General features: G+C 38.7%; 2 protein-coding genes across 4 annotated transcripts; both read left to right on the top strand.

Annotated features, from left to right (window-relative positions):
• The first annotated feature begins 26,205 nt into the window (after positions 1-26,205).
• Positions 26,206-76,324, top strand: PTBP3 (polypyrimidine tract binding protein 3). Of its 3 annotated transcripts, XM_074166869.1 has the most exons (15): positions 26,206-26,335; positions 30,415-30,479; positions 49,165-49,240; positions 53,501-53,670; positions 54,551-54,697; positions 59,059-59,211; positions 62,117-62,227; positions 65,082-65,256; positions 68,414-68,491; positions 69,143-69,282; positions 71,907-71,940; positions 72,580-72,672; positions 73,248-73,464; positions 74,453-74,530; positions 75,165-76,324. In XM_074166869.1, exons 3-15 carry the CDS (start codon positions 49,216-49,218, stop codon positions 75,295-75,297), a joined length of 1,554 nt encoding a protein of 517 aa, XP_074022970.1. In that variant the 5' UTR covers positions 26,206-26,335; positions 30,415-30,479; positions 49,165-49,215; the 3' UTR covers positions 75,298-76,324. The 3 variants fall into 3 exon arrangements, with proteins under 3 accessions (XP_074022970.1, XP_074022972.1, XP_074022969.1); XM_074166871.1 differs by lacking the exon at positions 53,501-53,670 and having other exon boundaries at positions 26,227-26,335; XM_074166868.1 differs by lacking the exons at positions 26,206-26,335; positions 30,415-30,479 and having other exon boundaries at positions 49,216-49,251; positions 53,503-53,670.
• Positions 76,325-94,676: 18,352 nt separating this feature from the next.
• On the top strand, positions 94,677-139,099 carry SUSD1 (sushi domain containing 1). Its single transcript, XM_074166117.1, has 16 exons — positions 94,677-94,749; positions 96,517-96,648; positions 97,799-97,954; positions 98,628-98,780; positions 100,303-100,479; positions 102,932-103,111; positions 105,121-105,300; positions 112,541-112,635; positions 114,253-114,442; positions 115,411-115,505; positions 116,607-116,793; positions 126,129-126,222; positions 127,292-127,547; positions 132,143-132,182; positions 135,068-135,161; positions 137,983-139,099. Exons 1-16 carry the CDS (start codon positions 94,677-94,679, stop codon positions 138,119-138,121), a joined length of 2,241 nt encoding a protein of 746 aa, XP_074022218.1. The 3' UTR covers positions 138,122-139,099.
• The last annotated feature ends 5,080 nt before the right edge of the window (positions 139,100-144,179 follow it).

Here is a 144,179-nt window from a genome sequence, read left to right as displayed (position 1 = left end):
AAGTTATTCCTTCAATATGTGGTTCTGATTTATCAGAAGCCAGCAAAGAAGTCCTTACTTTTTCTGAGTCATGTAAGATTTTACTCCAATGGACAAATGGAACTATTTGGGTAACATGCTTTCACTCCGTAGGAGCTGCTGTGTCCTTCTCAAAGAACATTCTTACCACCTATTGCCCTTGAGTGTCTCCCTCTGACTCACAGTGCAGCTGAGTGCATTTGTCCTGAAGACCTCTAACCTACAGCACTGCTCATGATGCCTCACTCAGCCGACTCAGATATTCTGTTACACTAGGATGATTAGTATCAAGGTCAGTTATTTTTTCCTCAGAAGCAGTTGGCTTAGTTGCAGGTCTCCTCTGATTATTACTGTGCAAACAATAATGTGGAATAACAAATATATATGTAGTTAGGATAAATACAGCTGAAATACAGAATTCTGCCAGAATTCATTATCTAGTTGGGGGCCGCATTTTCCACTGCAAGATACTTCACTCCCAATTCTAAACAATTTTTAAATCCTTAAACAAGGACTGCAATAATTTTGTTACAATGGAAACATCTTTCTATACATGCCATACTCTAGAGGCTGAGTCTGTCTAAAAGAAATTGCAGAGAAATGAAGTTTCATAACAATGTATGAAAGCTTCAGAAATGGACAGAAGACTGAAAAACTGTAAATTGGGAACTGCAGTGAACCTCTTTACAGCTTTTGCTATCACAGCAGCGGTTTTGTCCTTAATGGTGTGGACAAAGAAGGGAAGGTATGATATGGCATGCACGGCACGACACGGTATGGTATGTAAAGACCAGCATGCTAGCAGGTAAAATGCACAAGCCTGACCTGACATGAAAGAGTTTCCCTTACCAAATGAGACTGTTTGTTAGTAACACAACTTGGCAAAGAATTTTCTCTCTTCTCTAGCGAATTTTGAAATTGGTGTCTCTTTAAGGCCTACTGCTCCGATTTTCCTGTTTAAAGCATGACCTCGGTGTTCACAGGCAAGAGCCCTTTTCTCATATTCCTCTATCTAATTTGGTCATGCTGTGCAAGTCAAGGTGGTTCCATGGATTTCTAAAACCTTTGCACGTCAGCGCCAGCCTGGAAAAATTAAGCCCATGTACTGAGAGACTCACACTATTTAAATGTTTTTTTTGTCTTTGTCAAAGATCCTCTCTATGTTTTAGAGGATGACTTGATGCTACAGCATGATTCTCGGTGATTTACTCTAGAAAACCATGAGGAGGGAATGATACAGAATTTACCCACACGGGGGTGCGTGTGAGTAGTAAGGATGAGGCAGCCAAAGCATTCAGGGGAGCAAGACACTGGCAGATAAACCCCCATGCAGGTTTTCCCACTGACATCACCTAACATTCGATGGAAATAAACACTGTATTGTATTTCTCTCTATGTATTCTAAACAGTACAGACATAATCATGCTCAAAAAGTAGTCACTTATGACTAAGACCGAAAGAATTTTTACCTACGACGGGAAGATGAAAGATCACTTGGATAAAATAATAAAAGTAATTTACAAAAAAAAAAAAAAGAGGACAGCACAGAAGGAGGACACAGAAGGAACAGAGTGTACAGCCTGATTTCATTAGGAGCTTAGGGATGCTAGTCCATGAGACATAGAAAGATACTCCAAACCCCTTACTTTCACATGTGTACTCCTGCAGAAAGGAAATGTTCCCTTAACAGCTAGTACAGTGAGAACAACACAGTGGCAGAGAATTAATCTGCAGAAGATATTCTCCTCCTTGATTTCTTAAGGAAAACACAAAGCGGATCTTGCAAATAGCTCCCTAGGCCTGAAAACCTAAAAAATCTGTAACAGGCAGAGGAAGCCACTCTGGAGCAATAGCATCCTGCAAAAATATTAGTTCCTAAAACTTATCAAAGAAAGAAATGGAAGATGTTTGAAACAGCTTGAAAATTAGGTAAGGTCTGTCAGTTTTAAAGCTGCTCAAGCTTGTTTGTGCTGTTTTCTTCTGAGCCTGAGCACATTGCTTAAATTAAGAAGAAATAAATGAACTATTTTATGTGGGAGAACACTACAAGGTCGTCTTGAGCTATCTCACAGACAGAGCATATTTCTAATCCCTTGATGTTTTTACCTGACCTTGGAGATAAGAGAAGAATCTCAAAAGGAGCTAGCACTAGAGAACTGTTTTTTCAGTTATGAGAAAATTTTAATCCTTCTTGATATGAACCCTTACAAATCAGGTCAGGAGGCTTAAGCTAAAATATTACAACAATTCCAAGGGGAGGACATCAAAGTCTCTTCCTTGTTTCTTACTAATCAGTAGATAAAGGAAAGCCTTCCATTATTTCAAAATTAGTGGGAGAGTTAATTATTATTAACTTAAAGCCAGGAGATGAGTATTACATTCAAGAGCTACAGACTATGACTTTGATACTGAAGCAGTGGTGAATACGTAAGATGTGTATTCTTTCTAGTTACATCTTGTTATATGCATTCATTCAGCATGTATTAGAGATTGGTTTGAAGCCAAGAGAAAGTTTTAAGTAAGATATACTGGTAAGTGTTTTGGTTTTGCCTCTTGTTTTAATACACTAAAACCATGAAGCCTGTAGGGAAAGAATCACAGAAGACTATTTCAGATTATAAAATTTAAATGAGTGTTTTCTATTTTGACAGAGTAAATAAGGGAAGTCCCAAGTTGTACAAATTGCTGAAGACTACATCCATAGTGTCTAATCGTGCAATCAGTTAAGTATCTTTTTGCTTCCAATGTTTTCAGACATCTCACAGACACTGAAAGGATTCATGAAGTTACACATTTAGCTTTTGAATAATATGAGTAAAAAAACACTTTACAAATATGTCAAAACTGTTTGGTTCTTAGGGATAAACACTGGGATAAACTGCCATCAGACTTAAAACTTAGAAATTTAACAACTGTATCTCCTACAGGTTTTATGAATCCATATGATATTCCTCGGTTACATTTTGAAAAGAAACATTAACAGTTGCCATTTCTTCTGCAACTCCATCAGTCTATTTCAAAGCAGCATAACCGTTTCATAACAGTTCCATCAGGCAAATGGATTGTAAAAATATGCTGCACATCAGAATGGTTTTGATTTAAACATATAGCAAGAAATTTCTGTGAAATAAGAACTGCATTAACAAAGCTGGCAATTGGCCACAATTGACTTTGTTCTGGTTGCTGCCACCTGTATCACCTGCAAGGCCAATTACTCATGAAAACAGGCAGGGTACCACTTGTCCCACTGATGTCCCCAGGAGCCTCTGGTACAGGTACAGAATACACAGCCCCCTCTCAGGTTCATGCTGCAGATAATTTCTGTCATTCATACTTGTTATAACAAGGTGAATCTTACAAGTGTAGTGCTGCAGCAAATTGCTCTGCTACTTGGACACAGAGTTCCAGTTTCCTACTTCACCTCATCTGCTCCATGGCTTTCACACAAAAGCAGAGCTGTCAGCTAAGTCAGAGAAAAAAACCAAGTGAGAGAGTGAAAGGGTGAGGAAAGGCTACTTTCTCTCTTCAAAACATTCCACTAACATTTTTAAATTAGAGTCCATTTAAAAAAAACTCTTTGTTGACAACTTTGAATGAACTGTCAGTGTAATGCTATCAAGGTTGCTGCGTCCTTGGCCTTCAGGCAGGTATGCAGGGAGGAGGGTACAATGCCTTCCTCCCTCATTCCTTGGCAAAAGGATTAAGACTCTCTGACCTCTGTGTGAAAATTTAGAGAGGCAAGTTGAAATGGACGCTTAGTATGCATCCTAATCACATACAGCAAATAAGTACTTGATTCATTAAAGGTTTTGTGTGTGGTTTTCTCTTCAATAACTCCAAAATCAAAGCTTCTCATTTCTTAGGAACTGACAACAACAAAAATTCAGCAGTGTACATTTCACAGCAGTAGAGAAAACAGGTACCAGAGTCCAGAACTAATTAGCATGGGGCTAATATAGCCAAAGTATGGGTAAGAACCACAATAAGAACATGTATTATGAAGCACAAAGGTTTCAAAAGGAAGATATTATGATTAATTTCTTAAAATAAGACAAAGTCAAGTTAAAAGCTAGAATGGAAACTTTATATGTTACCCACTGTTTCTTTTGCTAGCAGGTGGTTTAATTCTGCAGTGATGCTGTAGGAAGTTACAAGCTATTAAGCAAGGATTCTGAAAGCAAAATCCTGTCTGTGCAGGATTTTCAGCATCAAAACCAGAAATACCCACCTAATTGCTGCCTTAAAGCTTCAAGTCATCTCCTTAAGAATACTAACTCAGGTTTTACAGTTAGCAGACATCTCTAGTCACGGGCTAAAAAAGAGGGAGCAATGCAAATAATCTGTAAAATGTCATGTACAAAAAATATTACTGGGTTTACCAAATGCTTTAAAATAACTTTCAATAATGCTACTATATAGGGCATTTTCAGACTGTATTCAATATTTGTCTCACTAAAATTGTGTGTTACACTGCCTTTGAAAGTGGACTGAGAATTACATTCTGGTTTCACTCATTATAGCCTTGAAATGAAACTATAGGTAACATTATATGAAGAGTCAGAAATTAAGCTAAAGCCTCAGCTAAGAGCTGAGCTACAGCACAGAAACTTGTAGCTCAGCCCCAGCTAGCCCTTCTGTCAGCAGACATCTTTGGCCCCAGTGGAGAAGAAGGAAATGTAGTCTTTTTGCCATCCATGATAGAATGCACCATTCCTTCTTAATTTTGGATTTCTAAATCTATAGGGTTTATTCAACCTTGATAAGTATGGTAATGGAAATGTGTGTGGATGAATTAGTCTATTTGCACTTGGCTATAGGGTGAGGGTGAAAAAAGGTCATTCAGAGGCTAGTGGGTTTTCAGTGCAAGAAAGGGTTAATAAATGCTGAGTGGTTTGCAGTGAGGAAGGGCCTTCAAAAGAGAGTGCAGCAAAGACACTATGCAGACTGCTATTCTTTTGGCAATTACTACCATGCAGTATGTTCCTAAAAGCCAAAGGAAAGTTTTTAAAAGGAGGCAACTAACAAACAGGAAAACATGCCGTGCTGCTGTCTGCCAGGACACTGCCTTTCTGAGGAAGAAAATATTGATGGTAGTAGGAGAGATTTATTGCCACACAGAACATGCATTGAATCAAAGCAATACTCTGTCCCACTTTTAAAAAAAAACCCACAGATAATCTCATTGCTGTATTTCAGAAAAGGAGGGAGCCCCTAAAGAGGCCCTTTAAAGAGGCCTCTGGACAGGAGAGCTGCTTTTCCAGTCTCTCCAAGTACGCCTGCCGTTGGGGTCACCATCCATGACTGACTGGGTGTCTCCTCTGTAGCAGATTTGTTACTGCAGGTGTTCACAAAAGACAACAATGGGGTTGAGGGGTCTCTCATAATCAGTACATTTCATCTGATTTGAAACCATGGGCCTCCCGAACTCAGACAGGCGCCCTCTCATCAACCTTGCTCTTGGTGTAGGAAGAACTCTCTCCCTTTGTTGCCACATCAGCATGAGTTTGTGGCTGGAGACATGGGCACCTCCACATGTTTGGGTGGCAGCAGAGTCTAGGATCTCTGCCACGAACACCGTAACTGAGCAAGCAAGAAAGGCAACAAACTGCCTTACAGGACAAGAGAAAGCAAAGAATAGGCACTACTATGAGATTTGTACAAAGGAGTTGTTTCCACTGAAATACCAAAAAAGGTCATGAGAGTTTATATGAAGAAAAACTACACACATTCTGCTGAGGATAAAGGCAGCCGTCATCTCAAGGATGATGCTTTCAAGAGCTGTGCTCAGCTACCTGCATTTGAACACTGAGGATTTATTCAGAGAATCTTCCTTGTGACCATTTCTCCCTGACAGGAAATTACTTAAATGATCTCAACTTTCAAATGTATTCAAATATTTGCTAACAACCTGTAAGGTTTGCTTCCTAAGCCTGGATGCTTGAGAGGGTTCCCACTCCAAGATACCTGCCCCTCTCTGGCTTCTGCAAAGGGGTCAGGGACTTTGGTTTTGCTGCTTGCACAGCAGCTGCTGAACACACCCAAGTTGCCTTCAGTACGCTGGGCTCCACACTGCAGAGGCTGCACATTAGCTGACACGACTTCCTTCCAACACAGATGCAACTGACTGCACGCAATGTTCCAGCAGAATCACAGCTCTCTTATCCGGGAGCTGCCCACAGTCCATGTTCCATTTCACTTTCTGAATGTCACTGGGACTTTTGGCCCTTACTGGGCCAATACTGGGAATGTAAATTAATGTCATAGTGAACATTTTGTTCAGGCAGGTGACCTGCAGGCTGAAGTGTTTTTCACTTACTTTTCCACATTTCCTAAATGACAGACACAGCCCTTCAAAAAGAAACCTCTACAGTTAACTGGGAAAATACCCTATATGAATCATTTCAGTGCAGGACATCTCTGTGAACCATGAAATATGGTCCCATATATTGAAGAAATACACAGACATAAATATAGCATCGTTCAGCAACTTTGCAATCTGGCTACTCCTGCCTGTATCTCTCTGTGTGCCAGGCACTTGAATTGCTACCTAGTGAAAACAGACATGTAAGGATTGTGCTTCAGTCTGTGAGTGAACAAGCCGCCACAGGCATCGAGTGGGCTGGAAGTTTCCCACGTAGCTCTTAAATCCTTGAGCAGCAGAGGGAAGACCAATCCTTTACAATTTACCACTAGAGAGTGAGTCACTCGCTGAACACAAATGTTCATAGTAACTCAGAGCAACCCTAAGTCAGTTGTCCATGAATGAGAACACTTGTTGCTAGAGCCTGAGCTTCTACAGTAACCCAGTCTATTGTTTTGACCCCTCCCGTGTTTCCTTGTGCTTCTACAGATTTACACTCATAATACCAGACTCACTGTACAAATAGTACAAATAGCAAAATGCAGGTTCTTTCTTCCATTTCCCTCTGGATGCTGTTGCAAAGGCTTTCATTCTGAATTTTCACTGAATTTCACTGAATTTTTAGAGTTGGAAGGGACCATAAAGATCATCTAGTCCAACTCCCCTGCCGAAGCAGGATTGCCCAGAGCATGTCAGAGCTCGTTACTCAGGACTGCATCCAGGCGGGTCTTGAAAATCTCCAAAGAAGGGGACTCCACAACCTCCCTGGGCAGCCTGTTCCAGGGCTCTGTCACCCTCACCGTAAAGAAGTTTCTTCTCATATTTGAAGAAGTTTCTTCTCATATCTGCATGTCTTGGTTCAGGTGATGTATTTTTCAAAGCTTACCGCTCCAGCATATAACAGCAGGGATCAGGTAACTGTTACATTAATGGAGTTTCATGTTGCTTATACTGCTTCGAATGGAACATTGCTAAAGGAAAGCTTGTCTTTGCTAGCTATGCAACTGTTCAGCTCTGTTCAGATCCAGTCCTGGAAGCCATTAAGAATCCCTCATTGAAAGTGAAAGCCAGGATTTTGCAGGGCAAAGTCCACCAGAAACTTCAACAACCCATCAAACTCAGGGACGAAAAAAGTAAGTTTTGACTTGGTGCTGTGCATGTTATATATATACCTATACCTATACATCTACATGTTAATCTTTACCTTCAAAATCATGAGGATCAGAATAAAAATAAAGGAACAAGTAAAGGCTGCAGTATCAGTAAACTAGTCAATTTTTAACATAATTCTCTCTTTTTTTTTTTTTTTTCCCAAATAGTAGCACTCCTGCAGATTCTGAATATCAGATCTTTCTTATTTTGATGCATCAATAAATGTTTTCTTCCTACTCACTCTAAAAATTTGGGGCCATACTCCATGCTGACAAGGCATCCTAAGTAGTCCTACTGTTGAGTAAATCAACCAATGACTCCATTAGTAAATGCATTCAACAAAGTACAGCTCAGTAGAGGATTTAACCTGACATTTGTCACTGAAATAACTTGCCTAATTTCATTCTGAGCATGCAAAGCTGAAGCAAATAAAGCTAATCATCTTAGCATGGTGAGGCATCTGGCAGAGAAGTGGAGGCAGTGGTTGTACCAGTTCCATTTTTTCCTAGAAGAGAGTGAGAACAAGCAACTGCAAAGGAAAAAAACCAAAAACCTCCAAGCACAGAGTTGTCGTCTTGAGGAGGAGAGGAGTCTCCATGCACAGAGACACCCACTGCTGTGTGTGAAGTGCGCACAGCCATTAAAGGACCATGCAGCACTCCTGCAGAAGCTGAACAACGGCTCACCAGAAGTGGGGGTTTCCAAACTATGAGATGCATCTTGTTAATAGTAGACAAACTTCTCCAAAGTGATAGGCAAAACACTGCTTGATCAGCCAAAGGTTTCCTGCTGCTGCACATCAACATATAGCTGACATATAACTAACATATATATACAACATATAGCTAATATATAGCTCTCCCAATCACAGTTCCAGAGAAAACTCAGGCTGGGAACACTTCCACTAGGCAAGGCCAACAGCTTCAGACTTCTGATCCATGCAGGAGCCTCTGTGGGGAAAGGCACATTTTATTTACAAGGAATTGCCCGAGAGGTCAGCTTACAGAGCAGTTATTTTATAGATCAAAGGGAAAAGAAGGGAGATGTGCCAGCAATCAGAATTACTATCTTCTGAGTTATGTGGTATTCTAATAAACAGGTCAAAGAAAAACTGTGAGAATAGGTCCTAAGCTGACTGCAGTGGTTATCTGAACATTATTTAAAAACAAAACAAAACAAAAACCACACAAAAAAAAGCTCTCCAAAACAAACGTATAAGCCAAGCAAGTTGAAAGAAGATCTAATTAGAAATTCAGCAGAAGAGAAATTAAAGGGAAAGTAAGAAACCTTGTTTGCTAGAATAAACATAAGGGCAGCCCTAGCACAAGGAAATAATATCAAGAACCAGCAGGCCTTTGTCAAATATAAACCAAAATAATTTATTTTTGGAAAAGGAAGTCAGTTAATAATAAGTCACAATGAAAGACAGCAGTGATGCTAGTGCTTGGAACAAGGGCTTAAGTCCATGAATATTCATTATGGAGAAATATTTTTTGGAGCAGGAGAAACAAATTTAGAAGACAAGCATTGTCAGATGCACAGGATCAGAACTGAGAAGGACAGCTTCACACAATTATTAGTAACTACTCTCATTAAAATAAACCCAAAACCTTATACACTAGGATGTTATAAAACTGATGCTTTGAAATACTAGCATGGGGTTTCTGCACATGCTTGGGTTGAAAAAAAAATCAGTCTGCAAAAAGCAGTAATAAAATGGGTGTTAAAAGTAACCTAAAACAAGGGAAAAAAATTCAACAAACCCAAAAACCCAGGAGAAGCTGGTAAAAGAGTTTTCTTTGTTACCTAGCCGACACTACAGGATTATAAAATATTACTCCTCATTAAGCCAAGGGGAGCCTGTATCCACTGGCTCCAGCAGCTATCATTATAACAGAAAGCTGCCTCAGGCTATGCAGTGATTTCAATCAGACACTGTGCAGGCACAAAGGTCTGCCCACAGGGATCTAGCTGTGAGCTGGGACTTGACAAGTATGGCCTGTGATAATGCCTGGCAGCACACCCAATTAGCCATTCACCACTTTGCTGGTCAGGCGCTACACTCCTGAGCTCTCAGCCAGTATCACCTTCCAGGCTCTAACCTGGGATGTCTCAGACTTTAGGTTTCTGTACATTCTCCCTAGTCTACCATTTAGTTTTTTACAAAATCTTTTATTGAGATTTGGATTCTGAAGTTCTGCTGTCTGTCCACTGAATTTGACTCTGTACAAGCTCCTCCAGTTCCAGCTTCTGATGGAAACAAGCTGTTTCCAAGAATCCCAGAAAACTGAAGCCCTCAGGTTAACACCTAAATCCTTCAGAACACCTTGAGCCCACATAGGCAATAGTACACATCATTACTTTCACTTCAAGAAGGAAAGCCAAAACCATTAGAATAGTCCCAAACTTCTTTTTAGTGCAGCATCCTTCCTTCCAGCTCACTGGAAGCTGAATTCCTTTCTTCTAAGCAGCAGAACTTACTTTTCCCACCTAGCCAGAGATGCTAAAAATTGTAAAAGAAAGCAAATTATTTGGTTCTTTTCCTTTTATAACCCTGCATTTCCCTTCTCCTCAGATGACTGAAGGAGGGTGCTTACAACCTCTTCCATGATTTTCTGCAAGTAAACAAGTTTTCTTCAGAAGCAGTTAATTTGGCTTTTTCCAGCTTGTATTTTGTGATAGAGAACAGGAGTCAGCAGGTCTTTACCTCTAGTCTCACACCACCAACTCTGTGGAGTTCTACTGTAAATTCACAGTGAGAAGGCAAAGCAGCTGGAATGGGACCAGCAATCGGACACCTACCTCTGGAATCCCCCCACCAGTCAGAATCCGTATGGTCTGCAGACAGACTCCCAGATCCATCTTAGGCTTTCCTCTGAATTACTGACCTGTGGCTAGACAGGAAGCTATCCTTAAACAAATACACAAAGTGTGAACCTGTACGCCATCCTCTGCTTTATTATTTTTACAACTGCAGCTAAAAAGTAACTGGTACTTTACAAACTATGCTGTGGTTCTCTTTGTAAAAGCAGTGCAGGCCTCTACTGATGCAGCTAAAAGCAAGCCTCCTTTCCTGCTTGCAAGCAACTCACATCAACAATAATCTTCTTGTTAGTCTCAGTTAGTTAGTTTCGTATCCTGGCAAAAGGATTTATATTTTGCCAGTGCAGCTATGTTTAACTGAGCTATGTTCAGCTATGGGGGTAGGCAATCTTTCCAGGCTCCTTCTTAATCTGCATCATTCATGCCGGCAAAAACTTTTCACTATTGATCACACCCAGATGACAGGCAGCCTCATTATGGGGCTATTTCTATTTCAACTACATTTTCATGTTGAAGCAGTGGTGAGGGCTGTGTGTTATATTCAGATTGTGGACACTGCATACTTTAGCATATGTATGTATCATACAGAAACCCAAGCAAAAACAGCCAAAGCACTAGCCATACTATAGTCTTCATAGTATCGTATCTCAAAATAAGTTGATAAATGGAGAACACTGACTGTAACAGCACACCTAAATGCAAATGGCTAGAAATATGTGTCCAAGTGTAATTTCTTATTTCTGTTTGATTATCTCACTAATGCAGATCTTAGTGGGTTTGGTTTTAAGAAAGCAAATAAGCCCATAGCGAACCAAACCAAAAAGCTGTAATGAAGCCATTAACTTACTTCTTCAAAGTGAGGCTTTTCAGTGTCTGTAATAAATTACAAGTGGGTACAACTACCATAAAAGTTAAACTGACAAAAAAAAAAAGCAACATCTCACTACAAAACATATTAATTAAAGTGCAACCTTCCCTTTTTACATTCACATACACAGGCATACAAAGAACTGAAGGGTCAATGCAAAGATGAATATTAAAAAGACTCCTTCTGCTACATTCGTCCTTCATTTGACAGGCTTAGGCTAACTCCAGACAGGGACAGATCACCTGTGCCAAGCACAAAACTTGCTGTTTCCATATCCCAATGCCTTTAAATATGAGGCATTCTTACTTCTATCAAAAATTGTTCTTTACAACTTTGGATCGTGCAGACTCTTAATAGCTGTAACTTACTTTAATGCAGTCTGAAGCATGAGATTAAAAGTGGCTGTTTATGCAGAACAAACTATACATTCTTTAAACACCTCGTGATGAATCCTAGTGTGGCTCTCCTTGTCATTTTCTTCAGAAAGCTCCGTTTAACTGGTGGTGGTGTAAGTATGGATATTGACAACAGGACGGGCAAGGAATGAGACAGAAGAAGCACTCAGATTGGGTGAAAAACAGCACAGAAAAAGGGGACAGATTTCAGCATTTGTTGTGCTGTCAGCAGTGGGGAGAAGTAGGGTCATGATATAATAATGCATTTCTTGATTAAGGATGTATCAGCAAAGCCATTTCAAAGCAGGTACAGATGGGCATTTCAGTGAGACTAAGCAAAGTTGCCATGCAAGACAGCCTATAAGATGGAGAGGACACTGTCAGGTTTCAGTTCCAGCTCAGCTGTGTGACCTTGGGCAATCATTTCTATGCACATTCCTCTACCCTATTTTATCTATCTTATTGTAAGCAATTCAGGACAGAACTCTTTCCCATCGGTTTTAGGAAAGGTATCTGTGAAAATGGGACATATTTCTAGCAAAGGGTAGGAAAATGCTACAGGAGTAATGATCGATCACCTATCTCACCAGCTTTAATATGTCCAGGAGAATGACCTAAATCTTGGAATGACCTAAATCTTCAATGTTAAAGGTTGAGAAATAGTGTCTCTTTGGGAAAAGGAAGTTTAAACAAACAAAAAAAAACAATCAAGGTACCATATACTACAAACCCAAGTTTTCCTAAGCTTTAAAAGAAGGCTCGCAGCTTCAAACAATATGTACAGCCAAGGAAACTTGCTTAATAATTGATAACAGCCAGCAGGGCTGCCACTGCTGTCTTGTGCCTGCTGCTCCATACAACTGATTGCAGAAATAAGCCACAGCAGGGTATGCATTAGGCAGTTATTGGTACCCACATCCAGTGTGCTGTTAAGGAGCATGCTAGAGGTTGAATAGGTCTCCAACCACCTGAGAAATACTTCAGGAACCTAAAAGTGTGCACACTCCTGCGTTTGGTTATAACCAGGATAAGACTGTTCCATTTCACAACTTATATTCTGTAACTTTTTTCTTGTATTTTTTACATCTAAGAAGGAGGGAATGTCATTCAGCATTATCTGTTCATGGTTTAACATTTTTAAGGGCTTTAAAGATGGAATACCTTTTACTTGAGCAGATTAAACACAGTACAGATCTTTACAAAATTAATATTTTGCATGCTTAGGTTGTATTTTAACATGTCGAGGTTTAGTAAGGCTCTTCCCTCAGTTGCAGTGACACCCTCAACAACTTCTGTCCCCAGATGTTACTATGTTTAAAACTGGACTCTGAAGCCCAACTTAGGTGTTCAACTTACAGAGAGGTCTGCCATCCAAATAAAACCTTGGTTTCTCTCTACCGTCATTATGTCTTTGTCCATGAGATACACACATTCAGCTTTATATTGAAAGGGAAGGAAGAAAGATGGTTGAAAGGCAGCTGAGAAACAGAAGTTCCCTCCCTTCCATCCTTCAACCAATGTGCCTTTTTTAGGGATAAGAATGTCTGACCATGCCTTCAGTGTCCTGCTGGAGGACCAATGCAGAGCACTACTGCCAAAAGCAGCAGCACATTTGTATGTCCTATTGCTTTTCATACAGACAACTGAGCTCCAACGCTTTTATTCACAGCGTTCTTACAACCTCTGTAAAAGAACTCCAAAACTGTACCAGCGCTGGAAACACCCTGAACAATTTCTCTCTACACACCTCTGGCAAAGGCAGACACGCCTGTCCAGGGAGCTCTGCCTCAAGGCACCACTGAGACTGGCCCAGTTCCCTTCTGGGGAAGGGACGGCGCGCTCCTGGTTTTGTTCCCACTGAAGGTTATATTATCAGGAATAATGAGTGGGTGGGCAGCACAAAATAACTGACTTTGGATGAACAGTGAATCTCCTATAGCCTTGTAGGATTTTCCCTGACCATATCTATGACTATTCCTTCATGCACAGAGCTCTTGCTTCTGAGTATGTGGACTTACTGGATTTAAATTATAGAATACCCACAAATACAAGCTGAGTGAATAACAGCAGTAAGGAGTTTCTCAAAAAAATGTGAATTAGTATTTAATATTCTTCAAAATAATATTTCTGTTAGAAAAGCTTTTACTAGTTTCTTTCATCTTATAACCTCTGGCTGGATTTTTTTAAGAGGCATTTTCTCTTATATTATTCCCTGGAAAAGCTGCATTTTTGTGTAGATTTAGAATTACTAAAACAGTAACTAATTATCCCCCCCCCCCCCCAATATGGCTAGATTTAGGCAAATATTATTATCCTGTGCAACCCTGGAATAAGATATGTTTTCATGCAATTTGTGAAGGCATTTTTTCACGGTGTGCTTGAGGGAATTTGCACATTGAGTAAAATGGACAAAACGCTTAAAAAAATTATTAGTAGTAGTAGCATACATAGCTTAATTCCTTTCCATTTATGTTTTCAACACATACTGTTCATTTCCATTTAACCACAATGAGCATGTCTAATAAAACACAGAGACACTGTTCTTCTTGACAGCAAAGAACCAAAGACATAAGTAACCAGCTGAAATAACACTGTATGGCTGCCAGGTGTTCCCTCCTGAACATGAGAAATTAAGGTGGACCATTTGTCCCTGTCTTTCTCAGTTTACAACCCTAGGCTACCTTTGCTTTAGCCTTTTTTTTTTTTCCCCCCAACATGCCAAGTATTTCTCGGCCACTTTTACAACAATAATACAAGGAGAACTTATGGTTAATTAACTTGGTTCTGACACAATCCCCCTTAAAGTGTTCTCAAAACCAGGGAAATTCATCACTGCTACAACTGACTATATCCTGTATTAGACAAGTTCTGAAAACACAGTTTGAAACCAGAAGTAGGTACCTAAACACATTTGAGGAGCTAATCCAGTGACTGCAGCTCAGAAATGAACTCTTTGTAACTTTGATCCAGTATCTCATACAGCCTGAAGTAAATCCTTGGGTCTCTGTGCAAAAGTCTGGCAGAATTGGGCTCTGGTCGTTAAAGCACTACCCTTACAAGAAGTGAGACTAAAATGACTGCCATCCAGTGCATTATATAAATTCAAGCAGAATACAGTAAGCCACTGTTTTATGCTATGTATTTTCTTCCTTCAGACTGTAAAGGGTCCTTAGTATTACCTCAGGTATTACAAACTGAAATGAGGTACAGCTCTTCCTCCTAACCTGAAGCCTTCATGCCATGGTCAAATGATATCTGTACTTGAAAACAATGGGGAATACATACTCACCAGATATTCCTACTCGGGAAGAAAGGACACCAAGGAATGCTACAAGAAACATACAAAGAAGAGACTGCTTACTGCAATTGCTTGATGAAGTTTCTCAGTTTTTATACAGTTCTCTGGAAGAAGCAGAAATACAAGTCTTCAAGGAGAACGGCAGATTGTTTCACGAACCTGTCGTATGAATAGTTGGTATCCAGTGACAGGAGACGTGGGAATAGTTCAAAGCTGCACCAGGAGAGGTTCAGACTGGACATTAGGAAGCATTTCTTTACCGAAGGGGTGGTCAAAGACCGGACCAGGCTTCCTAGAGAGGTGGTCAATGCCCCCTGCCTGTCAGTGTTCTAGAGGCATTTGGACAATGCCCTGGACTGGTCAGGCAGTTGGAGTAGATGATCGTTGTACGTTCCTTCCAACTGAAATATTCTATTCAATTCCATGCCATTCCATGCCATTCCATTCCACCTTGTTGTTTAGCTGTAATATACTAAAGGCTGAGTCCCACTGGGCCAGTTGCTGAGCAAACACAAGAGTGCATGACTAGCCGTGCCCTGAAGAATGGGCATCCCAAAGGGAAGGCAAACAACAGGGTGGGGACACGAAAGAGCAGAGCAACAATACAGTCCTTAACAACAGAGCTGCTAAATTGTAACTGGTTTACAGATTATGACTTTGATAAATGGTGATCACCTTTTGACATCGTTCTCAGAGATACCTAACTTCCCTCAATAAGCACTTTCTCCCACCTTTGTTGAAGCACAGTCACACAGTTGATTTGTCATTCTTGACAACTATGGGGGGAAAAGCAGTGATTAAGGGAGAAAAAAAAGAGTGGAAAGGCATTCTCCTAAAACCTATGCCAAATCTGAATTGGACAGTTCCTCTTCCCCACACACTCTGGCAAATTGTTACCTTCTCTTTAGGTCTACTAGGTCAAGTATTTGTAAGACTGGACTTCATCTGAGCAGACAGAAGAAATCTTAAATAAAAATGGGGGCACCTTCCTCATATTATTTGCTAGTTGGGCCTTGAAGGCAAAAAACCTCCACTTCTCATGTTCATTTTGTAATTTTCTTGTTCACCTGACAATTACTGAAAAAAAAGCAGAAGAGAACTATGAATGGAAATACATATTCAGGTAGGCAGATGTAGCCTGTTAAATCTGCCAGGAATATAGATGGTCTGCTGAGCAGAAGGGACAGGACTTTAAAAAAGGTCATTTAGGAGAGCCTACGAACAATTTGGTGTATAGGAGAAAACCTAGCTTTAACTCCAGGGTACAAACTGTAACCAGCATCAATTAAAGGCTCTTCCAGTGGAAGAGGCATAAGACTGCAGACAAAGTTACCAGTTGTGGTCTCAGTAGTTGAGCACTTTTCTACGCGTTTAGACCATGACCTGATAAAAGACACACACCAAAGTTGCGCTATGCAGTAGTCTAACCATTTTGGGGATAGATGGCTTAAGCTAAAATCTAAAGACTATTTAGATCCACAGACATGCAAGTAGAAAGCTGGGTTTTCATGAGAGCAATCTCAGGAAAACTATATGCCAACTGGGTGCTGTTTGTGGCCCCAAGTGATCAAAATACATGAAAAAATGTCAGTGCAAACTCTGCAACTCAGTGAACTCTTTGGCTCCAAAAAGTTGTGGAATGGAGAGGTTAATTCTGTTCAAACAATACATATAGATATCGCATTAACAAGCAATACTGTGCAGTTACAAATTATCCTTATTCCAGATGTCCAGAAATCAAACATATAGCAGATGTTTCCCTGGCAAAGACTCGTCACCCAGTAATGCATATGTTGGTACATTTAGTTACTTACAAAGTTTGTGTGAGATAGTGTTTCTACATCTGTTGTGAAGCGAATCCTGTGGATCTGGGAATACTGATTTGCAAAGTATAATGTGGGACTGAACTCTAAGAGCACACTGCAGCATCCTAAAGGACAACTAACTAATGAAAAATGTGTAAAAGAAACAAGTCATAAACATGATGTTATTCAAGATTAATCAAAGTCTGTAAGGGGAAAACATGTTTATAAAATATTCATTCTAAGAAAAGTGAATTTGGTGGTTACCTGACGAAAACCAGATTATTTGAATATTTGGAAAGAGAAAAAGGAACATGAGTAAATATGGTAGAACTATAAAATAAAGATGTACTTCAACATACTAGGGAAACATACTGATGGGAAATTTGGTCCACTAATGAAACGTACTACCATAAACTCATCTGTAACACTGGAAAAATGTCAAGGAGAAAAAAGGTCTTGTGTGATAATGATATTCCACTATAACAGTTATCAGCTAATTGGCCATCTTGGAAGTTCTTCTGTTTCCCTGGCACTTCCAAATACACTATAAATAAATAAAGAAATAAAGTTTACCACTAGAGGGTACTGTTATGTCAAGCTGTAACAGAAAGGCACCTGGCGGTGCTAACAAATCTATTATACCCATGCTATGTCAAGCTGTAACGGGAAGGCACCTGGAGAAGGTAACAAATCTATTATACCCATGCAGTGCTGTTGACACGTTGAAGTACAAAGGCTTCTATACGGAAAATATGTGATCATTTCTCCATTATTAGCCACAGCAGTGGCCTTAGTTGAAGAAGAATTGAGAAAACTTAGATGTCAAGACTCCGAGAAAAAGGGTACTCAAAAGAGAGAGGGCAGCTCTCTGAAGAGGCAAACCTTCATACAACTTGTTTGAAACTTTATTGAACTGAATAGATGCTGTACCAGAAATCTGGGTCACAGAATGTCAAGATGTAAGTACAATAAATTAGTCTCTGTCCTGAAAAGTGGATGGTTAAAATAGGCAAGATAGACAAAACCCCTGAATTTTCTCTTCAGTCATCAACCAAATCAACTAAGAAACCCTAGGCCTAATGACCTTCCAACATTCCGAGTTTCATTCGTATTACCAGAATTATTACACCATCAAGAAGTTCTCATTAGTTACATCATGACAGTTAAGTACTGTTCAAATACAAAGCAAATCAAAAAGTCAAACCTGGGTAAAAAATGGACTTTGTGAGTCAGAGTGTTTTGGTGTTATCCTGAGGGCTTGGGGGGATATTTATGAATAACAGATGCTGACACCACTAGGGAAAAAAGAAAAAAGTCGGAATATTTCTTCATCCAAAGCAATGTCTCCTTTTCCAACAGACATTCTGCTCAAAGGAAGCTCTGGCCATTATCTTTCTTCCAAACAGCCATGCATCACTTCTTCACCTTTCTGCTGGCTTCTCTTCATCTTGATATCCCATCTTCTTTCTGCCTCTGACCTACACAGAATCAATGGGAAAGCCCACACCCAGTAAGCCCCTGTCAGGAATCTAGGAGACAAGTAGGCCTTGCTTGCCCTGACAATCCTCTCCCAGACCCTCCACCTACACCCCCTGACTGGGGTCTCCATTTAAGCTCATGACCTTCAGTCCCTGCCTGAGCTACATCTTAGGTATGCTTACCTCTAGCTCTGTACCTGAATCATTGTTTGGATTTCCTGGACTCACCTTGGACCTGGCACATTACCTCCTCTTTGCCTGATACTCACCAGGCTGTCAACAGGACCTGCTGCGGTCACCATTCTGCTCTGTTCACCTGCCCTTGGTGCCATGAGACTGCAACCTGCTGCTGAGGCCACCACCTGGCCTGCCTTGTGGATGCTCTCCTCACCTTCTTTTGGGGAGTAGCCTCCTCTTGCTGCTACTGACCATCCCATGGAAAAATGAGAATTGGCTTCCTAAGAGAGTCCCACTTGTCCTTATAACTTGAGCAGTAGCTTCTGCCTCTGGCAGTCCTGCTCAATAAAAGTGCTTGAACGCTTCCCCCCTTTTCAACATCTAGTAACTTTAAACAGGTTTGTAAATGGTGGCAGCAAGTAACTCACTTCAGCATAATAAAAATGCAATGAGAAACAATGGATAATATTGACTGACCATTTTCAGGCATGTGTTATGAATTAGACTGAGAACATGCCACACTTTTACATACACCCCCACAACAGCCACCAGATTAGCGATGTATTACATACACACCCAAGATTCATACTGATTGGATTCTAGGAGAAGGGCAATAAAAGGACTAAGAATTAGATCTTTGCTGCCATACTCATTAGATGAATCCTAGTAAATTTTGGGTTTTTTTATCACAGGACAAAGAACGTCTCAGAACAGTCAGACACAACAGGAAGTGTTTGGTACTGTCTTGTCAGCAATGAAAAATGGTTATCTAGGGAGGGAAAACAGCAAGCCCTGCTCTTACTCTGTGCCTGTCTTTTGTCTCCTGACCCTCTCCTCTGTGATTCAAATGGCTAACTCTGAGCTTAAACCTGGATTTCAGGTGACATTCTGAGTTTCCTCTGAACTGCTCAATATTTACTTTAAAAACATAATTTATTTACCTCATGGGTGGGGGATGAAGGGGATAAAGGGGTAGTGGTATGGTATGTTCACAATTTTACACATTCTGGCAACTTTATTTACATGCCAAATACTGATTTTACATCCCAAGTTTGCTAGATCTTGCTTCAAAGTTTACTTTAAGCTCTGGTAACAAATTAAACTTTGGCATCAACAGACACAAATAAAGCATCTTTCAATTTCTGCCATACCTAAATATCACACACCATTCCCTAAGACTCTTTACATCCAAACTCTGCCAGAGCCTTTCACTGTCCTCACCTGATCTTTTGCCACCTTCTCTGACTTGGATCTCTCCAAAGTACCCCTAAGACCTTGGCAGCCCTAGCCTAAATTAGTGCAATACACTCCACTTAGGGCTATAGTTAACAGGTTAGCTACACTGTTTCCATCACTGATGATTTAGTTAGTTCATTCTCTTAGAATTCCAGAAGATAGACAAATATTAATTTGTTGCCATTTGCCAACAGATGGTGTTTATGTTTACTGTGGTCTGAGAATGTTTCTGCATTGAAATCGAGAGATGAACCATAACCTTGAATGGTAGCTGAGTCCTAACTACAATAATATTTTCCCCATGTGAGGGTATTTTAGACGTTGCAGTGAAGCTGCTATAATTAAATTCCTTAGTAGTAACCTAATGTATGACTATTGCAATAGCACATACATTTTAATGCATTCTCACACATACCAGCTGAACAGAGGTTTGTCAAGTTTATATCTCAGGAAAAAAAAAATAAAAAAAAATATTGCTGCTCTTGAACTATGGCCACACAATGATTTCAGTCTGAATTAAACTGAGCATTTTGATAAACACAGCTTTTTAGTAGCCTAGCAAAACAATTTCTCCCTTTTCTTGGCTGTCAGTAAACTTCTACTAAGATTCTGCACCCAGTTTCTTCAATGCATCAGGACCCTTTGTGAAAGACTCGGAATGGTAAATCACCATATCTAATGTCACTGTGAGCGGTTCACTCAAAGGAGTCGGTTTGCTCAGAGGAAATGTCTTGTTCCGTTTCTCTCCAGAAGTGACCAATCGAGTCAAAGATGCAGTCTGTATTGCTGAGCCACGGTGCAGTGTGCAGTCTAGTGGAGAGGCCATACCCTACCAGAAGCTGCCAGCTGAAACAGCGCACTGTAAATCAGCCAAGGGAGGGCCCCTGGAAGTCCATGGCAGGTCTCTCCAGATGGCTGTTCCGCCCCACACTACTGGAAATTGCTGTCCCCACTTTGGCGAACTGGACTGACCCTAACAAAAGGGTGGAGGAGGAGGTTACTTTTTTAAATCCAGTTTGTGGAATGACCTTACAAGTAGTTGGGTCAGAACAGCTGAGGAGCTGGCAAGTTGCAGTGAATTGTAAGGTTTAATTAGGACTGTTATTTCTTGAGCTACAGTTGCTAGCAAAGGCCTTGTGTTGTCAAATAACAGCAAAGCTGAATGTCCTAGTCAACGACTACCCTGGTAAGAAACCTCTTGGATTTTTTTCCAGGAAACGAAATGAAGAAGCTCCTACTAGAAGTTGTATTGAACTGTGTTCCGAGAAACAGCACGTCTGACTATGTACACATAACATTATACAAAAAACTGAAAAGTTTTAATAGAACTACATGAGAGACAACAATGTATTGAATTATTCTCAGTAAATTGGTGCTAATTAAAATGTAGAATAGGATATTTTTCCATTAAATAAAAAGCAGTTTAGAAGACCTTTTAGCTGTCAACTACTAATTAATGTAAAAAAAAATAATCTTAAAACCATATGGTAATGAGTTTGTTCCAATGAGTTAGCACTCATACAGCAATTACTTGATATATCTGCATGGCAAAAATAAGAAGCAAACATAACAAAGATGTCTAAACTATCGACTTACTGTGATGCCAGTTCAGAAGATAATAATGAAAGCTGACAATTCACAGTAATTACATGTATTGTTTAAAATGACTTAACAGTATATATTGGGGAAAAGATGGAAAGTCATATTTTTTTACCTGTTAATCTGGCAAGAAAAAAGCAAAGGCAGTGCTAAATTGCTCACTGCAAAGACTGAACATACGCTTTCACAGACGAATTCATTCCCCTGAGTTTCATAATAACTACAAGTTCTGTCTTAGGGATGCCTAACCAAAAACACAGAACAGCGGGCAGTCATGCCAGATTAGGCCCAGTGAAGAAACGGAGAGGTCTGGAACCAAGGGTTCTACATCTTCTTTCGGTACTGAATCAGTCTACCCGGGATGTTGCATTCCTGCTTAAAGCACATGGGAAAAATATGACTTGAAGATTACACATTGATTTTGTGGCAAGCATTAAAAACTGACTGAATCAGAAATGATAAAGTGTTTCAGTGCTGAGAATCTTGAAAAGGTTTTCTTCTGTGATAAATCAGCTATATTCCAACATGGATTTTTGCATTAAGTTTGACAGAACAAAATTACAAAACAGAAAAACAGGCCTTTTTTTCTATAGTGTAATAAAGTATTAGTAATATGGACAACAGGAATATCAATAAGATATGAATGAGTAAAATACAGTAGGTGTTAGTTTCTTTAAACCTGATATGAATAACCTCAAAGACAAGTAATTTTCAATAAAATGTTGTGCTGCTGAAAAGAGATAAACATAGTTTGTTTAGAATAGAACATGTTGACTGATTGTGCCTGTCTAACCATATTTGTATGCTAAGTAGGCTAATTATTGTGCACCCAGGCCCTGATGCTATAATTGGATCTGTGCATACAGACCTCTGTTCTTGCTTGAAGTTCTATTTAATTAAATTATACCATATACCTCTTTAAAGTAAACAAGACCATCGTTCAGTTTATATGTCCTTATAAAAGAGGCATCTGAAACACAACACATCCATTCAACACAATCACTGGCACCTAGTTTATAGACAGCACAACTCCACCAACTTCCCTAAAATTGCAAGAAACATGAATTTGACAGGTATCAGGAAAAATGCAATTTAAAGAAACTGGAAATGGAGAAAAAGGAACAGGCACAACCAACCAGGGAAACAAGCAGAAAAGAAAAGAATGTACTAAAAGTATCACAGGAAAAGTAGGAATTTAACTCCCAAACCCCAAGTTTGCTTTCTAGAAGTGTTTTCCCTCACATTATCTTTATCTCTCTCTCTTCTCTACGCTCTTTCCCTCCCAGGAAGGGAATGTTTAAATTTTTCTTCCTTTCTGTTGTTCCCTGCATGTGTTAACAACCAGCTCGCAAGCCCTATCACAAAGGATTTATTTTCTTTTTCTAGCATAACAATCTATCAACATTTCTGTTGGCTTTGTGAATTCCAGTTGGAAATTAATTTGAAAGCATTTTTCAACAGCAGCATGGTCTAGATTATTGGCAAAATTCACTTTTTTCTATTTTTAATGTATACAGACCAATTACAGGAGAACCTTCACAGTATTTTTAAATTACATTGTATATTTAACTTCTAACAAGAAACACGTGTGCCAAGGGATGAAACTGTAAAGCATTTTTCAGTCTGACCTCTAAAGAAAAGATCTTTCAAAGAATTCAAAAATTCTTAATTTTATATTTATATAAAAATATCTATATAATTACTAGCATATATAATACATATTCTAATATATTGAAAATATTTAATATATTAGTATATTTTCATATGTGTGAATGTATAGTCTAATATTAGGATATATGTATTAGCCTATATATTACAGTATATATAATATATATTCATATATATATTCTCCCATCCTTTTCTCATCATAACTGATTCAAATAGTATTGATTTTGAGTCTGGCATTATGACAAAAATTCTTATTTTCAAGTGAATACTCACCAAAGTACTTCTAATATTATGTCAGCTCTCAGTACGCTGGGTGGATTTTTTTGATTATGGTGATTTGTCTTGCTCCTGTATTTCACGGGGGAATAGAAAACCAAACATTTAAACACTCCTATATTCTAAACAAAATCTACCGTTTTCCGTAACTCACTCTTGGAAATCAACCAATTAAATCAAACAACACACTCAACCTCATTTCTTTTGCGAATGACGATAACCTTTAAACCAAAACTTGGTCTAAGGTGGAAACCACATGAAACCACAACTTTCTCACAATTTCCAACTTTTCCCAGATTAGAGAATTCAGGCCGAGCTTAAAGAACATATGAGGTTGTGCTATCAAACCACAGAAACTTGGAGAAAGTAAATTTCCCTCTCTCTACAAGATGCTTTCCTTGTCCCATGCCTTAACAGTCCCAAACTAGAAACACAGCATACAGACCCACTTTTTTTTTTTTTTTTTTTTTTTTTTACTTGGATTACGGGACCAAACTGGCTGACAAATTACCTAGTTTAAAAAAAAAAAAAAAAGTATTATTTTAAGGTCAGATTAATTCCCCATTACAGAGTATGGGCTGGCCACACTGGCTGCTGTGATAGCAAAGACAGACTGGTACACTACCATGTTTGGGGGGAACCAAGAAGAGAAAAAGGATGAGAGACAGCAGTGTCTTGCCACTTACCTAACCTTCAGCTGAAAAAGCTTCATTCAATTTTTAGATAACAGGACTCTCAACCTAAAGCCTGCAATCAAATCCAGTCCCCCATTCTGGTGCGCATGTTCCATGAACTCCAAAGAACTCATTTTCCTAGGCACTCCTTGATGGAGACAGGGGTTGGACCAAGTACTTGGTGAACTTGCTACTTACCGGCTTATTCTCAAGTCATTCCACTTGCTCTTCCTATAGCAGGACTCAAAAGATGTCCTGTCACATTCAATGCAAATACCCTCCGGCAGGTGACAGGACACAGATGATAGGTATCCTCTGCCAGGAAGTGCTTGCAGTTCACTCACCAAATGCATTCTCATTATCTGAAGGGAGAGAGGGCTGGGATTTGTAATCAACAAAAGCCTGTGTGCCAGCTAAGTCTTGCACGGAGTGAACTCCAAGAGAAGCAAAATTATAACAAATCCCATTGCTTCCTGTAAAGGAGGCTGTCGTCTACTGTGATGGTGTTAGGCACTGAACAAATACAAATGCAAGCCTCTTCCCACTTTGTGTCAAAGGATTCACATTATAAAGGCACCAATCTGCAAATGGCTTCTGAAAGCATATAGGTCTGCCCCTCTTCTAGTATTATCTTATCTTCACTACCTTTTAGCTTTTAGTTTCAGGTGATTTTGTGCATCAGTCAAATAAGCAACTGTCACAATCTGCCACGCTTAAAATGAAGACACCTCTTGTAAACATTAATCCTTCCTGTTCCAGGCAGGGGTTTAGTAGAGAGACCAACAGGGTCTGCTTCTCTCCACTGCCCCTCTCTAACCCTCACACGTACACACTTCCCACCATTATCACACTTGTAACTTCCACATCATGTGAAGCACTGACATCTCACACAGAATTCTTGACCCGTTTGCACTGAAGCTGCCTCTTCTCCCATGTTCTTAGATGACTTGTGTCAAGAGTGATACAACAAACTTCTGATACCTCATGTTTCTACAGAGACCCAATACAAAAAGAGCTTTATCCCAAACACTGTGGCAGGTCTCTATTTCCCACTGAAGTCTATCAGAGTCACAGGACTTAGATAACGCCAAGAATTGTCTTGTGACTCTCATCCATTTGATTGAAGCTACACATTTCTTTAACGCCACAGCCTACAAAAGGAGTTAGTTCAGGGAAGTCCTTAAAATCCATACCACGCAGGACATGAACTAGAGGAACAAACTTCCTTCCAGTCTCATGACATGCAGATGCCTCATTTGGTAGCTGCCTGGTGTCCCCACAGTACATCCCACTCCTTGGGCTCCTACTCATTTGACCCTGCACGCAGGCACCTCAGATACATGGAAGTTACCAGACAGGGCTGTGCATTACTCAGTAGTTTCCCACCCTGCTCCCCAAGCCTCACACACACACTTTTCTAGGACTCTGCCCAACCATCCCACCTGTGGCCCAGAGAATTTACAACCCCCAGCTCTAACATATCACAGAATGATACAGGGTTGGAAGGGGCCTTTGGAGATCATCTAGTCCACCACCCCTGCCAGAGGGGGGTCACCCAGGGGAGGCTGGACAGGAACGCACCCAGGAGGGTTTTGAATATCTCCAGAGAAGGAGACTCTACCACCTCTCTGGGCAGCCTGTTCTAGTGCTCTGCCAGCCTCAAAGTAAACACGTTATTCCTTGAGACAGAATTTCCTGTGTTCCAGCTCGTGCCTGTTGCCCCTTGTCCTGTCACTGGGCTCCACAGAAAAGACTCTGGCCCCATCCTCTTGACACTCGTTCTTTATGATATTTACAAGCATTGGTAAGATCTCCCTCAGTCTTCTCTTCTCCAGGCTAAACAGACCCAGGTCTCTCAGCCTTTCCTTGTCAGAGAGGTGCTCCGTTCCTTTGATCATCTTTGTAGCCCCTTGCTGTACCCTCTCCAGCGGTTCCCTGTCCTTCTTGAACTGGGGAGGCCCAGAACCAGACACAGTACTCCAGATGTGGCCTCACCAGAGCACAGTAGAGGGGGAAACATGAACGACGGTTGACTGCCTTGAGAAAATGCAACAGCCAGCTCTGCGGCTGTTGTCTCTGATGCCAGCTCTGAGAACGCCTGCCACACAAGGGGCCACATGCGACCAGCACCCAGATTGGAGCTGGCCCATCCGGAATCCCTCTTCCCCGCCACCGAAGGGCCTGCTCTCCCCCTCTCCCCGAGCTCCCCCAGACCCTCCTCGGGGCAGGAGGGCACTGGGCCGCCCGAGGGGCGGCGGGGGCCATGCCACCCCCTCAGGCCAGGCCGGTGACGGGACGCCGCACCGCGCATGCGCGCTCGCCAGCTCCCTCCGCCGGTGCTCCGAGCCTCAGTGCGCCTGCGCCAGAGCTCGCGGAGGAGGGCGGGGGGGTGGGCGGAGGGGACTAGGGGGCGGCGGCCCCGCCCGCGGCCGCTCCCTGTCACCCGCTCTCCGCGCCACCACCCGCGACCCCAGCCCCGGCCGCTCCCCGGGCTGGGCCATGGATGGGTTAGTACCGGGAGGGGCCGCACCGAGGGGCAGCCGGTGTTTCTCTGAGAGCTTCACCTGGTGCCGCTTGGGGCGGGGCGGGGTGGGGCGCGGCCTGCAGGGGTGGGTGGGGGTGGGGGGGGTGGCCCGTCCCGGCTCCTTCCTCCTGGGAGCAGCGGGCTGCAGTGCCGGGGGTGGGGAGAAGGGGGTCGGGGGAGGTACCCCCCGCCCCCGGCGGAGGCAGCGGAGCCAGGGGAAAGGTGGGTGCCGGAGAGGGGCCGGGTTTCGTAGGGGCCGGGCTCGGGGTGGGGATATTGCCGGCGGCTGCTCCGCCAGGTACTTGTGGAAGGAGGAAACCAGCTGCCGCTGCCGGCCTGGAGCTGCGGGACTGAGCGCTTTCGTGGGGAACTTTGTGGTATCCGGGGCGTGCGGGTTTCTCTTCTGATTTGCTTTCTTTTTTTCCTTCTTTTATTTTCTCGCAGCGGGGGTGGCGGGAAGGGGGGGGTGTCCGGCGCTGAGGTGGGCGCGGGGCTGCGGGCGGGGATGCGGTGGGGCCGGGGCTGGGGCTGGGGCTGCCCGCCCTCCCTTCTTCCCCTGCCGGCGGCGGAGCCGGGGCTGCCCTCCTTCCTTCCCTCCTTCCCTGCCTCCCGAACCGCCGGGGGCTCGGGGCCGAGCTGCCAGCCCGCCGCTCGGATGCTGCTTGTTGGCCGGTCTTTAATTCCATCATAGAGTGACCCCCTTTTTAACGCGTTTAAAAAAGCCATCCGGCGCGCTGCCCCTTTTAAGGGTGAGTGAGCGTCGCGACGGGATTTTGGAGGCTGCAGTTTCATGTGGTAACTTTAAGTCTCCTACCTGAAGTCTGGCGGCTGGTTGCCTGCAGCAGGGGAAAAAAAAAACCAAACCAAAACCCAAAACCCAACAAAAACCAAAACCGTGGGGGTGCTGCTGTCTGCCGTGTCGCTGGTGCCCGATAGAAGTGCAGATGTGGAAGTGAACTGATTGACATCTATTCTGCAAGGTTAATCAATAATCAGAGTGATTATTCGTGTAGTCCTAAATGCGTTTTTATAGACCACACTGAAGGCCTTAAGTACGTGGTAAGTTGTTACAGTGATAAACTTTATACAGTATGTGTTCCGTTCATACAGTATGTGGTCCTCAGAAGATAAAATCATTTCTAGCAAGTTTTAAGTATTGCGCTCCTATTGCTGGGGTAGCGTGAGGGTAAGCTGACTTCTTTTGTATGTCTTGATAAAGTTTCTTAACTTGAAACTAAGTAGTAAAATCAAGTTCCCTATGCGTACTGCCGCCTTCCCTTAACTACTTCTTAAGTGCAAACGTGATTGCTGGTATTCTTTTCCTTTGCCTATTGGTATTGCAAAATCCAAAGCCTGGGAAATTAGACCATGGTGGAAAATTCAACTGTCGCGGGAAGCTAGCTATGCCTAATGTCAGTAAAGTACTCTACTTTTTTAATTTTTTCATCGTAACAGTATGCATACATGAAAATGATCACTAAAGACAGCGCTTCTAAATTAATGTAAAGACATAGATATTATTAACTTAAGTGCATCCTGTACCCTGGTGACCTGTAAAATCTTAGCTATTCTTGAAATTGATGAATTCTGAATCAGAAGTTAGAAAGTTGGTTTTGGTTTGGTTTTTTTTTTTTTTTCCTCCCTCCTCTTCTTCTTTCTGCTGACTCAAAGCGGTGCAGCCCAAACTTTTCTGGCATCTTTTAACACTTGCAGTGGATGCCTTGACAGGGGTGCAGGTTGACAACAACACTCTTGTATAAATGCTAATTAATCAAAAATCAAATAGCATTAGGAAGTTTCTTTTTGGAGAACTTAATTGAAAAATGTAATGAGTAATTTTGCTATGATCAGCATTTTTTCATTTGCTTTGAAACCCCTTTTTGGAAAATTTCAAAAGAAAATTAAGAAAGGTCTCACTGGCATGAGAGCTTTTTTTTTTTTTTTTCTTTTAATCTGTGAAATGTGCTTATGAAGTTGTGGAATTGCTATTTAAGATGAAGGTATGATTCCTTCCTATGGTCTCCCTATTCTCTTTAAACTTGTCTGGTGAGTTTGTTTTGCAAAGTGTTTTTTAACTTTCATAAAGGTTTCGTTATTTCAGTTGAGAGAGTTGACTGTTCCTCAGAGAGAGGAGTAGAAAAGGGGCATGCATCAATTGGTGTACTGCACTGAAATGCTAATATTAAAGACAAAGTAAGGTTGACATTTATTCTGTTTTGAGTAGAAATAGTGTAAGGAAAATGTATGTAGTTCTTAAACTGTACAAATCTAACATTACGAAGTAGAACCTTCCTAATAAACTTGCTTGTTAGAGAGTAAGGCAAAGACTAAGAGTACATTAAAGGTGAACAAACTTTTAAAAGAAATTTTCTTAAGTAGAGCTTTTTGGGTGTTTCATTAATGACACAGTTGATGATAATAGCAAGTTTGAGTATGCTCTGAGTTATTGGATGCTGCCTGTGACTCTTCAGGAAGGCCTGTTTTCTGGGGAGTGGTTTGGGGTGTTCTTTTTCTTATTAGAAGATGCTAAGTACTTTCTGAGAATTGGACTCGATTGGAGGATCTCTGAACTGTTCGTTGAAAATGCAGGCTGTTAAGACCATGGTTGGTTAAAACTGCCATAGCATGGAGAAATTAAAATGAGTTAAAACTTTTCATAAATTGGCTTGTAACTTTTTTTTTGTTAAACACCCTTCAAAATAAGAAGAGGAAAAGTAGTAAAACTACACTTCGTTGGCACTAATACAGAAATTAAATAAAGGGATTAATTTGTTTCTATGGAATACTGAGGCTAATTTAGATCCAAAAGTTATATTTAGTGATGGTAAGTATTTGGAGCAGGAAGATTCTCTAGAAAGCTGTAAAATTTTCAGTGTTTTGTGGCAAAGAAATTGTCTCTTTATTTAAGATTATTGCAGTTGGAGGAAAATGTGATTCAAGTTAAACTGCTTGAATTCAAGGAAATTAGTAATGTTGTGAGCTATAGTTTTTTTGTTGACTATTGAAGGCAGTCCAAGTATGTCTATAGATGTGTATTTTTCTTTAATTGAGGTTAGTGGCTTCCTTGTGGGTTAGTAAGAGGTAAAAATCAGGAGCAACAGTAAACATAGCAGCTGAATTTGTATTTGCAAGTTAAATTCAGCTACTCCAATGCCAGATTAAATCTTCAGGTTTAACAAGGCTTCTGAATTCTGGCAGATGATGTTCAAGCTCTTAAAGAGGTATCAACCACTCGCTCATTATTATCCTTAGATTTCTGGCTTTTTTGGATTTATATTCTGCATAGAGGAGAATTACATAGCTTACTTTTTCATGTAGTTCCTTCATCAATACCTGTTTCTAGCCCACTTTAAATTATGTATTTGTAGAAAATATCTCATGTAGGCTTAGTATGAATGAAGTTATCCCTCTTTATGAGCTTGCTGTTCACTGAACGAACTTGTTTACTATTAATATCTAATATAATCAGAAACGGGGAACATCTGTCACAATCAGAAATGTGAAAATAGAAAAATATAAATCAATCTTGTAGTTTCCTCACCAGTTGTTAAATTAGTATTTATTTGATTTGGTCTATAGTCAAGAAAATTAAACTGCTTAGGAGCCCCGTGTGAGGAGATAAGCAGTTAAGTATGCTGGGTCCTACCAGGGAATATTTACGAAGTTTTCTGCTGAACTAATCCTGAGCTAGCTGAAGCACCTCTGGAGGTATTAAGTGATAAGCACAAGTGTGTTTAGGTAGACTTTCTTTTAAAGGATATCCTGATTAAACATAATATTGTGTCAAAACGTGAGGATGAGAGTTAGGCATATTTTTGTTACATAACTACAACTGCTTTTTCAAGGTACAGTTCTTAATTCTTTCTTATGCATTCATTAACTGTCACACAGAATTGCACTCCTGCTTTCATTTTTTTTCTGCTGTTGACCATTGTATATCATTTGTACTTTTAATTTCATTTTGTGCTGCATAATCTTCATGGAAGACTACATTTGAGAGATGTGGTTTTGTTTTTTTTCTTGTCATATTTCAACATGTAATAATAGACCTTATCTTTTCAGGTCTGTGGACGAGACTTTTTCACTGGAGTAAGAGGCAGCATTTTTGACACCGTGTTGCAGAGTGGGTAGGTGCAAAGGAAAAAAGTATTTTGACTGTTCCTGTTGATACCGCTCTTCCCTGCTCTTGCTGTTTCCCTGTTAGCTTAAGTTGTTTAAACTCGTGACTGTTGCCGTAAGTGCAGCACCATCCTCGGCAGCACGTTTCTCTTCCTCCCTTGTGGTGCAGCAGTTGTCGGGTGTGAACTGCATAGTAAATTATTCTGGTACCATGCTGCCTTGCAGTCCTTAGTCACTGCAGGGGGAGCCATGAAAACACAAGGGTGGGGAATGACATGACTGCCTTTGCTCACTCCAGCCTTAGATCAGCATAAACTGACCAGGAAACCACACCCTGAATTTCCTGTGAAAGCCAATAGAATGAATACTTATGATTCAATAATCTAACCATTATCTTTGCGATTAACTTTCATAATCACACTCTACTGCAAGTAATTTAGCTTGCTGCCATTCTTATTCGTTTAAAGATGTGGCGTATTACAGTGGCATTTAAAGTCAAGGAGCAGACAGATCATTCTTTCTCAATAGTGAATACCAGAAGCAAAGGAATCAAAATACTCTTTGCATACTCACACTCATTGCGAGTGTGCATACTTCACACAAGTGCACAAGTGTATGTTGGGGTGAGTACTTTACCATTTAAACAAAACATTATTATCTCTTGGGAAATGGGTTGCATTAGTAGGGGAATAAGGATGGTCCAAAACCAGTTCAGGTATAGGTAGAAATAAAATCTTACCATGTCTTCTGGTTTAGGATCAGACTTTGCGGAGAAGTTAGGGACCGGTAACCCTTTTTCTGGTCTTTAGGTGGCATGATAGCTACATGTGCAGTGGCACATGAGAAGGAAGTGAAATAACTTCAGTTTGTAATGAAGAGCAAGCCACTGCAGATCTGATCTGTTACACCTTGCAGAAATTTGTTTAAGAGTATCACTCCAACTTTTGATTCTTTCTTATTAGATAATTAATTCTTAGACTGCAATACTTTGGAGAAGGCCATAGATGTTTTTAAAGGGAGGATTCAAAGCACATTTTTTGACTTTTCCAGAGTGACTACATATTTCAAGGGCTGCATTTCAGTGTGGAAACTACCCTTCATGAGATACAGACCCCCAAATCTTGAAGGTCTTTTCCAAACAAAGTGATTCTGTGATGCTATATACCTTCAGCCTTTCAACTGTAACATTTTCTAAGCTAGAACACTTACAATACTGTTTGGCAGTCAGCATGAAATGCGTGTTGCCACAGTGACCCCAAAGACCACTGCAAATTAAATTAATATAGCATCTGAGTGTTTTACTGTCATGTAATATTGCCAGGTGACTTGGTTTAATTTGTAAATTACATGTAATCCCTCTTGGTTTTGCTAGGCCGCCTTTTCCTGCCTGCCTTTGCTTGGCTTTATTAGGATTTGCTTTCTGGTTCCATTTCTGTGGGGTTTTGGTTGCTCATTTTCTCATTTTACTACCAACTACAGTGCATTCATTGTCTTACTATTTTGTTTTTGTTGTTGTTAGTTCACCTGGTTCTATTATTCTCTAAAATTCTAAAATTTTATTCTCTTATAAAACCAGTCAGTTTCAGAAGATGAGTGCAAACTGCAGACATCCACAGTCTTTTGAGCTCTTTGGGTCTTTTTATGTATAAATTACTTTCTTTTTTTCATTGGTCTTTCTCCTCCAGACAACCAAGTATTTATAGGGATGGTGTTCCAAAGTGTGAGTGAAGGTACGGATGGCAGAACTACATATATTGTGCAGTCTTATAGGTCAACTTTAATGCATGAGCTAAAGTAGTGTTTAAAAGAAAGATCAATGAGTATAGGTATCAATTCCCAATAAACAGAATAAATTAGTGTTTACAATTCTATGCATTTTTAGATTTATTTTTTTCCAAATTAAAAGCAGCTATCTCTTGCTTCAGAAACTGAGTTGTCTTAATTGTCATGTATCACATAAGTCTGTCACTGAAGAAGATTGTGTCTGTATATAATTTCCTTTTATTCTGTATAACCCTTTTTTATCCACTAATACACGATTTTCAATTGATTGAAATAGAGCTTGTGTATGTACAATGGCTTTGTTTTCTGCAATAGACAAAAATGTAGGGAAGTAAAATTAAATACTTTAAAAATGTAAAACTAACTTAAAAAGAACTCTTCATTGCTAAGTCTTATCTGCAGGATCCCATAACATACTTTCTGTAGGGAAACTGGCTTGCTACTGGCACTGCTCTTGGCAATTTTGGTCTTACCATCATGTATAATAAGTCTCAAGTGTATGTGTGTATATTTGTATGTATAAATGCTAATAGGACTAATATGTAAATACAAAGATCATTCAGTTTATGCTGTGTTCCCCTATTGCCTCTGCTCTCTGTTGCTTGTTTTTGCTGTGTAATGGTTGGTTGCTGGCTGGCGACTAGACAGTAATAACATACATACCACCTTTGAACACCTTTGTGTTCCTATCAAGGAACAAGATTATGGTTCACGGGGAATTTTTTATTTTTGTGAGTTTTATTTTTGAGCCGGGGGGGGTGTGTCTTTTTTTTTTTTTTACACAAAACACAAGACGTTTTTAATGCATGCTTGTGACAAGCATAGCCTAGTGTGCATTAACAATGTTCTCTTGGAGGAGCTCTTTATCATGGTACTAGTTGCTATTTCAGTGTGTACCTTAAAAGACAGGGAGAGGGACTAAACATGACAAGAAAAAAAGCTAGGTCTCAGCAGGATCCGGAGTTCTCAAAACATGCAATTCAAAGCCTAGATTAAAACTGTTCTAGACTAATGAATGTTAACTACTTGATGTTTAAACAAAGCAATCTAATTTTAAACTGTAGACTGCCTAAAGGTGGTAACTCATTTAGTTACGAGTATTTTATAAAGCACAGACAATATTAACAGGATGAATGGATTGAAATGTTAATAAAATTCAGGAGTTGTATTTGCTCCATAGGTTTTCTTCTTGGAATCATGTTTCTCCCATAGATGGTTGTATGTTTGTGAGCAAAAAGATACAATTAAAACTAAAGAAGTCATCCTTAACAGTAAAATGATTTTAGTGTTACTGTTAAATGACTTCACAGTATACTTTGATCAGGGAAAATGATTATTTTACCAACTGACTTGTGCGTTCAATTGAGAGTTGGAAGAAATGAAGACTGTTAGAGGATGTATTATTGTAAAGTAAAACTGAAGGGAAAAGTTCATTTTGTGTGACTGGTGATATTAGGAGAGGGTAAAGTTTGTCCATATATACTGAAAAGATGGAGCATTCATTTAAACAAAAGGTGTAGTCTTTCTGGATACAGGGGAAAATGTAAACAAAAGTAGGGGTATATTAATGCTGTGCTGTCTCCTGGGTCTCCAGACAGTCTGAGAGTATGACTTTGCCCTCATTTATATAATTAGTGTATTAATACTGAAGCTTTAATCTAAAGGATGGTTCTTATAGTGGCTAGTTTACTACTAATTGTTCCAACAGATGAAGCAGAGTTGAGCTGAGGAACAGAGACAGACCACTTGCATGAGACAGTGTCATGCAGTGAGAAACTAATAAGGAACACTGCTAAGGAAATGGGGAGGAAAAAAACACAGATGAGACAAAAAGGAGAACTGTGGGTATCATAGGTTTTTATTGCATACAACACAACTCTCCTAGAAAATATTTAATAGTAATTGAAAATTCAACTTATCAATAGAAGTATTATACTCTATTGTTGATCTTCATGCAAATCTTTCACCCATTAGAAGAAAAGCTTATTCAAGTAATACTTAATTTATATGATGCACATCATCATGAAGACTTTTATTACTTTCTAACCACTTGACTTCAAGTGTGCAACTCTCAGAGCTTTTAGTCCTAGAGTTATATGATTGTTTGAGACCATGAATCTTCCTTTTAAAAAGATAAAATTTTTCTGGCTTTTGTTGTTGTGGAGAAAAGCTTTAAATGTGAAGCTCAAAATTACTCAGCAGGCAGGCAATCCAAAATATGTTTCTTTAGAGTGTAATGGTTGAGAGTGGGCATTTTGTGTTTTTTTTTTTTTTTTTAGACAATTTGTAAGACTCTTGTAAGTTAGGAAAAGTAGTTTCATGCTTTTAAATTGAATGATTGATCAGTTGAGACAGAAATCTTTTTAGTGTCTAGCTTCCTGTGAATCCGTGGTGGCTTTTACTTCATACTATGTGGAGATATGTCATACTTTAAGAATGAAATAGCATGTTTTATGTTCATTTTAAAACTTAACTTGCCACACCAATTTTACAGCTCTTAATAATCACAAGGTTGCTTTTGTTGATGGTAGTTTATTTTACTACTTTGCTCTCCTTGCTCCACTGCAACCTCTCCCAGTGACCCAATTTAGTTGAGCAATCTGGACATGATATGTTAGAAGAAAGAACCTAGAAGAGGAGAAAAGCTTCTGTGATAGTGAATCTTTAGAAAGGCATGATTGATGTAAGTCTGTATTTCTTTCATAAGAAATTATTTACTTCCTGGCATCTTCAGATTGCATATTACAGAATCACAGAATGATATGGGGTTGGAAGGGACCTCTGGAGATCATCTAGTCCAACCCCCCTGCCAGAGCAGGTCCACCTAGAGCAGGTTACACAGGAACGTGTCCAGGTGGCTTTTGAATGTCTCCAGAGAAGGAGAATCCACCACATACCTGGGCAGCCTGTTCCAGTGCTCTGCCACCCTCAAAGTGAAGAAGTTCCTCCTCATGTTTAGATGGAACTTTTTATGATCCAGTTTGTGCCCATTTCCTCTTGCCCTATCCCTGGGCACCACTGAAAAAAAGACTGCCATATTGATGGGACGTATACAATTTCAAGAGTAAAATATTATTTCCTTAGGTTTTTGCCCCATATCTAACATAAATGCAAAGTATATAATGCTACAATGTTCTGACCTGTGGAATCTGGTCATGATGTCTGTTTTGGGCTTTCTGTGTCAAACTGCATGTTTGATACACTGGGTGATGGTGTCTCTTATTTTAAATTCTGGAGTAGTCAGTCTTAAGTGACAGCTGGAAGGATAAAGATGTCTGTACATCTGGGTGTAGACAGCATTACTGAAAATTTTTTATCTTTAGTAAAAAAATAAATGTAGTCATAAAAGTCTGTGAAGTGTCACATTATTTTTCAGTTTAAGTGAAAACATCGCAGGAACGGGGAAGTAGGCAGAACCACTCTTCTGTAACATTGTAGTGTTGCTTACATTAATAATCGCTTTTGCAGAGGCAAAAAAAAAAAAGTCACATTCCTTCACATGAATCCAGTTATTACGTACTAATTAATGCCAGTGTTTAGTCTGTCCCGACCTAAACCATGACACTAATAAAAAGCTGGTGTCAGAGGCAGGATCTGAAGGAGGTTTTGGATTGGGAGGGAGGATTGTACAGCAGTAGTGCTGTCTGAATGCCAAGACCACTTACAGCTGCCAGGTTACTCCTCTGGGAGGAGAGGAGCCAGGGGTATGGCAGAAAGTGTGCCAGTGCTTCTACCTGAGGTGTGCTAATAGCCTATGTAGCAGGTGTGAACTCGTATTTATGGTAACACTGGCTGCTACTCAGTATGATGTGTCAATATTGGATGTAGGATAACACTAATTCCTACTTGATACAGTGTTTTAATAGTGTATATAGGATAGCACTAACATTCTGAAACAGGTAAAACAGTAACAAGTGGAGTTTAAGTTTTCCCCTTCCCTGTTTTCTGTCATCATTCAGCAGCTCCCAGTATATACCAAATGTAGCAAATCCCCCTTATGCTGCCTGGGGCATCTGTGCTATAGGACTGTGCTTCCTGGAGGGAAGAGGGGAGCAGCAGTGTGTGTTCCTTAAGGAGCCGTTTGAAGAAACAAGAGTAAAGGCTGTGTGGCTGCACTCTGAGCAGTGTATCAACTGTTTCTCTCCTGGCATCCACATGAAGAGAATATCACTGCAGATTCTACTAGACTAGGAGAAAGGTTGAAAAGTCATAGAAAAACACTAATGATGTGAGAAGCTGAATTCACATGACCTTTAAAAAGTGATTTAAAGACTGATTATAAATGAGGAGTAGAGGAAAATCAACTAACTTGACTATTACAGTTCTGGGATGTGTATGCCAGTAGCTTAGAGCTGTATAATTGGGAGGCATAGTGGCTGGCATCAGTGTTCAGTGACAGTCATGGATGACCAAGGAGTTCACCACCTGGGAACGTGAATCCAAGCAGCATGAAAGACATTGTCAGGCTCCTGAGTGCACTAAAAGGTTTTCATGAGCCTGACTAGCCTTGTCTGGGGATTCCACCCACACCTTCTGCTCATGGGCTCTATTTCAGCCCAGGCCCTGGCCTTTAGTCACTGCCCAGGCCATGTCCTATGCATGCCTGTCTGCAGCTCCATCACAGCCATGCTTGTGGCTGGCTGAGAACCTTGTTGATCCAGATGCTGACTCGTGGCTTGGCCTGGGTCCTGCCCTGTTGCTCTGGACTTGCACAGCAATCACTGGCCTTGATATTTACTTGAATTCCCAGCTTGACTGTGGACTTGCCTTGCCACTATGGCCTTGCTGGAGGATCTGGACTCTCAGTTGAATCTGGCTACCATCCTGCACTTGCCCTGCTTATCTCATTTGGGTACCATGGGATAGAACACTGCTTTTCTGGCCTTGTTACTGCTCTCTGCTCCTGTCTCCTCACCCTTTGTAGGGGAGCTGGCCCCTGTCGTTTCCTGACAGACAGCTGCTGAGCCACAGCAAGCTGAAGAAGGCTTCACTCCATCAGCCCTACCAGCATAAGATTTCTCCTGCATCCCTCTCCGAGAAGACCTGGCTTTGGTAAATATCCAGTAGGGGAGGTTCTGCCTCCTGTCACCTTGGGGTGATGGTGCTACAGGGGATAATGGAATTTACTGGACTGTGGATATGAGTCAGAACACCACTTTTCTGTCTCAGCTGCCTGTCACTGCAGGAGCAGAGTCAGTACTAGGAGTGCTACGCTTGCTCAAGAAACTCTGGAGTATGACAAGCTATATGCTCTCTACACAGATGTTTCTTGTCACATTGTTGGCAGTGAGAGAGGATGGAAAGGTGCTCTTTGGAGTCCCGTTCAGCAGGTGGTAGAAATGCTTGAAGATGAAGGACAATCAAATCAGTTCTTGAAAGCCCAAGCCACAAGACTGGCCACTGATGTAACATTACAGTGGAAGTGGCCCAGTTGTTGTTGCCCTTTGGGTCTGACTCACACACTAGAAGCAAGAATGGGCAGAGGTGAGGAAAGCTAATGTGAATGGCGAACTTGTGGGGTAAAAGCACATGGGATTTGGAAGAACTCAAGGCACAGGTGCAACATGTTTCCCTGTATTTCAAAGGGAAGAGCCCAGCAGAAAATAAATTGATGACCATCAAAAGGATCAGGCAGCACAGATCACCACAATCAACAAAGACCTGGGGTGGGAGTATAAGTGGGAACTACTTGTATCTTGAAGGACTCACGGAACAGCATCTTCCCAAACTGAGCGGGATTAAAGACACAAATCACAAAGCCATTAGGGTGCCTCGATGTTCACCAGCAGGTAGAAATCAAAGTGCTGCATTGGCATGGGAATATACATGAGACTGCTCACAGCATAGCCACTGAAGCAGAAGCACACAGTTAAGATGTATACTCTGGTTGCAGTCCAAATGCTAATGCTTTGTTCTACCTCCTTGTTCTCCCCATGGTCACACAGTTGGGAGCACTTGTAATCTTAACTGTGGTTGTTACAGTCTTGTATATAAAGATCTGCAAACTGTTGCAGAAGGTGTTAAGGTGTGAGTAACTTCCTACTACTTACTGTCAGACGAATGTGTGCCACTGAGGTGCCAAGCAGTGGTGGAAGGTGCCTTGGCCTACTGAGCTGACATCACCCAAGTAATTAGGGTGATGATGCAGGCCCACAGGTCTGACCCTTTGGTACAGTGCTCCTTTTAGCAAGGAAGAAAGGGGGAAATAGCAAAAAGCACTTTTCTGTAATATTCTGTAGAACATCACTCTTTGTGTTAATAACCACTCTTTCACAGAGGGAATAATTAAAACAGTTATTGCATGCTAATTAATGCATTTAGTCTGTCCTGACTTAAACTGTGACACCATAGAACTTTGAAATCTGTTTTTTATGAAGTTGAAACTGTTACCAGTGTGCTCTGAGCCCATCTGATACTATCTGCCTTTTTAAGGTTTCCTTCTTGGTAAATATTTTGAAGGCTGTCTTAGTATTCTAGGGAGGCAAGAAGCATGATTTTCCCACATATCATACAGTGAAAAACAGTTTAGCATTTGTTAAAATGGTCACTTACAATTATTGCAGGCTTGAAATTGCATTTTGTGAAAATAATGAGATAAATATTCATGTATTGTGTAAGTAGACAAAGCCTTGTCTGTAAACGTTTTTTTGACCTTGTGTGTATTCCTGTATCCTCTAGTCCTGCAGTCTGTTTCACAAGGTCAAAAACAATAAGGAATGCCTAAGGAATGTGTGTCCCAGAATTATAAAGGTCCATTACTTGGAGCTTGGTTCATACATTAATAGGCTTGGGATGGCAGTCTAGAAGTCAGTGAATTCTGCTGTAAGCGTGTGTTATTTGATTATTTGTATGTCTTCCCTTAAAAGGAAGTTTCAGAATGGGTTGTTTCAAAATGTCTTGTTTTAATAATGATTAAAATTTTTTTTTCCTGTCTACAGATAAATTGTTTTAAAGACAAATGTAATTTATACTTCTTCCTTTACTTAGATGTTAATTTTCATTGTGTGGTTTAAGTCATTACTGTGAATGATACACTATATTAGCACATTTGCTTAAGTGTTTAACATGTTGTTCATATCTCTGATGCTTATTCTTGCTTTCAGATATGTATCGTGGCTTTTTCTACTTCAGTTGTGTTTGTGTGTATGTATATTTGTGTAGTTCTGGGAGAATATTTTGAGAAAATATTATCACATACTTGTTTTCTTCTTAAAATCTTTCCTGAGCATCACCTGTTAGAAGCGTTATATTATTTTCTTTTTTTGGACTGACCTAATAGGTGCATTCTCATACTTTCAGTTTACATAGGCACTGGAATACTAAGAAAGTGACCAAATACTTCAATTTTTAAACATTTCTTAATTAAAGAGAGCAACTTTCAAATCTGTTGAGTATACATGAACCAAATGGAGTTAGCATTAGGAGATCTTTTTTCCACAATAATTTGTTCTTGTCTGTTTGATTGCTTCTTTTGATAGAGACATTCCAGTTCTGGAATTACTCACCAGCTTTGCCTAAAGTGACATGTGAATGCATAAAAAGTTGATGAAACATGGGAAGAGTATAGGCATGTTGGAAGTTGAGCCTGGCAAAATTAGTTATGCTAAAGTTGGAAATGTTGAGCAGTGTTAATGTGAAAGCCTGAGTTGACAAGTAAACCTGTTTTAACTTGCAAAAGACACAAAGTCTTATGAATTCAGAATGCAGTGTAGATATACTGCTTCAAGAGACAGGCTCCATATGAAAGTAAAGCTGTAATAACTGGATTTTGTGTGCAAGTTATTAGAATCTCCCAAACATCTCCTGGTATTCATGATGCTCGCTGTGAAGTTTGTATCAACAGTATTTTCTTCCGATTATTTTAATTTATTAATGATTATATAATATATAATTATATAAAATATATATATAGAGAGAGAGAAGGCAAGCTATGAGAGGCTGAAGCTTGGTATTAACTTTTCTGGTTACATCCCCATAAAACTACAATGTCTTGTCTCCACCTAAATTTTATAGTTGGATGATGCTGGTTTTCCTGTGAGTAAAAATACAGTCTGTCTCTTTAAAGAATAGTTAGAAGTAGGCAAGTAAATGATGCAAGTATTACATTATTAAAGTCTTTTTAGAAGAAAGCTCTTTTTGGAAGCAGCTAATTACAGATTGACTATAAATGCCTTTTGCTCAGAGAAAAATAGACATTAGTAACTCATTTTTAACCAATAACTCTACTTGGTTTGTCCACTATGGAATGTGTTATGTATATTGTGACCTCTTTGTTGTTAAATCTAAGCAATACAGACAAAACTTCCTCTCTTTTGCATTGCTGGTTACTCTGGGCTTCGTGCCATGTCACTAAAGAGGATATGTTTTCATGAAGGACGTTTAGCACTTTTAATGATGCTGAAAAGGTGAAGTCTTGTTTGAGTCTCTTCTCTGCTACTCTGACTGCCAGATCCTCCATGTGAGGAGATAGGCTCAGGTTTTTTATTTAAAAAAAAAAAAAAAAAAGTGTTTTTTTAGGAGGGGAGTTTGTATTTTGTTTGATTGACAAATTAAATTTGCTTCCCTTCTAGCAAGATGGAGTGGAACAGAGGGGTAGGAAACGATCCAGTGAACCACTTATTCACATTTGTGGTAATAAACCATTAATTTAGCTCGGATGTACGATGAAAACATACCGTCAGGTTTACAGACATAGCACTGTGATTCTGCTACAGGGAAGATCATGGATTATTTTTTCATCAAATTAATTTGTCCATTTGGTTCACAGTGGGAAAGTAGGATGGAAGTGTGTGGGAAGAAGAGCCTAAGATGGTACTTCTCTTGAAGATTTTGCATCAGAAAATTCTGCTCCAGTGTCAGTATGAATAAATTTCTGTTATTTTTGAATTACAGTCTGAATTAATTGTTATGTTGCTGTTCAATTATGCCTCTGTGTTACATCCATCAGATCAGGATGTTTTATGAGTCTTATGTGTATGGGATAGTAACATTGTTAAATATAGATTTTTTTGGTACATTTAAGTAGTATTTCCAACATCTTTTAAAGATTAGATTTTGCAATTAAATGAGTCAAACTACTAGTATGCCTTCTCCCACTTTCCATCCTAAAAACTGAAAGGAGCAATTCACCATCTTAGGAAAATATTTTAACAAGTAGACAAATTGTATGCCTTAATATTGGTGAAGACATTCACAAACTGTCTAGAATAGAGAAAAACTACACAGTATTATCGTTATATATAAAAAAAAATTCCTACTTAATTCAAATAATGATTGAGTAGCTCTCAATCAAAGAAGTACTTTTTGTTACTGGGCCCTTGCATATTCCTAGACAAAGGCTTGTGGTGAGTCAAGCAGACAAAATGACTGTTGCCCTCTTCCTGACCTTGCTGCTTAATGAAAACTCATGGTATTTATACCTGGCATATACTTAGTTGCCTTTTTATTTTAGGGAGAAGGGAAGAATAAAATTCTTAGAATGTGTGGAAAGTGGAGAAGAGGTGCTTGGGTCATATTTAGGGCATTTTTACATTTTCACTTTTTCTTTTATTGTAGTCACTGTTAATAGTAGAAAAATTGGTTAGTTAAATATAATCTGAATTCTTTCAGTAACAGGTATCTGGGTTTCTGGCTTCTGCTACTATAGTGAGGGGTAAAAATGAGTATTAAGTGGCGATAATGAAACTGACTACATGGAAAATGTTGAAAGTGCTTAAAATATGACTTCAGGGCTTTAATTGTCAGAGCTACATTTTTTTTCCCACTCCCTATGTATAAAATTAGAGGACTTATTGTTTTGAGTTTGATGCTTCTAAACTGATTTTTAGTCAAAGTCAGAAGTTTTATGCCTTGTGCGTTGCATCCCAAAGACAGGGAGTTGGTTTTGCACTAGAATTGTACTTCAGAGCTTTCATATAGTGGATGTGTTTCGTATTTTTAGAGCATCTATTAAGCTGTGGCAACGTAAATATTTAAAATGGGGAGATTGCATCCATAGCTGCCTGGAAAAGCAGGTCACAGAAATTGCTGTTGTGGATGCTGGCCATTATCAATGACCTGAAAATGTGTAAGAACAGCTGGATTCTTCTTTGCCTTCTTGCTCTTTTAAGATGTCTCCTTAGTTTCAAATGATTTTAAGTTAGCAGTTTGTCACTAGAGCTTGTGATTTCTCTGACTTTCTGAATGGAGTGGAGTGTTGATTAAAGCATGCGAGATACAATTGGTGATTCTTGTATTAATAAGATATGACCTTGGACATACAGTAGAATTGGATGATTCACTTAAAATTCTTTTCTAACAAAAGACGGGTAACACCTAGATAACAGTAAAAGCAGACAACTGTTGGAGGTAAATGGTCTAGGTGTAAACCACACAGTAAATGTATTATATTTCTGTGCCAGTTGGTATGGCTTTTCACTGCCTCCTTCTCCTCTAGTCTCTCCAGTGGAGGATGAACTCTGTAGCTTGATAAAGCTTATCTTCTACATATTCCTGCTGCTGACCTGAAAAACAAACATGTATAAACTAGAGATAAGCTGTTTGCAATCCACATAGCTCCTGGATGTGATTTGAACCAAACCAGTTAGCGTTTACATGGTTTTAAAAAATATGTTTTTTTGATTTGTACTTCTTCATTTTAAACTGTTGCAACCATCTTAAAAAACAATCTATAGTGGTAAAAAAGAAATAACTGTTTAAAAGAAGACAACAGGACAAATGTCTGTGTGTAGTCAGTTTTATATTAACCATTTTTTCCCAGCTGTTTTATAGAAAAATGGTGAAATGATTCCATGATTCTACTATTCCATTATCTACATTGCAAAACTTAAGATGGAGTGACTAGGCAGTTTCTAAAACTATTTTGTATGTAGTTCTTGAAACTGCTGGACTTGAAATTATTGCTAAATACTTCATGTAGTATATTTTGGGCTATTTTGGATTCTGTATTGTATTTCCAGCTTCAGTATGGCATATGCTACTAGTAACTGTTTATTCAAGTTGGGGGTTTTTTTGGTCATAGAAACTTCATGTTTAAGAAACTGTTCTATCACAGTTAGGAGAGGTGATCTAGTTTGTGTGACAATATATACTGCCACGGTTTCACTAATTATTTGTTGTTCTAAAAAACACCCTCTATCTTTTCATTAATGAAATCAACAAGCTTAAAACTTGATTCATTCTTCTCCTTTTCACTTTTTAATTATGGTTGCATGACCCCTTGAAAGTGTAGAGTATCTTGCTACCAGTGTAGCAGGGAGCTTCAGTAATTGCTAACAGAGCCACTGAGCATAGGGGACTGCAGAAGGAGCAGCTGTCTGTGCTAGAGCAACGTGCTTCTGTTAACCCATCGTGTTTGGGAGGGGTCTTTGCGGTGGAGGAAAGGACGCTTGCTTGTTTGTGATCACTGCCTATAATTTCCTTCTGTTTCAGCTTACTGAAATGCAGCTATTTCTCTGTAAAGTTAGTTTGTTTATTTTTAATACAAATATATGACTTTGAATTTTCTCTTAGTTTACCTCTGCTTTCTTTGAAAGCTTTTTATTTTGGCAGCACTAGCATTGTACTTCTTGTTAAATGCTCATTTTGGAAGTAGGATTTGTGTCTCTGTTACAAACACGGTTTGCAGAAGAAAGAATAAAGGAATATAACAGGCATTTAGAGATCTGACTGTAGAAGTAAAAGAAAATGGAAATGTTTGCTCTTCTCGTGACCCATAGCTTTTTGGAACAGAAATTCATTTGTTGCCATGTAGAATATTGAGGGAAAATGTACAAAACTTTAATTTATATGCAAGGAGAAAGGCACTTTTTGAAAGAATTGTTTTCCCTTAATATTAGGCATACTTCTTGTTGTTCTAGCCATCTCATAGTAGAAAGCTGTAATCCTGGTTGTTGACTTAAAAATAATCGCCTAGAAAAGTGACTAGCTGTATTCTAGGAAAACAAACAATACATATTTCAGATGAAATATAAATTTCTCTGAGACTACCCCATTTGTAATTAATTGAATTGTACTGAAGAACTTGGGGCTAGCAAGGAACAGAGAAGGAAAATACAGCAGTTGAAAGACTGGTGTGTGTGTGTTTTGTTTACATACAGCCTTTTTAAAAATTAAAAGGTGGTTTGATTCATTGAGTGATTCATTGTTACTGGATTCATTGGTTGCAGAAGTAATGCCGGATTATATACCTGCCACAGTTTTGACAAACAGACATGTTCTGGAGAAATATTTTAGAGTACCAGATTTACCCTCCTGTTTCCAACTATACGTGACTCACAAAAACTTTAGAAACCTAAAATTGTTGACTTTCAGATGTTTGCTATACCTTTATGCCATGGGTGCAGCTGTTTTCTTATAGTTGAGTTGCAGAATCATTAACATATATTACTAGCAGAAATTAAAAAATCATAGAACAGTTTAAGTCATTTCAGGAAAGGCATCTGTTGCTGTAATCTGAAGTTGTGTAATGTGCCTTATTTAGTCAGGAAAATTGGCCATGGTAGGTACAGGAGAATAGTTTGTTTCATTAACTTATCATTGAGGGCTACGCTTTGTAGAGGCCCCTTACTAGACTGGTTACTCATCACTATAAATTTTACCTGTTTTTAAAGAAGTGTCCAAAATCAAATTATGCTTTCCAAACAACTGATTTCTAATTCCTGCTCAATAGAAAAGAATGAACTTGAACTAGCTGTAAGGTGCTCTAGTGCTCTTACCTTACCTATCACCACTTAATGATCCCAAACAAATGCAAAAATGTTGTTGTGAATTAGAAGAGGTGGAAAGTCTTATGGCTTAAGAAAAAGCAGCCTTAACATATTAGGTGATCATTCATGTGTTTGGAATGATGGGATGAGCAAGGGAACAGAGGAGCGTGTTCCACCCCTGGGCTGGCAGCTGTCTTTGTTTTTAACCTGTTTACAGGTCTGAAAGAAGGCATGTTCACTGTGTAATTGGTACAGTCCTTCTGACACTCAGACAGAACTATGGGGCTGCTTTCTGTGAGTGAGGCTTTGTGCTGGAGGAGGTGTTTATCAGTGAAGGGTTAGGCATCCGTGCCTGCCTTGTCACCTTTGCCTGCGAGGCCTCGCCATGAACGGGCACCAGCAGCTTGGTTCAGGTTGGGTAACCATCTCATCTCGGACAGTTGTGCTGTGAAAACTGAAGCAGCAGCAATGGCATAAGGGCAGTGGAAGCTGACATTCCTGCTGAAAGAAATCCTTGTTGAGGGTCTATAAACTGCAGGCGAGGAAGGATGTCAGGGTGGCTTTGCAGGCAGTATTTGACTGCTCTGACTGTTTCTGAGCTAGACTTAAACAGTGAATAACCAAGGAGCCAACCGAAAACTTGTATACAGAGAGAAACTAGGGGTATGGTAGGACTCTGTAGAAAGATTCAGTAAGAATTTTGTAACACACTACCTAGGCTACACTAACTTGTTGTGTCGACTTTTTCAGCACTAAAGGTCTTGCCAGCCCTTTTTCCAGAGCAGTCTGTGGTAGATCTTTGTCACCACATTAAGTGCTTCATGTCACAAAGTATTTCAAAAATATCTCTTGCAGCTCTATTTGGGAAAAGGAGGAGATTGGTCAAATGGGCTTCATGAACTTGACTTCTGACATTTCTTTGTAGATTCTATGAATAGGGTTGGGAAAACACTGATGAAGTAAATGTCATCTCCTTACTAATCAAGAATATCCCCAACACATGCACATCCCCAACATATGCATTCATATGGTGATTGAATGATGTATCAGTGCGGGTACAGGCATGTGTCATGACTGAAGGTTGTAATTTTGTGGTATCATTTTTCCCCTGTTGAAGCAGGTTTAGTCCCCCATCCTGGAGCAGTAATTCTGTGCTGCAGTGAGCTACAGCTTCATCTGTATGGATGGAGGACACTTCTACAGAGAGTTGTAATACAGATCACTGCAGCCATCTGAATTGTGTGTGTGTCTTTTTAACATGTAATTGCTTCATGGGTTTACAGCACAATCCCACAAGCAGTATTATTACTGGATGAAACTGTAGTGAGGGGTGGCCTAGAGAGGATGAATGCTTCTTGAGAAGGTTACATACATTTTCTTTTGGAATATGCTAGAACTTGTTCTGAGAAAGATGATCACTCCTATTATGGTTGATTTATAGACTTTCAGTACTATCTGTGATAGTAAGTTCTGGTCTTTGCAATTTGTTTTTAAGATCTATCTTCTCATCATGGTGTTCTGTTCTAAATCCTCACAGGTAGTTAATATTTTCTTTGGTATCCTCTAGGAACTTTTCCTGGAAATGAGGATCAAATTTATCAGTTGCATTTTCATGTGCCAAACATACAAATATTGATGCAAGCAATACAATTTAAGTTGAAAACTAATCATTTGTTGTTGTAAATTATAAATTCCACGAGATATGAATGTCTAACAGTGCATAACTTACAGATTTTTCTAATTTGTAAACTAATACGTAGACAACTTATACTAATTTGTAAAAATCTTGCCATTACACATTTTCCTAACTTCTGCATAAACTATAAGTACGTAGTGCAGAAACCAGAATCTACTATTTTGACAAGCTAAGATGCTTATTTGAATCCTGAGTGGAATCAACTAAGACAGCTTTTAAAAGTGGAAGACGACAGAAAATTATTTTTTTTCTGAAAAAAACTGTTGTGGTTTTTTTATATGAGTGCATAGAAAATTAAATACGAAACTGTGAGAATACATATTAAGTCCTTGAATTTAACTACCTGTCAAAGTAATAGATGTATTTGGGGCCAGGGTTCATAATAAAACCACAAAATAACTATAAGCTTCTCAAAAAAGGCACCTGCTGCCAGAGTCTCGTGTGCTGAAACACCAAGTTTTTTCACAGTCTTCTTGAAAAATGCAGAGATTTCTTCTGTTGAATAAAGGCTAAGTTAAAAAACAAGCTAAAAGCCCCCACTACTGGAGTTACAGCACTAGTGAGGGTTTTTCTGCCCACTTGAAAATAGAAGGAAGGGTTGGCTTATTAAAAACCATTCTTAACATTTACTACCAATTACTAGCTGCACATAGTGCTACTTTTGTTTAATTAGCAGGATTTGCATTTTACAATCAAAATATGTCCTTTAGATGTTCAATACCTGGATGCTGGCATTCTCAAGGTACTTCCAATAATTAAAGATTAATACTGGGTTTGGATGTTAATTACATTGCAGTAGCCATCCAAATACAATGTGATATGTATCAGATATTTAGTAACCATTTCACTGACAAACTTTAATGAGATCAGTGTAAAATATGACCATCCAAAGAAGCGTAACTTGGGCTGTATGATGTATGGTATACTCTATCGCTCAGCTGAATAGGCTGCTCTTTACAGGAACCTGTATTTTTATTGCTGATGGATTTAATTGGTGGCAATTCAAAACGAATAGAATTGGAATTTCTTTAAAATACATTTTCTATATTTTTCATTTCTTTTAATGTAAAAATGATTTCTCAGAGTGTTTACCATAAGTAGACATTGCATTTAAATTTACTGTTAAGATGCAGTTTCATGGCTAACAGTAATAAATCTGTACTGCTGCCAGAGAGGAACGAACACAGTCATGTTTTCCTCTATCCCACACTTACAAGCAGCTAAATTTTGGTGAAAAGTCTTTTTCCAGCATCCTAACCTAGTCAGGGCCTTCTGTTGTGGATGACCATCCCAACACTGGGAAGCAGGAGGAACATATGGTTAATTGCAAGGATGAAAAGAACCAAACTGCTCCTTTCAGCACAGAGACAGCTTATAAACCAGTCCTTCATGAGCGGTACTTCCACAGCCTAGGTAAGCCAAGATGATGGCATGCTGCTGCCAAAGGGGTGCTTTCTTGGTCCTGTCTCCTCTTCAAGTATCCCTATCCCTTTCTTTGCGCTGGATCCTGGCACTTTTCAACCCCTCTTTCAGCTGATAAAGCAACTAACCTAACTCAGCAGGTTGGAGGATTGAGTCCCCTTATGGAAAATCTCTTGGGCACCAGAGCTGGTGCAAGTTAAGCAGCTGGCGATCACAAGCAGGTGAGAATACTGGGGCAAGGGCAATGGAAGTGGTGAGGTGCAGTTTGGATCAGCTTATTCCATCTTGTAGAACCACTCCCTTAGTCTCAACTTTCTCATGAAAATGCTTTTATGGAAGAGTGTGATGAAAGTTTCAGGAACCTTAACTGCCTTTCAGAGGTGTTGTGGTACTTTGTTTCTTGTTGGCATTTTGAAGCTGATGCTTGGCTGGCATACTGGAGCAGTCCTATGGAGTTAACAGACTTAACTGGCAGCTGGGGACTGATTTTATTTTTTTTTAATAACCTGTAGTGCTCAGACTCTTCTCTGTTAGTAATCAGAGCCTCAAATTGTCAGTATTCTTAAAGCAACACTTTGATTTTCAGTATTTTTTTTCTAAATATCCACCATCAAATTCTTAAGACAAGAATTACGTTTAAAAAAAAGTGCCATAGGTATATTTAAATATGCCTTGAGTTACTTTTGCTCACGGTCCAATGTGTCCAGTCACAAATGCTGATCTTATCTGTTTGTTTACTCGTATCTGGAAAAAATGTTGTATTGCAGACCCAGAGCCTGAAGCCAGCTCATTTCTTTTCATGAACATTTTTTATTCTTGATCTTTTAAAACATAAATTGTAGTAGGATAAATAATTAGAGAAGTAATAAGTGTAACACAGCTGAACTTGCTAACATCTTGAGACAGAACGAAAAGTGGTATGGTTGGCATTCTTTTCCTGAAAAGTAAGTTCACAGCAAAAGTGGGTAATGTGTATAGAAAGGGAGCATTCTTGGGAAGCAAAGAACTTCAGGAGCTGCTATGCTTTTATATCAAGCTCTTTCTCTGTAACAGCTTTTACTAGTAATATTGTCTTTTATTTTTCAGCGTGGACCTGACGAGCCTCTTTCTTCTGGTGTCAGCAACAGACCTTTTACCATGAGCAATTCCACTCCACCTACAGGTATATATAAAAAAAGATTTTTATCACAATTCTTCTTCAACAGTATGTTTTTTTCTCTGTTAATGTTTTTTTTTTTTTTTTTATTCTTTATTGTTACCATTAACAGCCTTACCAAGCCTGAACTGTAATCTGACTCCAACAGTAGAGTCACTGGAGTCTATCCAATTCAGTGACAGTATTGATAACCTCCAAAACTGACTAGTTAAAATGGGCAAAAAATATCTATTTTCTATAACCATGACCAAGCCAGTAGCCTTCTGTACAGAATCTCATGTGCCTACTCATTTTTCCTGTGGTTGTGCATTTGAAAGGAATTTGTTTTGAAGTATTTCAAGACTGTCAGGATTACAGAAATGGAAGATGAATATCCTATGTCAATCTCAGTTTGGTGGAATACAGGGCACATTGTATGGATTTGTGACAAAGAGTTAAGCTGATTCCCTCAGGTGTTCTTGTTCCTGCTTTCTACTCTACTTCCAGAACTTCTTGACAGCAGCACAGACAATCCTGTGATTTGTTTTCAGATGCTTACCTGCCAGTTCTTGTCCCCAGACAATCTCTTTGTGGGTTGAGATGGATGGTAGTGTTTTTGCAGGGAAGAAGTAGGTCAGATGTTTTCTTGATCTGGTTCACTACATGTCTGCACAGATTGTTCTTCAGCAGAGTGGTTTTTTTGGGAGATTGTGGGAAATTGGATACATAGATGCAGGGTAAGGAAACTGGGTCTGTTTAAGCATCGTGATGGCTCAATGTGAAACCACAACCATGTGTTCTTCTAACATGTTAAACTAGTACTATCATCCAAAGAAATTTATACTCTGCCCTACTCCACGTGTTGAGAAAGATGCAGAAAGTGTATTTGGTTACCTGTAGTTTTAGGTCAGGCAAAAAGTTGAAAGTGAGAGAAAGCTAGGAATGGTTCCTTTAGAGGTACTTTCACCTTAGGTGGGCTTGATGTATTATCTTACGCAGCCATGGGTCATTAACTTCAGAACATACATTAAGTAACTCATGAAATAGTTGCCTGTCAGCAGTTGTTTCCAAATAGTTGATTTTATAATGGGGCAAGGGACAGACCAGATGACTGTTTGGTAAGCATCTAAGTAAGACTTACTTGCTGTATTTCCAATAGGAAGAAGGAAGAGTGTGAGGAACTGACTTGAAGATTTTGCAGTTTGACTTCTTTGACTTGCGCATGTCAAAGGGTTCATAATTCTGCTAGTCGATTCAGTGTGATGTCTAGAGGCTTCTGCTTGGCTTGAAACAGGATAAGCTTATAACTCTAATTCAATAACTGGAATATATTTTTGGCCTGTGTAGATGGTATTTTTGTGAGACGAAACTATCTGGCAAGGGATATAAATTTGTATTGAGTTCAAGTGGCTTTTATTAATTACCAGTGCAACCACATCACATAGTGATGTCCAGGGTGTCTAAATGATATTAAACTTTAAAATAAGATAGACCTGTTTGTCTCCTAATAAATCCAAAAACCTCTCTAATTCTCATTGATAAGTCTATGCTTCATTTTGGGTTTATATAATCTCTACTGAGATGCTGCACTTTACTTGATACAACTGCTTCACCTGCAGCAGTTTTTACATCTGATGAGTCACATATCTAAAATACATTTTGAGTTTCTTGATCTGAGGCTACATGCTTGGAAAATACGTTTGTACCAGTCACAAATTATGATTGTAGTAAACTTTATTTTGTACCACCAGGCCCTAAATTTCACTTTGTTCATAAGACTTCTCTTACCTTTGTCTGTTTGAAAGCATTTTTTGCTTTCACCAATTGAGTGCAAAATTTAGAAGAGGTGATTGCCTTGGGCATGCATTAAAGAATTGGTCAAACAACTTTGAAATTTAGATGCCAGAAAAACCACATGATTATCACTCTGCATCAAAATTAGTATCAAACAATAGCTGAAGAAAGAAGCATGGTTTAAAAAATGCTGAGGTCTTTATATTTGGTGTGGAATGAGTGCTAGCTTTTATTGCTGATTTAGTGACTTTGCTGACATTCCACAAAACTTAATATAATTGCAACAGGAAAAGAGGACTTTAATAGCATTTTTAGGTCAGGTGTTGGTCACTGTTCAGAAGTCAGATCAACTAAAGCTAACATATGCTTGCTAGTGGGTAGCTAGGGAAAGAGGATGCACAGGCTGAAACTGTTCTGGTAGGCATCATCCCTTTTGGCTGAATGGGTGACCTGCAAACTCCTGTTAACACCCAGTGAAGATGCAGAGAGACAATGCTGTGCTTGCCACTTAACTCCATCTTGTCACTGCTGATAATGAGTCAGAACACAGAAGGTATTGCTTCTGTGAGTCTCTCATCTTAAACTAAAGGCAAAATTCCTTTTAGGTTTCATTTCTTGCTTTCTTTAGTCAAACAGTCCTTGATTTAGTAAAGTCAGGGACATCTTATCCATTTTGAACCTGTAAAGTAGATTTAACAGAATAGGTTGTTAGGCTTTAATAGTCATGGCTTTGTACTGACGTATGTTTAATGTTTCTGTTTGTCTTAAAGTCTCATCCCCTGACAGGTGTGCCACATGTTCATGTGTTTCAGAATGCTCACAGAGCACACGATGCCATTTAAAATTTCCTGATGGAAAAGTCAATGCATAACAGACTTTTCTGTTTTGCAGGTGAGGGAATTAAGTTAACTAGGCTTATGAGTGTGCCATGGTTGGGGCTTAGGTCTTCTAAATTATCATAGAATGGTTAGAGTTGGAAGGGACCTTAAAGATCATCGAGTTCCATCTCCCCTGCCATGGGCAGGGACACCTCCACTAGAGCAGGTTGCTCAAAGCTCCATCCAGCCTGACCTTGAACACCTCCAGGGATGGGGCATCCACAACTTCCCTGGGAAACCTGTTCTAGTGTCTCACCACCCTCACAGTAAAGAATTTCCTCCTAATATCTAATCTAAATCTCCCCTCTTCCAATTTAAAACCATTACCCCTTGTCCTGTCACTACACTTCCTGACTAAGAGTCCCTCTATGGCTCGCCTGTAGGCTCCCTTCAGATATTGGAAGGCTGGTTGGAGTTTTACAGACTTCCACTATTAAAAAAAAAAAACCCCTGTAAAGATTTTTAGATTTTTATACAGGATGACTTGTGTGAACTGCATCTCAGCCTTAGACTGTACTCAAAACCTACAGCAAAATCTGAAATTACTTACTAAGCTCATAGAGATATTTTTTAAGAATCTTGCGTGATTCTCCTTGGACGGCTAAATGAACAGGGCTATCTGACTTGTTGGAGTGAAGCTGTTTGTGGCATATAAGTAAAAAAAGAATGCTGTTTCTTCCTTTAAATGAAGTGGTATGCAGTTAGACTTCGATACAATTTCCATCAAATATGCTGTCTTTCCTCTTGGTTTAGGATATTTTTTTTCACCAAGTCTCATGAGCCTCTGTAGCTTGCTTTAGGAGAATCCCTTAATGGCATCTCTAGTTTAGCTAATGAATTTCATTTTTACAACTTTAAGTTATTACTCCATTGTGATAGCTTCTAGAACAATATGCCTGTTCCAGATGTGGCATTCTGCTTAAAAGTGCTCTCAAGGACCTCAAGTCATCTCCTTGAAATGTAACCATTGGCCAGTCACCTGTTACAGGATCCAAATAGGCATATGTTAAAAAAAAGGGCAGTTTTCCAAGGTGGAAGACTTTAGGATCTGTACAGATTTCATGCCTCACTGCTGTCTGTCCTTTTCAAAGACATTTTACAACTTACAATCATATGGGACAGCAGGCTTTCTTTAATAAAATAAAAACTTATTTGAGGTAGCAACTGAACCTAATTAAGAAACATACCATGCAGGAAGTTAAGTTAGTAATAAAAAAAATGAGTATATTACCTTCCAATTACTAATTGCTCTTATTCTGTGTAATTAGCATCTTGTTAATATATTACACGGGCATTTGGGAAGAAGTTATTGGCCTCTCTGCGCTAAGACTTAAAAAAAAAAATCACCACACAAGAAAATAAACAAACAAACTCAAACCAAAGTAAAACAAACACACCACGCATTCCTCTTACAGTGGAGACTTGGAACAGCTGAAGGGGTCTTCTTAAACTGTCCTTTGGTTATATATCAACTGTCCTTTCTTAGGATTCAAAGAGCTATAGATAAGTCAATGGCAGTCCTGAGACACCAGTTTATCTCCCTTAGGTTTTGGTAAGTATGCTGTGCAATGTTTGTCTTGTTTGCTTGAACATCCCCCTCCCTAAAATATTTTAGATAATGAGAATAAAAAGAAGAATTTTAAAAGAGACAGATCGCCATGTTCCCCTTCACGTGTTCTTCATCTTCGTCAAATTCCAAGTGATGTTACTGAAGCAGAAGTCATTTCATTAGGCCTCCCTTTTGGCAAAGTAACCAACCTCTTGATGCTAAAAGGAAAAAGTCAGGTATGTTATTTTCAGTGTTTCAATTATAAGAGCAAGGCTGAAGATGTTCATGTTATGACCCTTTCAGTATTACCTTTGGCTGAAGTGATTGCAACAATGCCTAAATATTTCATTGATAGCTCAAGATTTTCATATTTTCAAATGTGAAATGATGTCTTGATATTTATTTTAAGTTTATAATATACTTTTGGATTAAATAATGATCTGGTAACTTGTTAGTAAGGTTGCTAAACACCTTATGTAAGGATATATAGATGATAAAGAATTACATTGACTGTTGATGGTGTCATATGTCTTGAAATAACCTGCCTGATTCAATAATTAACGTGTATGTTATTTTTTTAATGTGAAAAAAATTGCTTAGGTTTTCTTTTAAATCTTTTTAGATGCGACGAGGTAGTTCACATCATGAATAAACACTGAAATCCTATGAAGTCATAGATATTAATTCAAAAATTGTCTAGAGCACTGAGCTGGGTTAATATAATACACAAACTGATAGATGTTTAGTGTCCTGATTCCTACTTTTTCAATCACTTTGTGTATCTGCTACCTAGGTAAAAGCGTATGGATTCAGGAATCTAATAAATTAGCAGTGTGGTATTTTTAGCAGCATTGCTTCCCATGTGTTGGACTTATTTCACTTCTTCTTTAATGACTTACTGTACTTATAATGTAAAACCTTTTAAGAAAATGCACAAATCAAATCAAACGTCCCCATAAACAGGCACACACAAATGCATTTTAATGCTGAGCAAATCAGTACTGGACTTTCATATGATCTCTTTCTTGTGAGAGTGGAACTGGGAATAAATGGTGCTTCGATGCTTTGTTCTCTCCTGTAAACAAAACACTAAAAACTGCTATGTATTGGTTGCAGGCATTTTTGGAAATGGCTTCTGAAGAAGCTGCTGTTAGTATGGTGAACTACTATACCCATGCTGCACCTCACCTCCGCCATCAGCCTGTTTATATTCAGTATTCCAATCACAGAGAACTTAAGACTGACAATCTACCTAATCAGGCTGTAAGTATAATATTTTCATTTAACAGGATAGAATTGCACATGAGTTGCCTGCTGGTTTTTCAATGGGATAAAGTTAATTTTCTTCATAGTAGCTTGCGACACTTACATAGCATCACTTTTCTGCTTTTCACACTGTCCAGCCAGTGTGAGCACATGAGAAGTTGGGAGGGGGCACAGCCGGGACAGCTGACCCCAGCTAAGCAAACAGATATCCCACACCATGTGGCTTTGTGCTCAGTAATGAAAGCCGGGGGAAGAAGGAAGAAGGTGGGATGTTCAAAGTTACAGCATCTTTCTTCCCAAGTAACTGTTATGCATGATGAAGCCCTACTTTCCTGGAAATAGTGAAACACCTGCCTGCCAATGGCAAGTAGTAAAGAAACTCCTTGTTTTGCCTTGCTTGCACACGCAGCTTTTGCTTTACCTATTAAACTGTCTGTACCTCAGCCCACGAGTTTTCTCACTTTTACCCTTCTGATTCTCTCCTCCATCCTGCTGGGGAGAAGTGACCAAGCAGCTGTGTGGCACTTCGCTGCCTACCAGGGTTAAACCACAACACTGGTAATTAAATGGACTACTTTCTACTACACCAATAGTCAAATTCTGATAGATATTATTTCTGTTAGTTGTTATCTAGGCAGTAACTTCTTTCAGACAGGGACTTCTCAATGTCTGTAAAATAACTGTAGAGGAGCTCAAGCTCAAGAATGGTTCATCCTGATGAGCAGAAAATCAAGTGAAGGTGGCAGGAGGACTGCTTGGATGAACAAGGAGCTCCTGACTGAACTAAAACATAAAAAAAAAAAAAAAAAAGGCATAGAAAAAGTAGAATCATGGATAGGTGACCCAGGAGGAATATCGAACATTATCTGAACTTGCAGGGATGTGGTTTGGAAAGTCAAAGCCCACATGGAGTTGGCTCTAGCAAGGGAACAGCAACAAGAAAGGCTCTTCAAAGTGTATCAGCAGTAGGACCTTGGGCATGTGGACGTTGGACATGTACAAGGCTGAAATACGGGATGCCTTCTCCTCAGCCTTCAGTCTTGCCCTTGAGAATACCAAGTAACTGAGAACAGTGGGAATTTCTTGATGAAGGAAGTAGAGAAGAATCTCATTAGGGAACATTTAAACAAACTGGATAAACAAGTGGATAAAAAGTCTGTGGCGACAGTTAAATGCTGTTGTGAGTGCTGAGGGAGCTGGCTGATGTCATTGCAAGGCCACTCTTACAATCTTGGAAAGGTCATGGCAATTGGAGGACGTTCATGAGGACTAGAAGTGAGCAAATCTCTCCTGACTCAAGGAATAGAAAGAAGGAGGATCCAGGGAACTACTGGCTGATCAGCCTTTCCTCGGCCCTGAGAGGGTAATGGAGCAACTAATCCTGGAAACCGTTTCTGAATATTCTAAGGACAAGAAGGTGGTTGGGAAAAGTCATCCTGGGTTTTTGAAAAGCAAGTAATGCCTGACCAATGTGATAGCCTTCTACGGTGAGGTGACTGGTTTGGTGGGTGAGAGGAGAGCAGTGAATGGTGTTTATCTTGACTTTGATATGACTTTCAACATTGTTTCCTGTAACATCCCAATAAACAAACGGATTAAATAGAATCTAGATAGGTGAACTGTGAGGTGATCTGAAAGGCTAAAATGGTTGTTACTGGTGGCATGAAGTCCAGCTGGGGACCCATCGCTAGTGTAGTAACCTAGGGGTTGATACTGTATCCAATGCTGTTTAACATCTTCATTAATGTCTAGCATGATGGGATGGGGAACATCCTCAGCAAGTTTGCTGACAACACAGAACTGAGAGGAGTAGTTGAGACCCCAGATGGTCTCATCAGAGACCTCATCATGTATCCCTCATCAGAGGGATCTTTAAAAGCTGGAGAAATGGACTGACAGGAGGAACCTTGTTAAGCTCAACAAAGAGAAATGCCAACTCCTGCACCAGAGGCGGAGTAACCCCAGGTACCACAGTACACTGGGGCCAACCAGCTGGAAAGCAGCTTGGCAGAGAAGGATCTGGGGGCCCTGGGGGGCAACATGCCCTTGCACCAAAGAAGGCCAGCAACCTCCTGGGCTGCAGAAGGCAGAGCATTGCTGGCAGACTGAGGGAGGTGACCTTCCCTTCTTCTCAACACTGATGAGACACATCTGGAACACTGTGTCCGGTCCTGGGCTCCTCAGTATAGGAGAGTCAGACATGGGAATGGGTTGCTCTGGGAGGTTTTAGAGTCTCCATCCTCAGATATCTTAAAAACCTGACTGGAAATGGTCCTAAGCAGCCTGCTGTAAATGACACAGCTATCTTAGAAATACTTGCTTACAGTATGTTTTGAATGAACTTTTGCCATTTCTAAGTTTTAGCATTAGGTAACAGCTCTGAATAGCTTCAGAATATGAAGAAAATACCATGTCTTCTCCAGTAAATCCTTTCTCTGATTCTTTTTCCCCCTGTTACTGTGTCCATAATATAGTAGCAAGAATACCACAAAACCACAACACTTCAGTTTTGTATGTTAAGGTTAATTGCTAATCGTAGGTCTGTAGATGCTATCTGAGGAACACGTGGAAGAGCAAACCCAGCTATCATGATGATCCACTTTCTGCCCCAAAAGCAGCTCTTTTGAAGCTTTTTACTTTATCAGATATGGATGTTATTGTGAGAGGTCATGTAACCAGCTTTTGTAAGGTTTATATTGTTGGCACTGTTCCAAGGCCTTGCCACACTCAGGAAAAGAAAGTCATCTTGAAGATGTTCAGGCTGATTCGTAATAGAGTTGGGGTTTTTTTAATGTCAACTATTTATTCTAAGAACCCTACATCCAGTAAATGGATACTTTCCCTGATAAAACATCAGTTTTATGTGTAACTTCATGCCAAACACCAGAACTAATTTCTTCCTTGTATTTTTTTAAGTACTAAAAATTAAATTCTTAAGAATAAGAATTGAACATTGTAGATAAGTGGTTTAAATCCTCATCTCTAAAGAAGGAAATACCCTTTGCACAGCAAGATCAAAGTATACAAATCATCATACTGTAGTTGAAATCCATTTGGATTTTTGGATTCCTGATGAATTACAGTTGACCTCCCATTTAGATACGTAAATTACATACTGTGATGTGTATATCACAATTTTGGTTTCTGTAAGAATATTGCAAGTAGTGACTGTGGCAAAAATTGGTGCTCATTTTTAATTTGTGCTGACACAAAAGTCACTGAAATCTTGCAATCTGATAAATGTTATTTGTCTCTTTCCTCATCCAAGATCGCTGGATTGGATCTGCAGAAACAAATAAATAAAATAACAAGACTTTTTAAAGGATGTGGTGTATGTAACAGCCCCAGGAGAACTGTAGTCGTGTTTGCAAATTAAACTCCTTCTATCTGTTTTTCACAGTATTTTCAACTCGGTGCATGACACTTGCTTTTTCTTTTTATAAAAGCAACATCATCTACTTTTTAATTATTTAATTTTTTTCCACTTATGACTCTTCCATTTGAGTTTTATTTAAATTTTAGAGACCGTAGCATAGCAGCTGAACACTATGTTACTGACCTAATGTCTGGGCTTAAGCCTGAAGTACAGACTATTTTGCAGGGTAACATGTTTCTGAAACTAGGTAACATCTGTACCATGTGCCATGTTTAGACTGTCTTCCAAGGAAATAGTGTTTCTGGGACATGGCTTCAGGTCACAACAGTACAGTTGGAAAGCAACATCTCTCCATAGTGGTCTCAGAGGTAGTCTGAAGACCTTTTTGAGGAAAGCCCATCAAAAACAAGCATAGAGGCTTCCGAAGTCCCAGTGAGGCAGTTTGAGGAGTGAGATTTAAAGGTGGGTTTGTGGGGTTTTTTTGTGGGTAGATAGCTTGGCTCAGAAAAAAGAGCAGGGTATGCATCCTTAAGCTTACCCCCAGCAAAACTTAGTTTCTGAAGAGAATGAAATCCTAATAAAGCAGGGCAAATAGGTTTTGGTACACTGACTGGTTGTTAGTCTATTACAATATTGTCATCAAATTGATTTGCTGGAAAATCTCTAGAATGGCAAAAGCTTACTGAATCAAAGCAAAATTGTGTCTATATGGCATTGCAAAATAGTAACAATTTAATTAAAAGAGAAAGTCATACTTCTGTGAAAGTATGATCTGACTTCTTTTAGGGGAGAGGGAAAGGAAGGAAGAGGTATGATTTACCTATTACCATGGGATTTGAATCGATAATCAGGTAAAGGGAATATATTTTTTAAAAGTTGCGTTTCAAGTACATTTTACATGCTTTTCTTTGTAAGAGAACTTTTTTTAGATGTGAATAATTTGTATGTGTTAATTGTGGTCTCTGCTGTGGCATGATTTCAGAGAGTCCAAGCTGCGTTGCAAGCTGTGAATGCTATGCAGTCCGGAAACCTGGCTCTTACTGCTGACGGTGAACTCCTTCCAGGTCAAGGTTCTGTTCTTCGAATCATTGTTGAAAATCTTTTCTACCCTGTCACTTTAGAAGTGCTGTATCAGGTAATGAGGATTGCTAAAAAAAATCTATTCCACTGTAAATCCATCAACTTTTTACTTTTTACTTTTTTTTTCTTTTTTTTTAAAGTACCTGTGGATCCTTAATCATTTGAATGAGGGCTGTCACTTTAAAGTGATTTGTTGCAATTCAGGAATCTAGGCTTGAATCAGTTTTGCACAAAAAGATTAAGAGTAAACAGAGCTGCTGTACTCAGATTTTCATGTTGTCTTTCTTTTTTTTTAGTTCTTTTTTAGTTTTTTTAGGGTTTTTTTTGTTTTTAGTCTTTCATTTTTTTTAGTTTGGTTTCTGTGGAAGCAGCAACAAACTTGAAGTGTTACTTCTAGTGTACGCCCACATGACAAACTAGTGAAATACTGATTGTTATGAAATCGTGGACCAATATTTTAGCACTCTCCATACTGAGCAAGTTTTGTAGTCTGCATTATATTTTAGGGTTTTGTATTCATTTTTATAATATGATGCAAATGATGTAATATACAAGGATAGTTGCTTGGACAAATGTTTTTGATTGTTCATCAACTGTTACAATGCCATTTACTTTATAACCCACCACTATTCCAAGCTTTCAGAGTTAGTTATGAAAGACCAATAAATCCTGCTAGGTGGTTGTGCTGTGCTGTTGAGAACTATAAATCTTAAAATCAATAACTTCACAAGACTCTTTGTGCCTGAAAGATTTGTTGATACTTTTTTCCAGATATTGCAACGGGTTTCATACTTTAAGCTTTTGTAATTACTAGTAAATTTGTGCAGTAAAGACATACCCTGAATATGAGTTTCTTAAATTAATGTGATTTAAAATAATTGGGAAGTTTTCACAAAAACCTACAGTCCTGGAAGAAGATTTTTGCTGCTCCACTAGCATCTCAAACAATAGTTGATTGTTACCAATGCTTTATCCTCTTACCCTTTAATATATCCTCTTCCTCAGTATCTCCCCCTTTGATACTGATTAACAAGTATACTAGTTGTCACTTCAATGTAGCAATTTGCCTGATCTAAACTTTTGTTTATATATGAGTATTGTTCACTCATCATTGAGCTTGTGCAAATACTATGTCAACTGTTTAGGATTATTAGTGCACTCAGAATAAGAGGACAAGCATCTGTGGTTATGGGAGTTGTACTAGTTTAATAGTGCAACAGCAACTCCTGGATCTAACCTTGTGTGGATTTTTTGTTTGTTTGGTTGGGTGTTTTGTTTTTTACTAAGCAGACAGTGGAACAGGTCATTCATGTTAATTTACTTTGATTAATGTATACTTCAGTGCAGCAGAACTATATTTTCAGTCTTGGAATTGGCCTCACCTACTTTTGCAATAGGTCTAGAAAATTAAGCAATATTTGAAAAGGGATCTTAATTGGAGTTCTTAACAGGGGGCCATCTCCTCTAATTAAAGTAGTACTTTATGCCTGATAGATACAATGTAACATTACTTTCTAAGTGTGGTAAGGGTAATGGAAATTAAAATTTTCACTGATAAGTATAGCATCATATGGAACACTAGTAGGCAAGTTGTCATCCAAAACTTTGATTGTATTTTGTAAGTTATAACTGCTTGTCAAGAAAACAAACACTTTTTTTTTACCACAGTTCACCTTAAAATATTTATTATGAGAAACAGAATATTCGGTGTTGTCTTGGCAGAAACTAAATTGATATATACTGTGGGTTTCAGGTTTAAAACCAAACAGAAGTACATTTAATTTCATTATCTTGAAAAACTCTATTTAGTCTTGTGGATAAACATGGAAAACCACACATTCAGAAGCTGCATTTAGGCCTTTCTTAAGGGGAAGTGCATTATGAAGAGGAACTCACTGGCTTATTTTAAATTGCTGTGAAAAAGGTTTTTGTTCTGTCTTCTACCACAAAATAATGACTGCAGCCTAAAAACCTTGTTTCTGAGAGATTGAGAAACTGGGCATGAAGGGCTAGGTCAGTGTGTCTTGTATCCTTGATTCTAGGCCTAATAGGCTAGCCAAAGATGCTTGTCCCCATCTCTGGCCTTTCTTTCCAGTCCAGGCTCAATAGTTGTCTGCAGGCAGGATTCTACTTTCCTGACTTTGCGTCGATTCTAACAGTTTGTTCTAAAACTGTTAGTACTTCCCCCCAAATCATCTTTCCTCTTCCACTGTTAATTTGGACATAGTTTTTCTGCACTTTGATCGTAAGTCATAGCTATACTTTTGTCCTGTTTTTTTGTAGCTTTGCTTTTGTATAGACACCTTGATGTAGCAGACACTCTCATTTTGAGTGTATATATATTTAATTTCAGTCTTTTAAAATTTTTCTGCAATGCTTGCATTTGCAATAGATCAAATACCGTTCAATTGTAAATTAGAGTGGTAGGTCCAAAAGCAGGTCTTTGTCTTGCTTTTTTCCTTCTTTGTCTTCTAACTTTGACAGTAGGTCTTCATAATGAATTTGCATGCACATCAACTATTTAAGAAATTTTTTTCATAGAAAATTTGCAGAATTTGTGTGAAGTACGGAATGTAAAGTTGGGTACCTGGAAAGGCAGTTTGCAGTTCCCATCTCAACTGACTTGTGAAAGTCCATTTCTCAAACTTCAACTTTGATTATCCATAGTTCCTCTGCAGACATTGGACAAATGCCTGTTCAGGCTGGCCTTCCCTGCTCTTTGTTGAACAGTCATTGATAAATCTTTAAGGAAATTTTGTCCTTCTCCATCTTTTGTAGCCTCTTTTTAAATCATTTTTTTAACCTGGAACAAAATCCTGAATTCACTCAATTTTTGTTCAGCTCTCACAAAAGAAATAATTTTCAGAAATTTATATGAAGTATTAAATGTTTTTAATAGCTAGTTTTTAGTGTGCATGAATTATTGATTGTTTCTAAAAGTCTGTGGTTTTCCTTCTCAGGTTTTCTCTAAATTTGGATCTGTTTTGAAGATTGTCATCTTCACTAAGAACAATCAGTTCCAAGCTTTGCTCCAGTATGCTGATCCAATGAATGCATTTTATGCCAAAATGGTAAGTGTAGTGTGTTCAGCTTATTAATTTATTTTCCTGTTTTGTTGGTTCCCTGCCCCCCTCCATCTCCCAACTAAATGGGGAACATTAGCTTGATCATTAACTTTGTAACTTCTCATCATTCTAACATTCCTGTTGTACATGAGTAACTTTGACATCCCTCATTGCTAAAGAGGATAGCACTCTATCATCAACTGCAAACATAGTTATATAGCACACACCCCAAGACCTGCATGAGTCTACCAAAACAAAAATCAGAGCTGTCAGTAGCCATAAGTGAAGGTAACTGTAGTTGACCAAAAAGTCTTTTGCCTTTCAAACTAAATGGAGTATTTTTAGTGAGGTTCAATACTAGTAGTTTAGTTAAATGCCCAGAGATTAGATGAATGTTACGTTTCACTTGTTTGAATTTCAGTGAGAAATTTACAGTAATCAATGTTTTCACCTTAAACTTCTTAATTTCAGATGAGCTATACCCTGATTTTTAAAATGCACATTCTCAGTAATGAAGAAAAGTTCACCTACTTTATGTATATTTTCTGTGGTGGGTTAACCTTGGGTGGCTGCCAGACACCCACCAAGCTGCTCTCACTCCCCTTCCTCAGCAGGCAGGGGAAGAAATTGAGATGAAAAACTTCATGGGTCGAGATAAAGATATGGAGATTACTCACCAATTACACTCACATGCATAACAGACTCAACTTAGAGAAGATTGATTTAATTTATTGCCAATTAAAAATAGAGTAGAATAGTAAGGAATAAAACCAAAAGTAAAACCACCATCCCCTCACTCTTATCCCTTCTTCCCGGGCTCAGCTTCACTCCCAACCCTTCCGCCTCCTCCCCCCCGAGCAGCACAGGGAGATAGGGAATGGGGGTTGTGGTCAGTCCATAACACTTTGTCTCTGCCGCTCCTTTTTCCTCACACTGGCCCCCTGCTCCAGCGTGGGTCCTCCCCATGGAATACTGTCTGTCACAAACTGCTCCAATGTATGTCCTTCCCAGGGGCTGCAGTGTGGATATCTTTCTCCACTGTGGAGCTCCATGGGCTGCAGGGGGTCAATCTGCATCACCATGATCTTCTCCAGGGGAATCTCTGTTCTAGCACCTGGACTGCCTCCTCTTCCCTCCCCTTCTCTGACCTTGGTATCTGCAGGGTTGTTTTTCTCACATTTTTCTCACTCCTCCCTCTCCCAGTTGTTGCACAGTGTTTTCTACCCTTTCTTAAACATATTATCACAGAGGCGCCACCAGTGTTCTGATTGTTATGATTGCTTTGGGCAGTGGCAGATCTGTTTTGGAGCCAGCTGGAATTCACTCTGTCCAGCACAGGGCAGCCCCATGTCTCTTCCCACACAGGGGCAGCAGCCCTTCCACTACCATGTAAACCAAACACAGGGTGTTTTTCAAAACAACTTTTAGAATTAGTTTCCTTGTAATAGCTAAATATTTTAATTTCTGGAAAATATTGTCAATTTCCTCAGTAGGGATTAGTTTGTTAATGAAATTGATACTTGAGACCACGAAGATATTTTTTTTTTCGGGAGGCACAGCAGTGTTAAAAATCATCACTTACAATACTTGAACTGTGGAAGTAAAAAAATAAAGACAAAAAATAAAATACTTCACTTACCTGAGACACTTTGTATTTCTCTTTAACCTATGTGGCCATCTCAATATTAGTAAAAAAATAAAATCAATTTGAAAGTTCCCATAGAAGGTATATAGAAGAATAAAAGACACAGAATATTTATCTATTGCTACTTGCACTTTAGTCCAGCAAGTAAATTCACTATGTGTTTTAGAGATTAAGTATATATTGGAAATCAGTAAAAGTAGTTGGGATTACAGCCTGTTTGTTAGCAATAGCATCTTTTCTTGAAGAACAGTATTAATAATAACATACCTTATTAAATATTTCACATAAATTATAGTCTAGATTATATTAAATAATTATAACAATCCAGTATCTTTTGAGTGGGGTTTTTTCCCCTTTCATCCATCATGATGCTTTTATGACTGGTATAGGCAGAAAATACTACTTCAGTGCTCTTTTTTTGCATAGCTGCTCTTAAAGAGATGGATTTTATAGAATCATTTAGGTTGGAAAAGACCCTTAAGATCATCGAGTCCAACTGTGAACCTAGCACTGCCAAGTCCACCACTAAACCATGTCCCTCAACACCACGTCTACTCGTCTTTTAAATACCTCCAGGCTGTTCCAATGCTTGGCAGTCCTTTTGCTGAAAAAAGTTTCCTAATACCCATATAAACCTCCCCTGGTGCAACTTGAGGCCCTTTCCTCTTGTTCTATTGCTTGTCACTTGGGAAAAGACACTGACACCCCTCTCACTACAACCTCCTTTCAGGTAGTTGTAGAGCGTGATAAGGTCTCCCCTCAGCCTCCTTTTCTCCAAACTAAACAACCCCAGCTCCCTCAGCCACTCCTCATAAGACTCGTTCTCCAGATCCCTCACCACCTTATGTAAGGGGCAGTGCTGTACAATAAAAATCTCCAAATTAATATCAGTACTAGCATCTGATACTGTGTGTTGAGTCGGAGACAAGTACGAGTAGAAGCATAGCTAGAAAGACAAGTCATGCTTGAAGCCATGTTTTGTTCATTGGCACAAGGTGACATAATGCTTACTAATTAGTGGACTACACAGGATGTTTAGGTAAGGATAGTGGCAGTATAATTGTCTGCTTGGTGTTTAAAATCATCTTAAAAACACCTTAAAAACAGAAGATGAATTTCTGTTTGGTTACAATTGGGAGGTGAAAATAAAATAAATTTACAGCGTCAGCTGCCACTAAGTGCTTTGTTTCTGAAAACGTAATTATTTTTCTTCAGGGTCTGGATGGCCAAAATATCTACACTGCGTGCTGCACTCTGCGTGTTGATTTCTCCAAATTAAATAGCCTAAAGGTAAAGTACAACAATGACAAAAGTAGAGATTTCACTCGCTTTGACCTTCCTCCTGGTAATGGCCAACCGCCCCTGGAACCATCCATACCTGCTGCCTATGGTAAGACACCTTGACTTCTAGTGATAAATATACAAACTTTACACTTTTTATACTGCTTTTATGCTCTGGCTTCGTATCAGGTTCATAGAAGGGTACAGTTTGTGTACATTTCTGTTAGGTCCAGTAAAGTTTGTATGGAAAGCAGAAAGTCCTACTCAGGATAAATGAATACCTGAAACTATGACATGAGGAATGCTCTTGGGCAAATTCAAAGTGTTGTCAAAAAGCTACATTTGTAAAATGCTGTGAAATTATATCATTGGTACAGGCAGTATAGTAAATGTTGCATATCAGAACAGTCGATTGCAGTCATTCAAAATTGACACTGGCTGCCTAAAGCTGCTTGAAAATAAGTGTTTTAAGGGTGTTAGCTCTTATTTGTCAGTATTTTAGAATAACTGCCTGACGTAACAAAACTATAAGAAACTTAGAAATCTTACACTTACTTATGTTAGTTCAGCAGTCACCTTCTAAAAGATAAAATTTTAGAAATTTTCTTGAATTTTAGAAGTCAATTCCAGGGCACAGAGGAGACAGTGCCTGCTTGAAGCCACACTGGAGAAGCCTTTTTGACATAAATAGCTCAGCCATACTCATTTAATCAACTTTGATGATAATGCAAATCACCAAACAGATAATCTGAAGACCTCGCAGAAGTGCTCACAGGGCAATTTGAGCTATTTTTTTTTTTCTCTCTTATGACAAACATTAGCAATAATATGCAGCTAAGAACTCTCTCAGCTGTTGAATAGGTATCGAAGTGCTATCCAGTTGGTTAGAACGGTAGCAAGGGCTGGGAAGAATTCCCTTTTTTTTCTTCAGTTTACTGTCATAGTTTGGGCAGATACTTGGTTTGTTTTGGTTTTTTGGACAGTTGGCTTTGCTGGCTTCGATTGGAGTAAGAAAGTGAGTTGAACTCGCTACGTTCTTGATTGATTTTTCTGGTCCCCTTTCAGGCAGTACATTTACATAATGTACAACCATCTTTATAATTTTTTCAAGGATTTGCCATACAGCATCATGGAAGTGTGCTGTTATAAATCTGATATGTTCTGATTAATTGTACTTACACAATTTGAAATGTCAATGAAAGAGGAAAGTACAATTAGAGTAGGTAAAGGACAAATTTGCTTGTAGGGCAGAGGTAATATTGTACATGTGCTATTGGAGGGTAACACATGAATGCTGCTCCGTTTCCTTCGCCCTCACTCTTCCAAGCATGTCTTTGCTAGGATTCTTGTTTTCAGTTTGAACATTTACTGTAATAGTAAGAGCAGCAGAGGTGCTGGTGTAAAGAAGAGTCTGATGTCTGTATCAACATTTGTAGTGCAGTCACAGTGAAGCAGCTGCATAGATTTTTTTTTTTTTTTTTTAAAAAGAAGCTGTAGACAGGGAAAAGCATGCTTGCAGCCTTTCTGTCAGTAGTAACAACATGCATATATTGCCACAGGCATGTTCTGAGAGTCCTCAGTTGCATGACATGAGGAAAAGTTGGGAATTATGTCAGCAATTACACTTCCTGTGTTATTACTAGTGGATGTAGCTTTGGTGGAGAATTATAAGATAAAGCAGGTAACTACCAGAATAATACGTCCATTTTTTTCTGTAGACTTGAAGTTAATAGCAAACCTGAACTGCTCTTGAAACTTGGGGGGTTTTTCCTCTTTTTTTTTTTTTCTCCTTTTGTTTTATTTTTGGTGGTAAAGATACTGCACTATAAAGAAGCAGATTTTGTAAATGTTTTGCATTTGCAAAGTTCCCAGACTCAGCATAAGCAGAGGTACATGAATTAGCTTGCTTTGAAAGCTAGCGGCTAGCCATGAAGCAAATGATTTTACACGTAAAAAAATGCAACAAAGAATTCCAGATCTTTCTGTGCTAGCTCTGACAATTTTTACATGCCTGATTTTGGTATCAGTGTGCGACATGCAGGTCTTATTTTGCAGAATAAAAGCGCTTTATCTATTTCTTCATTAATGTTTCCATTACCATTCTTGGATTGTGAATGAGTGATTAATACCTCTATTGCCAGAACTTGTCACTATAATGCACCAGCACGTGTATTTCAAGAGCACAATGACTTGCTTTGGTGTGATAAATGTATTCAGTTGTTTGTACGGAAGACACTTTGTTGCTACCGATAAGAGGAGGTATAATGTGACGCAGTATTCATGAATACTTGATCTGTGGCGTCTGTTTCATTGGTTGTTTTTGTAATTCATAACAGATACTTCTTAGGATGTTGCATCACCCTTGTCAGTAGCCATCTGCTATTGAATGTAGCTATTTTTGTCAATGGTGGAGGTTTGAGTAGTAAAACAGACGTGTTGCAGGATGTATTTGCTGATTATACGTTCCCCTTTTTAAAAAAATAATCTATTGTTCTAACATATAGAAGAATCCCCAACTCAAGCCTGTGTCTAACTGCCTCTTAGAACACAAGCTTGTGTGCGGCCCAGCGTAGCACTTAACTCCACATGCTAATGTGAAAATCGCTGAGCAATCTTCAAGGCTGGTACTCACCAAATGTTGCTATTCCAAATCTCTGTAATGCTTCTGATGGCCAGGAGAACCATAAAACCCACTGCTTATTTATGAATTAATACAAGCCGAAAAAGTACATCTACTTAAAAAGCAAAATAATATACTTCATGCATCTCAATAGCAAGTAGCTAAATTCAGAACCTCCGATTCATTGTGGTTGTTTGTATTACGTAGCCCATACTGGTTTTAGACTTATCTAGGAAATAGTTGCATTTCATCATTGCAAAATGCCTTTGAGTATCCCTATTTCCAGAAATTTTCTGGAATGCACTTCTGTTGTGTGAATAAAAACTGTTAACATTACATCATAGGTGTCTTAACTTTAATGGATACTAATCTATGCTATGCATTCCTATTCAAACTTGACTTCATTTTAGAGAGGGACATTGAGGCTGATTGGAACATTTGCCTTCAAAAGTGGCTGAAAATTATCTTTGTAAAACATAGAATCTTGGATTTTGAGAGTTTTTAACCCAAACATTTTATAAAAGACGTAGTCATGGACCGAAGTAAGAATAGCAACACTGGAATCTGATTCTCATTGCTGAGAATCTTATTCTCTTTTCTAAAAATCTTAAAATCAATTTTAATTGAATGTGTCTGCTCTCTCTAGGCACCCAAAATGTCATCTTTCCACCATACGTAGGGGCTACGGGGTTTGCCCCAGCCATGGGCTTTGCTCAAGGTGCTGGTAAGTTTCTGTTTTTTAAAGATGTGTTTGCATTTGGGGCTAGTGGTCTGTCTGAACACACCTGCATTCAGAACAAATTGTTTTCAAATAGAGCAGTCAGAACACAATGTTCATTTGAGTCATTCTGATTCTCCTTCTCATATTACTCAGTAAAATTAATTTCTGTAATAAAAAACATATGCTGATGTAGTTTATCATTTAATAAGCGAAGAAATTAAGTGTTGTGATAAAGATTACCTGCAAGAGAAGAAACTAAGCATCTGTTTTTCTAAGAATTGTTAGACATCAGTGACATTCAAAGCTAATGCAGGAAGTCTCTCCTTTTCTGGCTATAGAAATAAATAGTCTTTTAAACTCAGTGATCTTTTCCTTTCTAGCACAGGATAAACTTTCGTACTAAATTATTTTTCTCCTTTCTGGGGCTGCAATTTATGTCCCTTTTTCTTTGGGTGTAGCTGAATATTTCTTCATCTCTGGAAGGGGGGATGTTCTTCCTGCTTTTATTGGTCAGGTACTAGGAATAACTAAATTCCTTAAAAGCGTTTTTTTGATTGAATATTGATGTTTTTGCCACACATAACCTGCTTTTTTTTTTTCTAAAATGTCTTTTCCACTTTGAGAAGCCAAGTGATGCTATTCATACCTTTCCAGGTCTTTCAGTTCCAGCTCTTCCCGGAGGAATTGGTTCTCTTGCAGTCACCACACCTGCATTGTCTGGACACATGACTACTCCTGGTGCTACTGGTGTTCCAGGAAACTCTGTTTTACTAGTCAGCAACCTCAACCCTGAAGTGAGTTTGACTGGTGGAACTGATGCAAGTATCAACTTGTACCAACTGCCAGAAGCCCTCTTGCAATTGTCATTAGCTGAAGGACTGAGAGAGGAAATTTCTGTGCTGATATGAAAAACAGGACAGCTCTATTCTTGTCTGAGATAGTTTGCAATATTGATGAGGCTTAAAAATACCAGTCAGCAGTGAAGAGCTTCCTAACACAATTTACTTCAGGAAACTTATGTTAGCAGCGTAGCTAGTAGTTAGAGAAAAGTCTATGGTCAGACATGAGAAATGTTTGAAGAGGTAAACAACATATATTATGAGTAAACTTACTGGTATCTCTGTTAATGTGACTCCTTTGTGTGCTACTTTATCACAGAGAAGCCAAAGAATTTTTCATTTGTTACAAAACATGAGGAGTTAGAGAAACATGAGGGAAGAGGAAAAGGAGACAAAAGCATTCCAAAACAAGTATCTTTCAGAACACTCATAGGATCTTTCTAGTTTTGCAACTTTTCCCAGGTTGGAGAGGAAGAACACAGGTGCACTTTGCTATTGACATCCCTGTAAATCCAAGTTAATAAATACATGTGTTCACTTTCCATACTGCCACACAGATATTTATTTTTTTCTCGTATTTTGGCAGTAAAATTGCCAAGGACAACTTCTATAGTGGAAATGATATAGCCTGTTCTATAAGCTTACTCCTGTTTCTCAAATATTACACATTGACCCATGCTTAATTAAAAGCAATGTAGCTATCTTTAAAAAAATGTCAGGCTTTCTCAAGACCATGACTTAAAACACAATTCTACTTGACTGTTGACAAGGAGTTCTATTACAGCAATGTAAAATTCTTGTTCATTTTACACACTCATTAGATTCACTTAAAACTGATAAAATTAGGAGTTACTGGCAAAAGGGACGTTATCTTCGTATTTTTGAGGCTTAAAAAGCTGTTGACCAGTTCCTTTAATCTTTGAGTAATTGCTGTGTTTCTGTTTTTGTACTAATAGCTGAATTCTACAGTAAGCATCAAAAGAAACAACTGCAGGTTAGGACTGTAAGACAAGTAAATTTTTCTTTGATTTGTTAATATATCTTATCAGTTAATTTCTGATGATTGCTGTGGATGTGCTTTCTGCAGCCGATTATTCAAGATGATTCTCTTGAGTCTTAAAAGAGTGTGGTCTTTAAGGATAAGCATGTGTGAAGCATAGGTCAAAGCTATTTTTAGGACATTGCTGCTTTACTTCATACTAATCATATCTAAGAAGTTGCCGTGTAGGACTTTGTCGTGCAATGCATGATACAACATAAATACATTAAATAATGCTCAACTTCTTAAAAGGTGAAAAATAAAAATGTACAGCAACACTAATTGTTGGAAATATAAATTGTTTTAAATATTTTTCTTGGCAATTGTGTAGCACTTTTTCCTCAGTAGTGTTTTTTTGAGCCCTGTCACTTCTTTTTCTGTGTGTGGAAAATGTGCTTGACCTTATTTCAATTTATATTTCTTCCCTGTTATAGGGTTCTGTTGTGCATTTGAACATTCTCTCATGACTTTTTAAATTAGCTTGTTTTGTCTTCCAGAAAACTTTTTTAGTAGAAATATTGCAGTCTCATTTGGTTAAGAAGTTTATTTAAATAAACTCTATGCTGAATTAAAATATTTGGGCCAGAAAGATAAACTCTAGAAGCATTTAAATTTTACATTGGCAGTAATTGTTCCTTACTCCTAAATGCTAATGATAAAAGTGCATGGGCTTACACTTAGGCTGCAGTATCTTCTGTTTTTAAATAATTTAGGTGTTTAGTACACATTTCAAATGTTGTAAGTTGAGAAGTAATAGGGCCAGAGAGCACGAGTAGTGCTTCTGATTCCCAGGTATTTTTAGTACTCATTACTAGCAAAACGTTTGTCTCAGTTGAATAAAATTTGGCTGCATTAGGGTGTAAATTATCTTCTTTGGTGCTTGAGGAGCTTGGTACAAAAGGATTTAATTAAAAAACACTGAAGAAAAATTATTTCTTTCAATATTTAGCTTTCTGTTCACAGACTCTAATTGAACACAATTTAAGTACCACTTTCTATACTTCATATATAAGCATTTAAATGGTACATGTATCAATTTAGTGTGTCATGGTCACATACAGAGAAGGGGACAAAACTGAAGATAAAACCATATTTGAAGCAACTGGTTTTAGTTTTGTAGGTATAGTCTGCTGTTTAGAAAATACAAAGGGGTTCTTGAATGCTCTTTTCAGTTTCTAGTTCAAACAAATGTCTTTCATTTTTCAGGGAATGAACTGCTAGCTTGGAAAGAATAAGTTAAAATAATTAAGCCACTTAAAATATTAATAGCTTCGGCAGCATGACAGACTGAGCCTTGAGTGATGAAAATGCACGAGCAGAAGTGTTAGCTTGTTTAAATACTTTATATGTGCATAGAAAATATATATTAACAAGAATTCTATACACTGTAGTCACTGCAGGGAATGGCTTTTGGAGAGACATGTTTATTTATTAGTGTGCAGTATCTCTTCCATTCTTTTTGTTTACCATGCACTTATGGAATAGATTTCTTTATTTGCATGGCTTTAAAAATAATACACTCATTTTATCTTTTAAACAGGCCATCACACCAGATGGACTTTTCATCTTATTTGGTAAGATATGTCAAATGTACCTTGAGAAACTGCAGGGCTAGTATTCTTTTTATTTATCTGGCACATGCTCGTTAATGCACGCTCCATTCTTCTGTCCTTGTCCAGAAAATACACAAGAAAATGTGCTGGTTTTAAAATAACAATAATTTGAGTCAGTAGATGTGGGCCACAGGTACCAAAAAGGCAAAATAGTTACAGTGTCAGAAGAATTTCAGTATGTGGTCTGATTTGTTTAATTCAAAGAATGGGAAAGCAAAGTAAGATGAAAAAACAAAGATTGCATCAGAGGAAATGGAGTACAGAATTGGCACATATGCTATTTGAAGAGGACAATGATTGTTGGCATACTAATGTTTTAATATGCTTCTGTTCAATAGTCCAACAGTGTTAAAGTCCTCTTAAAAACTGAACATAAACATGTAGTTTTATGACTAAGATCCTGGGGTTTTTTTTCCCCATTTCCGAGCCTCAGAAAATAATACACAAACTTTAAAGCTCTCCTTCATACTAATATTCTAACCAAACTGTTTAATGTGGCGATTATTCTTTGTAACACTAAAGTTAGTCAAAAGAAACAGACTTGCCCTTGTGCTGCTTGTAGTAATGCTCTGGATAAATTTCCTTTCTGTATTCCAACAGGTGTGTATGGTGATGTGTATCGTGTGAAGATCATGTTTAAGAAAAAAGAAAACGCTTTGGTTCAGATGGCAGATGCAACCCAGGCTCAATTAGGTACTGATTTTTAAGGCAAAATTATGCTTCTGAATAGCATGAGCGTGATACAGATGAGGAATTTGCCATCTGTCAGTGACAAGCATAAACAAATCCAACATTGTGATGCTTTGCCACATGCAAACTTTTCCTTATGCATCTTAATAATGATCTGTTTGTTTTCATGTAAAAAAAAAAACGTTTCCTGTAGTGGTTTGAAAAATATTCCTGTGAATCTCAATCTAATAAATATTAGAATTAAAACATGATACAGTTTTCCTGTAGTTTATCTTAATAATTCATCACACAATTTTCCTGTAGTTTATCCTATAACTAGCTACTTAAGAATAATCAACTGCTCTTTATTGAAACGATGGTTTGTCTTTTTGTTGCATTTAGTCTGGAGGTTATATTACATCCATATACTTGTTTTAAATATAATGTCATGACATAACCCACCTAGCAAACATGGAAGTTGCAGTTTAAATTTAGAATGTGAAATCTGACACTAAATAGAAGGCAATGCTAGTATTCAAAGAATCCTTTTTTCCTTCCCATCCCTCCATCCCTGTTCAAATTTTATTTCCACTGATTAGCTATCAACTACTTGAATGGACAGAGGCTTTATGGAAGGGTCCTTCGTACGACCTTTTCAAAACACCAGGCAGTTCAACTTCCTAGCGAGGGCCAGCAGGACCAAGGTCTGACAAAGGACTATAGCAATAGCCCTTTACATCGCTTTAGGAAGCCTGGCTCTAAGAACTTCCAAAACATCTTTCCTCCATCTGCCACCCTGCACCTCGCCAACATCCCGTGAGTATCTACATGTGTGATCTTCTTGGAAAGATGTTTTTTAGGTTATATTCTTAAGTTATAAAGTCTGATGTAAGATTTAAATTTCCTTGGCTTCTTACAGTTTCCTGAGAATTTGGCTCTTTCTGCTGCATAATTAACAATAAGGGAAGCCTTTAACTGTCTTTTTTTTTTATTGTTAGAAAAGAGATTTATTGAAAGCTCTTCTTTATGAGTTTTAATACAGTTTATATTTTCTTGAGAATATGCTTTTGTTTTGCATATATTACATCCTGTATTAAAAATTTTTGCAAATATTAAAGACATAGATTTTACATAATATACTGGATTTACATTACATTAAATTCATCATTGGCATTGATTTTTTTTTTCTTTAAAAAAAAAGTATTAAGTTCTTTAAAACTGAAACAACCCTTTTTTCCATCTAGAATGTTGACAACAATGTGTGGAGTGACAGCCAAGCATAAGTTTTTACAGACTTTTTTTGTTTGGCAGTTGTGCAGGGAGGGAAAAGGAAAAACAATGGAATTTTGTCCAAATAAATTTAGAGAGAAAAAAAACAAAACAAAAACAACACTTAAAAAATGGGTCTTTGAGTAAAATAGAAATCTTTCGAAATTGAAAATATGTGAAGCCCACTCACAGTAATTACAAGATGAAAAGTATTTCTGAAGTTACTGACTAAGATCTTAAGTGATTTTTATGCAACCTGAATTTAACTAAGTGGGGAACAGGGGAGGATGAAGAGCAGTAGAGTGTATCTGAAATACTTTTGTAGCACAGTGTGGTGCTAAATCTTAGTGTCAAAGTCAAGTTGTTTGGGATAAACTGTTGACAAGGCTTGTGTTGGTGAAGAAAGTTTTTGCTGTTCAAATTTAGTTTAGAAGCCAGAATTGAGATTTTTATACTATTACAGAACTCTGTGCTCTTTTACAAGTTGGGAGGGTTTTGTTTTGATTTTGTGTGTTTGTGTGGTTTTTTCAAATAGGCCTTCTGTTACTGTTGATTATCTGAAGAACCTTTTTGCAAATGTGGGATCTACTGTGAAAGCCTTCAGATTCTTACAGTAAGTTCTCTTGTAAAAATGCTGAGCAAGCTTTTATCCTGGAGGATGGCTAATTGCGTTTTTGGAAAATTCCATGTGCATATCTACAGGCAAAAGCTGTATAGCTCTGGCAATTTTTATGATTATTCTAATTTTTAAATTTTAAATTGAACACTAGGTTAGCAAAATTAAATGAAAAATATTCAACCGTTTGGCAAATTCAACGTGTACATACTCGCTTTAAAGAAATACAAGCTGTGTATATGTAAAATGTCAGGTAAAAGATGACAACGAATATGCACTAACATTCATTAAGATTGCTTGGCGGCTCTATTTCAGCATGATAAGTGCTAGAATAATCCCATATATATGGGTAATGCAAGTGTTTCTTAAAGGTCTTCAAGCCTTATTTTGATCCTGTTTTTTGAAGTGCAGTGTAATGGAAGAATGGCATGGCAGTAGGCCATTAATCTGCAAAATTTGTATAGCTTTATTATTTCCTCATTTTAGCAGGTGCATAAATAGTTCTGATTCTTTCACTGTAGAAGAGTTCAGTGTGTGTGATGTGGCTGAAGAAATACTTTTGTCATTTTTTGTGTTGGCTAGTGCAATGAAAATTTGGTTAGGATTAATAATCCTTTTTGTTGTACTTCAGGAAAGATTGCAAAATGGCTCTTATCCAGCTGGGCTGTGTGGAGGAAGCACTTCACGCTCTCATTGAGCTTCACAATTATGACCTTGGAGAAAACCATCACCTCCGAGTTTCCTTCTCAAGATGTACAATCTGACTTTTCCGTGAATTTTCCTTTTCAGGCTGCATGACAGTCTTAGTAAAATCTTCAAATAGAGACTGAAACAGCTGTGACCAGCTCTGTCTCTTAAGAGAAAAAGCTCATTCATATACAAAGAATTAAGTGATGATCTTTTCTGATTTTAGCTGCCAGTATGTGATCAAACTTAAATATTCATCCATAGAAAGATTATTCTGTAGAATTGCTTTAGCAACAACATTTATCATTAAATTTCCCACTTAAAATTTTATTTTTAGAACATGCTTCTAGCTTTTGTTCGAAATCAGCCTTACAAAACACTTTGGAGTGCTTTTACAATATACCAAACAGAGTATTTCTAACAATAGAGTAAATCTACTCTAGACAGATTAAACACTAATTTGAATGTGAAATAGTGCTTGGGTTTCCTGAAGAAAAGCAAGCACTGACTGTGAGTGTCCTCTAAATAGTATTTATGTTACCAGGGTGTGTGTTAATACTTTGGCAAATCTTTACAAATAACTTTTAAAAAAAAAAAAAAAAAACCAAACAAAAAGTCTGTGCTGTTCATATGGGTTAAATTATTAGAGAAAAGGCAGTGCCTTCTCTCTGGGGAGTAAAAGATATTTTACATGGTATCAGACTTAGCTTGACTTAACCATGGAATAGAAGTTTGAAGTCTTATTTTTACTATGAAGTGATGTTGTATAATAGTACTTTGGAGAAAATAAGACAAAAAAATAGTCCTGATTTCAAAGAATTTTTTACATTTCTTTAAAGAAAAAAAAAAAAGAAAAAAATGTTTACAATCTTATGGAAAATATTCAGGTCTATGATGGTTTGACAAGTTTTTAAGAAGTTATTTTTGTTAAGGTCATCTTTGGGGGCAGAAAAATCAAACTTCAAGAATTTTTTGTACCACTATAATGTCTAATACCTAAATTACTGTGTATTTACCTAATTTCTGATTATGTGCCTTACTATGTTCTTATGATACAATACCTTAGAGTTTTATCTGAAGTATCTTAAAAAATATATTATGGGATTTGTGAAAATTGTGTTCTTGGTCTTTTTGGAACTGTTTTCCTTGATACTTCAAAATGTTTTTTCCATTAAGTAAAACTCCGAATTGGAGTGGGAATAAGGTTTAACTCATTACATAATTGTAGAGGGATTCTTTGAATCTACCTGGTTGCAGTTTTCTGATACCAGTACTTGGCTGAAAAAGAATTTCACACCCAGAAAAAATGCACTAAATAAAACCTATAGAGAAAGACCAAACAGCAAATTCACTCCAGTTTCTGGACTTCAGCCAACTTGTTGAGAAACATGCACTTCAGAATACTCACTGCTTTTTTCTTTCAATATTAAGCTTCAAGTAATAAAAAGCCATCATTCCTTCCTTTGTAAGTATGAAAAATTGTTTGATACTGAATGTCCATTTCTCTTTGGAGAATGAGCTAAGACACAGTTAGTTTTGGTGTTGAAAGTACGTATGAACTTTAGTGACTTCCAATTGTATTTTAAAAGCTTAAATTTCATTTTAAGGGATTTTTCTTTCTAGTGTTTACTTAACCACCTTTTAAAGAGTCATTCCTCTCAAACACAGCATTTGTTTACTTCTAACTGCTGCAGAATTTGTTTCTGCTGTAATGTTTTCCACTCATTCACTTTGGTTTTTCATTAATTTATGTGAATTGTATGGCTTCTTTTTATCTTTCTAGAGGAAATGGCATGTTTCTGCCATGATCTGTGTATTCTGGAGTGAGATTTTTCAAATTTTGTCTGGATTATTTTTGCAAAATTGTCAAGGTACTAGCTTGCCTTCTTTTAATGCATGTAAACTAATGAGAGGGGCAGCAGCCACTCATAGTAAAGAAAGTGACAGACCTCTCTACTGCAACAGAAGTGTGCTATTTGACACACCCTCATTAAGAGTCCTTCCCCATCTCTCCTGGGAAGCACTGGAAGGTGGCTATAAGGTCTCCCTGGAGCCTCTTCTCCAGGCTGAACAACCCCAACTCTCTCAGCCTGTCTTCACAGGAGAGGTGCCCCAGCCCTCTCACCATCTTCGTGGCCCAACTCTGGACTAGCTCCAACAGGTCCATGTCCTTCCTCTGTTGGGGAAGGAGTCAGATGTGTGTCCAGAGCTGGACACAGTACTCCAGGTGGTGTCTCACCAGAGCAGAGTAGAGGGGCAGAATCACCTCCCTCGACCTGCTGGCCACGCTGCTGGGGATGCAGCCCAGGATACAGTTGTCTTGCTGGGCTGCGAGTGCACGTTGCTGGCTCATGTCGAGCTTCTTATCCACCAACACCCCGAAGTCCTTCTCCTCAGGGCTGCTCTCAATCCATTCTCCACCCAGCCTGTATTTGTGCTTGGGATTGCCCCGACCCAGGTGCCGGATTTATATTCAGATGTAATATATGTAATTTATGTAATAATATTCAGAGCATACTATTTACTGGAAGGTTAAATTGGTTTAGGAATAATAGACAATGTTATCTTTGGGATTTGAGATAGTCCTTCCATTTTCCCCCATCTGAAGTAGCTAATTCAGCTTGATAAAATTTGAAATAAATTTAAAAAAAAAAAAAAAAATCATTAAAAGAAGTAATTGTGTGGTGCCAGAGCATCCTATTAAAAACTTACACATTTATGATTTTAGCAAAATGGAGTTGTAAGCAGGCTTATTCATTTGCATAGGCCCTTTTTCACCAAGACACTTAATTATAATTTATGTCTATGTTTTACCTTGTTAGCAGTCACATTGGTGTCAGTTAAAGAGAATCTTGCTGGACTGGGAATATTTCTTGTTAACTGCACATAAATTGGTTTCATAATACCAGGTCATTATCCATAAAATATGCTTTGTCACTTTTCTTAAGAATTACAGCTACAGAGGAGAGGAATCACATTAGATCTGAATGTAACTCTAAAGCAGGAAAAAAGGAACCTTATATTTGAGAGCTAATGTTGGCACATATGAGGAGCCATATATGTATACTCTCTGTGTAATATGTTATACACGTATACAGACGTGTGAATCATGCATTTTAATTTATTGACTCTGCTAGCAGAAGATTGGAAAGCTTAATGAAACATAAAGGGATGAGGGTCTCTGAGTGTCTCTCAAAAAGAGAAAGGAATAATTTCTCAGTTTTAACTTAATGTTAGAGTATAGCTCTTGTCAGCTCTGGACTGTTTGCAGTTTGAGATGTAGACACCTACAGTTTAAGTTAGCAGAGATTTACTATTTCTTAATTTAAGAAACATTTGGGTGGTGGATGTTTATGATGTTTGCTTTTTGATTTTGTGATACATTTATCATGTATCTTTTTTAAATTCTCCCTTATTGTTGCTCTGTTTCTGCAGTTGAACTCTTGTCAACTTACTTTTAGATTTGTGTATATCTTCAAGATGCTGCCTCTTAGGGAGATTCACAAGAAGTGCAGACAAGCTTCAAAACTAATAGTACATCTTAATGTTTGTTTAGCAGAATGAAGGCACTAGTTAAGGCTAGTTTATCTCGTTTGGTATTCTGCCTTGAATAATTAAAAGCAAAACTATAATCCCTTGTTTATCACAATGCATTGTTAGTGAAGGATCAGGATAAATTCTTATACTTTGCGATTGATTTATTAGTGCCTGTCTGGAAAAGCATGGTTGCGTCTCAGTTTTTGATTCTCTAAAGCATGTATGACCAGCCCCCTTGATAACTATGAAAAGAACAGGATTTGGGAAAGAGTGGGATTATTCTACAGATTCTAACAACAATGTAGGTTCAAAAGGAACCTACCTTGTTCTGCCTCTCACTCAGATTAGGGCCATCTTCGAGCAGTTGCTCAGAGAATTGTCCAGTTAAATTTTCAGTATTTCCGACATTGGGGATTTCACAAGTTCTCTGTTCTTCTCACTGTTCCAATGTTTGACTGCCCTCATTGTGAATTTTTTTTTCCCTAAATACATCATTAGTCTTTAAAGATATAGCATCCTATGTCTGCCTTTTGTCCTGTTAACTGTGCAACTCCCAAGAAGATTCTGGCTCCATCTTCTCTGTACTGTGGCCTTAAGTTGGTAATCTATTCTTTAATATAGGTTCTTGATTTCTGTTTAAATAATTTGTGAAGTCCCTGGTAACATGCGTAGTGTGACCTGGGACTTGTACTCTAAACCACTAGTGGTCATAATGTTACTGCAGGTACTGGAAATGGTTGAGGGTAGAATTCTCTGCCTACGTATATGTCAAATCCACAAATCAGCTCTGGGTTACCTCTAGCTCCAATTTTTTTTGGTGGATGCACACTTGGTTCAAAGTGTAGTAAGGTCTTTTTAACAACCCAGGAGCAGTTTAGTGCCTTTTCAACTGACCTGTGATTGTTGCATAATGGTAAAACTTTTGCTTCTTTGGATTTCTTCAAATGTCTTTGAACATTAGAACAAATTTCTGAAAATTTGATCCCTAATTTGACTGGGTTGCCTTGTCTGCTGGTCCTTTCAGTTGCACTTTTTATGTGCACTGATAGATTGAGGTCCTTTTTATACCTACAATATCCCACGTATCTAAGGAGGTTTGCCTATATATGACATTTTCTGATTACCGATGGCAAACCTGTGTTTGTATGCCAAGAAAACTATTTGCCTTTTTGATAAAATTATATGCCAGCGTGGTTGTGTGACCAAATATCTTGTGCTTCTCTGATTCCTATCAGTGGTAAAGTGATGAGTTCTGTTTTTATAAGGGATGTGGACCTAGTGCTCATCATTGTATACTGTTAGCTCATTCTGCTGTTTTTCAAACGAGAGGTGAACTGCTTACAAAAAGTTGCCTTTACCTTTTGCCCTGGTATGTTGTTAACCAGAGCAGAACTCCCAGACAATGTTTTTACTCTTGTGCTGAAAGGATACTGGTCAGATTGCACAGAATTTTTTCTTTAAATTAACTTTATCTTCTAACTGTATTCTGAAGATTGCTTCGCTGTATACAAGACTGTTTGCCTGCTCTGTTCAAAGCAAATCCTAACAGTTAGGAATTGTGAATTATTTCAAGAAAGAATGGTAAATTTCTGAAGTATTTAACTTCAGGGTTTTATTGCGGGGGGGGGGGGCGGGGCGAGGATTGGGGACAGGAACAAAATTGGACCAAAGTTTATGTGCCTTCAGTAGTCTTATGGTTAGGGGGTTTTCATGTCCATTGCTGTCTAAAATATACTACTTTTTTTTTTCCCCATGGAAGTTGTATGTCTATATTGGTAAAAATGAATGTTGTCCACTAATTACACCTGAAGTGAATTACAGCTGTTTCAATAGAGGTTGAATTATCCCTCTGCTTTTACCATTGCCGTTTTTTTTTCTTTTGTACTGCAATATGCAGGAATCCAAGCATAACCCACATATTTCTAATTTTGAATAGTAATAAAAAGTCGTGCCTGGAGCAGTCCCAAAGAAATGAATTGCTGACGTAGTTAAAGGTCCTTGATAGATGAAGAAAGCTTTTACCTTAGCAGACTAATGTAATCACTGTAAACAGTTTTTTAGTTCTTGGAAACTGTGCATTATTTATGAGTGGGAAGCTACCACTTATGTACTTAGTTCATTTTAAGCACTTTCCAATTCTTTTTGAATACATTATCGGCTTTCGGCAAAAGTTCGCCCTAGAACTGCAGCAGCACAAGACAAAGGTTGCTAACCAAGCAGAGTCTTGCATCAGAACATCACCTCGCTCTCTGACCAAAGACTGACTGTTCCGGTTTTACTGAGACATTTTGTGGAAAACCTGTGTTTTCTCTCACGCCCCTTTTTGATGGGAAGACACAATGCAAAGTGGCCTTTACTTGAGACTACTATTGGTGGATTAAACACAGTGAAAAATGACATCGTAATGTGAACCAAATGGTGCGGGATAAGGCAAAAAGTTAATGGACTACTTTTAGTATTGTATTCAAGACACACAAAGCACGGCTAAGAATTGCTGACATTCCCTCATTTTACACGATCTGCTCATGAAAGTTCCCTTTCAGTTTATAAAAATGTTCATCTAACACAAGAAAAAAAAATATTTGTAACATCATGTTTCATGTTGTTTTCTCTTTTTCTCTTTGCTTTTTTGTTTTGGTTTTTTTTTTTTTAAACTTGGCAAAAAGTGTTTTGGGGAACAAATGGAAGTGTAAAATGTTTTTATATTAAAAAAAAACAATTGTCTTGTATATTTTCATAAGCAACAGCTTTCATTTGTAAAGCATCTGTGGTATTGCAAAGAAAGGATTCCATGGCTGTTGAGATGACTTAAAACTGAAAAGATGTAATATTAAAGAAATCTATTTTCTGACTCTGTAGTGCATTGTTAATTTGATTTTGTTTATGCTACAATATATTCTGTTTCTTTTAGGTTAGTGTATTTGCTGATCACCTAGTATCTATACCTGACTCTTTTCCTAACTCCAGTTGTTGTAGCATGCCTTTTAATAAATGTCATTATAGCTCTACTCTCTTAAATTTTCCAGTGTTCTTGTCTATTGCTTCGGGATTTTCTTGTCCTACAACTGCGCAGCTAATGCCTTATTTTCTGGTGGGTTTTTAGTTTGGTTTGTTTTTTTTTCCTTTTGCTTAGATGGCCACGTATGCTAAAGCTTTTTATATCAAAAGGGTTTTAAGAGGACTAATGCACATCTTCAACAACAATTGAAGCTCAGCAGCGCCTAAACATTCCCCTGAGCAGGGTAGGAATTCTCATTTTCAGTAGGATGGAAATCTATTCTACAACCCTGACCCAATGCAGCAGCTGAAGACTGCTCATTCTTTGAGACAGGGATGAGAGACTTCAAGCCTTGGGGCCTCATCAGTGAGAATTCTTTTGTTTTCTCTTTACCATATTGTACTCTTTTCTAGCCTTAGGATTCAAGTTCATACCATTTGCACGAAGATTTTTTAAAAATATGAATAGTAGCCGAAAAAGATGGTGTGCTTTCAGCTTCCTGTTTCTCAGCTTTCTTGCCGATTGCTTTTCTTTCATACCCTTCTGCTTGTCCTTCTGTGTGTTACACAACACTAACTGAGACCCTTTTATTCTTGCATCCAAAACTGAGGATTGATGGTGAACAGGCAGTAGCCTAAAGCCATAGATACAAGTATGAGGGTGATGTGGGGAGTGCAGTGCTCGTTCTGAGCTAAAATTCGCAGCCAATCTGGCAAGGATTTAATTGTCTGCCACTGAGTAAAAGCCTAGCAGATCTTGAAGAATCTGAAGTCTCATACACGTGGTTAATGATTGTCTTGTGCCTCAAGGCTAGGACTACAGCACTGAGTAAATCTAGTGTAAACGGTGCTGTTACCAATCTATGAATAGATGCTTTTGTAGAGAGAAAAATCTACTTCCGTTTAGACTGGATTGCAACTCTCAGCAAAATGCTTATTCTCCAAAGGCTAGATATGTAGTCCCCAAGTGTAATTACTGATTTTGCCCTTGATACTTAAATATTTGATGAGCATTCTGAAGAAAATACTAGCTTTTGATGGCCAAAATCTGGCTGCTTTTTTTTTTTTTTCTGCCAATTCTGCCTGAGGAAGTGTGGTAGGAGAATGGAATTCCTACCTGTCATCTCCTCTCCGTCCTCCTTAACCAATAAACAAATCCCATCCCAAATTCTTGTCTGCTATTGTTGTACCCCTGTAATTTAATTAAAAGTAATTATTTTTCCCTAAGTAGTTAATATAAGTCTCCACCTTGGAAAATGAAAAATCACTTTTAAATAGTGTGGATATAAACTTTTTGATACCAGAATTTGTTCTGTTACTTACAAGCTGAAACAGAAAGGGCAGTAACTGGTGACTTTGCCAACAGGTAAGATCTCATATGGTTTGGATCAGTACCAAAAGATTACTCTACAGTCCCAGTGCTCACCTGTTTACAGAGCTAGAAACAAGTTAATGTATGTTTTTAAAAATAAAATAAAAATCACCACTTGCATTTTCTTATGTGCACTTGGATATTTGGCCTTGAGTTCTTCAGAGTGCAGCAGGTGAGTACAAGGATGTCTAAAGAAAAGATAAGGAAGTGGAAGTCATGTGGTAGAATAGGTAGGTGAGAGGAAGCACGGGAGGCAGAGGGGAAAAGAGTCCTCAGAGAAGTGAATCCTCCCATAGACCATTTCCAGACCAATGCTTTTGCTGTCGACCATAAACTCAGCTCAGATTCTGCGAAAAATAAGAGAAATTATCCATGGACAATGAGGATGGACCTCTTTAGGATAGTGGGGGGTAGCAACATGAGTTGCCTGAGTCCAAAAGAGCTCTTAGAAAGACAGTAATGCTTTAGTCTCAAGTTAGTGATCGTTCCCACTCCTTAAGACTTGCTGCTTACTCTAAGTCAGTTTATCAGGGTGATGCTTTTAGGTCCCTTTTCTTATTTCCAGTCTGCTTCAAGTATGGCTAGTCAGTGTCCATCTGAGAGATTCCCAGCTTTTAATGCAAGCATGGAAAATTACTTGGCTGAAAAGAAAAGGCATATCTTGTGTAGTACCTGCACTACATGTACTGTGTAATGTGTCTTTCCAGCTATGGTTTAACTGGTTCTCTTGTATGATGAAAGGTCTATTATAGTTTTCATTGAGTGTTTTGTGTGGGTGTTTTTTCCCCTCCATAGCCCATCTGGGTCTGAAAAGCCATTATTCCGTGCTTGGAAGCTTTTTAAAAGAGGACTGACTGAAGGATATTGCATAACGCTGCAGCCTTGCAGCCCTGTGGTTGGATAGAGTTTCTGTTTCTACCCTGCTATGGTGTATCTAGCACACACCTAGAGAATGTATTTGCAAACACTGTTTGGTGAGTAACCATCACTGACTGTAAAAAATAAAAATGAAGCTGTTTTAAAAAAATCATCTTAACACAAAAAAAATGACACTTAAGACTATCTCAAAAAGCTAGAGAAATTAGGATAACCATTCTGCTCAGTACTATGAATTCTGTTGATGATATGGGAAGAACATCCCATTATGTAACTCCATAAACTATTTTAGTTACTGCAGTGTGGGTGGGTGCTTGGAGGGAGGGTTGTGGGTTCTTTTCTAATTAAAAACTTTCAGTTAAGAATTGACAAAAAATTGAAATTGTCAGGGTGATATCTTAAAAAAAGAACACAGCAATATCACTGGCTGATTTTTTTTTCAGCAGTTCCAACCCGTTCTTTCCTTCCCTCCCCTCTTATTTCCAGTTCTCCCCCATGGCCAAATTGCACCAAAGCAGTTTTAAATACCATTAATGAGATTAAATAGCAGCAATACAGCGCACTCGGTAAAATGTCATTCCTGTATATGCAGAATTTGACTCATCTGCTCAACAGATTTGGAAGTATCTTGTGAATTGTGTATCTAAGGTTCCTCGTTTTACAAAGCTGTGAAAGTAGTTTTTCTATTTAAGAGCACAGTAAGTTTTTGAAAAGGGTTTGCTACCCAAGTCCTCTCTTTCATCACATCTATTAACGTAGAGTTTTTTCTACACCTTCCTTCATATATGATGTTTGGTCGTGTTACATACTCTTTTCCTTTTTGTGTGTATGTTCTCACTGTGACTGGATAGCTTCAAATTCTCTCCTGCTGAGGCTTTAATTGTCTTGTCAAAAGCATAAAGGGTTCACACTGTTCCTGTATCTGCTTCAACAAGCTTACCCTTCATTGGTCTATCAGATATGGAACTTGAACGTTGAAGGGGGACCTATCCCAATTGTTGGGTGCTTTCTGTTTCAACAGTAAAAGACAATGCATTACTCTATTTGCGTTCTTGGGTTTAAGCATCTCCCAAGGTAAGATCTTTTAAGGTTAATTCAGCCACAGGGATATAAAAGTTAATACACAACACTACGCTCCTTGATGCCAAGGCTTCCTACGGCATAAATGTCTTTCTCTCTCTCTCTGCTCTGGGTTGGCGCTGTTGGTTACAGCCTGTCTCTTGCAAGACAGCCTGATCTAATTTAATCGTCAGGGCATGAAAGAACTTTCTGGAGCTCTTTATGGAGCCCTTTATCCAGCAGTCAGTGCAGGACTATGACTGCTGCTTGTGCAAATTGTTTTTCTTTGAGGAATATGTTAAATTACTGTGTATCTTTATCATTAGTTGTTATATAAGCTGCTTATTCTGCAGGGCTTAGATTCTCCCAACTTTATATTATGGGATGATTACACTTTTCATTTAGCTTTTATTTTGATGCCTCATATTTTAATCAAGGCCTCTGAAAAATATTTTGGCAGTCATTATTGCCACTCATCAGCAGGAAAACAGATAAGGAAGAAGTTACTTCTGAAGGGTCTGACACAACCATTGCTGTGCCTGGCAAAATCATGGAGCAGATCCTCCTGGAATCTCTGCTAAGGCACATGGACAATAAGGAGGTGATTTGAGACAGCCAGCATGGCTTCACCAAGGGCAAATCGTGCCTGACAAATTTGGTGGCCTTTTACGATACTGCCCCAGACTTGGTGGACAAGGGCAGAGCAACAGGCGTCATCTACCTGGACTTATGCAAAGCGTTTGACACTGTCCCGCACGACATCCTGGTCTCAAAATTGGAAAGTCATGGATTCGATGGATGGACCACTTGGTGCATAAGGAACTGGCTGAATGGCTGTACTCAAAGGGTTGTGGTCAATGGTTCAATGTCCAATTGGCGGCCAGTGACGAGTAGAGTTCCTCAGGGGTCGGTACTGGGACCAGTGCTGCTCAACATCTTTGTCGGAGACATGGACAGTGGGATAGAGTGCACCCTCAGCAAGTTTGCTGACGACACCAAGCTCGGTGGCGCGGTCAACACACTGGAGGGAAGGGATGCCATCCAGAGGGACCTGGACAGGCTTGAGAGGTGGGCTCGTGCAAATCGCATGAAGTTCAACCAAGCCAAGTGCAGGGTCCTGCACCTGGGACGTGGCAATCCCAGGCACAAATACAGGTTGGGGGGAGAATGACTGGAGACCAGCCCTGAGGAGAAGGACTTGGGGGTGTTGGTGGATGAGGTGCTCAACATGAGCCGGCAGTGCGCACTGGCAGCCCAGAAAGCCAACCAGATTCTGGGCTGCATCATGAGAAGTGTGGCCAGCAGGTCGTGGGAGGTGATTCTCTCCCTCTACTCTGCACTCATGAGACCCCACTGGAATACTGTGTCCAGCTTTGGAGTCCTCAACACAGGAAGGACATGGACCTGTTGGCACGGGTCCAGCAGAGGGCCACAAAGGTGCTCAGAGGGATGGAGCACCTCCCCTATGAAGACAGGCTGAGAGAGCTGGGGTTGTTCAGCCTGGAGAAGAGAAGGCTCCGGGGAGACCTCACAGCAGCCTTCCAATATCTGAAGGGAGCCTACAGGAGAGCTGGAGAGGGACTCTTTGTCAGGAGATGTAGTGACAGGACAAAGGGTAACGGTTTTAAATTGGAAGAGGGGAGATTTAGATTAGATATTAGGAGGAAATTCTTTCCTGTGAGGGTGGTGAAGCACTGGAACAGGTCGCCCAGGGAAGTTGTGGATGCCCCATCCCTGGAAGTGTTTAAGGCCAGACTGGATGGGGCTTTGAGCAACCTGCTCTAGTGGAGGTGTCCCTGCCCATGGCAGGGGGGTTGGAACTCGATTTTTAAGGTCCCTTCCAACCCTAACCATTCTATGATTCTATGTTTCTATGTTAGAAGCAATATCCTGTCTCACCTGGGACATCTGAGTCACTTACTGTCTCATGTGATCTAACGGGCTAATTGCTGATAACTTTGCAGATCAATTGCATAGAAACAATGAGCTTGATTAAGATGCTGAATGTAGGTTGAGAAATCCTGCTGATTCTTTTCCTTTCAAAGGCTAGGATCCAATATAAACAACTGCTAAACTTAACTTATATCATTATATACATACATTTACATATAATAATATATGTAACTTAAATATAGGTACCTCCTCACTTACTATTCCAATGATGGGACTGTACCTTCAGCTTAACTTTAGAACTGTTTTAGAACTGGACAGAAGTGTAAAATCATTTACCTGGATTTTAATGCTATGTTAATGTATCGTGTAATATTATTAAGATAGATATAATTTGGAATATTTGATTTATGTAACTGTATAATGTCACAGATGAAATAGTTGTATTTCAAATGTGTATGAAATAAAAAAAATCTGTAATTAGTGAGTTGATGTACTACATAGCAAGAAGCAAGTACTCAGCCTAGTGCAGGACTCAATTGACAGTCATCAGTTAGACATTATTTCAATCTCAAGTTCTTCCGGTGACAGAAAGTTCTCCAAGAAGACAAAAAGACGCTTAAATGTGGGAGTAGTTCATCAGCTACTCACTAGAGATGCATAGTAGCCATATGTTACCCATGTCAAAGTCTGTTGTGGGGAGACAGAGAGGGAGGTTTTATCTGTTTGTTGGTTTTATATACATTTTTATAGGTAAAGATTATATTCTTGTATGGACTTTTTTCCCTGAAAATTTAAAGTTTACAACTGACAGTGCACTGTGAGACAAACTTTGATTTCTTGCTCAGATTAACCTATGGGTACTTTGTGGTTTTAGACAAGTTTCATTTGTCTCATTTTCCCTCTTTGTAACACTATCACAGGAGTTTTGAAAGGAATATTGCACACAATCAAAAAAAATTGCAATGCCTCTTCTGCAACTTAAGTGTATTTTAATTAAAAGGTCAGAAAAGTAGTCGAGGAAAAGCAGGTATTGATACCTCATATGCTTACCGACTGCTCTGTATTTTGGGGAAATATTCTAGAATGCAAGTTGGCCATGCATTTCTCAGGAAGATAAGCTACAACAAGTTTAAAAGATGCCCAAAATTTTGAATCTGTGTCTTAAATATTTACTATAGGTCCAAGCATTCAGTTTATGCATAATTGTCTTTAGAACCATAAGTGTAGAAGGATCTCTAAGTACAAGAGAAAGCTGAACTATTTTGAGTAAAAAAAATTGTTGTTGTTGTTTTGCATAAAAAATATGCTCAGAAATCTGGATTCCCAAGATTTGGGAAAGTTGCTGTCTGAGAAAGGCTGTGCTGGACAAATCTGTCATTCAGAGACCATTAGAAAAGCACAGTTAATATGCACTGTATTTTAATTTTTTGCTAACCTGCAATGAAACACTCAGGTTGTCATTAAGAGGTGGGTTTTTTCTATACAAAAGAGGAAGAAAAAGAACTCTAAAGGCAGAGCAGGTTATTTCTAAATGTCATGATTTCCTAGATGTAGCTATTTTTCCTTAGGCACAAGATAAGTTAATAATGCCTATAGATGTTTCTACACTTCTAATACACAGGTGTCTCTGAGTGTTTTTCTGCCAGCAATGCATTGTGTTTTCAAACATTTCACCATAATACTGATGACAATTAAGCAATAGGTTAGGTTCAAATACATTTTCCCCGATTCCTAGGTATTGTGTCATTCACAGTGACGCTTGTCTGCCTAAATTTTCAGGTTAAAGCAGGGATGATTACACTTAAAGAAAAATTTCATTTTGGAAATATCTTAAATTGGATTTTTTTTTTTTAATATTTGGAAATATTTTAATCCTAGACACTGCTTTAAAAAAAACTCTCTAAAAGCCAACAAATACTTGTATCAAATACTTGTGGTTTTATGATTGACAAGCTGTGTTCCAAAGCCAGTACATACAAAAATTCATTTTCACACAGAGACCCTTTATCAGAGATGTATAGTAATCTCCCCAATTTTGGGTCTATATAAAATGGAACAATCAACTAGTCTAGCTGTGTGAGTCTCTTCCTCCAAGTTTTTGGGACCTTTTAGAATGTAAACACCCACCCCCCAAATACGTTCTTTTGCTTTTGTAGAGAAGGTTCCATCATCTTTATGCATACCTCTGATGCTTAGTTTTTATTTAGGTCCTATTGACTAATGCATACTCTATTCCTGGTGGGAAGAAGCAGGTAGCAGACAAAATCCCAGTAAAGGTCAATGATTTTGTCACTTAGCTACTGTATTTTTTGTGGTGCTATAACAAATGTTCAGTACTAGACAGAATGCAGCTTTTAATTACCATGGCAAGTGGTCTCTTACTGCCAATCAGTTTCTGGATAGTGGCATTACTGATAGTCGTGAGGAGTCTTGTAGGAATATTGTTAGCTATTTGAAGATAATAGGGCTGTCAGCTTTGCATCAATCTTATGTCTTTACTACAATTTATGACAACATAGGAACTTCATTACCCAGGGTCTCTTTCTCTTCTGATTGCCAGTAAACATAGAAATAATAGCATTATACCTAACTGAATTTTGAAAGACCAAAGAGCAGAGCTCATGATGTTTGTGTAACCAAACAAAAGCACTCTCTCTTTGTATGCCAAAAATGAATGCATAATGTTATGAATCTGAAATCCAACTCATCCTGCTGGCTTTCTGTTCCCACAGTCTAAAAATACAGTAACTTGAAGTGCTATCTAATTGAGTTTCTTTAAACTGGATAAACAGCATGTGAAAGGTGCATTGCTTACAAAACAATTCAGGGAGAGAAGGTAAACGTATTTACTGTAAAAGGTTTGGTTATTACACTCTTCCCCTCTTCTTTCCCACTACAAAGTGTTGATGCAAATATGAGATTGCCAGGTGGGTGACAAAACACAGTGGGTAGGTCTGTAGAGAAAGAAGCCATGGGAAAAGAATCCCCAGCTGCCTGAACAGCTTGAGAACTGCTTTGTTTATAGTCTCTAATCAATATTTGGTTTTCCCTTCTCATAGGAAATGTGTATGGAAATTTTTATTTTCATAGATAATATAGTTTGACAAGTTGCCATATTTGCCATCTAATGATGGCACTTCTAGACTGATCTTGCCCCAAAATATATTGTGAGAGAAGTATAATACAGTCAGTGGGATCTGGGTTTCTTCCTGTACCTATCAAATAAACTATTGTTAATTTTTGCCTCGGCTATAAGTTGTTATTAAGCTTTGTGCAGCTGCAATAATAAGGCCAGCACCCTTGTGGATGTGCTCGGGGAGCCTGGCAGAGAAGGGAGCATTAAGCTCGTTCCCCAGTTCTTTCTCTTCTGATTTTATCAGGTGTTCTAGAACCAGAAAAGAAAAGATGTCTGTTCATTTATCTGGAGTTAAGAAAATCACAACACTGGTTGCTTTTTTTTTTTAAATAATATATGAAGGGGGTGTGGTTACTCTTTTTTTTTTTTTTTTTCTCCCTTATTTTACCATTGTGACTCTCTGCCTTTCTTCTCTTAACGATTGCCTTTAGTCAGCATAGCCCTCAAAATAATTGCACAGCTTGTGTATAACAGCACGGAGCAATCAGAAGCAGCCAGCAGCCTTCTCGTGTGATATTCCAAGACCCAGCAACATTAGGATGCTGCCCCAGTTAGATTGACACTAAGCCCCTGCGGTTTGAAAATTAGGGCAGATTGTAGTGACATCAAAGCTTCTATCAGAAGTTTACATTGCATCATCTCAGACCTGCTTTTACGGTATTAAGCCTCAACACACCTATGGTAGGAGCATTATCCCAGTTTCACAACTAAGTGGGAGGGAGAGGCGAAGAGAGGCAGAGAGGGGTTATCTTATCAAAGGTCACAGCGAGTATGCGGCAAAGCTCAGTTCAGGCTCCTGCTCCTATGCTAAAACCCACAGATAGCAGCCTTTTTGCTCTGTAGAGCTGCTTTTCTGATTAGCAGCAACTGTCAGCGGGCTTTATCACCTACCATGCTCTAGCTATGAGGTGTATATGGCACGCTCTGATGTCAGTTTCATCCAAGGCCTATCCTCCAGGGAAATTGTAGCGAAGCATTCAATATTTTAAGGTTCAAATTCATGTATCTCTCAACTCTAATTCTTTTGCAGAAACCCCATTTCCTTTCTTCATCTTGACTTCACTCATCAGGAGTTGAGACAGTGGCAGGGTGGCATCTGAGTGTACAGACAGAAATGCTGCAAACAACTTGAGTGGTAATATTTCCTTTTGAGCAAAATTCGTTACAAGAGAATGTTTTTCTTCTCCACAAAATTTACCAGAGCATTTTCATTAGAAGCTGGAGAGGGTCAGCCAATTTTTCAGTTATTTCTGCTTCAACAATTGCGGTTGCTTATTCTGGAAAGTAAGTGGATAACCAGAAACCACTTTTTAAACTGATTCATTTTAAATAGGCAAGAGAGGCAGAATTCAGATGGAAGGAACCTTCCATCAGGTTGCAGTTGCTCTTTTCATAGCCAGCTGGAAAGAAGTGCTTGATAACAAGCTGTTCGAGAATGCAACTGTATTATGAATAGCTGAGTGATCCGTTAACAAGGATGAATTATATTTATTCACTCTGGCTGAAGATGTCTGCTGTGTTTTTAAAAATCTTTTTCCTGAACAAGCCATTAGTATCAAATATTTTGTCTTAATATGTTGGAATAAGTAGTGCAATCTATGCCAAACATCCTTACAAAAAAGAATGTGACTTAGATGACATAGTGACATTCACTGTCTGCGAAGGAGACAGAACAAATACAGACAGCGGAGGAGATGTTTAATCCTGCTTGCCTCTCTGATTTTCAATTATCTCCATTTAGACAGCTGCAAGGAAAAATTGCACAGGAAACTTCCAAGTGTCTCTGGATGAATTCAATTACTCTGACCATCATAACTGTTTTCTTATCACAGAGAAGAGAAATGGAAGCAAATACTGGTACAGAGGCTTTCTGCATAGGGAGATTTAATGCTATTAGGGACAAAGGAAACATAGTAATTACAAACTCAGTCCTTTAAGTTTGACAGTGAAAAGATTAAAAACCTTATCCTATCCAGAACAGAAAATCTATGGGGATATTATCCTGTATTTCTAATAGGCAGATTTTTGTATGAAATTACCTAAATTTGCCTAAGCTGTAAGGATCAGCGTGTTGGGACACTGATCTGTTTTACCCTCCTGAATCTTTTAATTGTCTTTCTAAATAAACTACCTCAGGACTTGCGCAGGTGACCCCAGAGCAGCAGTGATCTGTGACTTGTTTCAGTGGCTGATTCAAACCTGGGTCCAGATCATGGAGGCTGTTGGGAACTGAAAAAAGATGTAACAATTTAACTAAAAGTTAAATTGAACCTTAGATTACCATTTTCAGATTACAAAGAGAGTGAAGTACTGGAACAGATTGGTTGGGAATGCTGTGAATTCTACATCGCTGTCACTGTGAAGAGCAGGTTAGACAAATAGGTCAGGATTCATTTATGTAGAGCCCATCTTGTCATAGAGCAGAAAAACAGAAGAGATGCCCTCTCAACATCCTTTTGACGCTTATTTCGTATGATTGTGATTTGTATTTAGATATGCAAGCCACATATCTGTAATTTAAAGTAGCCTCTGTGTGTAGTTTAATTATTTGGTACTGAAGTATGCCTTAAACAGCTGATTAGTTACTGTTTAAGACATATTAGGATGGAACAAAATGAGGAGGTTTGCTCCAGTCTAGGTCCTGTATTTTCTTCTACTGATACACTTCCTTGTTACTTTCTTTAAAGAATGTTTATATTACATTTTTTAACTTGTTCTCTTTGTAAATATAATGATATATTTCTTCAGACTTGCTGCCAAAAATGTTTTCCTCTTTGCTGTGTGAGGTGTTTATAATTATAAAAGTTGCTCCCACTACTTTTTATGAAATTTTTCAGTGATTAGTGGGTCTGCAAATTGGTGGGCTGCTAAGAGAGGGAAAAAATGTAATCTCTATACAATTTTTAGTATGTTATGCAGAAAAATTTCACTCTGAATCATTCTTTATAGTGTTAAGCTCCTTACTACTGTGCCTCCAATTTCAGTAACTTAAGATGGAAACACGCAGTACTGATATCTGTAGTGTGTTACTCCAAAAAAGCAGGGTTGCTTGGACGTAACTGGCCGCTGGGGAAAAATCAGCTCACCTCGTGTCCCAGTCAAGATGAATAAGGGTAGAAAAGCTGGTTAAAAACATATACATGCTTAAGTAGGCAGAATGTTAATTTAAAAATACTGGGACAGATCAACTTACATAAATAAAAGTAAACCAATAAAGCTGATAGTTTTATGAAAACAAGTTTTGCTTCCATTGAAATCAGATTGTTTGGTCCTTTTCGTTATAGCACAGTGACACAGCAGTCAAAGACCAGGTTGTGGTGGAGGGCTTGACTGTGCAGGGCATTAATGTAAAGCCGACATAGCACAACTTCAGGAAGCTCATTAGCGCACATCCACGATGCCCAAACCTACGTTTGTGTTAGGCTTCCCCCCGTGTGTCTCCTTGTCATAGCAGCCTTCCAATATCTGAAGGCAGCCTACAGGAGAGCCGGAGAGGGACTCTTTGTCAGGAAGTGTAGTGACAGGACAAGGGGTAACGGTTTTAAATTGGAAGAGGGGAGATTTAGATTAGATATTAGGAGGAAATTCTTTACTGTAAGGGTAGTGAAGCACTGGAACAAGTTGCCCAGGGAAGTTGTGGATGCCCCATCCCTGGAAGTGTTCAAGGCCGGGCTGGATGGGGCTTTGGGCAACCTGCTCTAGTGGAGGTGTCCCTGCCCATGGCAGGGGGGTTGGAACTCGATGATCTTTAAGGTCCCTTCCAACTCTAACCATTCTATGATTCTATGACTTTTCTTCTATTGTAGTTGTGATAACCAGGCAATGGAATTTTTAGATAAACACAAGTCTATGCAGCTTTCTAAACATTAAGGACCACGACCTTCAGGAGGATCATGTTTCAGGAGAAAACTCTTCAAGCAGCGATGCTGGGACTGGTTAAAAACGTTAAGTTTTGGAATTCATCTGGACTGCAGCGAAGGCCTAACGAGGATGAAGCCGTACTTAAATTTGAAGTCCAGCGGGCTGGTGGTGTGCAGCTACACCATTTTCACACATTGTAGACACGATGTGCCAATTTCTGCCCTGCTCAGGACAGAGGGCTCTGGCAGAGGTGTCCGGAGGGTTCATGGCTGGGCAGGGACCAGCACAGTGGCCACCGTCGAATAGGTGTAACTCCACAGTGACCTTTCCCTCATTCCCAGGAATCATAAATAACCCTTCCCTCTATTTCTCACTCCCCCCCCACCCCGGGGCGAGGGCCGGCCACTGCAAACGGCAACAGCCCTTATCAGCTCTGCCACTCGCCCGGCCGGGGCAAAGGCGGCGTCCTGGGGAAGGAAAGGGGTTGTGCCAGGGAAGTGAGAGAGAGAAAAAAAAAAGGAAGAAAAGAGCGGGTTTTGCGGGCAAAGGCTCTTCGGGTGAGCGAGGGAAAGGGGCCAGGCCGGGGGGGGGCCCGAGGGCGCGGCGGCGATAAGGGCCGGGGGCCGCGGCCTTTGGCCCTCCCCTCCCGCCGTCCACCCCGCGGGGAGGATGCGGAGGCACCGTGCCCGCGCAGCACCCGGGGGCGCGGAGGCGGCGACGGGGACATGAGGACGTGGGTCGGCCGGGCCCTGGGGCCGGTGCTGCTGCTGCTGCTGCAGTGCGCGGGGCGGCGGCGGGGTAAGTGCGGCCCCTCCCCGGGCCGTCAGGGCGGTGCCCATCGGGCGAGGCGGGGGAGGCGCGAAGGGGACGAGGGGAGCGGTGGTGGGAGGGCTGCGGCCGGGCGGTGGGTCTCTGACTCGGTGGGACGTCGAGGGCTCGGCGATAGGATCGGTGGCGGGGGCCTCAGGCCTCGGGGGGCCATGTTTGGCCTCGGCGGGCGGTGAGGGCTGTGGGCGAGAGGGGCCTGGCCTGGGCGGGAAACGCGCCTGAGGGAGCGCCAGGGTAGGACTAAAACCGTGAGGTGACTTCAGTGCTGGAGTGAAAAATGGTATGTTACTGAGGAGAAATAAGTCGTAAAGTTTCATGTGGTGTAGTTTGGGGTTGGGGGGGAGGGGAGGAGAGAGAGAAAAAAAACGCTCTTTATCTCCCGGAGCAGCAATCTGAGGAGGACATGCCCATGTCTTATCAGGAGATTGGGGTATCGTGAGAAGGTTCTTACCATGGCTGTTTTTAAATTTAATTATCTGATCTGCGTTGGCTACTATTGCAGGCTTATGGGTTTTGGGTTTTGTTCTTACTAGGAACACACAAAAATATATAAGAGCATTGAGAATTAGGAGTCTTAATGCTCTCAGAAATGCACCATGAGTAAAGCTGAAGCACTGTGGGGAAGGGCAGTTTTATCACGCTGATAAATTTGGTGCATAAAAAAAGGTTGGCTGGGGTGTTCAGCTGCCTTCTCTTTCGAGGTACAGTTACGTATTTAGACACCATGAAAAGGCATGTGAAGTTTTGTCAGAGCTGCTATAGGTGCAGTAAGATTTGTATTCTCTAAGAACCACACCGTCCTTATCAATCTTAGCTGTGTTAGGAGAGTAAAAAAAAAATTCCAGACTGCTACGTCCAGTATCATGGGACAATATCATCTTGTGCACTATTAATTACTTATTTAAAAACGTAATTTAAAAATGCTTTGCCTATGTTCAAGCCGTCCATTCTGAGGTTTATAATTTGGAAAGCCAGTGCATGTGTGAAGATAACAAAAGGAGCTTACAAAAAAAGGAGAGAAATGCACATAATGCACTAAAAGTATGAATACAATTAAGGGTGCAAGTTGGTGTAAGTTCCTATTTTGTTCTAGTTTCATGTGTATTTATAGCCCTATCAAATTACAGTAAATTAGGTTATGTATCATACACTGCTAAACTACTTCTAATAAAAACTCATTTCTAAAATTACTTTACTAAAAGTCATTTTCCTGCTGGCAGCATTCTCAACATCGTAATTATGAATAGCATTTTTACCATATACATATGATAATATAAGATACAAATAGGTTGATAAATAGCCCAAATGCTTGTGTGTAAATAATAGAAACAATATAACAGTAAATGAGGAAATGAAAACAAGTAAAGAAAATGAATATGGAGAAAAGATTGATAATATTGGATAGATCTATTTATTATAAGTCTCTTAAGCCTTGCTAACTGTTGAAAAGCTGTTCTGTATTCTGTTAAAGAATAGATGGATGGAGAAAACTTCAGTATAGTTACTCTGTTTAATCCTTTCTGTTTATTTTCTTTTCTTTGGTCTCTGAATATAATGGCTGTGGTTTTCCTGCAAATTTGAAAATGAAGTGGGAGGAGATGGGATTTTATTCTACGTGTTTTAATCTAGAATTTTATCTCCACTTTAAATTCTGTGCCAATTACCCATCCCAAACCACCTTTCTGGTCCTTTCTTAAAAGAAAAAAAAAAAGTAATTGTGTCTTTTTGTTCTCAAAGCAATTGTGAACAGATCAGTTTCAGATGTCTGTGCAACTTGCCACATCCATGCTACATGTCATCAGATTGACGGAAAAAGCGTCTGCATCTGTAACTATGGATTTGTAGGCAATGGAAGAACCCATTGTCAAGGTAGGCTGCCTGTTTGTAAAATGGCAAGAAACAGTGTACATTCCTAAAATGTTCTTTCTCAAGTAATATTACTGAATTCTTCAGAACATGATAAGAGCTTCGTCATTTCCTGGGAGAATTTTTAAAACCTAGAATATGAGTCGTTTCCTTTTTTGCCTATTTTATTCAGTTTCTGCTATATAATGAAGGATTTAAATATTATTTTTGTCTTAGAAAATATAGGTGTTTATCAAACATTTATTTTTTTAAAATATAACATACTGGAATGGTTTATTTAATATTTTTTTATCCTAGCTTCAGCAAGAAAAAAAATTAAATATGGTGGGCTTCACTTTATTATTCTTTTCAACTATGCACTGTTGAACTGAAAACCAGCCAATAAAACTGACAATTAAAATCAGTGCTTTATTGCTGATTTTTCCAGTTATCTCAGGTTACTAACTAACTAAAAATTCATTTCATAAGTTGAAGACCTGTTCTTAATAACAGCGTGCTTATATACAGATTTCTTAAGTGCCAATGTCCTTTACATGAAAAGTGGTGTTCAGCTTTGGTTTATTACTGTAGCTGGTAGTGTCTTCTTAATACCATGTCATAAAAACCAATATGTGAATCAAAGGATGATGTCAAATGCTGGTCTGAGTGTGTGTAACGGTTTACTACTGCTCAAAGGGAAGGTCATCTACCTCTGATCTCTTGCACTCCCATCTCTTCCCCTTCCTTCGCAAGCACTAGCGCTCGCTGGGCCCTGCACAGCGTTCAGTTATCTCATTACTGTGGGAGGAGAGCAGCTGTGTATTTTGCTGTGTTAATTCTCTGCCAGTTGAGTGAGTTGGGTGAGATCAGTACAAGCTCCATCGAGTGGTGCAGCCAGTGCATGCTGTAAGGAAGAGCAGAAGCAGAGAGCAGGGCCCTTTGTTTTCGACACTCCTAGATCAGCTCAGGCTGTGTCATGAAACTTCATTCACAGTTTCATCCAGGGACAGCAGCCTCTGTTGGTTTAAACACTCCAGTTTACTAGCGGCGTTTACATCTCAAATAACTTAGGAAGAAAAACAGCAAGGGGAAGTCTGGTTACACAACAAGTGAGGAGGGAAGAGTGTTCTGCTTTTCTTCATTTCTCTCTGATGTGTTTTAAATGTGCTGACAGATAAAGATGAATGCCAAATTGGAGCAAGCAAGATCTGTGGAAATCACACACTGTGTCATAATACACATGGAAGTTTTTACTGCGTTTGCCTTGATGGATACCGAGCCTCGAACAACAACAAGACATTTATTCCCAATGATGGCACAAACTGTACAGGTAGACATCACAAAGAATCTTGAGCATCAGGAATCCAGAACTTAAGTATCTACTCTACAAATCTTTTTTCCCCATCGCTTTAGAACTTAGTTTCTAAAACTATATCAGAGCACTGTCTGCTGTGGATGCAGACACTTACTTGACATGCAGGTTCTAACAGTTGTGAATTAGTTCCATTTTGCATTCTTTGCTTTGTTACAAGTTACTGCTTCACAGTCAGATTCAAGCAATAATCTTTCCAGAAGAATCTAGATTAAAGAAAACAAGATAATACGTATCTTTCCCTTAGAATGTCATGTTTGTGTTTAGTGTAGAATATTAGCCAGTTCCTGTGTTACAGTAATGAACTGTTGTAACTGATTAAGATATTTGCAGATACAGGGTATTTCTGGGATTTTTGTAGCAGGAGGTAACATTGGAAACTGTTTGTTTGGTAAAACAGCAATAATTTAGAAGATAGCTACCTACAAAATTGAGAATCTGCCTCTTTCAGGTGCTTGAACACCAGGCAACGATAAGCTCTTTTGTTTCCCAGAAGAGCCGTTAGAAGCTACATAGAGCCCTTAATGGAATGCTGTATTTATTTTAAGCTTGGGTCTTACATTTGTTAGTGAAAAAAAAAAACACCAAAAAACCCTATTATGAAGTGCATTTTTTTTCTCTGAATTTTTAGATATAGATGAATGTGAGGAGTCTGGGCTGTGTGGTCGCCATGCAAGATGCGTGAATACTGAAGGAAGCTACAGGTGTTACTGCAAGGATGGTTATAAATTAGAAAATGGAGACCGTTCTTTTCATCCAGATGGGAACATAGTTTCATGCAAAGGTGAGTCTTTGGATGCTGTTTCTGCTAGCAGATTAAATCAGATCTTACACGATGTAGCAGTACCTGCACTGACCTGTGCTTTTAAGTCTGCAGGGCAGAAGGCCTCTCTGTGGACTTTGCCTGCTGTATAATTTTTTTTTTTTTTCCCTCTTGGGTTCATTTTGTTCCAGTGATGTCTTAATGGTAGCGTTGACACCAGACATGATTTCTAGAGCCTCTCAGCAGTGGTTCAGGTGCAGAGTCAAGAGAAGCTTGGTATTGTCGTGAAGGTGATGTAGTTAGTTTTTGAGTAGGAAGGCGGAGGTATTTAAGAAACGTGTAGACATGGCACTTCAGGGCACGCTCTAGTGCCTGAGATTGTTGGTTTGTGTTGGTGGGTGGGTGTGGTGTGTGGTTGTGGGTGGTTGTGTGTTTTTTGTTTGGGTGTTTTTTTTTTTTTCTTTTTTGTGGTTGGACTCAATGATCTCAAAGGTCCCTTCCAACCATGAAGATTCTGTGAAGCGTGGTATAATCCACTTGTATAATCATGCTGCATGATGGGGAAGGGAAGAGACGAGAAATAGCTGGTAAGAGACATCAGATGAATGAAACAAACCTAGGGGAGAAGAATAATAAAGTAATAGTTTAACTGTTTATTACATAGTGTGCCACCTTCATAAATAAACTGTTCTGTTTATCTTGCCTTAAAAAAAAAAAAAAATTTGGTTTGAAACTCTTTCTCCTTGCCTTTTTAGCATAGGTTTTCACAGATGCAAAGTGCTAGCAGTGTAAGCTGTAGCTGTCAGTTTGTAATGAACCCGGGCATCCCAGCTGGTAGTAATGCTGCGATTATACCCAACTCTCATTTCTGAATTATTGCAAGGACCATCAGTAAAGCTCACAGCCTGTAGTTCACCCAGTTTTTCTGGCTTAAGTGCCCTCTTCCTTTTGCCAGAATTGCTGATAACCCTGCTTATTTCACCAACTTCCCCCTCTACTTGCTGTGGTAAAGTAGCATGTCTGTACTGATGGTTTCACATGCGGAATAGGACCAGGGAGCCCCGTCACGTACCTGTGCTGAAGGAATGTAGCTTTTGTGTGCAGACTGGTTCAGTGAGATGAAGGAATTGAGGGGCAGACAGTTTCATTTCAGCCCATCCATGGTGCTTCACCTTTCCCACATACAGGGAAATAAAACCTGTGCTTTGGATCCTGAGATGTTCCTCTGGTGTTGAAAGATCACCCAGTGATTGCTGTAACAAGATTGGCACATGCAAAGCACCATCACACTGCAATATCTCCTCTTTGGTGTTGTAAATGGCTCCAGCTGTATGTTAGTAAAGATGTAGCTCAATACCTGGGTCGCTGTGTTCCTCCAGCTGTGGCCAGTACAGCTCTTCAACTCTTCCACCCTTTTGGCAACCACTTGGATTCATCAGATTGGGTGTATTTTGTGATACGACCATTCACTTCAACTCATCTTAAAGTTGTTGTGTGTTGTGATTTTTGTACTGTGAGATCTTTTAACCCAGTCTCTTTGCAGAAATTGGATGTGGTTCCCCTCCTGAAATGAAGCATGGCTACATTGTGGGGAACTACAGCTCACTACCAGGAAGTGCGGTTCATTATGAATGTAAAGAAGGGTTTTACAGCAACGAGGGAAAATTCTCATATTGCACTGCAAATGAAACTTGGGAACCTGCCACTTTAAGCTGTAAAGGTGAAAGGAGTCTTAAATCTTTCTTAAATTCTTCATTAAGGGGGCTTATGTATGGGAAAGTGTGTTTGTGAAAGATAGACTGTTTCCTCAATCCAAAGGATAGTTTTTCAAGATCTGACCATTTGGAAAAAAAAAAAAAAAAGAAGAAAAAAGAAGGACAGGTTATAAAATTGTGACACCTCTTCTTGTTAGTGTAATGACATTTTCGATGCTGGTCCTTGCATTTTTACAGATACTGCAATGTGTCCTCCTGCCTGTGAATCAAGGCCTTGAAAACAACTAGATTTTTGTAGCATTTTGTGGGAAAGGCCACTGAGTTGAAAGGTATCAGTGACCTCTCATGAAAAGAACAGTTTTTCTGACAGCTTGTGAAGTTCTTTCCAAAGATTGACTGTAGATGGAGAAGGGAGACATTGAACCACCCCTCGTCTCTGGATAGCCTTCATGGTTCTAAGAGCATTTGTGCATGAGCAAACACTTTCACATCCCTGAAGTGTTAAGTTGCCTGTGAGCATCTTTAAAACTTCAACTTGCTTTAGTGTTCTAATTGCCCGTTCTGTTGAAATATTACTGCTTACTGCTTACAAGTGCAGGATCTTCTGTTCCTGCGAGTAGTTAGAAAGTCTGTATATTAGTTAAATGCCACTTGAAGTGCTAGCTAACAGAAGCTACAGCATGTCTAATGATTCTGTAGGGGAGAATTGTCCCTGAAAATTGCAGCTGAGTGAGGGGAGTTCCTTCTCTCCAAATACAAAAGCCCTATTGGTTTCTAATTCTTTCCTATTTTATTTTTTTCCCCTTTGATATAGTGTTTGTATGGTGTCTATGGGAAGAAAATAAATTAGAATAAGGATGCTAAACTAGTGTGGCTGGGAAAAGTGAAATATTAAATAGCACTATAAAATTCATAAGAAAATAAAGATTAAAAAATTTAAAATTTAGTACTAAGTTACTGTCATCAAAAATAAAACAATTGAAATAACATTTTCCCCCAAAATCAATAAAGGACAGTGAACTTGAAAACAAAAGGGAATGTTCAAAGTCTCAAGAGGGTTCCTAAAGAAAGCTTGTGGAATGCAGGCCTTGTGAGTTGTTGGTACTTTTTTTTATTAATATACTTCAGTGATTGCTTTTTGATGTCATTTTTTTAATTTCTACAGTCAAACAGTAGGTCAGGCCAGAGTTTCTGAGCACATCTGTCGTGGTGAATTGAAATAAAATACATCAAATACCAAGAGGCAGCCCATGAGTCTGAAGTGACAAACTTATTTCCCCTTTGTATTGCAAGCTCTTTTCCTGGATTTCAGTTAGGACTTCTCTTTTTGTAAAACCAGCAAGTCTGATTTTTTTTTTTTTTTTTCTTATATTAGTAGAGGTACCTTTAAGCTCTGAGACCTTCCCTGGTAAGCCTTTATTGCTAATGTAAGAATGTTTTCTGGCCATGTGTAATGTCATCTTTTTCAGGAAAATCAGTAAACTTGTCATTTGTCTTGCTACTTACGATAATTTAGTAGGGTTTTTTGTATAGTCATGATGAAACTGGCCATTGAATGTAGGTCAAAACTTGGCAAGAAGTGTGACCTAACATCAGGGTACTGTAAGTGGAGCAGATCGCGTTTTTAAAATTTAAATATAAGTATATGGATGTTATGTGCCTTTGAAGAGTATAGCTTCCCTTGAATATTAATGGAAGAATTGTCTTGAGGTGAAAAATATAGTTTAATGGGAAGACGTGATGTTTGTAAAGTGGTGTAGTTAAACTGTTGAATGTGAGTGTTGTGTCATGCTGACATGAAAGTCTTTTAGATGGTTGCTTACCTTAGGAAACGGACATCATATCAGACAAACTGCTTTTCTATGCTACTTGACTTCTTTTCTTTTTATGCTTTTGTACGTGACAACTCGGCATGTTTGTGAATAGAGCAACTGTTACAATGCATTTTGAACACCATGTGGCTTTAACAGAAAGCTTTTTTGTTGTATGTTGTAACCTTTTCTATGGTTCTGCATTTCTCTGGTCCTTGCGCACTTTTAGAAATTTTTGCTTCCTAAAGGCAGTTTCTGCTCATCTGCCTCCCTCTGGCTGTCGCTCGCTGCAAATGGTATAGAACAAGCTTGCCACCTGTAATCAGGTTTGTAAAAGCAGGAAAATCTTAAAAAAAACAACCCAGGACATTTTCTGTGTAGTAGGCTGAAGAAGGAGTCACAGATTTAGCATGCCATTCTTAGAGAAAGGTAGAGGAAGGTAATTTTCATTTGGAAGCAGCTCTGGAGTAGCTACAGTGCTCCTGGTCATGGTTGGGATGTTGGAGAGGACTTGAAGGAGCGTTGGGTTACCACAGAGGGAAAGGGTTAGTTTATAACAACGAAAGAAATACTCATGGGATTGCAGCCATCATTAATTCTGCTGCTTAACTAACAAGTTTGTCTTCCTCCTCCTTCCTCTTCGTAGGTGTGGATTGTGGGATTCCACCTTCTGTTTTAAATGCACATGTGGCATCTCTAAGTGGGACCACGTATGGAAGTGAAGTTACTTATAATTGTAATGGTGGTTACTTTATTGCAAGCGGCAATCGGACTGCAGTCTGCAATGCCAAAGGACAGTGGGATGGTACTGATTTGGTGTGCAAAGGTAAATCCAGTCTGCTTTCAGATTTATTTAGCGAAGATACTGTTTCAGTCACCGTAATAAATAGCAGTCATCAGTTAGAGACATCCTCCTTGGGCGTTCAGTTTATACAGTCTTCTGGTGTATGAAGTTCAGTCACAAAACAAAAGCCATATATTAAACAGGAGTTTTTCTAACTGTGTTGCTCATGAAGTTGCAGTGAATTGTTAAAAGCTAACATGCTAAGGACAAGATCATCTCGATGCATGTCAGGCATTGGGATTACTATGAGATGGAAATTCAGCCTAAATTGCTGCCAGTTTTCTAGCTTAATATCTACTCTGTGGTTGAAGCCACTACTCAGAAATTGGCCCACTGTTAGCAGTTAGTGTCTCTCTAAAACTCCCATATTCGGACAGTTGGCAGTTCCAAACCATGATTGCTCAAGCATGCTATTGTTTGACATGAGTCGTAAATGCCTTTTGTTACTGTGATTGGGAAAAATGTTCCTGACAAGTTCCTTGATAAGAAGATCCACAAAGGTACATTTTAAACAAAATATTTTTCCTAACAAAATTTTCTGTGTGTTTTAATTCTCAGCTCATATTACTAATTAGTGTGACCTCAGGATAATAACAGTTTTTAGCCAATTTTTATATTGACACAACTTCGCTTGTGCATTCACTGGGTGATTAATATCTTTTCAAGCTTGATCCAGCAGGGTGGAGTCTTCAGTTCATTGCAATCAAATGTAGTAATTTTTTGAATGTGCAATGTGTATGTTACAACCACTCTCTGTTTTTAGAATCTTCTTTAAGATTTTCATTCTGGGTACCAGTCTAAATAGAAGTTACACAGAAACATAGTTCTGCATTTCTGCTTTTCAATCTGATTACAGCATACCTGTGGGGACATAGCTGGAGTCAAGCAACAGTAATTTTTGTATCTCACGACATACTGTCCTCTATAAGTTAAGTGTATTCTTCGCATGTGCATTAGTTATTTTAAAGCTTGTTCTGATGATTAAGAATAGATACATACATTCATACACATTGGGATGCGAAAAGGTATGTAGTCATGATGGTGGATGTATTGCCCATTGTAATTCATGTGTTTAACTTTTCCTTTAAAAGTTGTCAGATCATGATTCTATAAACTTTGTTTTTTATGTCTTTGTTTACCTTTTTTTGGGGGTAGAATTTTGAGAATCGCTTAAGATTATTTAATAAACAGTTTTAAAAGTGCTTGTTTTCTGCATATAAGCTTTAGTGAAAGTAAGATTTTAATTCTTACATTGTTTACTTCTTATAGATTAAGTGATGCAGAATCTTTATTGGGGTGTAACATTCTTTGTGGATTTGTGAGTTTTAACCCTGAATAGTATTTTTCCATTGTTTTGATCTTCACTCTTTGTTCTTTTCTGTTCCCTATTTTTATTATGAAGCCCCTAAAAACAAGTGAGCAAATGAATTAATTTGTAAGTGCATTCTCATTATCTCCAAAATGATCTGAATAATCCATCGAATTTTCCCCCAGAAGTGCTCTTTCTGCTTGTCTGTAGCAGCTTTTCCTTTTTTTCAAAGATTGAATTAAATACACTGGCAAAGGAACATAGCCTTCTTGATGCTATTTTTTCATGTCACTCCTTGGACCGTGTGTCAATTTTCAGATCTATTGTTACTAACAATAGGTAAAATAAAGGGATTAATAGCATGTGGAGGATAAGAGAGTGTTGTAGGAAGATAGATCCATCTGTAAAAATTTGTATGGAAATCCTTGTTTTCCATTTCTTAACAAGACACTGTTTTATTTTATAGTTCATCTTGAAACGTAAATGCCCCACTCTGGTAGAAAGTCTCCAGTCACAAAATTCTGGGTTATTAAGGGCTTGTCTGACTTCTAGAAATCACTAGGAAGGAAAAAAAAGTGAATTGTTACTTACTCGGACAATTCATCTCTCTTCATTAAACTCTTTTGATATGCCTTGCCTGTTTTCATTTTCAGGTTTTGTTACCCTGTTTTTTCTGTTCCAGAAATAGACTGTGGCAAACCTTTGCTGATTCCACACACAGAAATGATCTGGGACAACTCTAGCACTCTATGGAGCAGAGTGTACTATCAGTGTAAAGAAGGATATTATTTTAACGGAGACAGGAATTTTTCAGAATGCACAATAGATCAGTCGTGGGAGAGTATTACATACGTATGCAAAGGTAAATATTACTGTAAGAAGTTGCTGTGGGGTGTGCTATTTAAAGAGTTTCTCATTTCTATTCTGAAGGTAGGAACAGGAGGAAGGATAAAGGAAATAAATCCCTTTCTGATTTACGATGTAGGGAACATGGCGGTACTTTTGGATGGAAAGGTCACAGAAGAGAAAGTTAGCCATGCAACAGTTTCTGGTGGGTGCCACAGATCTTTCTGTATCTATCTTGCTTTTTATTTCAAACGGAAAGGGACTAATGCAACTTGAGTTTCATCGCTGCACTGAGAACTTACAGATTTTAAGGCCGTGGGTACATCACCAGATAAGCAGAAGACATTTAACAATGTTTTGTTGTGGGCCTAATACTGTAAAGTGCACTGTGGTGAAAGTAGGGTCAATGGAATTCAAAGCTCCTTTTTTGTACTTTCTTCTCTCATGATGCCCAAAGTAAAACTTGTTCATGGCTGCCTTTCCAGCCTAGATCTAGTTGTGTGAATTTCAGTCCAGAAGCATTTTCTTATAAAAGAATGAGTCTGGAGAAAGAAGATCTGTAGTGAAGGTGGTGTCATACTGTGGGCTTGGAGACAGGATGTACTGACATTTTAATAATAGCAAAAAAATAACAGATGTTTTGGACTATGGCTGTTTTGCTCCTTAGTGTTCTTCTCTGTCCTTAGAAAGACATGTCACAAGATAGCTCTACAGCTGTCCATCTTGTGTTCTGAAGTAGCAGTGCTGTCTTTTGCAGATGGCAATGTTCCTGTAACTTTGTAACATCCACATGTCTTTCAAAAGGACTGGAAGTGTGTCTTTGATTGCTACCACTTCACAGACCAAGCCTTTACACAGAGAGTTCCCATTTGATGCCCCCCTTGCCTCACTTGATCTCTTGAGCATTCGCTGTGAATATAAAACATGACATCAAATAAAATGAGCATGCGAAAAAAGCAGTTCTCTCACTTTTTATAGTGCCCTAATAAAAATGGAACTGCTCATGTGAGAAGTCATAATTCATATTTCATTTAGGCAATTTGCATAGCTGTACTTTCTGGATTGGTTTTGAAGCCAGCATTGTGTAGAGTGGCTACACTAATCAGGTATGTCGGTCTTTGAAATGCCAAGAGTTCCATCTTGAGCACTCTGAAGATTTGAAGGCCTGAACCTGCAGACTGCACTCACAGGATTACTGTGGATTTCAGCAAGAGCTTTGCCAGAGGGAAAAATTAGACTAGAGCTCTAGCTGCTACATTAGAGGGCCAAAAAAGAGTCAGAGTTGTAGTCAAGTAGAATGGAAAAAAACTTAAAAAATAGCCTAACTAGTTCAGGCTTCTTTTGGGAAAAAAAAAAAAAAATAGGAAATCATTACAAAGAAAGGTCTTCAGCTGCTTAACTACTACGTTTTTCACACTTACTGGGGGTAACGAATGACTTTCAAATGAAATGAAATTTCTGTTTCAGTAATGATACCTTTCAGATGCTTTCAGATGTATATGACCCTAAGGGTGTGTGAAATTAATCAGTAATTCCTGTTAAAATGGGAGAAAATCATGCACCATTCCAAAATAAGTTATGATAGAAGTTGGAAAACCATTTGTCTTTTCCTGCTGCCTGAAAAACCTCATTAGAGGTAAGGAAGGTAGGAAATTCCCTGAATATGTTCCCTTTGGCAAATAATCATTTCTTCATTTCCTAGGCAGTGATTGCTATGGAAGGCCCTTGTCTGTCCCATGTTCTGTTGGGGTATATATAAATGTGTGTGTGTGTAGATAAGTACATTTAATAGTAGCTGGTTTAAATATTAAAAAAATTGCTTTACACAACTAATTTTACTGAGAATGACTGGATTAAGTCATCAGCAGTGAAGCCTGGCAATAGTCAGCTGGATTACAGTCTTCCTTTCCCAACCCTTGATTTGTGTACATAAACTCAAGAGACTGAAGTGCAGAGAACATACCAATAATTAAATACCTGCTGTCCAGTATGTTCAGTGTGTGAGTCTGGACGTCCTGTACAGATTGTCCTGAAAGAACTTCCTTTTCCCCTGCAGAGTAGAATTGTGTGGTTTCATTTATTGTCATTGCAGAAATGGTATGCTGTTATTCCAGGCACACATTGTGTTGAGCTGTGGTGGGATTTCATGGTAAATCTGGGAAGTTCTTCGCAGAATGAAAACAAGATTCCCTTGTCGGAATAATGTTTCAGGAAAGGGCTGTGGCTATAAAGAACTATAGCATGCAGTGGTGGAATACAAGGTAGGCTGAAAGAAGAAGCGTGTATTTCCCATTGTGAGTTTCAGAGGAGAAATTTTCACCTTGACTTTTTTTGGTGGTAATCTTAGCGAGAGAGGTTGTTCTGGATATGGGCTCAGCATGGGACGTAAAGTAACGGAAGATTTATGCTTATATTATTTATAAAAGGGGAAAAGTATAAAAGGGAGCCTTCCCCTTCACGTTGTTCTTTTTGAGTGGATCCCACAGATAAGGGTTTATTTTATTTATCGTAGCTGTAAGAAGGCCAGAAAAAAGGTGATTTGTTCCTTGGCTGTCTATCTGAGATGCTTGTTCCTAAATCTGCACTTGCAAATGGCACAGTGTGCAGTGCATATCGTAAGGCATTACCAAATCCATGAAGTGGACTTCAGTCCACTTTAGAAGTGGACTTTAGCTGCATGTCTTGACCTGTGGAGATTTTGTTGAGATAATCTTCAAAGCATCAAGAGAACACAGTGTTGGTTGGTTTTGAGCCAGTTTCAGGAAAATGGATGTTGTGTGCCAGCACTGAGAATCCTAGCGGATGAAGAGGGTAGAGGATACTTGCTAAATACATGCCTCAGAGATTTGAAGGTTTAGAAGGAAGAGTGGTTTGATGAATCAGTCCAGAGAAGGCATAGCAGATTGTCCACACTGTGTACTTTAAACATTGCAGAACAGGAAAAGAATACCTTCCTAATGCAAAAAAAACCCAACCAAACCTTGAAAAAAAAATCAGAAGCAAAATCTGAATCCAGTCTGGAATAAACAGCAGGATCATCCTTCAGGTGTAATTTAACTGTAGACCTACAGCAAAGACAATTTCCATGCAACTGAGAGGGTCCAGTTACCCTCTTTTTAATCCAGAGTTATATTCCTTTTGCTTTGATTTTCCCTTCTTTTTCTATGCTTTATCCCTGTTCCCAGTGACTGATCTCCCCTCTAGCTAGAATTCTCTGGGATTGCAGTTTTTACATCTTCACGTGTACAGTAACAGATGATACAGAAAGACAGCTGAAATGTTTCTGTGGTGGCAGCATCAGTAATTTCCACACAACAATGAATGAGTTACCATTGCTGTCCTAATTTTTACTCCCTGACAATTATAAATAATTCATGTCAACAGTTAGGAGCTTAATAGAAAAGGTGTCACTCACATCTGTGGGCCTTGATTCAAAATGCGTGGTTCTGTCGGAATAAGAACCCTGTCAAACAATTAGGATAATTATAGTCATCGGTGAAAAGGATCTGATTGGCTTTAGTTCTTATAAAAGCCTAATTTGATAAGTTAAATTCAGATTTCTGATAATTTCTTTACTTCCTTGGAAAAACACAGGTGGAGTCTGTGTTATGGGAGGTGGCATTTCTTAGATCGAAGTGATGCAACCCAGTTACAGTTAAAATGAGCAAAAAAAAAAAAAAAAGGGTATCTTTTTGCAAGGATATTTAGGGTTTTGTTTATTTGTTTGTTTGAAACCAAATTAGTAATTACCCAGTTTGTGATGGCAAATACAAGTCCTGGGAACCTCTTTCTGCTGGGGATCATGTGCATTTTTAATCCCAGCCCTTCTAATCCCATCTAATCTGACACCCTTGATTGATACATCTTTCCTTTGTAAGTATGCTTACAAGTGCATTTCTTATGTTTTTGTCAGTCTGGTTCAATACATGAATTCCTCTGTTCCTGATTGTCTCCTGGTAACATCTTTCAACCAAAGGAAGTAGTAAATCATTAGCTATCTGTCTCCTCCTTCCTGCATGACTGTCTCTGCCCACAGCCTTGCTGTTTCTTTGTGGATTTCCTCTGTGTAAACTTTGGGACTGAAGGTAAAAACCTGCTGAAATTTCCCAGTGCTAGTTAAGCTGGAAGCATCTATGTTATTCAAAATGTGAAAAACCCATAAAATTTAGCATGCTACCCTTATCATTTATACGCTAAAAGGTATAAATACTGAATATATGTCTTCATAAAATAAATTCCATGTATACTTGTGAAAACTGCTGTGTAAGAGGGGTTTACCTGTATGGTATCGAACAGGTGCCTTGAAACAGTCTGAGCAGAAGTTCTCTTTGAAACATTGTTTGCTCTCATTTCATTTCTGTGTCTGAACGTGTGTGTGGAGCATGTTAGTAGCAGATGGCATTTGCAGCATCATTCGCAGTTTTCGCAGAATTCAACTGGCAAAACATAAAAAAAAAATCTAACATTTGGATTTCTTTTTTTCTTTCCCCTAAATTGCTTGTACATGTGGGGATTGGTGGGAAGGGCTCTGTAAGAGAATTTGCACATGTGGATGCTCTTTTAACTGCTTGCAGAAGATGGAATGTCAGATTGGAGCTGGTTCTGTCTGCTTTCTGGTAAATGCATTTTTTTCATGCAAGTTCAAAAATGCTTCACTGCGAAGACGTGTCTCAAGCTGAGGTCAGTGGTAGTCAAGTGCTCCTTCAACTGAGGAGTAGTGGATTGTATATGTGGAAGAAGTTGTGGTTTTAATGACTTCAGATACAGAGTTGTCTGTGTGTTGCCTTTTTTTTCAGGATCAGCAGATAGTAACACTGAGTACTGAGACCTGAACTCGCAGAGACTGATAAGCAAAGGATTAGGGTTGATCCTCACAGCACAGGGTTAAGGCAGAAGAGTATGACAAGTAGAGGCATTTAGGTGCTGGATGTAATTACTATGAAGATTTTCCCCACACACTCGAGCATAGAGAGAGGCCCTCCTTAGAGCAGAGCTTTTAAAAGTGGAATGAAAGAGACTGAGACCTCCACTCCTCGTGAATTCTAAAATTATTAGAATTCAATTTCTTTGGCTTTCCTAACATGATTTCTCCCCCTCCAGTACTCACTGGTGCGGTTGATTCACTTTGTTCGGTTTGCCAGCACCTGTCTTTCCTGGATGCTGACAGCTGGGTGCTATTTGCATATCTACCCTCTCTCAGATTTGCCTTTCAGTATTTGACTCTTCCAGGCTATTTTTCCACCCTTCTGCTCTGATCTCCAGGCATCTGCATGTTGTTTCTAGGACCCTTTCCCTTGGGATTGGAAAGAGTGTGAGGGTGGCCTGGAGGTCAGTGGAGCAGCAGTGGCATCCAGTGGCCTTCTTAGTTAATCACAAGTTGAAATTTCTAGTGCTGAAGTATGGGGAAATTGAGGGTCTTCACTTCTCCCATCTCATTTGTGAGTCGAGTGAAACCCATTGATCAAAATCAGATATGTTGAAGACCTGGATGCCTCTGTCTGCTAAGACGTCACACTAAGGCCACACGTGTATAATGCATTTCACGTAAGGAGTTCCCAAGCTCGAAGTCCCTGGCACCATTTGATCTCACAGGACAACTTGTCTGTCAAGGAACCTCTTTCCCTCTAGGTGCAAGAATAGTTTTTTTCAGAGATACATTTTTGCTGTTATTGGATAATGTGTTTATGCTACTAGGATTAATGTTAAACCAAGCACTTACTGTACATTTAAGGAAATATGGTAGGAAATTGTCCTACTATTTGAAAGCTAGTGGAGTAAAGAAAAGGAGCAAATACATTCACTGCCAATCTGAGTTGTGACCAGAAGGAGCTTTGTTCTTAGCTCTTGGAGGATATTTGATTATCTTGTCACGTGAAGGCAACTGCTCTGTGTCTGATGACAGCAGTGAGACAGCTGCCTAAAAAAAGAACGGATGAGTTGATCTTCCTGGCTGTGCTTTCTCTCTGAGGCATAAACCAACTGTTTAAAGTGTAAATTAGCACAGGTACGTTGAGGGATATATCTCTGGCTGCTACAACTGTATTCCCTGCATGCTTAGTTTTGTGGGCTTCATCCTTTTAATCTCGTGTTTGTTCTGAAAAGTGCTTTACTGTGGCTGTGTTACTTAATTTTATTGATTATAAAACAAGGAGAAACATCGTCTTTTAAAAAGCAACCCAAACAAATAATGAACCAAAACATTCACTCAGCTGCAAAGCCCCTTTTTTCCAATCTAACACAGAAGCTTTCTTAAAATGCTTTAATGCAGGTTGTTGTATTCAGGAGAGTCTTTTTTTTTGAAGTTTGTGGACTTACTGGTATCCTCTTTTTCTTACAGACAGTTCTTTTAAATCTGCTTGACCCTTTAATTTGCAGCTTAATGACACTTCTAATCCATGAGATCCAATGGTCTGCAAAGCCTTCAAGCTGTTTTGTGAGTGTCTCATTCTTTAGAAGACAGACCATTGCATGTCATGAGATCTAGATGCTGGCAGCCAAGTTCAAGGAGAATGTAGAAGTATATAAACTTCTATAGGTGGCAGAAGTAGTGGATTTTGGGCATTGTTTATTGCTCTTCATTTTTGGTGGTGTAACACTGTCATAAGCACACTTTAATGAAAGACTTTGACCAGGTATATCTATGCATGGTACAAGTTTAATGTATTATGATTATGAGGTACATCTGAAGCAGAGCAAAGTGTCTTTTCTCATTGGCTCTTGTGCTGGGTTTTCACCTGGTATGAAAGATTCTAGTCTTTAGTACAGTACATACTGACAATCCTTGTGTAAGAAACAATGCTATTGTGTACTTATGCTGTTATATATAGAAACATATCAGGAGTCTGATGGAGTTAATGAGCTTGTTCCTTTGCTGTCAGGAAACTGTAATGTGGTTTTAATGACCTCTTCAAGATCTATAAAGTCATTAAAATTAAAATGGTTCTACACTAAAATGCAAGCCTAGCAAAATATTTTGTTTTCATTAGTCATGGTAGTTTATGTAATGCTGCCTGTGTGTTTAAAGTCTTCACAGTCATTAGTTCAGAACATGCTTCTTCAGTTAGCCTTCTATTTTAATTTTAGGAGCTGACACAGTTAAGGGAAAAATTAGCTACCTAACTTCTGTCTACCTTGTTTTATTTCTCTTGTTGGAAAAAAACAGAAAAAAAGAGGAAGAAATAATAAATTTCTCTAAACATATTAAGATTTGCATGAGAAATAATATTTTCTTTCTGTATTCACATTTTTGCTCACAGAGGAGGAATTATTCAGTAACTTGTCCATATTCAATGAAACGTGTGTGAAGTGGCAAAGGAAAACTGGAAGACTGGGAATGCAGGAAACGTACACAGTAAGTGGGGCAGTATTTGAGATTGGGAGTAGCTTTGTCCTGGTTAATTCTGGTGAGTCAGCAGTGGAGATTTGTTTTGTGGGTTTTGTTTGTATGGTAATTTGTCTCGCTCTTCCCAGTGAACTGCCTAGAAACATAAAGGCGGCTGAGTTAGGAAAGGAACAAACCCCTGTCCTAAAGTTAGGTTAAAAAACTCAAAAGCTGTTGGGGTCCCATTCCAGTAAATCACCTAAACATTTGCTTGAAACTATAAGAAGCGTTTCAGCACAGCTTTATGTTTTAGTGACATGCCGTTGTAGAGCTTAAGGTCACGTTGACATAGAAAGCATTGCAAAACTTGAGCTCTGTCCCTGTCTGTGATGCAAACATTTAAAGTAAACAGCGTATCACTTGCAGATACTGGATGTAACTTGTTTTAGAAATACAAGGTATATTGAAATACCATGCCTTGCTCAAGAGGTTCAACCATCTTATATTTGAACATTTTAGGATTATTTTTTAAGGAAAACTGAAAGCAACATAGGTAACTACTTTTTTTTTGCCCTTTTTTTTTTTTTTTGCTATCTATTCTATAATCTGGAAAAAAAGTTAAGATATAAGTTCTCAGAAACAAATGGTTCTTTCAGCGTTATCAAAAGCCAAAACAATATGATAAGAATTCCCTTGCTTTGGGAATGACAGCATCCTAAGAAAGGTTATTTTTTTGGGCATGTACAAATAACAAAAAAAGAAAAAGGGGATTATTTAGGATCTCCAGAGTGGGTAGGTTAATGTGGAAAATATGTTTTAAGGTTGGGTAATAATTTTGGAAAATAATCTTTCTCCTCCTGTGTTACAAACCAAATTTTTACTTTGACTGCTTTTGTTGAGCACTGCTGAGATGGAAAAAACAAGTTCCCAGTTACCCTAACAGTTCAAAACCAGTGCTTTTCATGTACCTATTGGTAACTGGCAAGCTGGGGATTTCTGGTGTAGTGTGCTCTGTGTGCGTGCTTTTGCATGAATTCAGCTATCTACAAGACCCTTCAGAATAGTCAAAACTGAGGATGATGAGGGCAAAGAGTACATCAGTAAAGTTCAGAACACAATCTGGACTGCCTTGAGCTCAACTAGATAAGTTTAGTTTGTCCCTTCATCTCATACAAACAACAAGTTTCTTTTTCACTGCAGTGGAACAATCTTAGGGAAGCTTGTCTTTGTTGTTTGACATTCAGTCCTACTACTGATTCTGTAGGGCAAGGGGAAAAACTAGAAAAAAGAAAAGAAAGTAGTAAGCAGATGTAGTTTATATCTGTGTGCTGTAAAAAAGAAAGAATATTTACTTATAGCTTACTATTTGTGTAGGAGGCATTTGTAGGGTCCCCGTTATAGATTTCTTCTATTTATTATAGAACTATATAAAAAAAATATTCATAACTTTGTCAGAAGAAACTAAATATCTGATTTATTAAGCCATCTTGTTGCACCAAAACAGTGAGTCACGAGCCTATTTTTTTGATTGAGGTCATATTCTAAAACAGATGTAATCCTAGGTTCTCAAGGCTTAACTGAACTAGTATTATGAATTTTTGAGAGCCACAACCAATTACACCATTGTTTTTGTTAATCCTTCAATAGTTTCACATACTGGGCAAAAGATGGGATGAGAAGACGTTCTCAGAAGATGCAGTATTTAACATCACTACAAGTGAAGATGATCCAAAGGTGTGTTTAGATCTCAGCTCTGGCAGTAACTACGTGGTGAATATTACTACCATCTCTTCCACAAACATCACTGTCTCAGTTATGGTAGCAGTTCAGACAAAGGGTAGGTTGGACTTTGCGTTCTCTGTGCTTATAGAAGACCTTACTGTGCTGCAGAGTTCACTGTTTTGAGTCCAGCAGACAGGATAACACACATGTAGCCACCATCACCATCTTCTCTTTCTGCAAGACTTTTTCCTTTCTGCTAACTGTGGCCATTGAGTCTAAGCAAACAGAACGGTGGCAGTAAGTCCCCTTCAGAAAGATCTGGCAAACTTGCTTCTTCAGGATTTGTCTTCTGGCCAAGGCAGGATTGGTACCGTGGCATTCCTGGCTACATGCCGGAATTTCAGTCCGTGGTATATTGCTTACTGGTTTCCATTTCATGCCTTGAAATCTGGTTATCTGCCTGTGGGAGAATTCCGAATTGCTGAGCTATGTGATACTAATCTAAGTAATGTGAATGTTATAGATAATGTTCCTATGTTTAGTGATGAGCGGTGTTCTGGCAGTTTTTCAGTAACTGTAGAGAAGGCATTTTCTAACAGCAGGTTTCTGAAGTATTTTGGTCATGGAAACTTTAAGTTTGCCTTCTGACATACTAATTTTGATGAGACAGACCTTGAGAAGTAATTGCCTTTAGAATCCACAAAAATGCTTTTTCTCATGTGCTTTTTCCTGAAGGGCATCAACTGTGACAAATTGTTCTGTGATAACTTTATTTCCCTCAGAAGGTCTGAACCCCAGGATCTTTCTGTTATTATAACCTCTCTAGGTTGGACAAATAAATCCTATCTTGATTTCCTGAGTAGCCTGCTTGGGTTTATCCGAAAGACATTTTCTCTGGAACGTGTTCATGCTTTATTTACTGTGTTTGTTCATTCAAAAAGGAATAAGATTTTACTTCCTTCTCAGAAGAGAATGAAAATAAAAACCTTTTTTTTGATTTTATTTTCAGCTGTTCATATTCAATTAAGTTGAAGAAGGTGAAGTTCTTGTAATAAGTTGTTCCCTTTTTTATTGTCTCTACAGTAAAGGAAGCTTTTGATAATGTAGTAATTTTTAATGAGACCTGCTTGAAATGGCGGAGAAGTGTCAGGGGAACTGATGTGGAAGACAGATACTCAGTAAGTGACAATCTGTATTTTGAATCTAGAAAACAATTTATATCAATCACCTATGTGGAAAAAAAAATGTAATTTTTCAAACACTCACTGCTAACAGCGTTCCTTATACTAATCGTGTCTCTTCATGAAAACCCAGGGAGTAAGCCTCAAAAAAGAAAGAAACCACCATGGTCTTTTGTACTTTGCTGTTTCTTGCTTATTTTTCCCCCGTTCTACTCTGTTTTGCCCTCGCTAACTGTACTTTCAACTTTGTCATGTTCAGGCCTCAGACAGCTCTGTTCCAATCCCAGAGTCAGTCCACTCTGTCTTGTGACATGCCTTCAGTCTTCCCTCATCCCAACAGGGCATTTCTGTCTCTGCCAGACTCTTGACCACCTGCTGTTGTCTCAAATCTCTGTGCTAAGAGGTGCTCAGAGGCTATCTAAAGGCATAGTATGTATTGAAAGGAAAATAAGCACATGATTAAAATACAGCAAGCATTTTAGTTTTCATTAACGGTGGAATGATCAGGAGAGGCCTTAACTTCATGATTATTTGGGACATAACAACAAAACAAACACATACAAAATCCACCTGAAACACAAAACCCCCCATGGTTCTGTCAATTTGCCTGGAAACATAGCTGTTTGTAGGCAGATCCTCGAAGGTACTTGGCATTTTGACATAGGTCAAAATGACTTGATTTTGACTTGATCCTCAGGGTCAAACCAGAGGGGTAGCTGTTCATGTGAGCTTACTTTTATAACTCCTCACTTTGCATTATGAGGAAATACTACAATGGAAGTGCGCTATTACTGGAAGCTTGTACGTTAGCAGGAAATCAAGAATTGGGGGAAATTATAGTACTAATAAAAAAAGAGGATAGACTAGGAGAAGGAGAAGTGAAAGAACTAGGACAATGTCAGAGCTGATCAAGAGGGACTGAAGTTCTTGTCAAATTTTGGAAGCATTTGAATTTGAATAAATGTCAGTGCCAACATTTTTGGTACTCTCTATGCAGTGATGTGGTTTTCTGCTATTTTTTCTAACTTAGACATAACATGACTGAATGCAGATACATTAAAACATTGCAATTTCTATGTATTGATTGTTTGGTTACAGTTTCATGTACAGGGCCAGCGCTGGTATCAGAAGAAATTCTTTCATGAAATGACCTTCAACCTTACCACACACAAGCAGGCTCCAGAAGTCTGCTTTGATTTGCAGCCAGGCACCAATTACTCTGTTAATATTGCGATGGTAGCTTTGAATTTTTCAGTGCTTGTTTCCATGACAACACAAATCACAGGTAAGTCCTGCCATTTATTTTACGAATTTACAAAAGCATCTATTGGGTTCCAGAAGCTCAACTGAAACAGGATTGTTGATCTGTGTTGTATGCTGGGTTGGCAAAGTGCTCTTTTCATGCTCAAAGTTTTTCATTATTTGATTTCACAGATTTCATAGAGCTGACAATCCAGCAGCAGAAGGGGGAGAGAAAGGGGGGTACAGTGTTCTGAAGTGTCATTTTGGCACAGCAGGGAAAAGATAGTTTGGTGTGTTAGACAAAAGATTGATATATAGGAGAGGGGCATTAAATTCCCTCTCCTATTAGAGGCTAATAAGTCATGTTTTCAGTACGAGTTCTCGCCACTGTGAAGTGGAAATAATGGCACAACTGCACTTAGAATTGGGTATTCTTGACAACAGGTATCAGTAAAGTCTGCAAGGATCCAAAATACAGAGAGTCCTGCAAGTACTTCAGAGACATACCTTCATCTGTTATTGTTAAAGTACAAAACATAAAAGGCATTTGAGCAAATGAGGCTCTCTAAGGAGTGTCTCGGCTTCACTGTTTGTATGGCACTAAACTGCTGTGATAAAAAACATCTCTCATTTTTATCTCATTTTTTATTTATAACAGTTTTGCACCATCCCTGTACTGTGAGACTTTCTGATTAGGTTATTACTGTTACACTGTGAAGTGCAGTGTTTGGTGCTGGTTTCGTTCTTCCTATTGGGGCCACAGATTGGAGTAACTAAAAAAACATTAAAGCTCTCTGAGTGTCTATAACTCTGTTCAGCCACTAGATGGAACCAGTTCTCTTCTGACTGCTCACGAAGGATGAGATTCGTGATGGTTTTGAAATTAACAGTACTGCAATATTTTTTAACAGTAAGTCTAAGGTTTTCAAGCTTCATGAAAGGAAAACATCTCTTGTTTCCCAAAGCTACTGTTTCGGATATACAATTACCTGTATTATTTTTTTTTAAATGAAATTAGAGTAATGATTTGATAATTCATTTTCAGAAGTTTCCTAGCTGTCACTCAAAACTAGAGTCCATGAGTTCATGAGTACATGTAGCTTTGTAAAAACTAGTAAGCTGTCTCAGAATTTGGTTGACTGAGGTAATTTTTGAATACATGCTCACAGTAAAGGTGGAACTCTGTACACTTGTCATCCTGTGATATTTCCTAAACTCTGCAGGATTGCATCAGGTCAGTTACTCAGCAGAGCTCTAGAGAACACTTTGCAGCAGGTGCTTGGGAAATGGTATTTGTGCCTTAGCAGCTGGCATGTTTCCCTCTCTGCTAAACTAGTGCTTAACAAATGCATATGCATAGCCCCAAAAAAGGTATTCGCGTAAAAGTTAGGTCATTTCTATTTTGAAAGAAGATCCCGCTACACAAGCCGTTTTATATCTGGTAGTTACTTTTTTTAATGAGCAATAATAGGTAGGTGTTTCTCTGTCATTAGCAATCTTCACCCAAAACTTGCCATGCAAACACTCTGTGTTGTGCTTTTCTTAATGGAAGCCAAAGAATATAAGTAGGTCTTTTTGCAATTGAAATTGAGTGAAAATTAAAAAGCCAAAAGTGATCATGCTGCAAAGCTCACCAAATAATAATTTAATGATAAATGATAATTTAAATAAGATGTTAAATTTGTTTCTATTTCAGCTTATCTAAAATGAAAAGGATACATTTAAAATAATTCTTCTAGCATTGTCCCTTTGACTTCTATGTCTTACGTTTCAGCAATTGCATTATCTGTACAAACAACTTAATTTATATAAAAACTAATTGTAATTTTTGAGTGGGTGTGTAATTTGCTTCTTCATTTGTCCAGTTATTTCGTAATCATGTCTTTTGTTAAACCAGATGATTGTGTTTCCATGGTGGGTGGAGTGATCTTGATCTATCTGCCAGTTTAAGTCTCAAAAGTGTTTTTTGGCTCTGGTGGTTTTCTGGCTAAATGGTACTGTATACATGCAAGATATATGTTAAGCACAGAGGCTCTAAGGAAGCTGACTTACAAAACTGTTTTACTGTTGATGTACTGGAGGTGGCCTCATTTGTTGTCTAAGGCTTCATATGATATCCTGTTAACAAATGCACAGTTGGTTGGTCTGTTTCCCCAGTTGGAGGCAAATCCGCATGATGTATCTCTTTCACTTCCACACACCTCACACGTTCTGAGAGTTCGGGAAATCTTAACTGTGGAGTTTCAACTACTGTGAAGAGACACATCCCAGACGGTTGGCTGACCACTGCCTAACAGGCTTAATTTCCTGACAAGTGTAGTCATCTCTGTAAATTCTGAAAGACTTCTACAGAATGTACTAAGCATGTATAGTGCTAGCAATCTGCTTGGGTCTTTTTTCAAAAAGGAAGATTTGTAAGTGCGTGTTAAGAAAACTGCTCCTGTATGCTGAATATCTATATTTAAATCTATATATCTCCTGAATGATGATATACTATATCCATAGTATTACTAAAGAAAACAAGAACTTGCGACTTAAAAGCCTGCTTTTCTCCCAGGCAAGTAGCATCCTTTAAAAATAGTTCTGTGATGAACACAAAGTTGGTTTTGCCCCTCATCTTGTGGACGGTACATATAGTTTAGGAAATGCTTCGTGGATCACTGAAATTCTGTTCCTTTCATACTTCCAGTAACAGGTGTTTTACACAGTCTTTCATGTCAGCTTATTTTAGATAAGCTCTCAGCACCTGTCTACTTGAGATAGGAAATTGAGTCAATTATGAAAAATGATAAGGCAGTGATTATATTGTAGTTGTAAAAAGATGGTAGCAAGATTGTCTTTTAAGCAAAATGGGAGTTTGTGTCTGTTTCCAAGGAAGGAAAGGAGTATCTTGTGGGTGTACTTTCTCATTCATTATTTCTGTTGGGATTACACTACTTACACGTGGCTCTGTTCCTTGTACTTTTTGGAGATCGTTTATTAAGGCATGCTCAAATGAGGCATTGTTCTTAATTTCATTATCTGTTTTCATATAAGAATTTAAGAAGACTGAATTTTGTAACCACTTCCTAGTGTTTGAAAAACAGAATAATAGAGCTAATGCTTTGGCTCTTGCTTTTAATATCCTGATTAACTTTTTCAGTTGGGTCACATTAAGATACTACTGATATTTGAATCTGCTTGCGAGCTTTGGGATACGTTCTTATGATGGATGTGACAAAAATGTGATCTTCGGGAAGTTCATGAATACCTACTTATTTCAGTGTCTGGCTAGCTTTTTTTTTATTTTAGAGCAGACCACTGTGACCTAAGATGTCGTACTTACCAGACAGAAAATTTTCTGGACACTACAGGTAGCTCTTTTGTGCCTGAAATACTAGATTACCTTTTCTTCTTGTAAAATAATTCATGTGAGATTCAATGATGATTTCTCATTACTCTTCCTCCTCTTGATTTTTTGCTTAAGAGTTAAGGTCTATTTTGAGTTTGTTCTGTGCTTACTGTTCACACGTGCTGTCATTTCCTACATATTTGTACATGCACTTTCCAGTGAGTTTGGGTAGGTCTGACCTCAAGCCTGTGTACCCTCAGGCAGTTGTAGTAGTTTGTTTCTCATCTGCTATTCTTTTTGTTTTAGTCCAGGATATACCTGCAGGCCACATACTCTTGTGTGTGTGGATCCTCTCTGTCTTTGTATGAACACGTTAGTCAGAAAATAGACTCACAAGCAGGGAGTCTAGAAAGTGATTTGAATGAGAAGAATTAATTCCATCACGTACTAAGTATACTCTTGTAGAGCCCTGCACTTTGGTCTCAGTATGTGAAAAACATACTGCATTACAGATCAGGTTGTAATGTCTAATTTGTTTGCCCGCCCATGGATGTACACACACACACACACACACACACACACACCCCATAAAAGATAAATTATTGTTCTGCTCTGTTGTATGATGGAAAAGATTTACACTTGTTCTTTCATAAAGGGACTTCTTTAAGGTCTGGAAAAGGAGGGAAACCCCAAATCTGCTTTCCAGTGAGGAAGTGAAAGACTGTTGGAGATGTGGTGATCTAGCTGTGACAGCTCTTACTTGGACAGCACATCATGTCCCTCCAGAGAGAGAGTCCATTTCAGTGTGCAGCTTCAGACCATGAGTATTGCAAAGAAGGGAGTTTCTGATTTATGTAATGGGGAAAGGGGAGTGATTAAAACCTGAGCATGATTTTTTTTTTTTTTTTTATGTAGACAGTAAGTGGCCAGTCCTTTAAACACTTTCATATATATGTTCATGCACACACTATCTATTTTTATGCAGAGACTATTCAAATGCATGATGTTTAAGTTCATATGAACTCTACTTCTCTGTTACTTTTCTGGCTTCCATCATAGCAAGAATTTTTTCGTAAATATTTTTGAAGTTGTGATTGTTCTGATCACCTCTGTCATTCAATTTACAAAGCACTTGGTATAGGTGGTACAGAATATGCTTTATAGGCAGTGCTTTACATGCTGAGCAAATTCTTTGCATTTTTAGGCTTTTCTGTCTGTGTGAACTGGGAGTTCTTTAGTATTGCTTCAGGTAGTCCTTTACAAATTCATAGCGATGTATCTGCATCAGCCGTTATGTTGTCCTTAAATCGTTAAGTGTAATTAGCATAAAGTAAAATGAAATGCAAAATGGAAAAAAAACAATATAAGAATATGGTACAATGGGGAGGATCATAAATTCTTTTGAGCTATGAATTTATACATGAACAGGTCACACATTCATCATGCTAGTATTTCCATTTTTAACATACAATCTTTAAAGAAGATTCAAACGGTCATTTTCTGTAGATGTGGTCTTGATTTATTCAACCTCCTTTCCTTCCCTCCCTTCTTTAAGAAATGTCTTTCTCCAAGTTAAAAATCACTTCTCACTCTTTGTTAAAGCAATTATACTGTATTATGTAAACTTAATTACTCTTCAGACAGTAATACAAATGGTAAAAAACATTGTCTATTGTATCAATATCTGTACCTTACTTTTTTTTAAATTTTACAGCAGTGTTCTTGACTTCCTTGTTTTAAGATTCAGTAAAAAAACTTTTTATACATAAAGCCCTCAAAGTAACCATTAAAAAAATCTCTGTTTGCAGGAAGTGAAGATCACACAAATGGTGTTATGTCAGCAAAGGGTTGTTTCAGTTAGAACTTTGCTCTAAGAGGAATATTTGACTTCCCTGAACTTGGGAAGAAGAGTTGCCATCTATTTTTGGACTTTGTGGTTCAATTCCATTATTATTTTTAAAGCTTTATCATTAGCACAAAATGATGAAGGGAAGCCATAAAGAGGGCTAAGCTGGCACCAAGCAGCAATGTTTTTTAAATAAGGTACAAATCATTCAGTTTAACAGATTTTGTGCGTATCCATATATAGGGTGGAATGGAAATGGATTTGTGCATTAATTTTTGACACGTCTATATATAGGAAACTTAGAACCTTTCTTGCCTGCATTATGTATATCCCAAGGTAAGTGTTGTCCAGAGTTAAAGCTTCAGAGCTGTACAAAAGGTCAGATGACAGGAAAGGCATTAAATATTACTGTTACCATTATTGCAGACTGTCATAAAAGTGCCTGTGTTCCTTGTTTCCTTGCAGCTGTTTACCTCTGAAGTCCTCAAACTGCAGCAGTAAACAGTATTGGCAAAACAACAGGGCTTTAAAACAAGAAGTGAACAGCTCATTTCCAGGATTAAAGAGAAAAATGTAGCTGTTCCGTGTTGAAATCCTTTCATGATAACTATCAGTGAACTGCTTCCAACATTCTAGCTTTTTCTGAAGAGCATGATTAGAGTTTAACACCAAGCAGGCTTTTGCTCCAGTGCTGAGGCAGGTGCTCTTTCCCTCCGCTGTTGCAATGGTTGGCACCTGCTGGCGTACACTTCTTTCCTGTGGCCTTCATGTTCAGAGGGAGACTTAGCAGGTGGATTCTTACTGTAGAAAATGAGCCTGTATAGGAAACGTCCCAGTGTTAGTAACACAAGTCCTGCTCTAAGCACTTCCTTGTCATAGCAGTGCTATCTCTGGGTATGCTTGCATTTCTGGCTATGTTCTTCTATGTTTTCCTGGTGCTGCTACAGATGTGTTACTCTGTTCTGCTGGTGAAGAGTTTAAAAAACAAAACAAAAAACTTTAACAAAGGCAAGGCGCTAACAGCACCTGAACAGAGTGGAGAACCTTTCTTCTCACAGCCCACCTAGTGCAAATCCTCGTCTCTCTGTAGCATTCCCCCTTTCCCTTCACCTGTTCTAGATGGTGTTAAGTTAGTATTTTTTCCATGTGGATTTTTAAGTCTGGAAATAATTACGACCTCACAGCAGACTTTTTTTTAAAAAAAATGTTAAGTTTCTGGGAAGATGCTTCTTTTAATAAAAGTTTGTAGTGGCCAAATACTGCATATGGAGTAACTGCTTCCAAGTTTCCTTTCTGGTCACTGAAGCAAAAATGACATCCATTTCTTTCATTTATTATTAGTATTATTATTGCTACTTCACATTGTTGCAAGCTCTTCACTTTTCATAAAACAAGCAGATTGTCTTTGGTGTGTCTGATGTTTGTAGTAACTAGTAGTTTTTACCAGCAACTGAAAATGGCAAAAGACTCCAAGCTTTAAAAGCACTATGTCTTTTTTCAAATGGTGCTCTCTTTGGCCCACTTACTGTGACTGCCACTGCTCTATGGCTGTTTATTTTCATGTTTTGCATTTTTCCTGTCAAATTATAGAAAATAAAAAAATGTAATCCTTAGGAACTTCGTCAGCAGTCTTTTTGTCCCCTGTTCCCCCTTGCACTGCTTATCTGGAAAAAAGATGCAAAACTGTTGCCTGCAATACACATTCTGGCTGGCATTAAAGAAGAAATTCCCAAGTTGTTCTTGGAAATTGGAAAATTCTCAAGAGAAATTACTCTCCTGGTGGTATTGGATGCCAAGGGAAAGGAAGATAGGAGAAATGTACCAGATGAACCTACACTGACAGATGGGTTTTCCTGTCACTTAGTGCACTGGCAACATCTGTGCTGAGGAACCACTGAAGTTAAGGGAGGGTTTACAGTTCTTAAGTTCTATTTGATTAGGTTTGCACAGCGCAAAGGACATAAAGGTTGGCTGTCAAATATTATTTGTTCATTTATTTTGTTCAGATAGAAGTACTGTCTCTACATTTTACAATATCTGCAGCTGCAGAAGTATTGCAAAGACCCTCCAAACTAAATGCCATTTCCTGTTCTTACAAGCAGCCATGCAATGCACTTCATTAATTTAGAAAACTACGTGAGAGGATTTTCCGCCCTGTCTCTTTTAGAGGGGAGCCACTGTAGAACAGTGTAGAATCAGGCTCTGCTAGATATAAATCTTTTTCTCTTTTCAATCCTAAACATTCGTAGCTGGTTTCTTCACTGGGAGTTCACCCATAGCCTGGTTTTGAAGAGGAACTACCAGAGTAATTAATTTGGCTGGGTAAGCTTTCAGGAGGTTCTCTTGAGGGTGATTTTTGCCAAGGGCAAGGGAGGATTTTTCTTGCCAGGGATGCTTGTATGGCCTGTTGTCTTTATTTTGGGCATACTGTGCTTAAGTTGTTCCTTTCCCGTGTTTCATCTGTTTAAAGCAGAGATCATGTAGGCTTTCAAATTTCTTTTTCATAGGCTACAAAGACAAGTTTTTGTTTCCCTCATATAAGACAATTTCTCCTTTATTTGAGTCTTTCTTACAGTCATCCTCTGCAATGGTTTCACTTAGCTCTGTTGGACTGATGATTGGAACTGCAGACACTGTGAAATGATCACACCTTGGCCTTCTGAACCTCTGGCGGTACTACTGTAGTGTTACAAAAACCTGTTTCTGAAGCTTTTTAGAACAGCCTTTCCCCTTTTTTTCCCCTGTTATTATTTTGCCATGTACTAATATGCTCTTCCTTCTAAGTTCAAAAGCAAAAAAAATCTTGTTAGTAGCCCCAAGTTTATCATCTTGTACTTTATACTGGTGAATTTCATCCCATTTTTGCAAAACAACAGCTGTTAAGGGGATTCAGTTCTTCTTATATAGTGTCTCCATACTGCTTTGGTTTTATACTGTGTAACATTTGTATGAGCAGCAAAATTCATCTGTACACACCTGGATTTTGCACCATGATTGTTAACAAAGTGCCAGACTTGTAGTTACTTTATTTAGTCTTTGAGGAACTCCTCTAATAACCTTCCCGCACTCCAGTACTTCTGCTTCCAGCATGCTGTATTTTGCTGGCTCCCAATTTACCCCTTCACTGTTTTTCTACCAAGCCTCATTTTCTCCTGCTGAACCTAATGGTTTTCTATCTTTTGACATACATGTGCAGCTACCCGTATATCAGCTGTTTGAAAAATCCATGCATCTCAGCAAGATTTCACCGGGTGTGACTTACCTTCAGCAAATCTGTATTGGCTTTCTTTTGTTTGTCTCCATGACATTGATTAGTTGTTCTAACAGTGCTCTGAAGCTTGGTTTTCTGTATATAAGCACTGCATTTGTTACTCTTTAGTCAGATACCACATCAGAAGCTTGATAGACCAGTTTTCAAACAACGTAGCAATACCAGTAAATATCTGTGCTAATTCTTTCAGACTTCGGGGGTAGGTATGTCCGTGCTTCACACCCTGCCCTCTCGGTTGTGTACATTGAAACTCTTTCCATTTTTGCTTCCAGCCTAACAGTGGTAATTTCCATTATCGTAGCATCAGTCGATGTCTGTGTGCAGCTGTCGTCATTGCTATTGAAATTAAAGGCAGAAGTGTTTGTTCAATGTTGGACTTGATGCAAATTCCCACTAGAACAAATTAGAGCTCTGTACCCATATTGAAATCCAATTTAAGGGGCTGGATATTGCTACCTGACTGTGAGCAGTAACTAAAGAAGTTGCTTTCTTGAAAGTGCTTTTGGCACTAATTGATTCTTCTTTATTCATACCGTTTTATTTCTTGTAGCGGGCTGTGTGTCTGGAGTTTCATCTTTTTATTCTCCTTGACCATTTCAGTTAGTCTAATAAATAATACTGCTTCTTCCAACAAATCTTTCCTGTCTGATTTCTGTGTAGTCTACCATAATTTTGGGGCATCCCTTCTTTTTCTCAGCTAGCAGATGTGCTTCAATACAGGGCCTTGAGTTGGGGCTGCCATGCCACCAGGCTCATATTTGTTCTGTGTTTTTCTTGACCAGACTGCTTATGTTGCCTGCAGACTTCAGCCGTCAGGGGTTTGAAGCTCAGTTAACAGAGGAAGTTTTGGGGGAAAAAATAGCTAGTAACCCTCATGCCTGAAGTATTTCTAATACCTCTCTGAAGCACTGGTATTCGTTTACTTTTTAGATCCCCCTTTCCCAGATGTAGAATTTGTTGCAGTAAAAGGTTCTGCACCCTTGCTCAGACTCCGGAAAGCAGAAGATCGAAATGGGCCAATCAGGTTTGTCTTTGTGGACTCTTCACCCTTTCAAAAAACATTCTGCAGGTTTATGTTACTTACATATTGGAACTTTTTGTGGGGATTAGATTATTTTTGTTAGTGAAACCTTAAGCTGTAACTCCCAGTTTCTCCTCCCTTAGCAGAATAATATTTGGCTTCAGACTCTTCCCTGCTTTCTGGAACAAAATTCTGTTTTTGATAATTCTGAGTTTTCACTGTTGGTTTTGGTCTTTTTTCCTTTATCCACAGTGAAGTCACAGGATATTTTTATTGATGGATCCAAGTAGAGGTCTACCCATGTGATTTTTGTTTTCCAGCAAATTCATGCAGCCAGTACATTTGTGTTTTTTTCTAGGAGCCAGAGGAAGTGGTGAACAATGTCTGTAATTATGGATATTCTGAAGTAGTGTTTTTATATTAGTGTATTGCTACCAAAATATGTTTCTAGAGAAAAAAGATTTACAGCTTACTAAATGCTGTTTGTGATAGCAGGAACAAGTAATTGTAACGCGGCATTACACTAAAATATTTGAAAGCTAACAAGTTTCAGGAAATGACTAGTGTAACAGCTCTAATAATTAGTCTTCCTATGCTTGGATACCATGGACTAAACATTGTTTTGAGAGGTCTGAAGGCAGATTTGATTAACTTTTTACAAATAGTATTTGTCCTCCTCCTTTAAACAGAAGAAGTTTGTTTCTGGGAAATTATGAATCATTTTTAGAGGCCAATGATGTATTGTTTCATAGGTGAGCTTATGTGTTAGATGAGAGGAGCAAGAAATAGCCTGCAATAACTCAGTTTGATGCTCTTCTGAACATGAATAAACAGGTAAAGTTAGTGGGCGTGTCATGAGGAGGACCAGAGCTAAACTGTGCATGCAGTGCTTTTGGTTCAAAATGCAGTGAACCACACAGAGAGAAATATTTCAGTATAAGAAGCATTTGTGTTGGACATTGATAATAAAAAATACTTGAGAGGCTACAAATAGACAATGTGAATGAATGAATGTCTGATGCTTAGTACATTGAAGTGAGGGCTAACATTTACTTTTTTTGTTTCACTCTAGTCTTTATCAAGTGATTGTGCTTCCTCTGGGTTTGCAAAACACTTTTGTTTGTGACTCCTTTGCTGCTGCAACTTTCTTTAGTACCACCACTGATGCTAAAGGATATGTGGCAGCTGAATTTCGGGCGAAGGATGTTGCTGATAACATGTCAATTGCTCTTGGAGACAGACATTACTACGGGAAGTTTTATAATGCTCCTTTAAAGCTGGGAGAAGAGTATTGCGTGTTTTTGAGAATAATAAGTGAGTGGAACAAGGTAATGGATATTTTAAAACCTTTTCTTTACACGTTGAATGAAATGTTGCTAGGGAAAAAACAGGAAAATGTTAGCTTTGTGTTAAATTTTTTATGTTGTTGCCAAGGATCTGTTAGTTGACAGAATCGGATTAAATCTGAAGCTTTTTAAATAACTCTTGAAATTCCTTACAGATATTTATGTCATTATAATGTCATTTATAATTATAAATCCAGAGCAACTCTGGATTCCAAAAGGCAAACAATGGAAAATACTAAAAAAGAATGGCCATCGCTGCTCTCAGTAATTGCAGCCGTCTTTATTGGGCCAGAATTTAGTGAAAGAGATTAGTATGAGAATCTGAAAATTATTCCTTAGCAATAAAAAATGCACCCATTTTAATTTTTAATTGAATGTTTCATAGCAAAAAAAATATAGTACCAGTTCTCCAAAATGACAAGGAAAAACAGATTTCATCATGTGTGTTACCTTCCACATAGAAATGAAAGTCAACTCCAGCTCCCTTGGGAAGCCTTGTGGAATAAAGGATATTACTAGCATTATTTTTTTTTTTTCATTTTAAAGTAAATGTGTTGTAATTAGAAACAAAAAGTTTCTAAAATGTACATCTCAGCTGTTTTCGTGTTCCAGTGTCTTGCCACCCATGACATCATTATGCTACTAGTTTTCCAGTCTTTATCTATCTGAGGGGTCAACAGCTTGTAATTTTTTCATAACATAAGTCTTGATAGTAGCAAGTTTCTCTCATGTGGGCCAGGTAATAGACTTTTCATGTGCATACAGTTCCTGAATGTCAAATGTAAATAACAACAGAACAAAGCAACCCCTACTAAAGAAAAAAACACCTGAACAGTGCCTCACCCTGCCACTCAAAAAAATTAAATTAGAGTTTGGGGCCTTTGTGTATACAGCATGAAGCAAGGAGGCATGCAAAAACTGATCTGTGAGTCACTTGTAGATAATTCTGTACAATTTTGGAAGCCTGCACCCAAGTCTCAGTAAGTGAAAACAGCTTCTATTAAGAAATGTAACTTCGCCTCAGTCCAAAGCAAGTGAAATAAAACAAGTACATGTAATAGCTGTGCAGCATATATTTTGTGTGGCATCTACTGTAATATAATAGTCACATAGAAACAAAGTTCTTACAGCACAGATGCGGTGGTTTCTGATCCTGATACAATCTGTTGTCTGTCATAAATTTTTAGTTGTGTGAGGGAATAAGGGAAGTGACATTTGAAGGCATTCAGTTCATAAATAATGTTAAGTTGGCCCAAAATACCCTGGAATTTGGACAACAAACTGTATTTTTTAGAAAAATTTACTCTGTGGAGCATGACTGTTGGTGAATCAAATGTATACAAGTTTAACCTCTTTAAGCACTCCTAAATACATTCTTGAACTCAGTTTATATATTCTGGGTTTTATACATTGGTTTCTTAGCTCTTTCCCTTCAATATTTTCTGATACTGGGGAGCATTTGCTATTGTTACTTGTGTTGAGGCTTTTCTAGCACAGAACGGTGCAGATTGCTTATGCATCTCTGCCAGCTGTTTGTTAAACTGCTTGAAAGAGAAAGAGTAATATAACTTACATATAGATTATTTCCTGATGTTTTTTCTCTAGATTTGCCAGAAATATTTTCTAGGCCACTGATTTAATGGAATATTATTACTGTTACCTATAGAAGTCAGTCTTCCATTTAGAATGCATCAGCTCCTTAATGTACACTTTCTTGCTGACTTTAGTTACTTGATGAAGTACACAAAGTTACATACAACATTTATAAATCATTATTAAGGTTGCAAATACCAAACAGCTTTGGTTCCCAGCTCTGCTTCTTTGAAATGGAACTTAGACCTGTGGCCCAAAAGTACTGGTTTATCTTCAATTCTCATACCCTTGTATTTTGTGCAATTGTTGATATTAAGAAGTTAAAGAAATTCAGAACTATAAATTGAAGGTTGTTGGGTTTTGAGAATTTCTGAAAATCTGGTTACTTACTAACTGAATTTGGATTAAAGAGTAAATATTTTAAAGTCTGCTTTTTAAAAAAATATGTTCTTTAATTGGCCCTCAGTTATTAATACGTGTGAAATCAGCATTTCTGTGGTGTCTTTTACTTGTGAACGTATTTCCATTTCAATACAGACACATTAGAAATACATGTCATAGACGCCTAACTAATGTTCTCATTATTATACTTTCATGTTCTGGCATCCTCCAGAGCTTTTGGCTCCATGCCCCTTCATGCTGAGAATGGTATAGTTTGTATCATACATGCTGCAAAATCATACCTTGGTATGATGACTTCTCAGTGCCATTATTCCTCAACATACTTGGCATATTTTCTTTGCAGTAAGGGTGGGAAAATCAATTCAGATGTAATTATGTGGACACAGTTAAGACAAGTAAGCTGTTCCATTTTATTGAGTCTACATTCATTTATCCCTTGCTCGGATTTGGAGGTCCTGAGAAAGGTGTCTGCTGTGTGTTTTTTTTACTTTCTGTTTATTTTTCAAGGTGGAGGATTTAAAACGCATATTTCATTTGTGCAGGTCATTCAGATGTGTTAAAAGTCTGGTCAGATGATCTGAGGAGATCATTGGGGATATACAGGGAAAGCAGTTAGGAAGTCAGAGACAGTGGAAATTACCATTTTTAATATTAATGAATTTGGCAATTGGAATGTAGAGGTGATGGAGACCAAGGAAGGATTTGGGAACAAATAAGACTTTACTGTCATTATCATAAAAACATTACTTAAGTGGAACAACTTGTCCACATTTGGAAGCGTTCTTCTCCATGAGGGATACTGCTAATTAAATAACTCAGACCCATCTGGTATCTATTTTAATCTGCAGTGATTACTTTATGGATTCCATGCTGTGCAGAGAGCCAAGGCTCACAGCGAAGGGTGAGAACTAAAAAAGGTGTTTGGAGTTTAAACTTAGTTTCTTTAGCATAGCTTTTGTTCAGTGTCAGCATCAGCTTTTTTTGATCAAACACTTTATGCATGTAACAGAAGTAAGAGCGGGCCTGTGAAAGGTGAAGACAATACACAGTCTTTTCAGGAAGAAAGCTATGAGCTTTTGGAAAATTGGAATCAAAATTACTGTGACAAAAGTATTTAATTATCATAATAAGAAATTATTGTTGTTGTTGTTATTTATTATTATTATTAATTGAAAAGTGTACATGCATGGCAAAATGTTTTCTCTTTTCCCCAGAACTCTTAAGTGTGCAGCTGTGGAAGGGGTTTCTGTCTCCAATTTAGCTATCTGTGAATATCCAGGTTGAAATATGGACTTTGAGATCCATGGATACTCAAGTATTTGGAGGAGTAATTTCACTGATAACTTTCTGGAAAGGTGCTAATTCATCAGAGGAAGGGATTTATAATTTGGTTTAGTATAAACTACAGATCAGTGAACTTTGCTGCTGAGATCACTGAGAGCTCTGTAACTTCACTGATAGACAGGAGATGACTGATTTCCTGTAAACTGGAGTATGCCACAGAGGTAGCTATTTCAAGATGGTGGCGCTCAACACCAGTGCCCCCAGAATCTGGCATTTGCTTGAGTTTTTATTCTCCCTCTCCTAAGAGGATTTTCTTTGTCAGTGTTTTGTCTTTTTAAATAACCACACAATTACTTATAAAATATGAGTGTAAGAAACACAGATTCCACAATTCAGCATGCAGACACACAAAAGTAAGATTAAGCATCCAAATGAGCCTGTGTCCTTTTGTGCAAATGCTTCAAAATGTAGCCTTCAGTATCATAGAAACACACTGTTATCCAGAGCAGCTTAATACACATTTTGTCACAGCATGAAAAATATATGTGTATGTATTCTATGAAAGTCTGTGAAAGTCGTTTAGCAGTGAAAGTCATTTATATGTACTTTCATACATACAGAAGCACAGCAAAAATAGACTTCGCAGTAATTATACAGTAGACGAACTTAGAATAGAACTTCTTGTGTATGTGTGAGTGCCGGGGGAAAAAAGCTCTGCAGGGACCAAAGCTTACTGTGAAAAAACCCAAACTTGCTAAACACTTGCAAAAGCAGACCCCTGATAAACATTTATTCAACTCCTGTGGTCATTAACTACTATAAGTATTCTATAAAAATTGTTAAAAATTGCCAAGCAAGTTGTCATAACTGAAAAAAACCCTACATTTAGTATTTGAAAAACATTCCGTTAAGTACCATATTTTGACATAGATCTTATACATGGGTCTACAGTTAAAACCGCATATTCAGCCTTACCATAGCATTTCACAAATTCTGAATTCTTATCCAAGCAACTTCAAAGGTCCTTTCATTTCACTTGCATGCCTAGATTGTAGAAAGAAAGGAAGAGTGGTGATCTAAAAGACTAGAGCCAGTCTTTCATCAAAGCTCTATCTCTAATCTTACCTTTATAGTTTATAATCTTTTCAGACAAGCTAGAGGCTGCTACCAGGGAATAACAAACTCCATTCCCAATAGTAATAAAGTACAGTTGTTGTGGAAGGGTGCTCTTGCAGAGAGTGTTAGTGACAATAAATTTCTCTCATGAGAAACAGTGATTTTTATGTTTTCATTTTCAGGTGAGAACACAGTCCTGTGCTGTTTGGGCACAAATTAAAAGTAAGTCAACTTTTCCTTCAAAGAGAAAATAGAAATTTTCATGGCTTTGGCAGCATAAAATAATAATTGTTGTGGCTTTTTCCTCATTTGCCATTAATGGTCAGTTCACTTTGAGGATTGGAAAGGTTAGAGGCAGAAAATTTGCCTTGCATTTCAGTATTCCGTTCTAATGGCTTCAGTAATCCATTCTAAAATGGATTCTCTGATTTCTCTCTGGATTTCAATATTACTCTTTCCATGCATCACATCCAAATCTTCAGAGCAATTTTTGTGCACAAAGGATTTAAAGCATAGAAGATGTGAAATTTTAGAAGCCTATTTTAAGATAATTCTATATTGGCTTAAATATATTTTTTTAAAAGACATTTTGTAGCTTTCAGAAGCCACATTATTTATTTTGGTATGTTCAGGTTGTCCTTGGGGAATTAAGTCCTTTTATGAACTAAAGAAAATAAAAGACACCATGCAAAAATGAAAAATATGGCTTATTTTTGTACTTGTAAGTACAGTTTCTGAAAAGTATAATGACATAACTTTAAAAGCCAGTGAATTTCTCAGCATGGCTTTATCCTTGTTTTACTTTTTGACTAGAAAATGCTTCCAGTGAATGAATTTGCCTCAGAGGAGTTTGGAATCCACTAGAGATCAAGTTGCCCTCCTTTCTACCCTGGTGTAAAGTACTTTCTTCACCCAGTTCATCATGTTTCAGCAAAAAGCAAACATTCACCTCTCCTGACAAAGAAAGTTGCACCAGTGGAGTCCCCTACAAAACCCTAGATACTGCTTTTGAGTTGGAAGACTGATGGAGTTAGGAAGTGCAGTGACACTGGAGAGTGAGACAGTACTTTGGAATGATAATAAATCATGTGGTGCATAGAGTGCTTGAGGTGCATCTCCGCTGTTCACAAAACCCACGTCTGACTACTGCTATTACTGACATGCTGGTGACAACTGTCTGGTTTTTTCTAGGTTGCCTTTGTTACTTATTCTTGTGAGCTAGGTCATTTACCATCACGCTTAGAACTACTTTAGGCAGTTTGTGATTGCGGAGACTCAGCTAAGATCAAGGATTCCCTAGGTTTGAAGGCTCTGTTGATAGAGCTGTATAGGCAAGAGCTGTAAAATAACTCTGGAAAAACAGAAAACTGGCCTTTTCTGAATTTGTCATTTATCAGCTTGTAGAGCATTGTAAGATGTATAGTATAGGTGGATTTTGGTTTTGGGATGAAAAGAATGGGCATTGGAAGATGGGAGTAGGACAGGTCAGTCCTTTGGCTTTTTGTTGTCAATTTGTTTGCCTTTGTATTGAATGGACTTCTAGCAAACGGCGTCCTTGGCCTAATGTACTGCAGCTGGAGAGGCTGAGAGTATTTTTGGCTTACTGAATCCATTGAGGAGTGTTTCTTAATTCAGCTTGTGTGGAAGGCAAATCTGTAAATTAAATCTAAACCAAATTGGCCTGTTTGAGATGCTGTCTAGACAAAGCTACACATTATGTAACAGTGTTGTAAAAAGTGGTAGAAAGCTGTTAAAAGCACACTTCCTTCTGTCACAAATAAGTAAAATGAATTTTGAGAATATTTCACCAAATATACTCTACAATGTGTAGGGAAGACAGTTTTGTCATTTTTATGGAGGGCTAACATCTGCTCTAGAGATGCATAACTTATGGAAACTGGTGTTTAAGTGATATAAGGACAGGTATTACTTTTACCCAAACTGAACATACTTGTAGGTTGAACAGATTTTTCCTTGTAGGGTCCCTCTCTGAAATTCTTTATTTTGCCAAACTCTCAGTAAGTTTATAGGTGAGAGGTGCAACATAGATACAAGCCTTGCTTCACTGAGCTGTGTTAGGCAAAAATGGTGAACTGGTCAGACTCTCCTTATGGCTTTGTATGATTTTTTTTGTGCTTCAGATCAATTGTTGAGGGTGTTTTGGGTGAACGCCCAGGCAGCTTTGTGCCTGTGAATTCAGATGAGCCAAAAAAGGGTTCGATTTTAATAACAGAAGTTGCTTTTCTGATGTTCACTTGGATTCTCATTGTGGACATATACTGGAATTTCACTGAATAAGTGCCCTTTTTGCAAGAATTTATATTTTTGCTAAAACATGACTCATGCTTGCACAATTTAACACCAAGCAGAACCTTGAAGGATTGAAAGAATAAGATCCAGCATCCGACATGTCTTTGGGAAATCCAGTAAGAAATAGGTAACTTAACTAGTGCTGAAAATGGAATAGAGGTGGCTGGAAGGGATTGGGTTTCGATTTTGTCAGGTTACCTTCACCAGTAGTTCTTAATAATTCTGTTTTTGACAGCAAATTAGTGTAAGCCTTCCATTCTGTCCCTGGGTGGCTTCTGGTATTATGTGCTTGGGTAAGGCTGTCATTGCCAAGTTTATTTCTATCCTGTCACTTGGGAGAAAAAAAAAAAAAAAAAAGAAAAAAAAAAAAAAGGAATGGGGAAGAGAAATCATGCCTAGATTGTAAAAATTTTGAAGGAGATGCATCGAGGCATTTAATAAAGCACTAGGATTTTCTGGCACCAGAGACCACCTTGGCATATGATTTAGATTGAAACTGCCTGGGGCGAGAGGGAAAAATGTTGACATTGAGTGTCTGAATTAGAAAAAAGGCAGCAGGAAACTGAGTGATGGAAAAGTATAATCACTTTTGAGAAATACACCATTTAATCTTAGTTCCTCAACTGGACGGTAGCTACCAGATAGTCTGCTCTATTACTAGTTGACTGAGCGCTAAGTCCAGTATCTGAGTTCTGTTACAGTACTTTAGCTTTGAGCAGACTCATTTGATCAGTCACCAAACTGAAGCTGCACTATTTGGCGTTTGTTAGTTTGAATTGTTTGATGTTTTCTTTCAGATTTATCACCTGCTCTGCAATACATGACTGCTGTTGGATTTGGGTCAGTTGCTGCTGTCTGCCTCATACTGTTCCTGTCATTCTCAGCAGCACGGTGTGTATTGTTATTAACTCCAGTTTTGTAGTCCTCCTGCACAAGGGTTACATGTTTTTCCTTTCAGATAGTTTTTCTTGCCAGCCTGCTTGGTTTAGGCCTCTTGGGTGGTTAGAAACGATTAGCAAGTGTTCCTTCAGGGGTCACTAATGCTGTCCATTGCTTGTGCTGATGCGCTCTATGTCTTTGCAATCACTAGCGGAACATCTGAAAAGTATGGGGCTCATCTCAATAAAGGAAGGTTTCAGACAGTGTGTAGCACCAGGAATTTACTTCACAGGTGTTTTGATTTAATGGTAAGTAAATAAATGAAGTTTATATGCTGTACTACTCTAAAAGGGAAGTCACACCAACACAAATGTTGATGTGCTTTTCTTAAGTAAGGAGCTAATTTCTAGTCTTTCCAACTTTATTCAAAAGGCATGAAAGGATTGGTTTTTAGTAGTGGTTAATCTTTAGCTAAAGGCCACAATAAAAACACATAAGAAAATTTTAAGAAATTGACTTCTTTCTGTTTCTTGATCCTTTATGCAATGGCAGTAGTTTTATAACGGTCCTCCTTTCAAAAGTAAACCAAATATGTGCCTTTAAGTTTTAATTTTGAATATCTGTGCATGTGTAACATGTGACTAAGAATTATGTCCTTGTAGTTATTTTAATATGTTTAGGAATAGTTTGATGACTTATGTCCCTGGAAAGGTCAGGACCCTCCAGGTTGGGAGCTGCGAAGTACAGAGCATTGATCAGTTAAGCTGCTTATTTGGCATTCAGAAATAGAAGGAGCTAGTCTTGTACAGGGCTGGAGAAAATATGATTATTTGTAGTTGTCTAAATTGCAAATCAGTTCTTATAATCTAAATTCCAAAATAACATTTCCATGTGGTCTTTAAGTAACTAAAGAAAGGGATCTCCGGATTCCTTTGGCAATAGGATGCAGTGGTAAATTTGAGCTTGCAGTCTTGATTGGTTTTGGTTTTTTGAAAAACAAGAGTCTGTTTTGACATTTGAGGCAGAAGGGGCTATAGCTGTCTCGGTGTCTAAACTAGCACTCCTGGCAGAGGGTGGCTTACTGCACAAGGAAAGGCTGCCCTGGGCTGTTATGGTGTGAAAGACCCCTCAGTTACTTCAGTTTCTCTGGCAAAAATGTGACAGAACGATATAAATACTTTTAAAAACTGCATCAAATCAATTAGTGTCATGATGATAGGAGAACTGTTTAAGATAATAGATGCTACTGGAAGAATCATGTGTGAGTATGAACCAGTTGTGAATGAGTGTAGAGTTTAAATTCTGAACTTCCATTTCAGTCTGCTTTTAAAGGAGTGAAAGCAGAAAAACCCACCCAGATAACATCCTTAGGGAGTTGAGCGCATTGAGTACATTTCACGTGTCATGCTGTAATGTGGTGTAATATTAGGGGCCAGGACTTGATAATTCAACAGATATCTTTCAGGCCTTTGATCCCATGTAAAAAGAAATTCTTGAATCTGTTCTTCTGTTTTAGAGAAGATCAGATAGAATTCTTGGCAGAAATTAAAGCTGGCCCAGAGAAGGGAAAGCCCAGATGTAATTTGAGATAAGACCTTTCACAGTGCTCACAAGAAGTTCATTCATAACAAATACTCTTTTAGTTTTAAATAAGCATCAGTTTAATGCATTTCTGAGTAAGAATGCTGTTTGAAAAAATGTGAAGTCAGCCTTCTGCCCTGTCCATTGTAAGGCCATGGTCCTGTTTTAGGCACTGTACTTGAAGGAAGATGTGGCCCGTCAGGAGAAAGAGACAGAGGAACTTGACAAGAGAGACGTGACATCTGTCTGATCCAGCTGCGAGTAGTGTAATCTACTAGTAGGTTGCTTAGCCTGGCAGAGAAGACTGCCAAGAAGTATGATATTCGACTATACAAAAAGCTACTATAGAAAGATGAGCTTCCTTTCATCCATAGTGCATGTGGCACACGTACCATCCATGGGCAGTATACCCATGTGCTTCTGAACAGTAGGAGGGGGAGGCATAGGAACAGGTTGCTGCTAATGCTGTGAAGCCATGGCTTCTGGGTGGTCTGCAAGAGCTTGTTAAACAGACATTTGTCAGGAATGACACAGCTACAGCTGATCTTGCCGTGGTGTGAGGTGAATGGTCTTGGATTATTTCTTGGGGTCCTTCTAAGCTTTCCTGTTCTGCAGCTTCTGTCACAAAGAACCACTGTATTCAAGTGCTCACCAGTTTGCCACATGTCTGCTGCCTCGGGGATTATATTACCGCAGTGGGACAGATTGTGAATTCCCACTAGCATGGTTGCTGACAGCAGTTTTAACTGTTCCTCCATGAGTAAAAGTCTGACACTGGATTCACAAAGTGCACAGCTGGACTGCTGATGTCCTTAGATAATATTAATTTTTGTCATTTTAAAAATGCATTAGCCTACAGTTGTTATTATTAAGGTGCCTTGTCACACATTCACTTTGCTTCATTCTTCCTAATCCTCTGCTTCCTTTTTTATGTGCTGCCCATTCAGATGCAGAAGGACAGTGCCAAAACTTCAGCTTTCTGCAGATCTGCGTTGGGCATGAGTGTTGTTCATGTAGCCAAGGTTCATGTAGGTCAGATAATCGTCAGACCCTATGGGAATGCTTCCTACCCATCTCACGCTGGCTGTAATGTTCAGAATTTATACCAGCACCTTAGGTCTTCAAAACACTTTAGAACCTCTGTCATTTATCCCATCAATGTGAGTGATGCAAGTTCTCTGTCAGGTCCACGCTTGTGTCTTGAATGGTTTTAAGTATTTTTTTTTAACTGGATTTTTTTCTCTTTCTCCAGCTCTTATCTCCACAGCACAGTGCATTCCCCGCCTGCTGCTTTAGTCTGCGAGGCTGTACATTTATCTGCTACAATGGACATGGCGCAAACAGGGATTACATCATCATTCCTAGAGACTGAAAATGTCTCTCTCCTCTGATGTGTTATCTGCTGAAGTCAGCACAGAGAAAATGCACTCTTCTTACCAAAGCCAAAATCTCTTGTGTATGCACATAACTGCACGGCACATATGTACTCTAGCATGGGCAGTTGAAATGTGTTTGTTACTGGAAGTGAGATGTTTATTGTCTCCCCTTGTTTCCAGATGGTGTGGTATGTAAAGGAGAACCTTCCTTCACAAACAGGTTTGTGTCAGAGAGATTAGTGTGTGTCCTGTCTGTTGGCCCCAGGCTTTCAGCTATTCCAGCCACTTGAATGCCTGATGAGTGTCTGTATTGTACTTTATTACATGAATATTCCCCTGATCCAGTTGAGACTGTCTGAGGATCAACTGCTACTTTAGATACCTTAGGACACAAAAACTGGCCCATTATGAGAGAAAATACAGATCAACCCTTATATCAGATAAAGTGCCTATTGTATTTCTAAGTATAAAGGTAGAAGACTTACATCAGTTACTTGCGGGTAGTGGTACTTTTTTAACAAGTACGGAGTTGTTAGCCGTGAAATTGTCACATTTAAATAGTGTCAGCAACAGATGTGTTCCAGAGATACTGCAGTCATTGCTCATAGAAATTAGCCATAATTGCAAATAATATACCAACTTATAAAACTGCAGTTTGCCAAAAAGCTGAGTAGCTTTAATGGCATGTGAAAACTAATTTAAATAAGGAGCTACCTGTGTTAAGTGCAGTTTTGTTAATCTCTGTTCTATAATTATAGCTGAGTAAAGCCATTGAATCATTGTCTGGTTAATGAGCTGGTGTGTAACATCTGGTTAGAGTCATTTAATAAAGTACGATTAACCAATTTCCTATGGCATTAATATTTTTTCCTTCTGTAAGAAAGAATCAAGTGCCTTTGATTAATTCCACTCCTGTTCAGAAGTTGCTTTGGGATATATTAGCAAAATAATTCTGGTAACTGGTGAAATAAAGACACAAGAGTTTTGGGTTTTACTCAGTTTTGTCATTTTTTCCAAGTTATGTTTTGCGTTTCACCACTTTGAAAATATGATACCCCTTTTTGGAATTCTAAATGTTTCTGATTCCTGCTGGATTTATAATTTTAGACATTCTGTCTCTCTTCCTTTTTTGGTGTTCAAGGTTTGTAAGTTTTCAGCAGTTAGTAGTTGAGTAAGAACACCTTTGTCTGCATTAGTAATTAAGAGTTGGTAATGTTTTTCTTCACTGAGAAAGAGCCACTTAACTGTTCATACTGGGCTGCAGTTACTTAACTTTCCAGTTTCTCCTGTGGAATTCATTCTCACACATTCTGCTCTTAATTCCCATTCTCAATGGAATAGCTCACCAAGGTTCGGTGTAGTGGTACAAACTGCATCACTTCATTTTGTTTCATTCTCCTGCTGCCCTGGTCCTGTGAGACTTCATGAGCAGCTGTTCCTGAATAAGGGAGAGCAAGAGAGGCACAAAATGATTTAAGGAGACAGACACGCTATCCTCCATGAAAGAAAACTTTTTTCACCTCTTACTAAGACCAGCAGTGTTCCAGTACATTATGCGGGACCAGGAACATAAAGTCCAGCTTGTCAGCAGGTATCGTTGGAAAGTTGGAGGTCTTCATATACCCTTCAACAAGCCATTTCTGATCAGTGTACCTCTTCTCTACCAACTTGTCTTTTCATAATGTAAAGTTTTCAGAGCAAGGTTTCTTCTTAGCGAACATCCGCACTTCTTGTGGGACTTTCAGTCTTATTTACGACTTACAGTCTTAGTTAACGACTCATTGGGACATCTCTGCACAGCAGAGCAGTGCAGCATATGAATACCAGGAATGGACTGATAAGGGAGAAGCAATGAGTCAGGACTCCTTGTCATCTTAAGTTCTCCAAAATAGCTAGTCTTGCAAGTTTCCTCTCTTTCCCTCTGTCACTCTTGGCAGAACTACTTCTGGCTGTGAGCCTGTGTTCATCTGTTGTGTATTTATCTTTCCTCCATCTACATCTGTTTCAGTTTAATGTGGGAAGCATAGAGAAATAATTTAGCCTTGCCCTCCTCAGATAATTGTGCAGTTGTTAAGAGTTCATTTGTTAGAGCCTCTCTCTTTCAGAAACGTTGCTCTGTTGCTCCCAAGCTTTCCAAATATATTGGTTGAATTATTTTTTAGGGAAAGTTAAAACATTTAAACAGTGGGAAATTAAGAAGTAGACTGGACGAAAAGAACAACGTAAAATTGTAGTGGCTGTACTTACTTTTGTCTGTTACAGAAACAAGCTTGTACAGTGAAATTAATCTGGTTTAAGAGTACTGCTAATGAAGGCCAGTTCTCTGACATTCCATTAGAAGGAAATATACTATTATGCTAGAAGGGGTTTCATTGCAAACACAAGCCTTTAGACTTCTGATTAGATAGCTGATTTACGAAAATACTCGTTAGAAGAAGAAAGTAACTCATGCGGCTTTGAATGGGGCCTTGAAGCGAGAAGTGTGTGTCTGTAGGGGTACTTGGGTTACTCAGATTTATAGTCCTTATACTCAAGTTTATGGAATGATCTAGTGTCTCTGTGTTTTATATGTAGCATCCTGCTGAACTAATTGCAACATTGATGTAATCACACCCTCATAGATCAAGAAGTTCTAGAGGCATTTCTAATGATCCTTCCACTGCTGTTCTTCAGTTGAAGGAAATTCTCCTTTTTCTTCCAGTGTTTTTTGCTCTGCTTCCTTGGATATATGTTCCACACCCAGGCCAAGTAAGGTAAAACCAACCAAAGCTTCTCTGCTTTTACTGCTGATCTGCACCCATTCATGGTGCTATATTGAAATGTGCTATATTGAGAAACTGGTTTAGATACATACCCATTTCTGCATTATCTCCATAGTGTTTTCATCTGTAGAGGAAACAGGAAATTGTTAGCCCTGGATAAAGAATTCTCTGTAAGCTTAAGTTAAACTATTTTTTATCTGTTATTCTGTAGTAGTGAGATAACATGCAGGATACTGTAAAAATCCAGCATTTATGCATGTAATTGTGATGGTGTGTCAAATAAAAACCTTTTATTGTAAAATACAGTTTCTGCTAAATGTCACTGATGGGTCCTTTAGATCTTTTGGAGAGATTTCTTTGTTCTGGTTATGATAGAGACAGCCAGAAGTCACCCAGGCTTGTTTGTTTGTTTCAGTATTTAATAGTTTCAGTCCATTGTATGTACAGGGCCAGATACATGGAGCAGTACACTCCTTGTTTCTATGTGTCACATTTAACTGTTCTTATTTCCTGTTTCCCAGGTCTTGCACTATTTTGCAGAGCCTTGTCATATTCAGCAGAATTCAGCCGGAGTCCAGTGTAAGGTGGCAGGTCCATGATCTCTAGCTCTTACAGAAGTATCTCTGATCCTAGTGACTCCATTGCTAAGAAGTTATGAAAGTTTCTGAAAAACGTAACTGTTATATTGCTTTCGAGGACAGAGCTGTTGCCTTCTGACAACATTCTGAGGAGAATCTGTGAAATTAGTTAGTGATCTCAGTTCTGAGCTGTAGTGGAAAGGAACACGTGTCAGCGTTGCAAGAGCACCTCCACAACTGCAGTTCCTGTCAGCAAGAGAAATGACTCTGGGCAGTACAGGCACTTGTTCCTTTTGTCTCTGACAGAGGTGAGGTCTGAGTGGGCAGAGGGCAATGATGGTATTTGTGGTATAGCTATTATGGAGCTATTTCCATTGTGATGTTTATAAAAGTGGCACCTTTATGGTCACAAAAAAAAAGCGGCACTTGCTGTGAAGTTCTGTTTTTCCTCCTCTCTCCCTTCCCCAGATGTTTGTGTGTATTTTTTCCAGAAATACTGCTTTTGTTCCTGCAGTTTCCCACATGAATAAGGGAAAACTGACCTTTTATTGGTGTTTTCACATCTCAAGGCAGCACAATTGATGAATTTCAGCTGCATTTCATGTTTTCTATTCCCTGGTGTCCTCGCTGGATCACCATGTTATGAAGAACTGTATACATTATATATGTATAATATATATGTGTATATATATATGTAGTTTGTTCTGTTTCTTCCATTTCACATAAAAAGTAACTGAAGTTATAGTCAGAATTTCGCAGCAAGGGTGGGGGAAGTTCAGTTTCTGCCCCCAGGGTTATAAGAAATATTAATAGACTGGGAGCAACAGAGAAAGGATTATAGAAATAAAGTCATTTCTTAATAGGAGGTAATTTCCAAAGGCCCAGATTTTCCTGAGCAGCTTTTAGCCCTGAATGTTTTAGCTTAACTTTAATGACAGCTCATATAGAAGTCTCTCCAGCAGCCATCCTGGGAAATGTGAAAAGAGAGCAAAATGGGTTGGAGTAGTTTGGTGAAGCTAATCGGCACAAATTAGCTGTGCCAATACATTGCATAAAGCCTAACATAACAAGAGCGTAGGGGTGGTATAAGCAGTTCTCAGCTTTCACTTTTAGCTGTGTAAAATGACCGCCTCAGTTTGGCTCTTGGCTAGTGAAGATGCTAGGAAGTTCCATTTTGTTTTGCATTCCTGTGAATTCTGACCCATTTTATTTCCATGTGTACAATTGGCCAGTCCTTTTCTATAACCTGGAGTATTCATTCAGGCACGCAGAAACAGAGCCAGGTGAATGTGGAATGCCAAATCAGTAGCAATTTTAAGTATCTGCTGAGGGGCAGGGAAATAGTGCTTCAACAGCAGTTCTGCATTTTTGCAGTATACTGGTCTCTTACTGGCAAATGAATAAAATTATTATTGTTATTTGATTATGCAGCATGTTTCAAAATGGTGAGTTGAGTATTTTGTGGCTAAATGGCTCCTTCCAGTTATGTTAAATACTCCCTTTATTCTTTGTGGCTTTAATCTGCCAGATAATAACTTTTATTACAATAAAACAGGCTCAAAATTGGGCCATACATCCAGATATTCTGGGGAATTCAGCTTTCTGCCCAAGATTTTAGTGAAATACTCTTGAAATTATGGAATTACCCATGTTCTCACCCTGTGCCAATTAACATTGTTTGCTCTAAATTTAGTGCAATGATACATATTTACATTATTTTAGAATCTGCTCTTATGTTTTAACTCAGGACAGAAAGAGGAGACCAGAGAGAAGTGTACATTGTGCGTTTTCGCAGAGATTGATAGCAGTAACTGTAAAAATGTTTCCTAGTATGGCCACAGCAGTATCCAAAGACTCTTCAGCAGTGCTATTATTTATCCATTGTTTGTCTACACAGGAGGTCAGCGTGAAGCAAGGTAGATGGGAATTTCCAGCTGCACATTGCTTTTGTGGCGATTCCTTTTCTTGTTTAAAGATGTGATTTCATCCCGTCTTTTTTTTCCTTCTTAAAACATTTTTCTGTTGGTCAGTCCAGCAGCATTTGAGATTAAACAGGACTGTTTAGGATCCTGATGATCTGTTCTGCTTTCTACTTGGAGTCCTGGGAATTTGTTTTTTCATCCCACATCTCTCCTGATAATGACCACAGCAGGACTGATTCGTATTTTTCAAACAGACCAGACTGTTTCAACACATTTTTCATGTACTGGTTTTGGGGGTTTGCAATGAAAAGCTATGCTGTTTGACAAGGTAGAACAAGTATCTTATCTGATAATATGACTTATGCAAGCACCAGTTCTGGCTTTGCCCAGGTTCACCCTCCAAAACAAAAGGCAGAGCTCAAGCACAGAAAAGGGTTTGCATTTAAAGTGACAAAGTAAGGCTTAAATGACAGTGATTTTGTAATCACAGGAGTGATGAACCCGAAATACTTGGTAAGGTGTCAGCAAGCAGGACTACTACCTCAATATGAGAAGTGATCCGATTTAATCCCATTTAGATGTCACTCTGTTTTGCACTTATCCATAAACATGTCCCAGCAGATGATAGTAAATCAGTATGATAGTGAAATACTTCTGCCTCCAGGCTTTTTATCTGGTACCTGGAATTTCCCTTCTCAGATGTTTTCCTCTTAAGTCTGCCTTGGGTATTGAGTAATTGCTTCCCATGTTTAGTCATATCCTAAAGTGCTCTTTCTGTGTGAGTGAAGTCTCCGCAGTCAGAATATGCTTC

Source organism: Numenius arquata, chromosome Z, assembly GCF_964106895.1.
Source record: "Numenius arquata chromosome Z, bNumArq3.hap1.1, whole genome shotgun sequence".
NCBI lineage: Eukaryota > Metazoa > Chordata > Aves > Charadriiformes > Scolopacidae > Numenius > Numenius arquata.
This window is presented reverse-complemented; position numbering and strand designations above follow the sequence as displayed.

Bases quoted from the DNA above. Each gene is read 5' to 3' on its own strand.
- PTBP3 (XM_074166868.1), top strand. From the start codon at position 49,216: ATGAGCAATTCCACTCCACCTACAGGTATATATAAA. The intron at 53,671-54,550 runs GTATGTTATTTT...TATTGGTTGCAG, and splicing joins TGCTAAAAGGAAAAAGTCAG to GCATTTTTGGAAATGGCTTC. The intron at 72,673-73,247 runs GTACTGATTTTT...TCCACTGATTAG, and splicing joins TGCAACCCAGGCTCAATTAG to CTATCAACTACTTGAATGGA.
- SUSD1 (XM_074166117.1), top strand. From the start codon at position 94,677: ATGAGGACGTGGGTCGGCCGGGCCCTGGGGCCGGTGCTGCTGCTGCTG. The intron at 112,636-114,252 runs GTAAGTGGGGCA...ATCCTTCAATAG, and splicing joins GAATGCAGGAAACGTACACA to TTTCACATACTGGGCAAAAG. The intron at 132,183-135,067 runs GTAAGTCAACTT...GTTTTCTTTCAG, and splicing joins TGTTTGGGCACAAATTAAAA to ATTTATCACCTGCTCTGCAA.